The sequence below is a fragment of the Myotis myotis genome, unplaced genomic scaffold (assembly GCF_014108235.1).
Source record: "Myotis myotis isolate mMyoMyo1 unplaced genomic scaffold, mMyoMyo1.p scaffold_m19_p_2, whole genome shotgun sequence".
Lineage (NCBI taxonomy): Eukaryota > Metazoa > Chordata > Mammalia > Chiroptera > Vespertilionidae > Myotis > Myotis myotis.
The window spans coordinates 13533629-13674278 of NW_023416324.1; the positions used below are offsets into that span (position 1 = coordinate 13533629).

At 53.3% G+C, this 140650-nt stretch overlaps 3 protein-coding genes across 10 annotated transcripts; all 3 read right to left on the bottom strand.

Moving 5' to 3' along the window:
- Positions 1 to 12030: 12030 nt before the first annotated feature.
- Positions 12031 to 65246, bottom strand: MYOM3 (myomesin 3). The gene is made up of 37 exons (XM_036351733.1): positions 65077 to 65246; positions 61094 to 61272; positions 60822 to 60902; positions 59674 to 59833; positions 58574 to 58731; positions 54237 to 54332; positions 52377 to 52465; positions 50848 to 50892; positions 50256 to 50396; positions 48736 to 48897; positions 48309 to 48450; positions 47007 to 47206; positions 46346 to 46399; positions 45839 to 45966; positions 42805 to 42988; positions 40274 to 40448; positions 37457 to 37578; positions 36952 to 37139; positions 36576 to 36702; positions 35361 to 35539; positions 32743 to 32857; positions 31601 to 31757; positions 30549 to 30658; positions 28866 to 28910; positions 28114 to 28250; positions 26298 to 26442; positions 26105 to 26164; positions 25653 to 25720; positions 24507 to 24617; positions 21323 to 21410; positions 20768 to 20806; positions 20405 to 20513; positions 17709 to 17872; positions 17460 to 17496; positions 17257 to 17279; positions 15424 to 15479; positions 12031 to 13977 (listed from the first exon to the last, which is right to left on the bottom strand). The coding sequence occupies exons 2-37, from the start codon at positions 61252 to 61254 to the stop codon at positions 13714 to 13716; spliced, it is 4320 nt and encodes a 1439-aa protein (XP_036207626.1). The 5' UTR covers positions 61255 to 61272; positions 65077 to 65246; the 3' UTR covers positions 12031 to 13713.
- Positions 65247 to 71652: 6406 nt separating this feature from the next.
- IL22RA1 (interleukin 22 receptor subunit alpha 1) lies at positions 71653 to 86918 on the bottom strand. 3 transcript variants are annotated; one of them, XM_036352174.1, is made up of 7 exons: positions 86785 to 86918; positions 83779 to 83914; positions 82735 to 82913; positions 80376 to 80551; positions 78837 to 78975; positions 74640 to 74761; positions 71653 to 73559 (listed from the first exon to the last, which is right to left on the bottom strand). In XM_036352174.1, exons 1-7 carry the CDS (start codon positions 86825 to 86827, stop codon positions 72648 to 72650), a joined length of 1707 nt encoding a protein of 568 aa, XP_036208067.1. In that variant the 5' UTR covers positions 86828 to 86918; the 3' UTR covers positions 71653 to 72647. The 3 variants fall into 3 exon arrangements, with proteins under 3 accessions (XP_036208067.1, XP_036208068.1, XP_036208070.1); XM_036352175.1 differs by having other exon boundaries at positions 83779 to 83911; positions 86785 to 86917; XM_036352177.1 differs by lacking the exon at positions 86785 to 86918 and adding an exon at positions 83009 to 83068 and having other exon boundaries at positions 83779 to 83915.
- A 6394-nt stretch (positions 86919 to 93312) lies between these two features.
- Positions 93313 to 112696, bottom strand: IFNLR1 (interferon lambda receptor 1). 6 transcript variants are annotated; one of them, XR_004974173.1, is made up of 8 exons: positions 112584 to 112641; positions 108263 to 108386; positions 104378 to 104565; positions 102469 to 102611; positions 99412 to 99571; positions 98947 to 99080; positions 96680 to 97683; positions 93313 to 95131 (listed from the first exon to the last, which is right to left on the bottom strand). XR_004974173.1 is itself a non-coding variant. In XM_036350863.1 (8 exons), the coding sequence occupies exons 4-8, from the start codon at positions 104502 to 104504 to the stop codon at positions 96952 to 96954; spliced, it is 1296 nt and encodes a 431-aa protein (XP_036206756.1). In that variant the 5' UTR covers positions 104505 to 104565; positions 107442 to 107568; positions 107678 to 107855; positions 108263 to 108386; the 3' UTR covers positions 93313 to 96951. The 6 variants fall into 6 exon arrangements, 5 of the variants coding, with proteins under 5 accessions (XP_036206756.1, XP_036206755.1, XP_036206757.1 ...); XM_036350863.1 differs by lacking the exon at positions 112584 to 112641 and adding exons at positions 107442 to 107568; positions 107678 to 107855 and having other exon boundaries at positions 93313 to 97683; XM_036350862.1 differs by having other exon boundaries at positions 93313 to 97683.
- Positions 112697 to 140650: the final 27954 nt, after the last annotated feature.

Here is a 140650-nt window from a genome sequence, read left to right on the forward strand (position 1 = left end):
CTGTTATTGTTATCATGTTAATTGTTGACTGTTAACTATCCTGCACCCACCTAAGTAAAAGAAGTGTGTCTATCCCTGACTGGTTTGGCTTATAGTGGGTAGAGCATTGGCCTGCGGACTGAAAGGTCCCAGGTTTGATTCTGGTCAAGGGCATGTACCTTGGTTGCGGGCACATCCCCAGCAGGAGGCAGCTGATCGATGTTTCTAACTCTCTCTTCCTCTCTGTAAAAAAATCAATAAAATATATATATGTATATATATACTAGGGGCCAGGTGCATGAAATTCGTGCACTGGGTGTTGGGTGGGGGGGGGGAGGAGTGTCCCTCAGCCCAGCCTGCCCCTTCCCACATACTGGGAACCCTCAGGTGTTGACCCCCATCACCCTCCAATCGCAGGATCGGCCCCTTGCCCAGGCCTGATGCCTCTGACAGAGGCGTCAGGCCTGGGCAGGGGACCCTCATTTCCCCCCATCACTGGTTCTGCCCCCAGCCCAGGCCTGATGCCTCTGGCCCAGGCATCAGGCCTGGGCAGGGGACCCCCAGACCCCTCCGATTGCTGGCTCTGCCCCTTGCCCAGGCCTGATGCCTCGGCCAGAGGCGTAGACCCCCATCACCCTCCGATCGCCTGGTCGGCCCCTTGCCCAGGCCTGACGCCTCCGCCAGAGGTGTCAGGCTTGGACAGGGGACCCCCATATCCCCCCGATCACTGGCTCTGGCCCCCGCCCAGGCCTGAGGCCTCTGGCCCAGGAATCATGCCTGGGCAAGGGACCCCCATCTCCCTCTGATCGCTTGCTCCACCCCCCGCCCAAGCCTGATGCCTCTGACCCAGGCTTCAGGCCTGGGCAAGGGGACCATCATATCCCCCCAATCCCCGGCTCCGCCCCCCACCCAGGCCTGATGCCTCGGCCAGAGGAGTTGACCCTCATCACCCTCCAATCATCAATCACTGGATCGGCCCCTTGACCAGGCCTGAGGCCTCCGGCAGAGGTGTCAGGCCTGGGCAGGGGACCCCCAGCTCCCTGCGGTTGCAGGCTCCGCCCCTGCCCAGGCCTAACGCCTCTGGCCTAGGTGTCCGGCCCGGGCAGCGGGGACCCGCAGCTGCAGCGGCCCCGCGATCATGGGCTTCGCTTTAGGCCCAGGCAAGGGACCCCTAGCTCCTGGGACTGCCAGCTTCGACCGTGCCCAGCTCCCATTGCTGGCTCCACCCCTACTTCCTGTTATCACTGGCCAGGGCGGAAAAGGCACCTGATTCTCCGATCATGGCTGGGGGGCAGGGCAAAGGTGGCCCCAGGGCCGCCTTTGTCCTGCCCCCCAGCTCTTAGCTCCCCCCTGGGTTTCCGATCACTGTCAGTGGCAGGGGGCTTCTTCCTGCTTTCCCTTTCGCCTCCCTGCATTGTGCCTACATATGCAAATTAACCACCATCTTGTTGGCAATTAACTGCCAATCTTAGTTGGCAGTTAATTTGCATATAGCCCTGATTAGCCAATGAAAAGGGTAGCGTCGTACGCCAATTACCATTTTTCTCTTTTATTAGTGTAGATGTGTGTGTGTGTATATATATATATATATATATATATATATATATATATATGAAAGAAGTATGTGTCTATCATTTTACTTTTTATTCAATCCCAGAGGTTCCCCCCATTTGCTTTCTCCCACCTCTCTAATCTATCACCAATGGATTTCTTGTAGCCCACTTCTGTCTTCTCCTTTGATTGTAATGTATAAAAATAGGTAAAAACAGAAACAAAACCAAACAAACAAAAAACAAAACAAAAATGCTATTCTTCGGAGCATTATCCCAATCCATTGAGATTCTGCTTTCCAGCAATTGTTGACAGTTTGGCGCAAATAAACTCACAACAATTCTTTACAGGTTTGAATGTTTTTTTTGCGTTAACAATAGAGACCACTACAGGGTCACATGGGGGCTTTGGTCCAAAGGGGCAACAAAATGCATAGTCCGGGCAGAGAACATGGGAGACTCCCCTCTTGTCACTGTTGTCATTAGCTAGTTATTAATATTAACAATAGGAAGAAGGCAAGGGGAGGCCAGGCATTATAAGCATGGTCATCTTGTTACAGAAGAGCAAAGAAATGCCAAGCCTGCTTCCTAGAGAAAGGGAGGGACCCATTTATTAACACTAGTGACTAGTGGACTCCAGGAATAATTTCCAAATCAGAGTGAGTAATGTACAGAGGCTTCGCTTTTTATAATCTTCTGGGGTCTTTGTCTTGCAGATATGGTTCCTCGCCTTGTGGGCTTACAGGAAGGCCCCCAGGTGTTGGGGGTTCCCAGGTCAGATGATCTCCTGCCCCCCCCCCCCAGGGCAGTGCATGGTTCAGTTTTTATGTCCTGACAGGCCTTGCAAGACCAGTTTCCCCCTCAATCTGGGCAGCTTCGCCAGGAAGCTGCAAGTTTGACACTCCCCAGGGATCCACCGGTCCCTTCCCTGCCAATCACAGGGGAAAGGGACCAAACAAAGGGGAAGGTGGGTGTGCAGTGAGGCCCCGGGGGATGTAGAGAAGGTGCTTTCCTATCGGTCGGGCCTGGGGAACAAAGATCATTGAAGAACAGCTGGACCACCTAAAAGAAGCCTGTGTCTATCATTTTACTTTTACCCAATCCCAGAGGTTTCCCTTCTTTGCTTTCTCCCACCTCCCCAATCTATCACCAGTGTCCCAGCAGCCCGGGCGCAATAACCCAGGTCCTCCCACCCTCCGCCCTGCGGGCTCTTCCCCGGGAGCCATGGTATATGTAGGTCGCTGTGCAGGTGGCCGGTAGTTACCGAGCTGGGGCTGCGGGCCAGGTCCCTGTGTCTCCCTACCTGTGGGGACAAGACAGATCCCTCCCCGATGCTGCCGCTTCCACACCCACCTCGGGGTGCAGCACCTGCTCCCAGCCCAGCCCAGTGCCTCTGGCCTGCAGACGGTGTGCCCATGTGTTGGGTGAGAAATGGAGTGTCAGTTTAGTTGCATTCGTGTTGTTGGGAACGACAAAGGGCCACTGGACTGTGTGTTCTTGGAAGAATGAGCCGGACCTCTCGTCCAACATCCACCCGAACACCCAGCACCGGCTTTGGGAGGCGCCTAGTGAGACCCATCGCGTACCTCCCTCCCCTCCGCCTCCTGGCTCCCTCTGGCTGAGGAGGGAGCACACAGCACGGGGAGACCCGCTGCGGCCGGCTTATCTGCTCCTGTTTGGTGTCTGATGGGGTGGCCCAGGGGGCTTGGCCGATGCCAGCGTGAGCTAGTCAGGCCGAGCCAGGGCGATCCTATGGGCGCCGTCTCAGCACCCGGGCCCCTCTCCGGGCCCCTCCCCGCCCAGGCCGGCGTCCCTCTCCTTTGAGCGGGGTATCGTGGGCGCCTGCCAGGCCGTGAAGACCCTGGAGCCTTCGTGTGGCCCCAACCTCAGCCCCTGTGCTCACCACCAGGGTCTCAGAGGTGACCTCGCACAGGGCACACGCTGCATCCGCTGGCGGAAGCCGGTGGCTGAGGGTTGGAGATACAAAGACATTTTCAATGGAAGCAAAATTGGGCAATGGCGTCCCGGCCATCCTGGATGGAGCTCAGGTGAGGCAGGGCAGGCGCTGTGCCCATGTCATGGCAGCCACAGCAGCCTGGAGGCAGGTGGGCGGCCTGGCCATGGGGGGCCTGCGAGGAGCCCAGGCTGCCAGCTTCATCCCTGGGCAGGAGCAGGGGCTCTGGCCCAGCTGGTTCTGCGAACACCCCAAGGGTGGGCACCACGCAGCGCCCAGAGCCTCCTCAGCTGCACCTAGAGGCTCCCAGAGCCTGGTCAGCTGACTTACTTAATCACACACCGCGAGTCCTCAATCACCAGCCAGTATGTAACCAAGTCCGGCCCGGGGAGCAGGGCGAGCGTGGGGAGGCTTCTCTCTGATCGATGTTTCTCACTCTCTATCCCTCTCCTTTCCTCTCTGTAAAAAAAATCAATAAAAAAAATATATTTTAAAAATACAAACAAACCCACAAACAAAGACCACAGAAAACCCTAGAAAATCATCGAGGCTGTCCAGTGTGCAATTATTTTTTTCCCCCTGGATGGACTGAAGTCAGGGGTCTGGATGTTGCACCCCTTCCGGTCCCAGCCCTGGGAAGGGAGGCTCTGGCTGCTATAGTGACATGGGGAAGCTGTGCGTTCACTAATTCAGTCCGTAACCTCGAGGCTGCCATTATGAAGCAGTCAGTCCTGGGGAGGCCGCCGTTCACAAGGCCGCCAGGACCGGACAGGTCACCTTTACTGAGGCAGCCAGTCAGCCGGAGGCCGTTGTGATTGCGGCAGCCAGTCCCGTGGATGACACCATTATGGAGGCAGCCAGCCTGTCCAGCGAGGTGCAGGGGTAGCGGGAGAAGGTGTTGTTCCCGCTAGACTCAGCGGCCTCTGGAGAGACCTCCTTTTCTGAGGCACCCAGTACCCTGGAGGCTGCACTGATCGATGCAATCAGTAGCCTAGAGGTGGGCATTAGTGAGGCAGCCCTTACCCTGTAGGCTGCAATGATCGATGCAATCAGTAGCCTAGAGGTGGGCATTAGTGAGGCAGCCCTTACCCTGTAGGCTGCAATGATCGATGCAATCAGTAGCCTAGAGGTGGGCATTAGTGAGGCAGTCCTTACCCTGTAGGCTGCTATTATTGATACAGTCAGTACCAGGGAGGCTGTCGTTGTTGATGGCACCTCCAGATGCAGGGTTATCATGGGAATGTGTTAGTACCACGAGAAAAAAAATTCACTGTAAAGTTTTTGTTGAAACACAGTGAATTTTTTAAAACTTTTTTTAAAATTGATTTTAGAGATGAAGGGAGAGGAAAGGAGGGAGGGAGGGAAGGAAGGAGGGAGGGAGATGGAAACATCAACTCTGAGAGAGAATCATGGATCAGCTGCCTCCTGTCCCCCCCCCCCCCCCCCCCCCACACACACACACTGGGGATCGAGCCCACAAGCAGGGCATGTGCCCTGATTGGGACTCGAACCAGGGACCTTTCATTTCTTAGGCCGTCGCTCTACCCACAGTGGTCAGGACTACAGTGTGTTTTTTAGAAATATATATTTGTTCTATTTAAGAAAGGAGAGAGAAACATGAATGATGAGTGATCATCATAGATTGACTGCCTTCCTTCTGCGAGAAGAAAGAGTGACATGTGTTCTCATCTGCTAAGCGGAAGGAATAGGCCCTGGCCAGTGTTGCTCGCTGGTTAGAAGTTCAGATGCCCAGAGAAGGGTCTCTGGTGGTATTCCTGGTCCAGAGCACATACCTGGGATGCATGTTTCATCGCCTGCCCGGGTCTGGGCTCCTGTGGGAGCCCACGATCCATGTGTCTGTTGCATACTCATGTTTGCTTGTTTTCTCTCTCCTCCCCCTCTCTCCCTTCCATGCTCTCTAAAAAAATGAATGGGAAAAAGATATCCTGTGTAAAGAATTAATGAAAACATACACATGAAAAAAGTACAAAGAAGGAAAAGATTTGGAGGGTGTGAGAAAGCAGCATACCCGTAAAGAAAGGCACCATGATGAGCAGAGCATCTAGCTACGCTGTTTTTCCATGCGATGTGTCTATAAGATAAAAATGGAATGTCCGAGTGTCCCTCAGCTGCCAAGTTCCTGACACAACAGGACGAGGCCACTCTAGCATGGTCTGTGCAGGGTCTCCCAAGCCATCATGTCAGGGGCGAGGCTCTTGGGGGCGAGGCTGGGAGGAGCAGGGGAAAGCGAGGTGTGAAGGAGGCGGGAAATGGACAGAGGAGGGTCCTGCATGTGCCCCCCTTTACTGCCTTGCGTCGCTGCTGCCAGAGTCACCCCCACTGAGAAGATGCGAGCATACTCAGCTGGTGTCGGTGACCGAGGGACACACAGACCTAGGGACACACAGACCGAGGGCCAGACACAACATGGAAGCCGCAGTGGCCTGGAGAGGTGACATCCGGGAACCTGTGGCCAGGGTGCTGGTTCCTTGTATCCTCCCCGAGGTACCTTGTCAGTGATTTTTGACTCCCGAAGCCTGTATTGCATTCCCACACATAGCACCTACTTCATGGTGACTCTGTGTAAGACACAAGATCCCTTTGGACGTCCATGCACACGACAGTTGTTTGGAAAGTGATGTCAAACTTGTTCTATGTAGTTATCATCTGAAAAACAACTCATAGCCAAGCAGTTATCTGTTTGATGTTTAATACATCTGTATTATACATACACTATATTTTAGGAAATGACATTTCTCGTACAAAGTTGCCTTCCAAAGTGTAATTAAATGAGCATGTTAAAAAGTTAAAAAAGAAGAAGAAAAAGAAGAACAGCTGGACCTCAGATGAGAGGACCCAGCTTTGATTCTGCATGTTCCTGCCACATCATCAGCTCAGCAAAGATTGTGTTGAACGGACGCAGAGCCGGTGAATCATTGGGATGTGTCATAAAAACGAAACACAACACCACAACCATTACGTGATAATGATTTCTTGTAAGGCATCGACATTCCCATTCATTGTAATTAGTGCGACTGAAAAATAACAGGCTGCATAAATTGCCTGCAAAAGAGGAGCTTCGTGCTCACTTGTTTGTGTCTAATGTCCTTGACTAATTGCTGGATATGGAACTAAAATGACTCCAGATGAAAAGTCAGCTGAGGATTGGTTTCTCATGGAGTCTTTAAAATGTTCTATTATTTTAAAAATTTCAAGCATAAACAAAAGTAGAGAGAATGGTAGTCTGAACCCCCATCCACCCACCACTCAGCTTCAAGAATCATCAATATTTTGCTAACTTATTCATTTATCTCCCTCCTATTCCCCCCCCCCCCCCCCAAACGGGAGTATTTTAAAGCAAATGCAAAGACTCATTTCACTGTGAACACTTCTATAAACGGAATGAAAAGACTTCTGTGTGGCCCTGAGTTTCTCTTTCTTTAGATCTGCTAGCACAGGAAGCGATGATATAAAAGTCAGCCCGGGGGCGCAGGGATTTCTGGGAGGCCCAGAAGAGGAGAGGCACATTCCTTGCAGGCTGTGCAATTTGTTTTGCTCTCAACCCAGGGCACTTCTTGGCTGAAACTCCTCTGGCCTCGGGATTTACACTTTTCTAAAACACTGGAAGGCAAAAACCTGGCTTCCTTCCTCTAGCTAGAGACAGCTGGGGAGTGCTGCTTCTGAAACTATTTTTGGCATGTCACCCAAGTTGTTTGAAATGAGTTGGAAATTTTAAGGTATGGAAAGCATCTGACTAGAGCTCGGCTGAGGCTGGGTGGGTAGAGGTTATTACACAGGCCAGTCATTTTCCATCAGGGTTCCTGCTCCTTATATTTCCCCTATTTCCTGCTCTCCATGCTTTACGCCAGTGACGGCGAACCTATGACACGCGAACTCATTTTTTTGGTTGATTTTTCTTTTCTTTTTCTTTTTTTAAAAAAAAATATATTTTATTGATATTTTACAGAGAGGAAGGGAGAGGGATAGAGAGCCAGAAACATCAATGAGGGAGAAACATCGATCAGCTGCCTCCTGCACACCCCGCACTGGGGATGTGCCTGCAACCCAGGTACATGCCCTTGACAGGAATCGAACCTGGGACCCTTCAGTCCGCAGGCCGACGCTCTATCCACTGAGCCAAACTGGTTAGGGCTGGTTGATTTTTCTTTGTTAAATGGCATTTAAATATATAAAATAAATATCAAAAATATAAGTCTTTGTTTTACTATGGTTGCAAATATCAAAAAATTTCTATATGTGACACGGCACCAAGAGTTAAGTTAGGGCCGAAACCGGTTTGGCTCAGTGGATAGAGCGTCGGCCTGCGGACTGAAAGGTCCCAGGTTCGATTCCGGTCAAGGGCATGTGTATTTAAAAAAAAAAAAAAAAAAAAAAAAAAAAGAGTTAAGTTAGGGTTTCACTGCTTTAGGCTAAGGATTGCAGGTATTTGAAAGGGGCTGGTATCTGAAAGTGGCAGAAGGGTGTCGGGGAGGAGTGGCCGGTGGTGTGATACAGGAGGAAGCCACTGGCTGTCTGTCCTTCCTTCAGCCTGCACACCCTACCTGGCTCCCTGGAGTCCGGCGTGCCCGGAGGTCCATGGAGGGTTCCTGCAGGATGTTGGGACTGTGTGTTTGCTCCACTAGGTAAGGGAGACAAAGTTCCTGACCTTCTGAGTCCCATGCAGGGTGCCAGGGATCAGGCTAGCCCCACTGAGACGTTTCCCAGGGTGAGCCAGTAGAAGAACGATACAGGAGCAGTCGGGAGTTATAGCTAGGCAGGAGCCAGAGGGGTCCAGCAAGCTGGATGCTGGGAGTGGTGGAAGCCATGGGCAGGAGTGGAGGCTATCGGGAACGGGTTGGGAAGAGGAGAATAATGTGAAGGGTGGCAGTTCAAGCTGTAGAGTGTGAATGAGGTGAAGCTGTGGAGTCTGGCTTCTTTGGGTGATAATTGCGTGCCATCGCCACCTACCCTGGGCTCAGGAGATAGAGTAGATGAGATGGAAGAGACCCCACGGGGAGGTGGTTGAGTGACAACTCTGAACCTGTGTTGGTTCACAGCACTTCTGACATCAAATGTGTGGGTTTTCCCACACCAACAACCAGTTCTCCAAATCCCCAGATGTTAATTGGGTGCCCTAGTATGTAATTTAATTCTGACACTAACTACCCAGAGTTAAGTGTCCCAATTCCCCAGGTGTAAGGGCTCAACCCCCACAAGATTGCCCTCACTTCAGACACCAGTCGCAAGTCCCAGCTTGCCCCCTGTACTTCTGACCAACCAGCTATAAATTGAGGGGTTCCCATGACTTCCTCCTCAGACTCGATAATTTGCTAGAACAGCTCACAAAACTCAGGGAAACATTTTAATTCCATTGACTGGTTTATTATAAAGAATACAGATGAATGGTCAAGGGAAGAGGTGCATAGGGCAAGAATATGTGTGTCGTTGCCATACCCTCTCTGGGTGTACCACCCTCCCAACACTTTGATGTGTCCACAAACCCGGAATTCCATCATTAGGGGTTTAAGGAAATTTCATTACTGTGGCATGATTGATCAAACCATTGGCCATTGGTGATTAAGTCGATCTCCTGCCCTTCTCCCCTCCCTGGAAGTTACAGGGTGGGACAGAAAGTTCCAACCCTATGAGCATGCCTTGGGCTTTCTGGAGACAGGCGCCCATCTTAAAGCTATCTAAGAGCTCCAGGAAGAAGTCATCTCATTAGCATGCAAAAGACACTCTTAGCATCTCTGAGACTCCATAGGTCAGGAGTTGTGTGTCAGGAACCAAGGACAAAGACCAAAGACCAAATATTTATTTATCCTATATAGTAAAAGGCTAATATGCAAATCAACCAAACAGTGGAACGACTGGTCGCTATGATGCACACTGACTACCAGGGGGCAGACGCTCAATGCAGGAGCTGCCTTCTGGTGGTCAGAGCACTCCCACAAGGGGAGCGCCACTCAGCCAGAAGCTGGGCTCACAGCTGGCTAGCGCAGTGGTGGTAGCGGGAGCCTCTGCTGCCTCTGCGGCAGCGCTAAGGATGTCCAACTGACGGCTCAGGCCCGCTCCCAGACTGTGAGAGGGCACTGGCCAGGCTGAGGGACTGCCCCCCCTCCAGTGTACGAATCTCGTGCACCAGGCCTCTAGTTTTATTATATCACAATATCCATTAGCAAGGTTCGTCCCACTTTCTCCCATCTGAGTGGACTGAGGTTTCATTGGGATTAAGTGGGACGAACTGAGAGAGACCAATGAAAGGTCTACTTCCATCCCCGTTGCCCCACTCTTGGGACCTGCCCTGTCCACAGCCTTCCTGGGTGGGACGCCAGTGGAGAAACCAGCGGTGCCTGGGCTCCGTGAGGTGGAAGCAGGGAAAAAGTGCAGAGCACACAAGAGTGATGGGGATCCCAGTCTGCAGGAAGCCTGCTCAACGATGCTGCTCTGAGGACTCTATCCAGGGAGAGTGGACAAAGACAGACTGTCCATATACAGCACAACAGGGCTCAGCTCTAGTTCCCCAACTATTTGTTACCAAATCACAGTTCACAGCCCCAGGACGCACTGCCTCTGAGCTTCTTAGCATGCAATCCCGCTCCCCACCAACAGGGGGCGCTCACACCATGTTTCATCAGGGCCAACAGGAGGGATAAATGTTACTCAGAGAACAGCTCATGACAAACTGCTGTGGACCACAATCCCCACCCAGCCCCCCTCCTTCCATGGAGGAAATGTTACCCTTCTGGACAATGGCGACTTCCATTTACACATCTGCTCACTGACTTGCTCCTTCATTACCTTGGCAATTCTCACGTGTTGATTAAGAACTATCATTGCTTCACCTCTGGGCTCCATATACCGGTCTGCTCGGCTCAGGGGAAGCGTGGCAGAGCAGAATGCCTCTGAACCAGGATCCAGGGACCCTTGTTCTTGTCCTTGACCTGGCCCTGCCACTTACCATTTAGGCCCTCAACTGCCATATCTGTAAAAAGGGGGCCCCTGATGCTGTCCCACTGAACTGATGAGCTCTGCAGTATGAGAATGCTTTAAAACCTCTTAAGGCAGTGGTTCTCAACCTTCCTAATGCCGTGACCCTTTAATACAGTTCCTCATGTTGTGGTGACCCCCAATTTCATTGTTACAAACTGAACATAATGAAAGCATAGTGATTCATCACTAAAACAATATGTAATTATATGTGTTTTCCGATGGTCTTAGGCGACCCCTGTGAAAGGGTCGTTTGACCCCCAAAGGGGTCGCCACCCACAGGTTGAGAACCGCTGTCTTAAGTGTTGTGCCTCTGTGATTTATTGTCGACATCAAGACCTCTGCCTACCTCCCTGTGTTCGGTGAAGATCATGTGAAGGAGAGGGAGGGTGCTTTGTGTGAAGATGAAGTACATATGGATGCATATCCGGACTGCTGCTAGGGATAGGGTGCATGGGTACTGTGCTGATTTCTTTGAAATTGGTGACATTTTTCATTGACACGTGTAAGAAGCCAAGTCTCTCCTCTGAGATGCCAAGTACGAGAGTGGGAGGGAGGGTGGGGATGAGCCTTTTTCTTCATCAGATCATCATGAGACCAGAAAAGCAGAGGAGGATTGAGTTTGGGGAAGTAATATCAGTGTCAGCTGAAAGGGCCCTCAAAAATGATCTTTCAGTCTTCCTTTTTATTCTTTTAAATTCTCATCCGATGATATTTTTTCCATTGATTTGGGGAGAGAGAGCAAGAGAAACATTGATATGAGACACGTGGATTGGTTGCCTCCTGCCCCTGCCCCCAATCAGGGTGAGGGATCAAACCTGTGACTGAGGTGCATGCCCTTGACTGGGAATTAAACCTGAGACCCTTCAGTCTGTGGGCTGATGCTCTAACCACTTAACAAACGGGCCAGGGTAGCATTCTTTTTTTTAAAATTTTTTTTTTTTATAGGTGGGAAATCAAGGCCCAGAGAAAGGAAAAGAATTGCCCAAAATGTGTTTGCCTCCAAGACCTGCACAATTCCCCATACTCATTCCTGGCCAGGGCATGTTCAAGTCCTCCTGCCACCCCACTCCCCTGAACACCTGGCATGACTGAACCATGAGCCCAGAACTTGGGCTGGGGGATATGTTACCCACCATTCCTGATGCATGTGCAGGTGGTAGATGTAGGAATGATTCATTTTATCCTTAAGTTCAGAAGTCATTTCAGAAAACAGAGGTGAGTTATCTTCTGGTGTTGGAATTATAGGTGATTTTTATTTTCTTTTTTATAATTTTCACTAGAGGCCCAGTGCATGAAATTCGTGCACTTGGGGGGGGGGCGTCCCTCAGCCTGGCCTGCACCCTCTTGCAGTATGGGAGCCCTCGGGGGATGTCTGACTGACGGCTTAGGCTGTCAGTTGGACATCCTTAGTGCTGCTGTGGAGGCAGGAGAGGCTCCCGCCACCACTGCTGTGCTCGCCAGCCATGAGCCCAGCTCAGGGCTTCTGGCTGAGCAGCGCTCCCTCTGTGGGAGCACACTGACCACCCAGGGGCAGTTCCTGTGTCAAGCGTCTGCCCCCTCGTGGTCAGTGCACGTCATAGCAAGCAGTTGGGTGGCCTTAGCATATCATTAGCATATTACTCCTTGATTGGTTGAACGGACACTTAGCATATTAGGCTTTTATTATATAGGATGGTTTTCTAAATTTTTACAACAAACATCCATAACCTTATAAACCCCACCCAATCCAAATCTTATTTTAAAAAAGAAGGAGTCCTAGCCAGTTTTTCTCAGTGGATAGAGCATCAGCCCATGGGCTGAAGAGTCACGGGTTCGATTGCGGCCCAGAGCACGTACCTCGGTTGCAGAAACCATCTGCAACCCTGGTCAGGGCATGTGCATGAGGCAACCAATCGATGTGATGTGTCTCTCTCACATTGATGTTTCTCTCTGTCTCCCCTCCTCCCTTCACTCTCTCTAAAAATCAATGGAAAAAATAAGGAAATTGGAGAGTGGTGAAATGCCCAGCTCTGACTTGAGGTCCATCAAGCAAGGCCAACTGGTATCTGTCATAGCAGGTAGAGGCCCTGAGCTTGAAGACGTCCTGAAGGTCATCCAGCTCACCAGCCTGGCATCCAGTGCCATCCAGGCAGCATCATCCACCTCTTCGCCTTTGCTCCCACCATTCCCCACTCCTGAAATGTCCTCCTCACATCACCACCATCAAATTGGACTCATTTTTCAGGGTCCAACACAATTCTGCTAGTTCCATGAAGATGTCTGAAAGCACCCCTTCTCCAATTGGGACGGACGTCTGTCTCTCTCCTTTGACCATGAGTGGCACTTTACTTACACTTTTATAATCTTATCATCTGCCTTGTCCTGGTGTCATTTGTACCCGGGTCTGACTCTCCCCAATGGACTGAAGCCTCCTGGGCAGCAGGGCCTGAATAGTATTTATCTTTGTGCTCCCAATGCCATCCTCAGCCTGGCACATGCTAGACTTCAAATGAATGTTTGTTGAACTTACGTGAATAGAAAATATAGTATCCTAGAAGAGGGATATTGTGATATATCACTTTAGGGCAGGGCTAGCCAACCTTGGCATCATTGACATTTGGGGTTGAATAATTCCATGTGGAGTGGAGCTATGGTGCTTAGCAGCACCCTGACCTTTACCAATAGACACTTTTGCCAATAGACACCTCCAGTTGTGACAACCAAAAACTTGGACATTGTCTTTTGTGGAGGACCACTGGTATCTCTATATATAAAAGCCTAATATGCTAAGTGTCCGACTGAATGGTCGACTGCTCGATCAGACGCTATGACACGTACTGACCACCAGGGGTCAGACACTCCGACCCGTAGGTTAGCTTGCTGCTAGGGTCCGGCCGATTGGGACTGGGCGAGACGGGCCAGACATGCCCAGGAGCCAATCTCCCGCGGTCCCTCCCCGGCCTCTAAAATATTTCTTCTAATTAATTTCCTTTCAATGTGCATGAGTTTGTGCACTGGGCCTCTAGCATGGTTTATAAAAGGTTTTCATAAACAATCCCTAGGAGTAGGAATTCCTGCTTGATTGACGAGAAAGGCAAGGCTGATGGAGACTGTAGAGCTGAAATTGGGTCTTGCTCAGAGGTGTCTTTTTCCAAGTCCAGGGCTGATCCTACTTTCCTGGAGGGGACCCCACCCTGGTCTTTGTTGCTCCACCCTGGTGTATCCACCCACCCCACCCCCTCTCCTGGCTGTGTCTGATCACTTCTTCTCCAGCACCTTGAGCTCCTCCCCGTGCTTGAACACACTGATGGTGACCTGGCCTGTCTCAGAGCCATACTTGTTCTTGACAAAGACGCCGTAGCGCCCGCTGTCCTCACTGTTGACCCTCTCGATGGTGATGGTGACCTCTGACCCCCTAACCTCCATGTGGTAGCGGTCAAGGAAGGTGACAGGCTGGTCATTTTTCAGCCAAGAAATTTCAGGGGCAGGGTCTCCTGAGATGACGCAGGTCAGGCACAGGGTCTGGAAAGACAGGAAGGGAACGCTTGATCAGCTCCTTGTAGTAACCCCGGGCATTTGCCGTGACTCCCCCAGAGAGCTCCCAGTGCAAGTTGTTCCTTGTGATAAATTCATTCTGTGCATTTTAGTGTATCACATAAAGGGATAACATTAAAGGGAGAGACATTTTACTTTAACCCCACGTCCTCCATCCTCAACTTTCCTTCATCCTCCACTTTTCCACAAGAATAATTACTAGTTAGGCAGCGGTTCTCAACCTGTGGGTCGCGACCCCTTTGGCGGTTGAACGACCCTTTCACAGGGGTCGCCTAAGACCATCCTGCATATCAGATATTTACATTACGATTCATAACAGTAGCAACATTACAGTTTTGAAGTAGCAACAAAAATAATTTTATGGTTGGGTCACAACATGAGGAACTGTATTTAAAGGGCCAGAAGGTTGAGAACCACTGAGTTAGGGTTTTAGATCATTATTATTCTGCCAATTATCTGCCCCAGAATGGCCTGAACTTTGCTTTATTGCTTTTTGTGCTATATATGTCACTATGACATATGCAAATAAGGCTATCTTGCTTTAATACAAAGATTTATAAATTGCGTTTGAAAATTCTTAAATAAGCTCTGAATCAGAGCCGTATAATGTGATGGTCAAACACTCAGCTCCGCCCCTTCAAGCGGTGTGACCTTAGGTGAGTCCTTTAACCTCTCTGGGCCTCAGTTTTCTCAGCTATAAAGTGTGCCTAGTAATAATATCCCATTCCATGTGGTTGCCTTGATGGTTAAGCAAGCTAAAATATGTAATACATACGCAATAGTGCCTGGCAAAGAGTAAGCACCGTAATAACAGTGCTGTCATTTTCTAAATATTAGACTTGCATAGTTGCAGCCCTGGAAGGGCTTTTAGGGGTCATCTAACTGAACTCCGAAAGGAAACTGAAGTTCACAGAGGAAGTTCATGACACCCAGGGCCGGTAGAGCGAGCTGGCAGAGCTGGGGTGAGCACCCCCGTGGGTCTGACCCCAGGCTCAGACGCTTCCTGTATACTACATGTGGCCATGAGGTGGTGTCACTTGGCCAGGCGCTGGAATCCTCATTGCTACAGGGTGTCATGATTTTTGTTGTTGTTAATCCTCACCCAAGGATATTTTTTTCCATTGATTTTTAGAAGTGGAAAGGAGGGAGGGAGGGAGAGAGTGAGGGAGAGAAACATTGATGGGAGAGAGACACATCCATTGGTGGCCTTGTGCACACGCCCTGACCAGGGCCAGAGATTGAACCTGAAACCAAGGTTTGTGCCTTGACTGGGAATTGAACCTGTGACCCTTCGATATGCGGGCCAACGCTCTAATCACTGAGCCACACCGGCCAGGGCTGTGCCATGATTTTTGATGGACACGTGAGGGAACACAGCATGGGACTTGGCCCTGGGCTGGGGACGGTCTGTACCTTATCCTCCATGATGGTGGCCACATCTGGCAGGCCCCTCACCACTTTGGCACGATCTGCAAGGAAAAAGGGAGACCCCGGTGATGAATGTTTTCCTGCAGATTGCGTCCCAGAAGCAAGTTTCCATAGAGCTGAGCTATGCTCCTGTTTTCTATTTTCATCATTTTAGGGATGGAAATCTTTAAATTTGTATCACGTGTTTCCTTGCCTTTATACACAGAAAGTAGGGGACATAATGTGTTTCTGTTATTGACTTGAAGTCTTCGTCGTGATTGGTGGTACCTGGAGGGGGCAATGGGATGCCCCCCCCTCAAGAACTGGGAAAGACGGTACATAAGATGGCTCTGAGCCTTAAACTGGCAAAAGCACACAGTAGGTGTTGATGAACCGGAGACTCCGGGGGGGGGGGGGGGGAGGGAGGGGAGGGAGGAGGCACAAGGAAGAATGGGACAGAAGCTTTTGGGACACTGGCTCTGGTCAAGGAGGGGACCTGGTGGCCATTGTGGGTGGGCAAGGGGAGTGGTTGCACACCACTCAATAGGAAGTATATATTCCTTAGGCTGCAGGTGAGGCTGTGGGAGCAGGAGGGGGTGGGAGCGTGGGCCCTAGAGCACGGACCAGGATGTGCAAAGAGCCTGAGTGGCGGGTGTCAGTCCGATGGCTAGCAGGGGAGCAGGACCCTGGATCGGGGTGGGGGAGAAGGCCCCAGAGATGGACGCTGTGGAACGGTGGCCAGGCCCTTCACAGCTGGTAAAAGGGTCCACTTCCCTGGACTCTGGATTCCACAAGCCCAGCAACCGTGTGTGGCGAATTCAGCTCCCTCTGTTAGTGTCCCGGACAGGTGTCCTGCCCAGGGACACGCATCCCAGGATGGGAGGGATGTCGTGCTGGGTAAGTGAGTGGATGGCGGTGTGACGGGCTGTGAGCCTCCTGATCATGGCGGCACCTCCTGGCAAGGCGCAGGCTGAGGGGGGTCTCGGGCTGCACTCTCGCCACCTAAGAGGCCACGCCCCTAAAGGACTCCCCACTGCCTGGCCAGGGGACCCCCACTTCCCAGTTACCTTAATGAATGCTGAGGCCCGCACTTCCCGCCAAGTGGGGAGACTCAGGGACAATGTCCCTATGGAGGGAGAATCCCCTCTCCCACCGGTGACCCCAGCTAGCAGTTTTGAGTTCTCGCTTCTGTTTCTCAGAGTCATTCAGTTTCTTCCCTGGTTGTCGCGTTGTCGGGGCTGCTTTGTGAGGCCACCAGAAGTCTTTTCCTCATTGAAATTCCTACTCTGATCTGCCGGGTCAGTGGGACCACACAGGCAGCCTCCTAGAACGGGGTGGTCCAGCCCTGGCTGGGGCAGACCTGACGAAGTTCAGGTACATGGACCAGGGGGTGGGCGCCCCAGGCAGCACAGACACGGCAACACCTCCCTCCGGGTTTGGGGCTGGGCCCTCATGAGATGAGGCTCCAGAACCAGCCAGAACCAGCTTCAGCTCTAAAGTCTGCCCCTCCCTACACCGCATGTGGAGAAGCCAGCCCAGCCTGTTCTTGTCTGTCCCCTATCTGTCGGGTTCCACCTGACCTTGCACTTGACATTGCCCATGGGCCTGCTGGGCACTTGGTCCATGCTGGGTGCCTCCACGCCCACAGTCTCAGGGACCCTCGGAGTCCTTACCCATCTGTCTTCACGCCGTCACCGCCCAGGTGTCCCTGGCAGCTCCGTGACAGCTCAGAGCCACACAGACCCCACTGGGACCTGCACAGCCTCGCAGGGGCCATAAGCTCCCTGGAAGCCGCCCCAACCCCGGAAATGAAAACAGTGGAAATGTCGGTGGACTTACTCTTCTCAATGATGGCCAAGGCTCTGAAACACAGAAATGGGAAAAGGCTCAGGGCTCCACTTGCTAAAGGACAGGGTGCGCGGGTGGGGGTGAGGGGCGAGGAGTGAAAGGAAGAGCTGGCCGGCTCCCAGAAAGGGGTCCTGTGCACAGTTCATGCAGGACCCTCGGGCCTGTGATTTTCACAGGAACACACAGGAACTTACTTCAGTCTCTGGTGCTCAGCCATGGCGTCGTCAAAAGCTTGAGAAGGAAACAGGGAAGGGGAAGGGGGTGTGAGGGCGCCTGCCCCTGTGACCCGCGGGTGCAGGGCTCGGGCGCCACCAGCCCTCCACCCTTTCCCCTCCCAGCCCATTTTCTCTTGGGGCAATGCCAGGCTGGGTGGGGATGGGCACCCCCCCGTCCCCCCAAAGATCATGGGGCTGTCACTGGGGACAGACAGGCGGGCAGCTCACCTTGCCCCGAGAGGTCGGTTGAGAGCTGCCGGACTTCCTTCCCGGCTGCTATCTCCAGGGTGTATCTGCCCTTGTCTGAGTCTTTGGGATCCAGGATGTGGAGCCAGATCTCATCCAGCGTGGTGCCAGCCCTCGCCCGGTCCCCACTCTCCAGGCGCTTCTCTCTGAATGTGGGGCAGAGGAATGGTCAACACGGCGCAGCCCACCTGTGCTGCTCAGGACAGACTTCTGTCTGCAGGTCTACAGGCTCCCCCGGCCCCAAACCCTCTCCCGGGGTTTTGTTTCCAGATTCCTGAGCTGAAGGTGGTGAGCATCCATGAGACATTCCATAACTGTTCATCCATGCATCCATCCATCCATCATCCACCCATCCATCCATCATCTACCTATCCATCCATCATCCATCCATCCATCCATCATCCACCCATCCATCCATCATCCACCCATCCATCCATCATCCATCCATCCATCCATCATCCACCCATCCATCCATCATCCACCCATCCATCCATCATCCATCCATCCATCCATCATCCACCCATCCATCCATCATCCACCCATCCATCCATCATCTACCCATCCATCCATCATCCATCCATCCATCCATCCATCATCCACCCATCTATCCATCATCTAACCATCCATCCATCATCCACCCATCCATCCCTCATCCATCCATCCATCCATCCATCCATCATCCAGCCACCCAGCCACCCATCCACCCATCCATCCATCATCCACCCATCCATCCCTCATCCATCCATCCATCCATCCATCCATCCATCCATCCATCATCCAGCCACCCATCCACCCATCCATCCATCATCCACCCATCCATCATCCATCCATCCATCCATCCATCCATCATCCATCCATCCATCCATCCATCCATCCATCCATCCATCCATCATCCACCCATCCATCATCCATCCATCCATCCATCCATCATCCATCCACCCATTCATCCATCATCCACCCATCCATCATCCACCCACCCATCCATCATCCATCCATCATCCATCCATCCATCATCCATCCATCATCCATCCATCCATCATCCATCCATCCATCCATCCATCCATCCATCCATCATCCATCCATCCATCCATCCATCCATCATCCATCCATCCATCATCCATCCATCCATCCATCCATCCATCCATCATCCATCCACCCATTCATCCATCATCCACCCATCCATCATCCACCCACCCATCCATCATCCATCCATCATCCATCCATCATCCATCCATCATCCATCCATCCATCCATCATCCATCCATCATCCATCCATCCATCATCCATCCATCATCCATCCATTAAACCCTGTGGCCCACCAACTATGTGCCACTGCTGAGTGTGTTGTGCCATGTCCCGCAGGCTGGGAATCGGAGGAAGTAGTGCTCAGGTCAGTGACCACCAGTCACGCCCTCGCCTCTTCATTCTCCTCCTCTTTAATCCTCCCAGGGCTTTTCCACAATCACTCTCCCCTCGCCCTTGGGAAGAAACCATTTAAACTTTTTTGTTGCTGTTTTTTTTGTTAATCCTCACCTGAGGATATTTTTTTCATTGATTTTTAGAGAGAGCAGAAGGGATAGAGGGGGAGAGACAGAGAGAGAGAAACATCTATTGGTTGCCTCCCAAACACAACCTGACCTGAGCTGGGGATTGGCCTGCAACTCAAGTTCATGCCCTTGACTGGGAATTGAACCCACAACAATTAGGTGTGTAGGCCAACAATGCAACTACTGAGACACATTGGATTGGCCAGGGCTAAACTTTTATTAAAAAAATATTTTTATTGATTTCAGAGAGGAAGAGAGAGGGGAAGAGAGAGATAGAAACATCAATAATGAGAGAGAATCATTGATGGGCTTGCCCCCTATTGGGGATCAAGCCCGTAACCTGGGCACATGCCCTTGAATGGAATTGAAACCAGAACCATTCAGTCCACAGGCCAATGCTCTATCCACTGAGCCCAACTGGCTAGGGCTAACCTTTTTTGTTTTTGTTTTTAACTTCAAATTCATCCTGAAAATACCTGGCCCATGTCCCAGTGCTGTGTTGCAGAAGTTGTGTTTCTAATTCCTGTGTCTGGGCTTAGTCACAGGGCTTAGAAATGCTAGAGTAGGACCTTCATTATCCTGGAATTCAACTTGGCCTCAACTCTCACTCATTTGACAAACTTGACCACGTCAGTATAGCCTTCTTCACAGAATGGGTGCAGCAATGTCTGCTCCACAAGGCTGAGGAGTGCAAATGACGAGAAGCACCAGAAAAATTCTGCTCTCATACAATTTGGGGTTACTTAGTTCGCAGTCAAATCTTCGTGGATACCTTATTATCCTACCTTCAAGCCCTGGCCCTCAGTTAGCTGTCAGCCCCACAGGCCCTTCTGCTTGCGCCTGAGTTTGCTAAGGCTGCAGAGACCCACAAGGGAACCATGACCCCCTCCTCCACCTGGCTGTCTGCTTCGCCCTGGTTCCTGCACCCTTCCCTCCCTCAGTTCCAGAGGCTGCCCTAAGCTGGTCCTACCACCAGGCTACTCAGCTGCCCTGGGGGACCTCCCTTCTGCTCCCAATTCCTGACTCCCTCTGTGGACAACAGGACCAGTGGGAGACCCTGTCTGCCGACCCCTTGGGACTGGGCTGGGCCCCCTACAGCCAGGCTAGGGCTCCAGGGTAAAGCCGACCTACTTGTGGAACCAGGTGGTTTTCATGTACTCCACGTTGTAGTACTTGACCTTGCTGAAGATCCGGATCCCCTCCTCCGTCCCCTGGACTTCCAGTGGGGTGGCAGAGAGCACTGGGGAGGCAGAGGAGAGGCGTGAGTCTCCCCCGAGCTCCTTCGGGCAGCACATTTTGGGGCCCGCCAGCTTGTTCCTGTTCTCGGAGTGGGGTGCGGTGGGAGGATGCAGTGTTGTGAGGAGGCAGGAGCTTCTCCTCCCTCCGCCCCCTGTCCTTTGGAGGCTCAGCCCACCCCCAGGAGCCAAGGCTGGTTGGAGCTCCCTGGAGGTGATCTGGCATCAGGGAGGGTGGGGCAGAGAGGGGCTTACTTACCACCAATCCTGCTCAGCTCCGTGAAGACAGCATCCAGGGCTGGGGGGAGACAGAGAGAGTGGTCAGTGGATGTCTGACTCCCCCGTGGATGCACCAGGAGGGGGACATCCTTAGAAAGGCTGGAGGAGCTCACGAGCAGCTCTCGGGACACAGGGAGCCCTGCAGGATGCCTGCCACGGTCAGGCGGGAGGGAGCCTGGGGCACTGAGTAACGGATAAGGCAGGGGCACCACAGGTGGAGGCCAACTGGGCTGATCTGACAATGCTCTTGCCAGCTGCGCCAACAGCTGGACGAGGAGCCAGGGGCCCCTGTGGGGCAGAGGAGTGAACCTGGGCTGGGAGTTTTGAAGCCTGGGCTCACTGTGGTATGCTTCTGTGAACATGGGCATCAGTGTCACACAGGCCCCTGCCACTGACTAGCTGTGCAGCTTTGGGCCTGTCGCTTAACCTCTCTGGGCCTCAGTTGCCCCAAGTGCTATGGGGCTCCAGACCACTGTCTCTTGGTTCAGTGTGCTCTACCCCTGGCCCACCTCCAACATCGCCTGTGAGCTCCTACCTTCCCCTGTGAGGTCCAGTATGGTGTCATCCTGCCCTCGGTCATCAGAAACCGCCGCTCTATAAATTCCCATGTCCTCCTTGGACAGCTGGAAAGAAGTGGGTGAAGGCAGGGTCAGCTGGGCTCCAGGCCGGGCCTCGCTCTCTGTGTGATCTCAGACAAGACCCATCTCCTCCCCGGGCCTCAGTTTACCCATCTGGAATGGGTGCGCTCTAAGGCTCCCTCCAGCTCCAGAGCCCCCTGATTCCAACTCAGGGCTGGTCGGGGCCTGAGGGTGTGGTGGGTGGACAGTCGAGAGCAGCTGCTCCAAGCAGAGCGAGTGGCCCTTCCCCGTGGAGCCTGTCCCAGCACCACTCACCCCCCACCTGGACTGCCTGCTTCCGGGGGCCCTGGAAGGAGGGATCCCTGCAGCTCTCAGAAGGAAGTGTGTTCCTTCCCTCAGGAATAGGGGGTCCTCTCTGGCCCATGCTCGTTAACCCCAAAATGAAGCCTGAAGCAACACATAAGTAAACCATTAACTTGTGTGGCTATATATATATATATATATATATATATATTTGATTTCAGAGAGGAAAGGAGAGGGAGAGAGAGATAGAAACATCAATAATGAGAGGGAATCATGGATTGGCTGCCCGCTGCAAGCCCCACACTAGGGATCGAGCCCGAAACCCAGGCACGTGCCCTGACCGGGAATTGAACCATGACCTCCTGGTTCATAGGTCAATGGTCAACCACTGAGCCACACTGGCCTTACTGGGTGGTACTTTTTAAAAAAATATTTTTATTGATTTCAGAGAAGAAGGGAGAGAGATAAAGAGATAGAAACATCAATGATGAGAGAGAGTCATTGATTGGCTGCCTCCTGCATGCTCCCTACTGGGGTAGGGGGTAGGTAGGGGGGGTGGGGGGGTGGGATCTAGCCTGCATCCCAGGCATGTGCCCTTGGCTGGAATGGAACCTTGGACCCTTTAGTCCGCAGGTTGATGCTGTATCCACTGAGCCAAACCGGCCAGGGCCGAGTGGTACTTTTCAAACACGGTCCACAGGTCAGATGGGACTTCTCATTACCCAGCATCTCCCTCAGGGCCTGGGGAGTGATGTTTGCTTCCCTGTCCCCTCAGCCCCACCATTTCTACATCGTGTGCTGTGAGGCCGCGGCCAAGGCAGAGGCAGCTCCTCACCTGGGGACCAAAGGGCCAAACCCCAAGAGTCCTCTCCTAGTCCTTCCCCCCGCCCCCAAGTGAAGGCTCCACAGCCCCACCCACCCACACACCTGGGGAAGGTGACTGCAGTGACTTCGGACCCTGCTCTCTAGCCTTGGGCCTGTGCACTTAAACCCTCTGAGCCTCGGTTTACTGATCTAAGACGGTGGCAGAATCCTGGCCTGGCTCCGTGGTGGCCGTGCTGTGAGGAGCAGGGAGGTGCCTCTTCGGAAGCCAGAAAGTTTCGCACTAAGGGGGTTGGATGATTATAAGACTCAGGAGCTATTAAGCATCTACTCAGTGCCAAGCCCTGTGTGAGGAGCTTGCACCATGAGGACAAAGGCCAACTTGGCAACGTCCCGGCCGGGATGTGGGTGAAGACCCTGAATCATCATTTCCTTCCTCGCCAGCAGGTCCGTGCTGCTCCAGCCCCCCTGGGCACCCAGTGCGGCCGCAGAAGTCAGCAGCAGGGCAGAAACACACGCGTGGGGCGCAGGTATGGTGTTTTGGCCAGGTTCAAGCCTCGGACTAATGAAAGGACAGGGTCCTCTCATTGCCACGTGCAAGTCCCAGCTGGAGGGCAGGGCCCGCCCAGCACAATCATAGCCAATGGCTGTGGTTGTAAGCTTGAACCTACGGTCCAAACACGTAGCCCAGGGGTGGGCAAAGTTTTTGACTCGAGGGCCACAATGGGTTCTTAAACTGGACCGGAGGGCCGGAACAAAAGCAGGGATGGAGTGTTTGTGTGAACTAATATAAATTCAAAGTAAACATCATTACATGAAAGGGTACGGTCTTTTTTTTTTTTTTAGTTTTATTCATTTCAAACGGGCCGGATCCGTAGTTTGCCCACGGCTGACGTAGCCCCACGTGCCTTGTGCTAGAGTTCGGGTGCATGTAGTTGAGTGAGGTTGGAGCTCACGAGAAGGCTGTAAACAACGTGATCACGCCCCTACTTTGCCTCGTGGCATCTGCTATAAATTAAAGACACGGCTTGTGGGTGCTGGCGCCGTGTCCTCATCAGCGAGCAGCGTCCCACCGAGACCCAGCTTTCATTCTCTTGTCTGTCTTTTCTCAATCCTTTCACTCCCCGACTCAGAGTCACTGAACCAGGCTGAGCTGGCATGGCACATAAGGCGCCCTGGGGCTGAGTATGCCATGGCCGTGCCGGTTCCCCACACACACGAATGTTTGAGAACAAGACTTGCGTTTCTATCTTAACCAGGTCACCTCCTCAGAGACCACGGGGGATGTGGGTGAGTGAACTGAGTCCTGGGCCTGGTGCCCGGCCTTCACACCCTAAAACCCTAGCCTGTCAGGGCAGGAAGGAACCTGAGAGAGCATCCCTTCCCACCATGAAAACTGAGGTCAGAGGGGAACAGTGACTAGCCCAAGGCCACACAGGGGCAGGGCCAGGACTGGAGTCCACACAAAAGGGAAAATCAGTATTACTGATCCTCTCTTTATTTAAAATCTTGGTATTGTTTCCCCCATGCCTCCCCTGGCCCCATTATTTGTATTTTAAAAAATATTGTATGAAATATCATTTATCTTTTGTTGTTAATCCTCACTGGAGGATACTTTTTCTACGGATTTTTAGAGAGAATGGAAGGCAGGGGAAGAGAGAGAGAGAGAGAGAGAGAGAGAGAGAGAGAGAGAGAGAGAGAGAGACACGTTGATGTGGGAGAGACACATCGATTGGTTGCCTCCTGAACGTGCCCTGACCAGGGCTGGGGAGGAGCCTGCAACCGAGGTATGTGTCCTTGACTGGAATTGAACCCAGGACCCTTCAGCCCATGGGCCGATGCCCTATCCACTGAGTCAAACTGGCGAGGGCTGAAATATTATTTATCTTGATTACTGAGTTTTAGTGCCCCCTTACATTTGTACCTGCGGCGACTGGCTCACCGGCCTCACCCTAGCCCTGGCCTGCTCCTGACTTGGCACCCGGAGCTCCTGGCACTGCCCGGAGCTGCACTTACCTCCTCGATGCAGAGAAGCCCTGCTCCGGTCTGCGGGTCGTACTGACCGTCCGGCGTCTCTTTATTCTGGAAGAACCACTGGAAGCGGGTTTCATTCTTGGTGTTGGTCACCTGGGGAAAGTGGAGACTGGCTCCATCAGGCTTCCTCTTTTTAAGTAAAAACTCAGCTCATCAGAACTTTTTTTTTAAATAAATATGACACTTTCCCCTGCACACACACACCCTCACTGTAAGTCCCAGCCACCTTCTTCCTCACACCCATGTCTCTGCTGGCTTCTGGACTCAGGACTTTTGCTAATGCTGTTCCCTCTGCCTCTCGATCCCTTTGCTGCTCTATTTTCCTTGTAAACACCTCTGCATCTTAGCCTTGTCAATTGTCACCTCCCTCAGGAAGCCTTCCTTGAAGCCCCCCAGCATGCACACGAGTCTCGGTCGCAGCTGGAGGCACGCTGTTTTCCAAGGATCCTGATTCAGACCGCGGGCTCCTAAGGAGGCCACTTCCTCCTCCTTGTGTGCCCAGTGCCTTGCAGAGTGTCTGGTGCACAGCAGGTGCTTTGAGTTTGCTGAACGGATATGCTCTGGGAGAGTACCCCCCCCCCCCCCCCAGCTCCCTAAAGAGGCCGCAGGGTGCTGGGAAGGAGCACCACTCGGAGTCAGACAGACTCGCGGCTCCACCTGTTGATTTTGAGTGACTTCCCTGTTTGCTTTCCCATCTGTAAAGTGGGGGTGGTAATGCCTAACTCACAGATGCTCGTGAGGCAGATGAAATAAAATCATGCTCTGCAGCACCGAGCAGAGTGTCTGGCAAGGCGGCCGGTAGATACCAGGGAACCTGCTCAACACACAGACCCCTCACTTGCTCTCAGACCCCAGGCCCCAAAGAACTCCTACCCTGTGCAGCTTGGAGACCTAGTTCCAGGCTGACCCAACTCACCCTAATTCTGCTCCCTGGGCTCTGCGAAGGGTGGCTTTGCTTTCTGGTTAAATGCAGTCTCCCTGGGCTACTTTGCAGGTGTGGGATCAACCAGGCACAGGGTATGGATTTTGTGGGAGCAGAGCAAATGCAGCCACCAGGCTTGGGGACAAGCCACAGATAGAGGCTCAGTGGGCCTCGGGGCAGGGCTGGAGGCAGGGGCAGGGACTTGCCTTGCACGTCAGCAACACTTGGCAGTCCTCCGTGACCTTCCACTGTAAGAACTCCTCAAAGTAGGGACCTGCAAGTGCAAAACAAACACGCCCACCAGTCAGAGCTCCAGGCTCGGCCAGGGCGCCACCTGGTGGCGAGACCAGGGAAGCCAGCTGGGATCTGGGCAGCTAGTGACCACGGGTCCCCTTAGATTCTGCCCCCACCAGAACGGCAGAGGCTAGGGTGAGGCAAGGGAGGTGCCTAGGGTGCAAAATTTAAGGAGGGCAAACTTTCCTCGTGGGGCAAGTGCTGTTTCATTCTGGCACAGGGACAGAGCTGGACTGAATTGCAGTGGCCTCCCTGGGGGCCCAGCAGGGCCGAGGGATCTATTAACCTAATAGTCCAGAGTTCCCCAGTCCTGACCCCTGGCCCCGTGGCCGAGGCCTTTGAACTTCACCCCAGTAACTCTTACCCTGTTTTCTCTTCCAGTCTCTTTTCTTAGCATCTGCCTTCCTCAGAAGTTTGTCAAAATCTGTGAACACATAGGGAGGGGCTGGCATGAGCCGAGAGGAACACCAGTCCACCGGGCATCAGGGTGGACAGAAGACCCCAGAGCTGCGAGCTGAGGCCGGGTGCATGGGTGGGGTGGGCAGGGTGCGGCTGACCGTCGTCCACCAGGGCCAGGGTGATCTGGTTTTTGGCTTTTCCGTCTTGGAGCTGAGCTGTGTACGACCCTTTGTCCTCCTCACACAAGTTCTGGATGATCACTTCCACCAGGCCCTTCTCTCGCTCAAAATTGATTTTGCGGTCCTGGGGAGAACAAACCCAAGAATCACCTTTGCCCTTTTCCAGTCTCAGGGCATTTGCATTATGGGCACATATGTGCAGTTAGACCTGGAGAGAGGTATGTGCAGAGTAGACGCCTTCAGAGATGGGGAGGGAGACCTGGATAACCCTCTACTGCTTAAAGTGTGTGGTTTTCCCCCCCACTCAGCCCCCAACAACACCCCTGAGGTCCGGCAGGCACAGGGATGAGTCTTGGTGCTTGAATTAATTAAAATTAATAATAAGATCCAACCCCTATTGTGCCTTTTTTTTCCCTTTTCTACTTCTTTTACAATTCTCCATAAAAGTATAAAGGATAATATTTAAAAAGCCTGTGCAACTTGCTATCCAGAATTAACACTTGTTTGTATTTTGTCATATTCTAACAGTTTTAAAAGTTTTCTTTTCCACATTGATTTTATTTTTTAATGCATTTTTATTGATTTCAGAGAGGAAGAGAGAGAGAGAAACATCAATGATGAGAGAGAAACATTGATTGGCTGCCTCCTGCATGCCCCACACTGGGGATTGAGACCGCAACCCAGGCATGTGCCCTAACTGGGAATCGAACCGTGACCTCATTCATAGGCCGACGCTCAACTGATGAGCCACGTAGGCTGGGCTCTTTTCCGCATTTAGAACCTTATTCCCTCTGGTCTTATTTGTATGTGTGGTTTAAGGGAGCCATCCAGTTTTATTTTATATTTCTAGCAGGGCCAGTGATAGTCTAGACTTTGTGACACTTCCTCTGCCATGTGCCAAGTTCATACTTCATCGTTAAGCAGAACATTCAAACCTATTTCCTCATTTGCTCCTCCTGATGCTGGGACAACCAGCCCCATTGTACAGATGCAGAAACAGAGGCACATAGAGGGGAAGGGTCTTGTCCAAGGGCACACACCGATGGGGATGATAAATGAGTCCTGTGACATCTAACCCTGAGCTCTTTCTCGTCTCTCTACAACGCATAGTTTCTGGTGGTGATAAAATTCACAAATAATATGATCTCATAATTAAATCTGCCATGAGATTGAAATTGTCTTTGTAAGTAAAAACAGTTGAATATGGGCAACTCGTGTGTCAACTATAAAAGGCAATGGAATACTACAAGTGTAATAGGAAGAAGAAATAAAAGCAATTTCAGGAAATAAAAGTAATATCAGGTACACTCTCATGCTGCACTGATTTATAACGAATTGGTTTGAATTTAAGAAAAGCAAAAAGATAAAAAATTATTCTGTCCAAGAACAGGAAAATGAATGAAAGAGCATATGTGAAGTGTCTACTTGAATAAAAACTATTCAGTGTATGTTAAAACTGTGCAAAAGTTCTCTGTATATCTCAGAGTTAGGGTCTAGGCTTGGATCATTATCCGTATGAGTGTGGGTTTTTCATCTGAAGAATGTCTGGCGGGACATTCAAATGTTGTAGGGGGTGTGGGGAATGCTTTGTGGGATTCGCATTGGCGGGCATCTACCATCCCTGCCATCTGCCCTCCAGGTACTGAAAACCAGGTGTCCCCATCCCCACCCCATCACTGTGACCGTTTCCGATATGTCCGCTAGGGGGCGCTGCCGACCTGTGGGAACCGCTGCCAGGGGAAGCCAGGAGCTGAGCAGGGGACCTCACTGAGGAAGGAACCTGAGTTCCAGTTACCGGTGAGCTGAAGATCTCCTTCTCGTTGAAGATTAGATGCAGCTCAGCGGCCGGAGATAACTTTTCCACTTCCAGCCAAAGCCGCACCTCTCCTCGCTCGAGGATGTCAATGTTCCAGCCCGAGATCAGCTTGATCACTGCGAGGCAGACAGAAGGCAGGACGGAGTGGGGTGGGCCTGGGCCCCTTCTCCCCTCCCTACTCGGCACCAGCCCCACCCTGAGCATATTGCGTACAGCGCTTGCATGTCTGAAGGAGACACACTGGGGTGGGGCTCGCTCTAGTGAGCTCATTTTAAGGAAGTGTTTCCTCTTCCCACACCTCGGAGGCTGTGCCTCTCACCCTGGCGGACCCCAAGGACTTTCAGAAACATCAATGTCCAGGCTCTGATTGTTTGGGGCGTGGCCTGGGCATTGGGATTTTGCAAAGCTCCTGGGGTGATTCCAATGTGCACCCAAGTGTATGACCCTGCCCGCTACTAGCCAGCGGAGGGAAGCAGAGGTTCCCATGATGCAAAACCCACCTCAGAAGAAACATCCCCCCTGCCCTCCTTGCATTCCCTTTCTACCTGGCTTCCACTGCTGACACCCCAGGTCTCTGCCCTCCAGCCCCATGATGCCCCCATCCTCGGCCTCCCCACAAGCCCTCCCCTGCCACGCCGCCCGTCCCCCCCCCCCCCCCCCCAGCTAGTTTTTTGCTTTTGCTGATTCAACTCTGCTCCAGACACCCCAGGAGGTGCCTGAGGATTGCTTACCTGGGTTTCTGATCTCATGGCTCAACTTCTTCAGCTTGTCCAGCTCTGGGACAGGGAAGAGCAAGGAAGAAATCAAAGAGAATGAGATACTGGGACCAGTGGGTCCAGGGCAGCCATCCTAGGGCTCCTGCTGGGTGAACGTCCCAGAGAAACACCCCTCAACCTGGGGTCACTTGCAACACAGGCGTTGAAGATGAGCACTGTGGGCCTTAGCCCTGGGGCAACAGAGGGGGATGCAGAGGGGGATGCGGGTCACCTTGAGATCAAGTACCACCTCCCTTGAGAAGTGCCTACTATGTGCCGGGTGCTTTTATCTCACTGGTCCTCACACACTGCTGTGGGGTGAGCATTACTGTCCACCTCTGACCGCTCCAGGCCCACTGGGTTCTGAGCCCTGTTCTTAACCCCCTGTGATATGCTGCCCTGGTCTCTGAGGGCTGTCTGGCCCCAACACAGCACTTCAGTCTAGAAGTCTCCAGGGCAGCTCTGCCGAGTGCTGCCTCATTTGCTAACTGCCTCTTTGTTAGGCTTTCTCTCCTGCAAAGCAGAGCTCTGAGTCTACATGAGTGTCCGGCACACAGTAGGTACCTAATAAACATGTGTTGCATGATGACTTGGCAGCGGCAGAGCCCAGTCTCCTTTCCCCTTGTGAGCTCCAGAGACGTCAGCATGAGTCTGGACTCACAGCAAGAATACTGTCAGAACAAAACATAACGAAAAGCCCATCCCTTTTGCTGACGGCTTTAGTTTGCACAGAGCCATCTAAATGTTTCTGCATGACATTGTTTCAGCTGAGGCCCCGAGAGGTGACATGACTTGCTCAACTCAAACAGCCAGAAAACTGTGGGATTGTAATTGGGTCTGTCTGGCTTCTGCTTCTTAACAAAATCAAAGGACCTCCTGTGCCATCAGCAGGGCTGTCCCCCAGTTGCTATGGAGACAGAAGAGAGTGAGTCTTATCAGTCATTAGCACTGATTTCAGTTCTGTTTTTATTTATTTATTTATATTTTTATTGATTTCAGAGAGGAAGGAAGAGGTAGAGCGATAGAAACACGAAACATCAATGATGAGAGAGAGTCATTGATTGGCTGCCTCCTGTACATCCCCTACTGGGGATTGAGCCTGCAACTCGGGCATGTGCCCTTGATCAGAATCGAACCCGGGGCCCTTCAGTCTGCAGGCTGAGGCTCTCTCCACTGAGCCAAACCGGCCAGGGCTCAGTTCTGTTTAAATCATCCAACATGGATGACCTTTCTATTCTCCGGTTTGTCATAGTCCCCACTGCTCCCTACTGCTATTCTCATTTCTCTGACGAAATGTTTTGTGTGTGTGTGTGTGTGTGTGTGTGTGTGCTTTTTAAGGCTATAGAAGGAAGGGAAATAATTCTAGTACCTTTGCTTATATCCAAATTAGAAAAAGGAAAGAGAGACAAGAAGAATACGAACTCCACCAGGCAGGGATTTTTGCCCGTTGAGTTCACGGAAGTAATCCTAGGACAGTACCTGGCGTATGGAAGGTGCTCACTAGATATTTACTAGTTGACTGGCTGGCTGACTGGGTGGGTGAGGACCCACTTCTCTGGAAATCGCTGCTTTACAAACTTTTGTTGCTTTTTGCCGGCCTCTGGGGGACTCGATCTGGGCCTGTCTCTCTGGGCAGGTGGTAGGGGAGCAGGGACTTACCTGCCTCAGTCAGCGTGTGGCTCGCTGAGAGGTCTTCATCGGCATCGGTGACCACCACCGAGTAGGTGCCCAAGTCCTCGAGACCAGGGTCTCTCAGGATGACCTTGGACCTGGCAGAGAGAGGAGAGCAGGTGCTCCGCGCAGGGCCTTGTGCACTAGAGGCCTGGGGGCTGGAGAGCCTCGGTCAGCTTTGGAGCCTTGCAGCCCAACTGCAGACCCCGGCCAGGCTGGGGAGCAGGGTGGCTGCCTCCTCACACTTGGTCCCCTGCCCAGGGCAGCTCAGGCCTGGCACCTTCAGTGGCCCCCGTTAGAGGGCTGGCCGGCACAGGGTCTCACTGGTTGTACGGCCCAACTCCCCCTATAGGGCTCAAGTCATCAGCATTACCTCCTGCTGGATAGGGCCGAGGCCACGAGCTGCTGGGGTGGAGGCATTTGACAGGGACCTTTGGTCATCTGTTCCCAACCCCTCTTTTTATTTATTTATTTGTTTACTTATTTATTTATTTATATTTCAGAGAGGAAGGGGGGGGGAGAGATAGAGAGAGAGAGAAACATCAATGCCTCCTGCTTGCCCCCTACTGGGGATCGAGCCCACAACTCAGGCATGTGCCCTTGACTGGAATTGAACCTAGAACCCTTTAGTCCGCAGGCTGATGCTCTATCCACTGAGCCAAACTGGCTAGGGCCCAACCCCTCTTTTTTACAAGTGAGATGACACTGAGCCCAGAGATGCTCCAAGAACAAGTCATTGGCTCCCAGGCTAGAAAGGGAGTCCTGTGCAGTTGCTTACAGAAAAACACTCCAAATGAACGCTGTCATTTCAGCCTTAAATGCCCTGTTCCTCCATTTCTCCCTAAGGTGGCAGTCAGCATCCGTAGTGAGAGACAAGCATCCCTTCTCAGGCCCATTCACTCATTCATTCATTCATTCATTCATTCATTCATTCATTATCTGTGGGTCCTGCTGGGGGGTCTCAGCCACGAGCTTCTGCCGACTCATCTGACAACACGTGGGACCCGTGGACTAGCTGTGCCACCCCTCCCCTCACTCACTTGTTAGCTTCCTCCTCGATCTTGACCCTCTGGGGGTCCGGCGGGCCCTTGTAGTCCTTGGACCACTGGAACTCTGAGGCGTCGGGGGCCCCGGGGGCTTCGAAAGCCAAGTAGATGAAGCCCTCCTCATCCACACCAACCTTGATCTCCGGGGCATCTGAGGGTGGGGTCCAACAGAGGGCGCTGATGTTTACAAACAATAACCAGGTCACGCCCCTCCCCTGCTAAACCCTCCAATGGCTGCCTATTGCACTTGCATAAAACAACAACCCCAGACTCCTGCTGTGGCCTCCGAGGCCTTGCAAACGTCACCTCCTCAGAGAGGCCCGCCCTGAGCACCCCGTTAAAGTGACCCTCACCCCGCCATATCACCCCGTTGCATTTCCCTTATAGCATTTATCGCTGTCTCCTTCATGGAACTGGCTCCTGTTTACCGTCCATCTGTGCTGTTGACTTCCCCCCCCCCCAGCCCTCCCCCTCACACACACACACACACTAGAGCGGGGACCTTGCTTTCTCATCCCTGCTGTACCCCCAGTGTGATGTGGGCGTCACCAAATATTTGCTGAATGAGTGAATAATTAAAAGATGGAACGAGATATGCCTTATAGAGAGGAGAGCTGAGTGACTCCATGATGTCCTAGCTGTGCGACCTGATCATTTCACCTCTCGGAGCTACAATAACTTCCGTTCTAAACTGGTTCCTGGGGCGGCTGGTTGGGAGGGCCAGGGCAGGGTAAGAACCTGGCACAGCGTGGGAGGGGACCTCAGGAGCTGTGACTGCAGGATAGGCAAACCCTCGCGTGGCACCTGAAATAATACTTGGGACTGGAGTTGGGCGTTATTTCCAATCTCCACGAAGCGTTGTGTGAGTTTATGAACGTGGCATGTGAAAGCACGGGAGATCCCTTCAATCAGAAGATGTGCTCATAATGTGGGATTCCACAGAAATAGACGGAATGGGGGATGGAGAGAGAAACAGCAGGAAGAAGGAACGCTGGAAGAAGTGTGGAGTGCTGGGGGGCTGGGGTGGGGGTGGAGGGATGGACAGAAGTCATGTCCTGCAATTCCACATGGTCCTCTGACCCCCTCTGAGCCCCTTCTCGACGGACGGCCCAGCCCATCCCTCCGCCTGCCCCCACCTGGCCTGTCCTCCAGGAGCACGGGGTCGGTGGGCATGGACGGCTGCCCCGGACCAGCTGAATTCACAGCCTGCACCTGGAACGCGTACCGCTTCCCCGGCTGCAAGTCAGAAATCTGGGGGTGGGAGTGGGGGAGGGAGGCGAGAGTGAGCACCGAGGACAGCAAAGACCACCCTTCCCGAAACCACGGCCACGGGGTGCTGGGAACCGCGCATGTGTGGAACCCCGGGAAGGCACAGGCTGCCCTGGGGGTGGGGACGGGCTAGGAGCACATCGCTCTCCTGACTTCCAGTTTTTAGTAGGTTCCCCAGTGGGATGGTCTCCATGCCTGTGGCACCTGAAGCCCCATTGGCTCGCAGCTTAACTCATCATCCATCTTCCTGTGAGGACCCCTCTCCCTTCCTGCACCCCGTCTCTCCTCCATGTATTGCCCCAGGGAGCAGCCTTCAACACCTTTTTCTTAAGACCCACACACGCGATCACCAAGCCCCCATTTCATTTCCCCAGCGTGTGTTCCTCCTCGCCTGGATTAGTCCAACAGCGCCCCCAGGGGCATCTCCGCCCAGACCCACTTCCCGGCCTATCTTTCCTCTGCCCGTCTCTCCAGGATGCCAGTCCGATTATGCTTAGATCTGTCAGTGGCCTTCAGGGTCAGGTTCAGATTTTGAGGTTTAGTACCGAGACTCCCCCTAATGTGACCTTGGCCCCTGTCCTCTTCCTCCTCTTGGTGCCCCCTTCATTCCATGACCCCTCAGGGTCCCCGCGTTTGTCACGTCCTTTCATGCCTCCCTGACCGTGCCTCCGCCGAGCCCTCTGCCTGGAGTCCCACCCCCCCACACCCCCTTTCCCAGCTCATCCTTGACCTCCCAGATCCCAGAATCCCTCAGACACCCCTCCGTTGTACAATACACGGTATTGTAATTGCCTGTCACCCAAGGATGGCTCCATGTAGGACCTGCTTCCAGACACTAAGTAGGTGTCAAGAAGTATTTAGTGAATGAAGAAATGGTGCCAAGTCACTGAGGCCTGCCCACTCTGTCCTGGGCCAACTTATGGGGGGGTGGGGTACGCAGAGAGACCATCCATTTCGAGTGGCTCTCGGGCCAGCTGTCTAGCACTGGTTGACTCTACACAGGGAGCTGGCCCCCTGGAGGCGGCGACTGCAGTCTCAGAGCCTTCCCCAGGCCGGGCTTGTCCCCCCTGACTCTGTCTTAGATGGCCTTAATGTTATTTTTTCAAATGAAAGTATTTTTTTTTTCTGGTTACAAAAGAAACACATTTGTTAGGGAAAATATTAAAGCAATTGAGAATATAAAAGGAAGGATTAAAACTCTCCCAGCGGTCCCATCCCCAGAGACAACCAGAATCAACAGTTTTGTAATGATCCATTTAGCCTTTAAATGCACACCATTCGTGTAGAAACATGACATGCGCCGTATTGGTTTTTTTTAGTGTCTTATTCTTTCCACTCTGTGTTGGCTCCTTCAGCCTGTCTTTCCGCCTGGTGCTAACGAACCGAATGCTTATGTGTGGACTAGAAATCCCTACCCTCCTTCCTGCTGGTGAAAGATACCTTCAGGAAAGTGAGTTGGAGAAAATACTCCTCTTTCCCGAGACCCAGAAAAAAAACCTAATCCACATCCCAGAACTGTGCCTTAAACAAGGGAGGCCTGTGAGACCTGCAGCTTCAGAGCTGGAGGCTGTGACCCAGGGGCCTGGAGTCTGTGCTTCTCATTGATTGTCTAAGTCGCCCACTTGTGTCTGTGAAGAATGCTTCCATGGACACCTGAGTTTTCTGGCTTGTAAAGGTGTCTTTGTTATGCTGGGGGATTGTTAGTGCTTTCCTTTCTCCTACAACCACCACAGTTGAATACAGCCAGTGATTCTGCCAGAGTTCTTGTTTATCCAAAGAGTTTTTGTTCCTCATTCAAATGAAAAAACATACATCTGCATATCTGTTTGTTAATATGTAATATGTGTACTATGATATACAGATGGTACTTAATGTATGTATGTCCTACTCTGAATTCTGCTTTTCTTCCTTAGCCACATATGATGGCTATATTTTCATGTCAACACGCACATGTATGTCTACCTCATTCTTTGTCCTATCGCCACTCCTTGAACCACCTAGTCTTCATGCTCCCTGCACAGGATTCCACTTAAAGATGAACTCTGACTTATTTATGCAAACCCCTTGATGGACAGCTAAGTTGTTTCCAACCTTTGCCTTTATAAACTATGCAACAGTGAGCATCGTCATCCTCAGATCTTTGCACACTTGCTTAATTATTTCTTGACACTTCAGCCCTTGAAGCAGAATTCCTGGTTCCAGGGATGAACATGTCCACATGCTGACACGCCTCACCGATTATAAGTGCATTTTTAGGGAGGAGTCTGCTCAGAGTGGAGCAGCTTGTCTACCAGCCAGCCAGCTAACCTACTACCAATTCCTGTGTGACCCTGTGTCAGTCACTCCCCCTCTCTGGTCCTCTGCTGCCATTAAGTGAGGACAGTACTCCCTGAGGGTCCTTCCAGCTCTGACGCTCTGTAGTCCTGCCTTGTCCAGTGGCAGGGAAGGCTCAGGTGGGCCAGCGGATGAAGGGGCAGGGACTCACCCTCAGGTGGGTGCCAGAGATGGGGTCTGGGGTGAGTGGCTTCCACTGCTCAGAGCCTTCCTCCTGGAAGCTGATGAGGTAGCCTGTGACTGGCCCGGCCCCCGTGTATAGCGGGGGCTCCCACTGCAGCATCAGGGAGGTGGCCCGCACCTCGAATGCTCGCACGTCATACGGGGGACCTGTGGGAGACGGGGTAGAGAAGGAGTTGGGCGGCCAGGCAACCAGCCAGACAGCCCAATGGCCAGCCAGATAGCCAGGTACTGAGCAAGCTTGTCAATCTGTCAGTCACAACCAAGCCTGGAAGCCCCTGTTCTGGGCATGGTGGGGACCTGGCTGGCCGTGGCTTCATGACAAAGCTTGTCCTGGGCCTGAAGTAGGGCTAGAGCCTCCCATCCCCGTGCCAGTCAGCATGAATCCTTCTAATGTCTTTGCCGTTTCCGTGTTTAGTGGAAGGGCCACGGGTGTGGCCTCCCGAGTCAGATCACCAGGGCTCATGGCCCAGCTCTACCCTTACAGCTGTGGAGACTCTAGGCAAGTTACTTAGCCTCGATGTTCCTGTTTTCTCATCTGTAAAATGGGGATAATAATAGTTCTTACAATGTAGTGCTGTTGTGAGCATTAATGACATAATTTATGGAACGTGTAAGTACATAGTAAATACCCAGTAACTATTAGTTGTTTATCATTATTGTTGACTAAAGCATCACACATAGTAATTACCTGCCATTCAGGTAAAGGTTTTGTGTAGAAAACAGAACTGAGCTGCACAGAATGATGGAGGGTCGTGATCCTTCCTTCCTGGGGGGAGGTGAGGGGCTCATTTGTGAGGAAACTAACAGGGCTGGGGAGTGGTGTGCAGGTGACCAGGCCTCCTTGTTGGTCCAGGACTTTCAGCGGTAAAACCAAACTGGGCAAACTGGGACGAGTCAGTCACCCTAGCAGAGTGCCTTTGAGACTAGTCTGTGGCGGGAACCAGAGGCTGAGGATGTGCTGAGCTAGAGGACAGTTTGTGCTGGGGTACAGGGCCAGCTGACGGTCAAGGTCAGGGGTCCTGCAAGGCAGGGTGAAGACTGTCTGTGTGAGCGATTACAGGGTGTGTTGGTGGAAGGGCCAGGGGTCTGGTGTCTGGAACCCACAGCGGGAACATGGATGCCCAGAGAGCTCGGCAGCAGTCCTCGCATTGGTTGGATTTGGGGAGGAGGGGTGCCCTCTCACCTGGCTGGGGCATCGTCCACTCTTTGCACTCAAACAAGCTGCTGGGCGCCGACAGCTCGCCGACACCTGCCAAGTTTGCGGCCCGGGCACGGAACTCATAGAAGTGGCCTTCGCAAAGGTTGCTGACCTTGAAGAGCAGAAACACAGACTGAAAGCCGAAGCTGGGGCCTGGGCGGTGGGGGGGAGGAGCAGAGGAGCAGCAGGAACGTGGGGAGAGGTTCAGAGCAGGGAGTCCTTGGGGCTTTAACAAGATTGGCCACGTGGGTCTGCACGTGGAGGCCAGGGAACCCGAGGCCCCTCTCAGCCTCAGGACCTCCACCAGTGACTCACCCGCACAAGCCGGGACGCCAGGCGGGCGGCCACACTCCAGCCTTACCTTGCAGACCTGGGTGGGGACCGGCTGCTGGTTGACCGGGTGCCAGTCCAGCTCCTCCGAGTCGTGCTGGTCCAGGAAGTAGCCCAGGATCTTGCAACCTCCACGACGCTTGGGGGGCTTCCACCCAATGACCATATCATTTTTCCCACAGTTCAGGAGGATGAAATCATAGGGGGCAGACGGCGTAGCTACGGGGAGGCAGGAGGGGAGGCCAGGGGCAGTCACCAAGCCTCTCCAGTGGGCGCCCACCCTGCTCTGGGGGTACCAACTTAGCCAGAGGTGCCCGCTAGTAACCTTGACTTTGCCCCTGGGAGGGCACCTGGTCAGGCATCACTGCATGGCCTCAGACCACAGGTGCTTCCTTCCCAAAGGAAAGGGTGGTCAGGGAGGGGACACTCCCGCTCCCCTCGGGGGTTGGTCCCCACTGGCCTCTGGGATGGACCCTCCAAGATGTGGTGTGTCAGCCCTGCTCCCTGCCCGGCCCCGAGCTGCCCCGAGGACTTACCCAGAGCCTGCTTGACCCTGATGGGTTCGGTGGCCGCTGAGCTCTCTCCTACTCCAGCCTCGCTCACTGATCTGACGCAAAACTCATATTCCTTCCCCGTCTTTAGCCCAGGAACTGTGAACCTGGGAAAGAAATGTGCGCCGCTCAGGGATGGCCTCCAGCTCGCAGACATCCCCAAACTTTTCAGAACAACCTTGTGGGATGAGTGGTAGCCCGTGTGGCAGGATTCCAGGGTCTTACCTAGAGGTACTGCCCTTACCCCCAAAGTGATGCGCACACCTGCAGGGTGAAGTCCTTAATTAACGGTTGGAGGAAGGTGGTCAAAGGGATGCACTTCCAGCCCAACCGGTTGCTCAGTGGTTGAGCATCGACCTACGAACCTGGAAGTCATGGTTTGATTCCCGGTCAGGGCACATGCCCAGGTTGCAGGCTTGATCCTCAGTGTGGGGCAGGCGGGAGGCGACCGATCAATGATTCTCTCTCATCACTGATGTTTCTTTCTCTCTCTCCCTCTCCCTTCCTCTCTGAAAACAATAAAATTATCTTTAAATAAAAGGTACAAACTCCCAGTTATAAGATCAGTAAGTACCAGGGAAGTAATGTCCAACCTGATAACTATCGTTACCTCTCCTGGTTGCTATATGGGAAAGTTATTATGAGAGCTCTCATCACAAGGATAATTTTTTTTCCTTGTATCTGTATGAGATAACGGATGCTAACTAAACCTATCATGGTCATCATTTCACAGTGTCTGTAACTTACACCATCATGTTGTACACATTATACAGTGATGCATGTCAATTATTACTCAATAAAACACTCTTAGAGCCCACGGCTAAAATGTGAATGTGCTGGGGAGGGTACTGTTGGAGGCCCAGGTAGCTAACCGCTGAACCGTGCTCCCTGGTACATCTCTGGGACTTTGTCCTTGAAACACAAGTGGCTTTTATTATCTGCACGCATGCTGAGATTCTAAAACACGGAGTCCCTTTAAAGACCCCCAGAGAGAACTGTCGTCCAGAAACATACAGGTTCACTTGGGGTTGGAGAAAAATGTCCTTCTTATGCTGTCCTTTCTTAATAAAACCCAAATAGTGGATTTCTTTATCCCTTTCCATTTATCAACATTTCCCTCTAGCAAATCTTGTTCTACAGGGAGTTTGACCTCGAGGAGCCCCAAGGACTTAAATCAAGGTTGATGGTCGATACAGCATCAAGTTCCCTGCGCAGGGACACCCACCTCTAACGGGCAATATGCCTTTATGAGAGAATGAAACGCTGCAGGGATGATGGGCAGGCAGCTTGAGCAGGTGAGGCTGGGGTGACTCTGGACCAGCCCCTGCTGACAATGAATGACAACAGTGACAATAATGCATGCTTGTCTAGCACCCAGTTTCTGCCGGGTCTGTGTAAACTCAAGGCACTTGTCCGAATGCCCTCTGTTACTTATCCCTGTTGAAGATGAGGATGAAGTTGAAAGCTGGAGGGGACCTTATGGATCACACTGTCCAGTTCCTTCACTTTATAGGTTGGAAAAGCCCCCCCCCAGAAGGAAAGAGGTGTGCCAAGGGCACACAGCCGATTGGGAACACAGCTGAGTCCCAGCACAGCACCATTAGGTCCATTCATTCATTCAGATAATTTTGAGCACCTCCTATGAGCCAGGTTCTGTGGGGCCCAGCAACATGGCACTGAACTGACCATCACACCCCATGGAGCTGCCTTCATGCTGTCACCCAGGCAGCTCTCCTGGGCAGCACATCCAGCCTCTTTCCAGCCATGAAACATGTAACCTATGACATGCTCATGTGTGATGAGCTCCTGGACTTACCAGAGGAGCATGCCACCCTCCCCTCCCATGTGTGACACATCCCCCAGGCATGTCACACCCTTTACATGACTCCCCTTCAGCCCCTGTCCCTCCTCAGGAAAATACACTCAATGCAAGTGGGGGGAGAGGTGCTATTCTAGGAATAACTTGGACCCAGAGCTAATTTGTCAAACATCCAGTTTTCCTCCAATTTGGAACTTCAGCAGTAACCAATCATGAGTGGCCCCCGCAGCGGACTGGGAGGTGCCGGAGACCAGAGGGTCAAGCTCCTGTCGCTTTTTCAGGGTAAGATGATCTCGGGGTCTGGGGCCCAGGTGAGAGGAGCACAGCCAGGGGTGCTCAGGGCCTGCCCAGGTCACCACCTGAGCCCGTACCCCACAGAGCCTCTAAACTGAGCAAAGGCATGAGCCCAGAAGCCTCAAGGCTCACGGAGCCTGCAGGACCAGCCTCCGAGAGAGGCGGGGCCTCGGAGGGGAGTGGGAGCTGGAAAGGCAAGAGGACTGAGTCTGAGCTGAGGCTGAGAGAGGACCAGTCCCTGACCAGGCAAGTGAGGGATGGGGTCTGAACCCAGGCCTCCCTGGTCCTGGAGCCACTGGCTGCCCTGCACCCTCTGCTCTCTGTACCTCTAAGCTCCTGGAAGGATGAGACCTAATGAGTCACCTCTGTCTGCAAAGAGGAAGCCTTCCTCGTGTGTTTGCTGAAGAAGAGGCCATCTGGGTCAAGGCCTAGTTCCTCCATTTGCCAGATAAGGGAATTCTGGCAAGTCACTGGACCAGCCGGTGCCTCAGTCTCTTCACCTGTCCAGTGATAATAAAGATAATAGTCCTAGGATTATAGGACTGCAGTTAGGACTAAATGACCTAATATCTGAAAAGAGCTCAGAACAGTGCCCAGCACCCAGTACCGTGTTGTGAAATGGGCTTCATTGTCCTTATGGCGCCTCCTTGGAGGGCGCCCTGGTGCAGGAAGGGGTGTGGCAAACTCACTTGTCGCCCTGGATGGGTTTGTTGTTAACTGTTTGCCACTCGGACGATCCTGCCTCCCGGGAGTAGATGTAATACCCCAGGAGCTCTGGGCTTTCTTTCACGGGATCCCAGGTCAGGGAGACAGAGGTCTGCGTGTCACGGAGAGCTTGAACTTGAGCTGGAGGAGGCAGGGTCGCTAAAGACAGAAACATGGACTGAGTAAGGATGCTGAGTTACATGGTACTAACACGACGGGGAGTGGTGGACTGTGGGTTCCAATGTGCCCCAGGGCTCTGGGCAGCTCTTTCCTTGTCCCAGAGGCGTGCCCCAGACTCATGTATTCCCAAAGTCCTCTTTCTTCTTACCTCCAAACATCTCCACTTCCTCACTAGGGCTCCAGCCAACAATCCTTACAATCTTCCTCACTTAGAAGTCACCAGGTCTGCAGTTTTCCTCAGTGTTTATCTTCAATTGCTAGAAAACTTGACTTTCTTTCCTTGAAATTTCTCTATTGACTTTCATGGCTCCCTGAGACTATGCTCCTTGAAGTACGGACTGCCCTGATTTGTTAAATGGACAGATGGATGGATGGATGGATAGATGGATAGATGAACAGATGAACAAATGGAAGGGTGGATGGATGGAAAAATGGATGGATGGATGGATAGGGGATGGATGAATAGACAAATGGATGGATGAATGCATAGGTGAACGGATGAGTGAATATGGCTGGTGCAGGAGCTTCCTTCTCTTTCTACTTCTCAAACTCCTTATATATCTTTTGGGGATCCCCATCTTTTTTCTCCCCAAATGTGGGACTCCTCCAACTTCTGTTCCTTGACTTGCTCTATTTTTCTTCTCTCCTCTCATCTATTCCTATGCCTTCAACCCTCACCTCTCTGCAGGTGACTCCCCAGGCTTTAACTCCAGCCCTGCCCTCTCCCCTGAGTTCTAGAGCTCATCTTCCATTCTCCCCGGACACTTTCCCTTGTGTTCTGGTGGTGCCACAAAGTCAACAGGAAAAGGCTGAACTCAGCATCCATCCAACATAAATCCAGTTTTCAGCATGTGCCTATGCTGAGCCAGGCTCTGCACTTGGCACAGGGGATGTACTGAGAGATGGGCTTGAGGTCCTGGGCACAGGAAGGTCCTGTCAACAACTTCAGCCTCTCGGGCTGAAGACAGTGTGGCAGCGGATAAAGACTGGATGGAGGGGAGAGGCTGGAAGGAGGCCACTCAGGGGCCTCATGTGCACAAGAGACCTGATTCTATCCTTGAGCCGAGGGTTCCATGGCATCGAGTAGTCCTCAGACATTAAAATCAGGACCTCAAGGAGGATTTCATGACCCGAGGAAATGTTTGCAACATAATGTTTACTTTAAAAAGCAGAATGCAAAACTCTACTATGGTTTGATCAGACTTTGAAAAAGATGCATTGATTTGTGTGTGGTCAGAGGGCCAGAAACCCAGGCATCCAGATACTGGGCAGTGGAATCATGGTGGGGGAGTACTCTTTTCTTTCTGTTTATCAGTTTCTCAATTTATTCCTCTTTCCCTTCCTTCCTTTCTCACTCTTTTGCTTTTGGGGGGTACTTTCCCATTTTAACATAATTTTACGTCTGGAATACAAGTCAATAGCTTTTCTTTTTCCTTCTCTCCTCCCCCACCTTTTCCTTTCCCTTCCTTTTTTTGAACTGTGCTGGAACCTTGCCCTCTGGCTAGTGGTCCAGAGACAGCCCACACTGTCTCTCTGGCCACTCACTGGCCAGGGCCCAAATCAGGCCTAAACCTTCGCTGGACCAGAATGAAAGAAAAACTCTACTGGCCCACCAACCCATTCACATTTATTGTAAATATTAGAGGCCTGATGCATGAAATTCATGCAAGAGTAGGCTTTCCTTCCCCTGGCTGCTGGCACCGGCTTCCCTCCGGCACCCAGGATCCGGGACCTGGGCTTCCCTTGCAGTCCCAGCTTCATCCAGAAGGTTGTCTGGAAGGACGCCTGGAAGGATGTCTGGCCTAATTAGCATATTATGCTTTTATTATTATAGATGTACACTCATTTGGCAGGTGAGGACACCAGGTCTGTAGCTCTGAGATGACGTGCCCAGGCGCATGCCGTGCTGAAGATGAGAGCTCCCTAGCAGGTGAGCCAGGGCTCGAGTGGGACAGCTGAGCCCCCACCAGGAGGCCTGCTCAGGAGGCAGGAGTGGGTGCTGGTTGGAGACCTTTAGAACTAAGGGCCCACTTGGTCACACTCAGCACCTGTGCTGGACCCAGCTGGATGCTGCAAACTGTGAACTGTGGTTTGGAAAGAAAAGCCTGTATGTCCATGAGCCCTCTGCCCAGAGAAATGTGATTGCTGATGTCCTGACATTTCCCAGGCTGAGGTCATGCTGCTTTTCAGCTCCGTGGAGGCAGAGGCGGTCAGAGACAGGGAAATGGGCCTGGCCCTGGCCCTGTGGCCTGGGGTCACAGCCCTGAATGCTGACAGCCCAATGCCCGGGCCCAGCCTGCCCCGCCCCCACCCATCCTCTGCACCACACAGGTACCTGGCTTTCCCTGCAAGGCGATGGGCTCGCTGGGCTCCGAGGGGTCGCTTATGCCATACTGGTTCATCGCTCGCACCCTGAAGACATACGACTTCCCTTTCTCCAGGTCCAACAGTGCGAATCTCGGGGATTTCACAGGAGTTTCTGTGCTGATGGCCTCCCAGGTGCCACTACCTATGACCGACTGACAAAGGAGAGAAACTCGCGTTGGTTAAGCAGTTGCCGGAGCTGCTCTGTGCTGCCCACTTCCCACACATGCTCTCACTAACGTTCGTCCCGGCCAAGGCTGCCCCTGAACGCTGAGCTCTGGATCCACCTGCCTCCTCGCCATCTCTACCTGGATGCCCACTGAGCATCTCACCTGCAACATGTCCAGAACTCGACCCTGGGGCGTGCCCCAAACCGAAGCTGCCCACATGAGTTAGGTTTTGCTCAGGCCCAAACCTTTGGAGCGGTCCAGGACTCCTGCCCTCTTTCCCGCACCCCCCAAATATGCTCCATCCCCAAATGCAGTCGGCTCTACCTTCAAAATGTATCCAGACTCCAACTATGACTTACCACCCGCAGGTCCCCTGCCACAACCTTGATCCAAGCCACCATTGTCTCTCAGATCTGAGTTATTTTAATGGCCTCCTAGCTGGTCTGCCTGTTTATACCTTTAATTCCCTTCAGCCTTTTTCTCTCCAAATGATGGTCTGAGGGCTTCTTTTACAACATGTGTCAGGTGGTGTGCTGATCTGCTCAGAACCCTCCCCAGCCCCACATCTCTCTTAGAGCGAAAGCTTCTCTAGGGTCTGGCCCTGGCCACCTGTCTGGCCGCATGTCATGCTCCCTTCGTCCACCCACCATGGCTCTGTGCCCCCTGCTGCTCCTTGATTGTGCCAGGCCCAACCCCTGCCTCGGGGCCTTTGCACTTGCTGGTCTCTACACGCCCCCTCCTCTCCCCCCCCCCCCCCCCCGCTGCCCCCCAATGTTCTTCCCTCAGAAATCTCTTGGCTGGCTCCTCATCTCCTTTAGGCCTTTATTCAGCACTCACCGTCCTGGGGAGGACTCCCCAGCCCTTCCACCTATGTCAGCAGCCCCCCCCCCCCCCTGCCTTATGTCTTCCTCCTCAGGGCTACCACTAGCTAATGTGCTAAATATGTTACTCATCTGTCTTGTTTATCATGCGTCTCCACTCCCTACTTGAATGCCAGCTTCAGAGGCAGGGTTTTGTCTGTACCTGGGGCCAATGACAGTACCGGCACATGGGAAGTGCTCCATCTATGTTTGTGGGATAAATACTAAATGAATAAATGGATGGTAGGTGTTAATTTCCCCGCTGATGGGAAACACAGGTTCAGGGAGTTTTGGTAACTGGGGAGAAAGTCATGCATCTAATAGCTTGTGTATTTAGTATTTAAGCTCAGGCGTGAGCGCCCCCAAACCTGCTCACTCTCCACAGTGCCAGGGACCCCAAAGGCAGCCATAAATTCTGCGTCTCTGGGCAGATAGAGGGTGAAGAGCTGAGGGGGATGCAGGCTGGTGAGGCACCCAGAGGCCACTCTGCTGAGTCTGGGTATGAGACTTAAAGCTGAGAAGCACCAGGGGACCCCTGACCCTGCCTTCCTTGTGCTCCCCCACCACCTCCACCCCAAGGCCCACCCAGTTGCTGGTGTCCTAGAGCCCAGTGAGGCAAGAAATCGCCAGAAAACCAGTGAACGTTTCTGAACACTGGTGCGCCGTATTCTGTTTTAAGGCTTACAGGCTTTAATTAACTTGATCCTCATATTGACCCTATAAAGTGTGTACAATGATTATCTCTATTATATAGGAGAGAAACTGAGGCACAGGGAGACTAAATAACCTGCCCAAGGTCACACAACTAGGTAAGTAGCAGAGATAGGATTTGAACCCAGGCAGTCTGACTCCATGGTCTAACCACCAGTGGTTCTCAACCTTCCTAATGCCGTGACCCTTTAATACAGTTCCTCATGTTGTGGGGACCCCCAATTTCATTGTTACAAATTGAACATAATTAAAGCATAGTGATTAGTCACAAAAACAATATGTAATTATATATGTGTTTTCCGATGGTCTTAGGCGACCCCTGTAAAGGGTCGTTCGACCCCCAAAGGGGTCGCAACCCACAGGTTAAGAACCGCTGCATTGGACAGACTCCACAGCCTCGCAAAACAAATCCTCAGTTCTTGGAATAGCTTTCCTATGTCGGAGAAATAGATCACCCGTGAGTGTGTGAAGAGAGGCCCATTTGGGCAACCAGAGGCAGAGACGCCTCGCTGGAACCTTTTACTCATTGATCCACTAATCCTGTACTGTCCGCCTACTATGCGCCAGGGTCTCTAGACTCTAGAACATCTCCTCGGGAAGTGTTCACAGGCCCATGGCTGCTGGCCTGGGCTGAGTGCTGCGTCTTATTTCACCCTCACGGGGGAGGATGTCAGTCTATGCCTTAGGAAATGAGGTTCAGAGAAGTTAGGAAACGGGCTCACGCAGCACAAATCAGATTGGAATGATCTGTCGCCACACTGTCCTTCTCCACTGTGACATCCACTCCACAAAGCTGCCCCCTCCCAGACACCTGCTCCCACCCTGCCCCGGTGAGAACGGCCTCCTCTACACCCCCGCCCCGTGCCCTGTGAGTGCCGCCGCCATGACCCCGGCTGGCGCGGGCTGCCTGGCTTCCCTCCCGTCATGGCTCTGGCCAAGAGGAGTTGTGTGGCCTGATGCATGGCCCGATGCCAGCCAGACTGGGGGCGGGGATCTTACTGTTGTATTGTCTGTGTCTCTTAATTTTGAGTGTTTCTATGAATAGCCTCAGGCACCGCCATCAGAAACTGCCTCTAGGGCTGGAGGAAACCCCAAAGGGCCCTTTGCCTGCCTGCTCCTGTGAAGGGCCAGCTCAGGGACCGCTATTCCCTGCTCTGAAGGCCTCCCCAGGGGACACGGCCTTCCAGGGGCTCTCGGCACTTCCCTGACTCCCCACAACCTGCTCCCACAGCAAGTCTATTTCTCAGGTCTTGGGGTCTCCTACCTTCTCCAGGGAGTATGTCAGCGGAGCTCTGCCCCGGGGTCTCGGCTCCTCCCAGCCCAGGACCGCGTAGGCCTCACGGATCTCGCTGGCATGGACATTGGTTGGAGGCGAGGGAATGGTCACAAAGCCTAGAATCAGAGTCATCCAGGGCAGAGATGAGTGGGCCCTTAGAGACCCCTAAACTCAGCCCCTCATTTCGTAGAGGAGGAAACTGGGGCCCAGAAAGGGGCAGGAACTTGCTCCTGGTCACCCAGCAAGGCCGGCAGAGCTGGGGCCAGAAGGTGGGCTTCCCGATGTCCTGCCTAGGACTCTCCACCCCGTCCATGAGGGGCACAGCCAGACGGGCCACCCTCACCTGAGAACTCTGGCTCTTCCAACTAAAACCCTCCCTCACACCCCCCACCCTCCAGGGACAGCTTCCGTCTCTCTGCCGGTTCATGGACCAGTTTCCAGAACCATAAAGGGGGCTGGAGTCTTGAGGCAAAGGATCAGGAGGTTCCCACGTACCTTCCAAATCATCTGTGCTGATCACGATCTTGTTCCCCAGGTCAAAGGGGATCTCTAGGATGGAGAATGGAGCAAGTTGGGGGAGAAGTAGGGGTGCAGGGTATGTGGGGGCTGGGTCAGGAGGGTCTGGGCAGGACCTGCCCTGCTCAGGGGTGCCGATTCCTCCCCCTGTTCCTGGCCATGGCCTTTCATTGTGTGACCTCAGGGAGGTCCTCTCTGGGCCCCAGTATTCCCAGGGGTCCAAAGTGGAGCACTGCTGCTCTAGAGCTTAAGGGATGCTCTGTCCTCTCAGGAAAACGAGGACCGAGAGGAGGCGTGATGTGCCTGGGGTCAGAGACCTTCTGTGTCCCCTCCCTTCCCCCGGGGCCCCGAGGCAGGGCTGTTTCCTCCTTCAGATCGAGAGCATCTGTAGCGGTGCTGTGGTCCTCCCCCAGCTTAGCATCTCCTGTGGACGGGTTTGTGCTTCCTCCATCAGACCACCTGTGCCCTCCCCTCAGGCCGGGGGTTCCTAAGGACACACTGTGTTTCTTCCAACCGACTAGAGGCTCTTGAGGCCCTGTCTCCTCCATTGGATTAGAGTCCCTGAGGGCTGGGCTGGGCTCGCCCTTGGAATAGGGTTTGGAATGGGCTATGCATTTTCCTGGGTGAGTCAGTCACCCACCTGTCTTCCTCTGAGCTTCGTCGGGGTCGCCCATGACAACCGGTTCTGAGGCCTTGGAGGGGAGGCTGCTGCCCGCCTTGCTGACGGCTCTCACCCGGAACCGATAGCTCTGGCCTTTGAGGAGACCTTGGATTGGGCACCGACAGGTCCCGCCGGGGGCCTCATGGCAGGGCACCCATTGCCCAGACTCGCCCTGGCACCTGTCGGGGAGACGCCAGCTTCAGCCCCTGCCTGTGACTCACGCCTTCCCTGTGTGAGCCTCTACCAGGGCCATCTCCCTGTCCGAGGCTGCCTGCGAATTTAAGTCCTGCTCCCCATTCAAACGCCTGGCTCCAACCTCGGGCCCCCAGGAGGTGGGGGTCATCCTTCACCTCCCGTGATGGAACTTTCCATGCCGTTCATGGAGCTGCCCCAGGTGCCTGAGCCGTGCTGTGCCCTCCACACCCATCAGCTCATTGAATCCCAACAGTCCGAGAGTCAGGTGTGATGACTGTCGCTCTACAGCCAGGGATGCACAGCTCAGAGAGGGAGAGGACTTGCCCAAGGCCCACAGCGCGTGAGTGGCGGAGTTAGGCTTTCACCCGAGGGCTGTCCGTGCCCGAAGTCGCGTGTGGTCCAGATTGACCCTCAGAGCTGGGCACCGTGCCCTCAGGCCATTTCACAGCAACATTATGGGTGGGATGGGGCAGTGGTCACCTGACTCCACGCTAATGAGCAATGTGACTTCGGGCAATGTCATCGCCCCATGTATCTGTTTCCTTATCTGTAGACCGGGGCACCCAGGAGCCCCCTGCCCCTTAGATGGGGAGGTTGGAAGGACGCAGTGATCAGGTGCGAAGCCCCAGGTACACGGTTCTCGAGCCCGTCAGTGACAGGACTGCGTGTTGTGTCAGGCTTGGGCCTCAGAGCTGGTGGCGCTAAGGAGGCAGGTGTCCCGGGGCCTCCCCTGCCTGGTGTGCCCCTCCCTCTGGGGTCACAGCCACTCTGTCTGTCACTCAGGAAGGGAAACAGTCAACAAGGGCACATGTGTCGGGTTTCAGGCACTTAATGTACCCCCCCTCCCCCACTTTCCTCACCCCCACCCCCTTACTGTAAACAATCCAGAGGCCAGCGGCTGACTCCAGGGTGGAGTTTCACTGAACACCCTTTTATTGCCCCTAAAGTGAGCAGCACAGTCGACCTTCTGCCCTATTCGGAGACTAGGCATGGGGCTCCCTCTCCTGTGGCCCCATTCTTGTCCTCACCACCAGGCAGAGGGCGACCCTCCCCGCCAGGGACTCTCCACTCAGGCGGCTGACTCACTGCTCAATGGAGTAGCCGGTGATGGGGCTGCCCCGAGTGTCACTGGGCGGGGTCCAGGTCAGGATGAGGCAGTCTCTGTTCACATCCAGGCATAGGACGTTCAGGGGGGAGCCCGGGGCCCCCATGTTCTCTGCTGCAGCATCTGAAACACGGGTGGGGTGAGAGGGCGGATGGGGAGAGAGGGGAGGGGGAGGCTCTTCCAGTCCATGTCCACTGGGCAGCGGCTCCCTCCCATGCCCGCCCAACATCCTCTTCCATTCCCCGTCCAGGGGCTCAGAGCTGATCTTGAAGACCAGGACCCGAATAATAGCGTCCTCCTCTCAAACCACAGCATCTGGGTGGGGGGACTACTGGGGGCCACTCTACACCTCCATGTGGACAATTGGTCTCTGGGCTTCAGCGGTCCCTCTGCCCCGCCCCCACTCACCTCTCACAAACACGTAGGTGCTCTGCTCCCGGGGCCCCAGGGGCGAAGGCACCTGGATTGTGTAGAGCCCCTCGTCCTCCTTGTAGGCGCAGGACACCTGCAGGGACGCCTGGCGGTCTGCATAGAGGGTCTGCCGGCGTCCTGAGGACCTCATCCGCCTCCCTGATGAGGAGAGGGGTCCCGTGTGAGCTCATGGGGGATCGCGGCCTCACCTGGGAACCTGCAGATGCCCTGTGGGGGGCGGGGGGGGGGGGGTCCAGGCAGAGGTGGGGCTGGCGTGGTGATAGCCTGAGGCTCAACTGGGGAGTCAGGGAGGGGGAGGTGGCCTCCAGGGCTTTGCTAAGGTGGCCACTGAGCTCTCCAGAAGGCTTGGGGGTGGGGCAGGGCCCAGGGAAGGGGTTTGGGACCTCCACCAGGGGAATGAGGATTTAGGGAAACGGCTGGGTGGGTGGCTCAGTGAGCAGTTGGAGGCTCTGTGGGAAAGGGAAAACAAGAGATGGGGCCTGTGTGAGGGTCAGGGGCTCTGTGAGGGGACCGGGGACCCACTGGAGGGGCTGGGGCTCTAGGAAGGGGTGGGAGCTCAGTGAGGGGGGATAGTGACTGAATGAAGGGAGTGAGGGCTTGTTGAGGGGGGTTCAGAAAAGAGGTGGGGCTCATTGAGAGAGCTGGGGTGGCAGTGAGGAGGGTAGAGGGCTCACTGGAGGGTAGGGGTCATCGAGGAGAATGGGGACTCAGTGGGTGGGACCTTAGGGAGAGGAATGGGGACTGAGGAAGGGGCTCTGGGACTCAGGGCGTGGGCCCTGCCCCAAGGCCACGCTGTTGGGCCGTCCTGCTCTTTATCCCACTCCCAGGCCCCTCCCTCCTGTCGGCACCTCTATTCTGGGGGACCCACGGGCTGGGAAAACATCTACACTGGTTATTGCAGCTGTTCCTCGGGGCTCCCTGTGGCCCCTCCCCTCCTCCGCCCCCCCTGTCCTGGCAGGTGCTGCCTGCCCGGCTCAGAGCTGCCCTGCTGGGGTGGGGTGGGGGCGGCTGTATTCCTTGTCCTTTGGCTGTGGGCCTAGTCACAAGTGGGGAGGAGGTCCAGCCGTCCTCCTCCCAGGCCAGACACCTCTCTGCCATATCTGACCAGCCTTCTGCAGCCTTGCCTGTGCCACCCGGGTCTTCCAGCTCCTGGGTGGTGTTTATTCACCAGCACCCACCCCCGGACTCTGCAAAGCCCTGCACGACTGTCACAAGCTGCCCTGAGCCCCCTCGTGCCCTCCTGCCCCCTGGCCTTGGCCTCTTTTCCCGGGGCTGTGGGTGCCATCTCTCACTCTTAGGGCTGAGCCAGGGCCTGACCATGGCGGGCTCTCCGCGGGCAGTGGCTTCCTCCCTCCTCCCCGGCCGAGGGCCCCTGAACGCCTGGGCCTCCCCCTGCCACACGGATGCTCGGGGCCCAGGGTTGGCCATGGAACCAGGGCTGCAGTCCCCCTTCCACGTCTGCCTCCGAAGGCTGGGGCCCGGGACGGGGGTCCTACCGTCTCGGAACCACTGAATGTTCTGCTCCGAGTCTAATACGTCTTCTGAAAATGAGCAGGTCAGGGAGAAGGGTTCCTTCTCGCGGGCGAAGACCGGTTTCAGCACCGAGGTGAAGTCCACGTTGGGGCCGAACGTCAGTCCTGGGTGGGGCCAGACATTGAGGACAGAAGTCTCCTGAGGCCGCCAGCCCGGCCTGGGGCTTGGGTGGGAGCAAGGACCCTTCTGGGGTGTCCCCACTCTCTAGTCACAGTTCTTGAGGTGCTTTTAACGAGGAGGGGGGCCTGGTCCTGGGGTGGGGGAGAGATGATCTAGGTGGGACCAGATGAGCCGAAAGAGCAACTGCCCAAAGGTCACGTCCATTTGTCTTTTTGCCTTTGCCCTTTGCTCCATTTTGGCCACTGGGCAACTCAGCAGCTGCCTTGGGACCCCCAGAAACCAGCCTGCAAATGTTAACAGCTCAGAGGCAAACCCATGGGGACGTTCCTTAGTGGGCAATGGACGGCTGTATTCTAAAGGGGGGCTGTGGGCGGCCTGACGAGAAGTCCCAAACCCCCTCCCCCCCAAGGCTCGAACCTCCCCCAGCCTCCTTACTTTTAAAGATCTCCGAGTCGAAACCAGCATCCTTCCCCAGGTAAGCTGAAAAGCAGAGCACGCGGAGTCTGAGGCGGTTCAGACCCACGTTCCTGCTAGATTGTGGCAACATGGCCCTTGGTGTGGGTTTGAGTCCTGCTCAACAGAGGGGCTCCCCCTTGGGCTCTGGGACAGCTCCTTCACCCCTCTGTGCCTCAGTTTCTACCTCGGTAAAATGGGGACTGCGATTCTGACCTGGTGGTGGTGGGGTTCTGAACAAGTGAATTCACGTGAACAAAGCCCTCAGCCAGAGGCACTCAATAAAGGGTTTCCTGCCCAGCTGGCTGGCTGAGTGGTTGAGCGTCCACTTATGAACCAGGAACTCACGGTTCAATTCCTGGTCAGGGCACATGCCCGGGTTTCGGGCTCCATCCCCAGTAGGAGGCAACGTCAATGATTCTCTCTCTCTCCCTCTCTGAAATCAATAAAACTTTTTAAATAAGTAAATAAATAAATGGCTTCCTTCCCTTGCCCGACTCTCGGCCAGGATCACATAGTCTTCATAGAGGTAGAGCCTGGTCAGACCAGGGTTTCGGGGTGGGGTGGGGGGTGAGGGGATGGGCAGTGCTAAGGAGCCATCAGGGGGCTTAAGGGTGAAATCCAAATAGCTATTGGCATAGACACCGGAGACTAGTAAGGACGCTTCTGGTCACATAGTAAGTACCATGTGCCGCATATTAACTTAATTCCACACTAGGCCTGCGGGTTGGTGCCCTTATAACCCTCTCAGACAGATGAGCAAACTGAGGTATAATCGCCCAACCAGCCGGAAGCTGTCATGTGGCATTGGTCCCTGGGAAGCGGTCCAGGACCTGCTGCCCGAGGTCACACAGAGTCAGTGGAAGACTCAGGATGAGAACATAGAGCGCCTGCCTCCTAGCCCAAGGCCTCCCTCGAGGACCCCCACAGATGCTACGGAGGTGAGAGCAGGGGCGGGGTGGGGTGGCAGGCAGTGGTTGGTCTTAGTGAGAACCTGGTTGGAGTCTGGGGGCCAAGAAGAAGCCTGGTGGATCCGAAGTTGCTGGCCTTGACGGAGAGGGAAGCAGGATCTGGAGGAAGTGAGGGGAGGATGGGCGGGCCGAGGGGGCGGGGCCTGAAGTCTGACCTTGGGCTTGATTCTGGGCACAGCCAAATGGGGCAGTGGAGTCAGGGGGGAGTTGGTAGGGTTTGGCCTTTGCCCCTGAGGACCTCTCAGCAGGGCAGGTGGGGCCAGGTCACCCTCAGAGGCCCTGAGCTGGACCTGGACCCAAGCCCAGCCCGACAGGACAAGCGCTCTTCGGAGACGGCTGTCTAGGTTGTGCAGGGACTCTCACTTGCTCCAAAGAACCCAGGGAAGCAAGCATCTCCTTGGCTGCCCTGGTCACCTGATCCCAGGCCGAACACCCCTGCGCCGGGGCCCTTCCCGGAGCCTGACCGCAGACTCAGGTCCTCATCTGCTCATCCTGGGTGTGCTGTGGGCCGGCCTGGCCGGTGGGCGCGGGAGGACTTACTGCGGACAAGGACTTTGGCGAAGGAGGAGGCCTGGCCGTGGGCGTTCTTCACCTTCACCGTGTAGGTGCCTGTGTCCTCCATGGTGCACCTGAGGGGGAGAGAGGGAGAAGTGCCCCCCAAGACTGCTGGGCTCCCTGGGAAGCTCAAGTCCCCAGCTGCGGGTGCGAAAGGTGGGGCTTAACGGGGAGTCCTGGGGCTGGGAGACTTCAGGCTCTGGCTCGGCTCCACCTCTGAAACGCCGTGTGCCTGTGGGCTGGCCACTGCCCGCTCCATGCCGTGTCCACCTCTGGGAACTGGGGAGCTGACAGCACCTAACCCCTCTCAGGTGACAGCGCTCTGAAGCGATGATGGTTACTGCTGACGCAGCAGGAACAGAGAGGTTGGGTGCCGAGCCCAGAGTCACACAGCAACTGGAATTCAACCAGCTTTAGGGCGGAAAGCCCTCTCCCAGGCATGGCCTCCCCCATCAACACCTGCAGATCAGAGGCCTGGAGCAGGCTCCGGGCACAGGCTTGCCGAGACACGCTGCCAGCCCGTGGCAGAACTGGGCCTGATGCCCAGGTGTTCTCAATCTCAGGCCCAGGTCTCCCCACCACCCAGGCCAACCCTGTCATGTTCGAAGCTCCATCCCAGAGGCACCTAGTGACAGAGTAGTTGGCAGGATGTGGCCCATCTGGCACCCATCAGCCAGCAGAGAGGCCCCTCGGTGTCCCCTCTCCCCCCCTGGCAGCTCAGGGCAGGAATCCCTCTTGTTTTGAGGGCCAGTCCCACCTGCCTCTACAAGCACCTCCCACCCCCACCCCCAGGCCTGCCTGCCTTCCCTGGCTTCGCAGCCCAGGGACACCTCCCTCTGTAGCATTGCATGGCCAGGTGTTGATCCGTGTGCCCCTCCATTGCTTCGGAGGGTAGGATCAGCGTCCGGCTCACACCCGTGTCTCTGAAGCCCCAGCTGGTTGAAGTAGAGGGTTTGGTGTATGGGGAGGAACCCAGATGGAGGGACTCGCTAAAACCCCGGGCCTGCCCTGTGAAAGCTGTGCAGGACCCTGACCTCTCGCAGCCTCTGTCTCCTCACCTGCCACAGGCTTCCCTGCAAGAACAGTGGTGGGTGCTGCCCCTGACTGTGCAGCACCGAGCACAGGGCTTGGCGCTGGGAGGAATCAACACGTGGCAGCCCATGAGTAAACACTTGGGGACTGCTTACGTGCCTTCCCCCCCCCACGTGGCCTCTTCCTGCAAAACCTTCCTTTAGACTCACCATCTCCCGAAAGGCCTAACTCTCCCTTCCAACTGCTTCCCCAGGCACTTGTGTGTGTGAGTGCATGCACGTGTGTGTGTGAGTGCATGCACGTGTGTGTGTGAGTGCATGCACGTGTGTGTGTGTGAGTGCATGCACGTGTGTGTGTGTGAGTGTGTGAGTGCATGCACGTGTGTGTGTGAGTGTGTGTGAGTGCATGCATGTGTGTGTGTGTGTGTGTGTGTGTGAGTGCATGCATGTGTGTGTGTGTGTGTGTGTGTGTGTGTGTAAGGATTTGTGGTTTCTCTCCCCCAGCAAGGAGCTCTCCCAACTTGCCTCGCTCAGCATTCAGTCCTTGCTACTAGCCTCTGGCCCACGTTTCTCGTGTATTCCAAGGCATTTGAACCCCACGGGGGTGCGTGTTACATACTGATTCCTGGGCCCCACTCCACACCTACTTCATCTGAATCTCTGGGGGTGAGAGGAGGGTCCTTCCATGAATTGGTGTTTTAACAAGCACCCCAAACACTTCTGAAGATGCTGCGCACTCAGGAAACAGCTCCCAGGAAGGGTTGGGAATCCTGCTTCAGGGGTATGGGGCCTGGGGCTCATGGCTCTGTCTCACCTCCTAATCTCCAGGGTCAGCAGCCCGTAGTTGTTGGTGATTCGGTACTTTCCAGGCGGGAAGAGGCGGGGATCGATTTGCATGTCATTTTTGTACCTGTGGAGACACAGTACATCGAGCTGCGGCGGGCCGTGTGGTTCCGAGCGAGCGGGAAGGATTTGGAGTCTCTCGGACCTGGGTTCCAACCTCAACGTTGTGCTGCTTACTCACTTGTGTGATCCTGGGCAGCACTTTCATTGATCTGAACCTCGGTTGTTCTCATCTGAGAAATGGGTGTAAGCGAGGCAACCAACCTTGAAGGGTTGTTACACTGATTAAACGGGATAAGATGTGGAAAGCTTTTCTCCAGCGCCCTGAACATTACAGGTGCTCTCGAGTGCATTCCTCTACTGGGGGCAGAGAACAGAGAAGAGGGGGCCTGTAACTAGGGATAGCTGCTCCTCCCCATATTGGGGTACCTCCAGGGAATAGGCCCTAGATTTTCTCTCCTCTGAGGCGGGTGGCCAAGGAAGGAACCCCCATCCCTCCCTCCCTCCCTGCCGACCCCTCAGAGCAGCGGCTCTTTATCTTGACTCTTGAAACACTAGAGGCAACTTTAAAAATCTCCATGCCCAGATTTGAAACATAAGAATTTGGGAATTTGCATCAGAAACTACTAATTATTCTCCTACAGACATTCTCCTCTTATTCTAAAGGGACAGAAATGATCCCTGAGCCTCTAACTATATAGCATCTTTCCTAGCCTCTTTTTCTGGTAGGTGTAGCCATGCGACTGAGTCTTGTCAACAGAAAGGAAAACAGGTGTCATGTGGCTGCTCCCGCCCCTTTCTGTGTCAACTCCCTTCCACCCCGAGGCAGACTGTGGCCGGGATGACTGCCGTCTGGCAGAGGGAAGACCAGGCCTGATCCCTGAGTAACCCGGGAGCCGAGTTGCCACGGCAGCCCCACCCTGTCTACATCAGACACTTTTATGGAAGAAAAATAAACTATCTATTTAAACCATTAAAAAACTTGCCCTGACCGGTTTGGCTCAGCAGATAGAGCGTCGGCCTGCGGACTGAAGGGTCCCAGGTTCGATTCCGGTCAAGGGCATGTACCTTGGTTGCGGGTACATCCCCAGTTGGGGGTGTGTAGGAGGCAGCTGATCGATGTTTCTCTCTCATTGATGTTTCTAACTCTCTGTCCCTCTCCCTTCCTCTCTGTAAAAAAATCAATAAAATATATTAAAAACAAAACAAAAAACTCTCCATGCCCAGGCTGCATCCCAGAATTAAAATAGAATTTCTGGAGGTGGGACCTGGGCATCGGTGTGCTTGAAACACTCAGGTGATTCCTAAGGGTGGCCCAGCAGGTCCCCTCTGCCCCTGGATGCTGCTGCTTGTCTCCTGTGCACACTGGGTCCTGCTTTCCCTTCTGAGGTGATGGTCTTGCCTCTGTCCATAGGCCATTGCGGGAGGTCTGGAGCCTGAGTCAGGGCTGGTAGATGAAAGTCTGTGAAGGTTATGAGGCCTTGACACATATTGCTGTGTGACCTCGGGCAAGTCAGTCCCCCTCTCTGGGCCTCTCTGCGACCATGAGGCTGTTGCATGGACAGTCTGCCCCAGTGGTGATTGCAGTTAACAGCAGGCCTCAGCCGAGAGAGGGCACCCTGGCCTCAGTGCGTTGCCTTCCTTGGACCTGGCTCTCCCACTCCTTGCCCTGTTTGTCTCCATGGCAACCAAACAGTGCCCTGCCCACGCTCTACCACATAAACCTCAGGCTACACCCTCTTCTGAAAGGAACCCAACTAGGTCTTCTGTGGGGAGGTGGTGCCTCATCTGCGTGCCCAGTCTCTCCACCTCTCCCAGGCTTGGGGGCCAAGGTCAGCCCCACCCTCTCCCCTGCCCCCCCATCGGAACATTCCAGACACCTCGGCCTGGCCAGCTCTGGGAATGACCTGGACCGCCAGGGACCGCGGTGCTCATCTCGCCCTCTCTCTGGGCTTCTCCTGCCTGTACAGTGGGCCCTCGTTGGCATGGGCTGTGCTGATGATCACAAGTGGCAGCCAATCATAAAACAGCATTAAATGAGACAGTGAGGGCAGGCGCCCAGCCCAGAGCCTGGCTTAGAGATGGCCACATAAAAGAGTTATCGAAGTTTATATTTTTCTTTACATATTTGGTGTTAGATTTTAATTTTTAAGGCTGCTCGGCCTAGGAGATTGATTCTGGAATCAGGTAGAATCATGTCCAGGGCCCGCTTCTGCAGCATTAACATGGCCGGACGGGGGCCTTGCCTACCCTGCCCTGTTGTTGGCCCTGCATTCAGGAAGTGCTCAATAATTGCTGAATGAAGGACTCTCCTGACAAGCCTGGTGGGCCAGGATCTTCCTCCCGGCCTGGGGGCTGGGTCTCTCCTGAGGCCTGGACAGAGCTCTGGAGGCCAGTCCCAGGATGACGTGTGGCCCTGTGGGAGGTGATTGATGATGGAAAACCAGCCCCCGAAGCCAGGAGCCACAGATGCCACCTGAGTCCCTGCAGCGGGAGGTGGGCCTGGCCTGGCTCCCACCCCTTACAAACAAGGAATGCTGTTGTGGCAACGTCGCCCTGCTGTGGCAACAGTGCTGGCAGGGGTAGAAACGAGCCCCTTGTCAAGAGGCTCCCATAGAATGTCTTCGAGGTGGGCCTCAGTGCCAGGGCGGGCAGGGCAGGGCTGGTGGCCGGGCCAGGACAGCTGAGGCCTGACCCCCACTTGGCCCAGCCCAGCTGTCGGACGCAGTCCTCCTCTGGGGCCAGAAACTTGCAGGCAGGCACTGCTTTGGACCCCACAGCATTCCAGTGCCCTGCATGGTGCCTGGCACACTTGTTTGAATGAATGCCACCTGGCAATGGCCTGCCCCAGTGTCAACACCCTCAAGATGCCTTTCTTGAGTGCTCCTGGCCTAAGCGCTATTTCTCTGACTTCTAAAGCACTGTGTGTGCTTTAAAGAAAAAAAAAAAGAAGTATAATTATGACGTTCCTACTCTCTCGGCCATGGAAAGAGCTATGGGCTGGAAGGCAAAAGATCTGAATTTGAATCCTAGGACACACGGCCTCTCTGAGCCTTGATATCTTCATCTACGAAATGGGGACAATAGTCCCTCCCTCATGGGTGGCCTCGAGGCTCAAATGAGAGAAAAGTGCTGAGTCAACGCAAAGCGGGTTCAAGTATTAGATGTTGCTTTTTCTTTTGTGACCTCGTTTTTTGTGTGCTTATCTTCTCTCTCCTACTAGACCATGGTCTGTTCACCCTCTAGATCTGGCTTATGTGGCACCTCCTCCGAGAAGCCTTCCTGGATCCTCCAGGTGGAGGTAGCCACTTCCTCCTCTTCACCTTCACGCTTTTAGCTCAAACGTCACTCATGAATTCATTTCTCTGTGTGTCGACGTTTCTCTTCTGGGCTGAGAGTTCCCCCAGGTGAGGCTGTGTCTGAGTCATTTCTATACCACGGTGCCCGCGTCAGGGCCTGGGACAGAGTATGCTTGTAAATATTGGCTGAAAACCCTTACTCATCTTCCAGTGTGAGTGATAATGGGCCTTAGACTCAGGGGAACTCAGGAAGCAGTGGGCTCAGGACTGTGTGAAGGACACGCCTCCTTCAGTCGTAGAACCGAGACCCCGAACAGGGCCATGCCCACTCCCATCTCCACCAGCTTGTTCAGGAGACACCTGCCACCCCCCAGGAATGACATCTCCTGCTTTTCGAGCACCTTCCAAGTTCTGAGAGCTTCCACATTGTTGTGGCATTAGATCCTCAGCACATGCAAGCTGGACAGGAGGTCTTCAACCCATTTTACAGAATAGGAAACTGAGGCAGGACTGGAGAGATTAAGAGATGTAGCAAAGATCACACAGTGAGTTAGTAGAGGGAGAGAGAGCTAGGCCTCGAGTGTAGGGTTTCCACTCCAGGCCTGAGCTCCTCCTTGTAGGGCCCCTGCCCTCCCTGCCTCCTCCCCTGCTTCCCTGCCCCCTTCCCTGCCTCCTGCCATCATCCTCTAATCCTGGAGATCCCCAGCTGGGAGCAGCTGCCTTCTCATGCCACCAGAATCGTATTTTTACAAGTGCTGGCTCCCTGGTGGCTCAGTCTTCTAGCCCCAGGCTGGCTGGGAGGCAGCTAAGAATACCCCCTTCTGAGCCTCCCCAACAACTGCTGCTCTGTTTGGGGCGGGGGTGTTGGGCAGGGCTGCAGCTTTTCTAAGGCAGCAGGAACTGCTGCGGGAGGGACTGGGCTCCTGGAGGATGTTGGGAGTAAGGAACTCACACTCACGTAACCATAGAGATGAGGCGAGGGCCCTTCTCTCCGGCCCCAGTGTCTTACCAGGTGACCTGGGGTGCTGGCGAGGCCTGGATGGTGCAGGTCAGCAGGACCGTGGTGCGCTCCCAGACGGCGTGGGAGCGAAGTGGGATCCAGAACCAGGGCCCACGGCCGGAACACAGCTCCCTCAGCTCTTTGGCCTCCCGAACCTTCTCCTCTGTCTGGAGGCAGGAGCAGGTCTGTGACCGCTCTGAGCCTGGGCACCAACTCCCCCCCATCTTCACGGCCACCTCTCCCGACACCCGGCTCTGGAGTCAGATCCACGGGAGCTGGAGTGTTCAGCAGCATCGGAGAGGCAGTGCGGCCCATGACCCGTGGACCCAGCGGGCCGGGGTCACGGCCAACCTCTGCCACTTCCTAGCTGTGAGACCATAGGCAAGTCCGCAGGTTCCTCTTCTGCAAAATGGCTGATAATAACATTCCCCCGCCCTCCTGTGGGGCTGGAGTGAGGATCCAATGAGTTAATATGTGAAAACCATGGGCATTGCTCTCCTGCCCAGGGAGGGGGTACAGAGTGTGACTTCAACCCCTGACATTTCTCAGGAATAGATTTCCCGAGGGCCTGCTGAGTTCTGGGCCCTGGGAAAGTGACATTAGAAGCTCAGTCTCATTTAATTCACATCTCAGGACGGGGCTGGTACAACCACAGACATGTATTTTGCAGACGAGAAAGCCTCAGGAGGAATCAGTGCCTTGTCTAAGGTCACACAGCTGGGGATGGGGCACCGGGATTCAAACCCAGGTCCATGTCCAGGGCCGGGGTTCTTTCCTGATGTCCAGCTGCTTCTTGAGAAGGGGGTAGAGAGCCCAGCCGGTGTGGCTCAGTGGTTGAGCACCAACCCATGAACCAGGAGGTCACGGTTTGATTCCCGGTCAGGGCACATGCCTGGGTTGCGGGCTCGATCCCCAGTAGGGGGCGTGCAGGAGGCAGCTGATCAATGATTCTCTCTCACCATTGATGTTTCTCTCTCTCCCTCTCCCTTCCTCTCTGAAATCAATAAAATATATTTTTAAAAAAGAGAGAGAAGGGGGTAGAGTGAGGTGGGTGGCATGTGATGGGTCCCAGGCCTCAGGTCCCTGGGGTCCCCAGCCCATCCCCTCACCCGCCGTCTCAGCGCCTTCCGGTCGCGGCTCTGGCGCAGCAGCCGCTGGGTCCGGAGGAAGGCGATGTCGGTCCTCTCCAGGTCATTGCCGAAGCCCACGCGCCGCTGTCCTCGCTCCTCCAGCTCCACGGTGGAGGTTTGGCGCCTCAGCTGGGCCTCCTTGTGGCGACAGAGGACTCAGTGGCTGAGGACCCAGCGTTGGGGAAGGGCAGTGCCACCCCCACGCCCAGCATTGCCACCTGTATTTTACGCCCCTTGAGGACAAGAGCAACTTTTAATCCTCTCTTGCCTCCAAAATACCGTGCATGGGCCCTGCTTACAGAAGGTGCATAATAGCTGCTCTCAATATGGTTTGCAAGGCCCTTTCACAAACCATTGTCCCTCCTGTTTTCACTGCAACTAAGTGGACAGGCATTAGTCTTGCCATTTTATTTTATTTATTTCTTTTTAATATATTTTATTGATTTCAGAGAGGAAGGGAGAGGGAGAGGGAGAGGAAGAAACATCAATGATGAGAGAGAATTATCGATCGGCTGCCTCCGGCAGGCCCCCTCCTGGGGACTGAGCCTCAACCCGGCAGCCGCTGCTCTGTTTGGGGGTGGCCATGTGCCTGGGCTGGGAATCGAACCACAACCTCCTGGCTCATAGGTTGACGCTCAAGCACTGAGCCACACCGGCCGGGCTAGTCTCGCCATTCGACAGGACAGACAGACACCTGCGGCTCAGTGACTTGCTTCGGGCCAGCCAGGACCAGGACCCAGGCCTCCCAGCCCAGGGCGCGGCCCCCTGATGTTCTCACACTCAGAGGCCTTTCCAGCCTTGGGACTCGTGTCTGAAACTTGGGGCTCCTTTACATGCTCCTCGGCTCCCCAGCCCCTCCCGCTCCATGTGCAGCCGGCTGGGGAAGGGTGGATCCCCACCCTCTCTCTCGGGGATGGTCCCTCACGCCTGCCTGTGGACTCAGGGTGGCGAGGTGGGCTTTGTGGTCAGACATCCTGGGCTTTGACCTTGGTCTAGCTAGCCCCTTTAGTCTAGATGTGTCACTGTGGGCAGCTTTAAGCGCAGAGTGGGAGCCCAGGAGGGAGGCGGGGCCTGGATGGGATGGCCCCTTTGAGCCCAGGGCTCTCTGGAAAGGTCGCTTCACTTACCAAGACATCTCGGAGGAGGCTGTGAGGGCCAAGGCGGCTGCGAGGGCGTGGTCTGCGGCGCTGAACTGGTACTCTTCCTCACTGCCCCGGGAGAGAGAGGCAATGGCGGGGGTCTGGCTGGGGCTCCTCGAGTTTAGGGCTGCAGCTACCCACCTCCACCCCAGCGACCAGGAGGCATGGCTGTGCCTTCCTCCTCGGACTGGAGCCTCTCCCTCAGACTAGGGACCCCAGGGGTAGGGCAGTGGCCGGGGCGGGGTCCCTGATGCTCCCACCTGCTGCGGAAGGTCCGCCTCTGCACCGAGGAGTCCATGTGCAGGCTGTGCTGCCGCTGCTCCTTCTGCTCCTCCTCCTGGCGGCGTTCCACCCTGTGGACCTCCACGGCCTGGGGGGGCTGGGGCTCCCCCACATTTCCAGGGCTGTGGGGCAGAGTCATGGCTGCGAAAACGACAACCTGCCAAGCCAAGGCCGCAGGGTCACTCCACCAGGCGTGGGCCCATCCCTTCCCCACGTGGTCCCAGCATCTCGGGGAGGTTGGTGGGTGGCGGGGTGGGGGGTTCTCTCTCCAGTGGGCAGGCAGGGGAACGGAGGCCTGAGAGGGAGAGGGACTCGCCAAGGTGACGGAGGCGGACTTTGTGCCCCGAGCCTGGCTTATTCGCCACCCCCCCCCCCCCCCCCGCCTTCCCCAGCTCAGTGAGTAGAGCCCAGCTTTGGGGATCAGGCTTCCAGCCGAAACTCTGTCCTTGCCTTGCTGTGTGACCTGGGGCAAGGCCTTGCCTTCCCTGGGCCCCAGCTTCCCAGGTGATCGATGGCTGTAATGTCCAAGGGGTGTTCTAGACCCAGGATGGGCAGCTGTCCTTGCTCTGCTCTCCCTGCATTCGCCACGCACAGTCCTACCCCGCAGCCTTCACTGGTTTCCTCACTTGGAGCATCTTCTCCTCCTGCTGTTTTTTCAGTCACACTTCAAAGCCCAACCCGAGCATGTGAGCATGCGTAAGTGAGCGTCAGTGAGCACGAAGGCTGAGTGTGGCGACTCTGGGGCCAGCCCGCCCCCCCTCCGCGCCCCGCTCCCCACTGTGATCACAGCTTCTCATTCCAGTTTACAAGTGTGTGACCTTGGGCAAGACTCTATGACAGTGGTTCTCAACCTTCTGGCCCTTTAAATACAGTTCCTCATGTTGTGACCCAACCATAAAATTATTTTCGTTGCTACTTCATAACTGTAACGTTGCTACTGTTATGAATCGTCATGTAAATATCTGATATGCAGGATGGTCTTAGGCGACCCCTGTGAAAGGGTCGTTCGACCAACAAAGGGGTCGCGACCCACAGGTTGAGAACCGCGGCTCTATGACTTGGTTCCTCATCTATAAAATGGGTCTATCGACCCCTCAGGTGGTTGTAGAGGTTTGATGAGTGGCCGGCGCATAGTAGGTACTTACAAGTGATAGACATTCACGTTATTTTTTCCAAGTGCTGCTGAAAAACTGCAGGCCACTTGAACAGTGGTCGCTAACCGGTGGTCCGAGGACACTGGTGGTCCATGAGGTCCGAAAGGTTGGCGACCGCTGACTTAGACTTCCCCTCCTCTAATTCCTTTTGTACTTTGTATCTGGACTTGACAAGTTAGCTCTGATTAAAAAAATGCCTCCTCTCACCATTTAATTACTTCATATCTGTGCACCTTGACCTTCAACAAGGTTGTAAATGAATTGAAAGTCACCACAGCACGTGCTCACTGTGGGCCAGACCGCATGTTAGGAGTTTTCAGATGCATCGATCCTGGTCCCTGCAATTATCCAAATCACACGGCAGCAACTGTCATCAGCCACTTTACCTGTAAGGAGGGGAGGTGCTTGCCCAAGGCCACTCAGCAGGCGGTGGTGGGGCCACGACTGGCACTGGGTCTGCGCCACTCAGCTCTCCCGACCTCCACACCACATATCTATGCAGGGCCAGGCCTGGGCCGAGGCTGGGGACACAGTGGGCCACATGGCCTTTCTTCTTGTAAGGGGGTCGCAATGGAATGGGGTCCCCCTTGTATTCCCGAGGCTCAGGTCTGGGCCCCAGGTGGTGCCCAGTGGGGTTAGATCAAATTGGTCTGAAAGAGGCTCAGGGATCAGGGAGCGAACCCAAGAGAGGTGAGGAGGCTCGCGCTCGCTGCTGTGGGTTCTTGTGCTAAGTCCCCTCCCAGAGGTGAGTCTGTGCCCCCCTGAGGCCCCTCTGAGGCCGAGGCTCTGGGATGCTTGGAGAGTTCCCTGAACGGCTTTGACACGCTCTCCAGGTGGGGGCTCTGGGGGGCAGGCCTCTGACCTGCGAGGGTCCTTGCCCGGCTTGGACCTGATGCAGACCTTGGACAGGAAGAAGCAAGCAGACGAGACTAACACTTCAGCCTGGTGCTGCCTGCTCCCACGAGGCCCAGCTTTGGGGGTCCCGCCCCCCAAGGGCGTGTGTGTGTGTGTGTGTGTGTATGTGTGTGTGTATGTGTGCATGTGTGTGCATATGTGTGTGTGTGTTCTGACCTGGTGTGAACAGGGCACCTGAGTAACCACGTCTCTAAGTTCATGGCAGGAGGGCCCGCTGGCCTCCCCGGGACCCTGGGCCTGAGGCCTGTGTGGGGTGTCAGGGGCTCAGGCGCCAAAGGCCACCCCTGGTGGCCACTCACTGAGGCCTCCCAGTTCCTGAAGGTTTGTTCCTTTTGTGTGTCCACAAAGAGCCCCCAAGAGGGACTGGACCATGGAGGGGTGTTGCTGGGGCCACGGCTGCCCCAAAGCTTCCTCGGCCTCATGCCCTGACCTCGGCTGAACACAACAGGGCAGCACCCGTGGGTTCCCATCCGGTCGCCCCGAGGAAGAGGGTCTGCCTCACCCAGAGAACGGCTGTCTCCTGCTCTTTGCTCCTCACAGCCGAGAGGAGAGCTGTAGGTACCACCTGGGGGTGGGGGTGGGGGGGTGGCTTTCCCGGGACACCGTGGCCCTGGCCCCAGCCGCTGCGGTTTCACGTTCCCTGGCGTCAGTGGCTGGCTCCCTTCCCCATGCTCCGTCCCAATTAGCACAGTGGGTGGGCCTGGCCCCCATCCCTGACCTCCTGGGCCTCCCCGAAACCAGACGCCCGCTTTAGCGGATGAGCCATCGGTTCTTTTTAAAGCGCTGACTGAGCTCAGGATTAAGCATCAGGAGCACAGCCTCCCCTGCCCTCTTCCCAGATGCTGTGTGTGCCTGGTGGGGAGGGGTCTGTGGGGTGAGGGCTGGTGAGAAACACCCCCCTCCCCCCGCCACCCTCTGGTCGGAGGGGGGCGGGCAAAGCTGGGGCTAGAGGTCCTGCCATGTGGCCACTTGCCTCCCAAGCCTTAGCCTGCTTTTGCACGGCCCTCTGAGGGGCAAGGCGCCTCTCCCCGTCCTCAGGAGGGGAGGAGAGGTGCTGGGGGGAGGAGTGGAGGGGGGAGGGGGTGCAGCTTTGTGTGGGCCCTGCCTGCGGAGCAGAGACAGCCTGTCAGTCTTCCTGCCCTGGCTCCACCAGCGTCTCAGAGGCAGGGATTCTGACCTTGCTGCTGAGCAATGGAGACCATTTCTGCCCTGTCTGGGCCTCAGTTTCCTGCCAGGGAACCATGCTGGGTGAGCGCCCTCTGGCCTGTGGCTTGGGCCCAGCGGGCTGGCTCTCTCTCCCTGCCACGCAGGACCGGCACGGCCTAGGTTTGCTGGGCCTGCAGCCCCCCTGCCCCTGCCATGCAGGCGCCTCACCCCCAGGTACCCCCAGGGGCCTTTTGTTTCTCAGCTTTCGCATCACAGGGGCTCAGCTCAGAAGACCCCAACCGCACAGGAGGGGGTGGAGGGAGATGTCTAGGCTCCCCTCTCTCACACACACCCACACCCCCCACACACATTACACACACACTACACATTACACACATCACACACATCACACACAAACACACATACCCTCTCCCATCCCCACACACATACACACACCACATACACACATACTACACACACACACACACACACACCACACATGCCCCTCCCACACACCCCATACATCGCACACACACCACCTCACCACCCCACCATCCACACATTCCTCCACATACACACCTTCCACATACCCCACACACACACACCCCTCCCACACACACCCCACACACACCACACCCCCCAGTCCCCACCCCCCACACCCCACACCCCATACCCCACTTCCCAGTGAGAAGTGAGGGCCTGGCTTCCTGGAGGGTCCCTCCCACCCTGTCCCTGGAGGTGCTCACAGCGGCAGCCTGTCCACTTGGGCGTCTGTGGGGAGAAGAGTCCAGAGGACGGAGGATGCCTGGTGTCTCCTTGCCCTGGGCTCAGCGGGGACGGGAGGAGAGTGCGATGCTGGAGCCGGCACGGCCTTAAATATAGCAGCTGAGACAGCGATGACAATGGACAGGGACTGTGAGGGACGGGCTGCTCCCTCCGGCCAGCAGTTCTCAGGCAGCGGCAACAGGTGGAGCTGTCCCCACCCACCCGGCCTCCCCAGTGGCTCCTCCTGCTCGGCCGGGTCCGGCTGGGTCCCTCCGGCCCAACTCCAGCCCCCATGAGAGTGGAAGGAGGGAACAGCTCAGGCTGGTTGCATGGAGAGCGGACCAGGGGAGTTTCCCAGCTGCCGGGAGTTCTGATCTGACTTCTCCCCCCGCTGACCAGGGCCTTGGGGAAGACACCAGCCCCTCTGATCTAATTCCCTCCTAAAAAACAAGGACAGTGAGATGGGCACCCTCACTTTACGAAGACAGTGGGAGGCATGTGCTCAGAGTCATCACTGGCTAAAATGGAAGTATGTGGCTTTTTTTTTTTTTTTTTAATATATTGATTTCAGAGAGGGAGAGAGAAAGAGAGACAGAAACATCAATGATGAGAGAGAATCATTGATCGGCTGCCTCCTGCACGCCCTGTACTGGGGATCAAGCCCACACCCCAGGCATGTGCCCTGACCAGGAATTGAACCATGACCTCTTGGTTCATAGGTTGACGCTCAACCACTGAGCTACACCAGCCATGGTATGTGGCTTCTTGTCTCTCTACCACCCCCAGCAGCTACTCACCCAGCGCCTGTGTGGTCACGGTCATGTGTGCGTGGGGTCGTGGCACAGGCAGAAGGGAGTGGGGACGCCATCTCTTCTTCACTGTCCAAATTCCTCAGGACCCTTCCTCCCAACCTTCCTACACCCTCCCCCCCTCAATCCTTTTCCCTCACAGTGGTCATACCTGCCCTTTGCCAGGCCTGGTGGCCACTGAGAAGGCAGATGTGAGTAAGATGAGACCATGATGTGGAGGCATCTAGACGGAGACGGGCAGCTACAACAGGGGAGATCGGGGAGGTACCCCTGAGCCAGGTCTAGGGGATGACCAGGTCTGGGGAAGGCTGTCCCTGGCCCCGTCCTGGGCCTCAGGGGCCCAGCAACACTGTGCCTGTCACTCTTTCTGGTGCCTTGGGGCCTCTCATTGGGGGGTGGGGGGAGCGAGAGAAAGAGAGAGAGAGAACACAAGTGATTTCTCAGCCAAAATCTCAGTTTCCTGCCCATTTCTTTCTTTTCTTTTCTTTCTTTTTTTTTTTTATTACTTTTTATACTATTTTATTTGTATGCTGCTGCCAGTGTATCTATATTAATAAAAGGGTAATATGCTAATTAGACCAGACATCTTCCAGACATCCTTCCAGACAAAGCCATGGTGGTGGGGGCCAAGGCAGAGGCGGTAAGGGGTGATCAGGCCAGCAGGGGAGAGCAGTTAGGGGGCAATCAGGCTGGCAGGGGAGGGCAGTTAGAGGGTGATCAGGCTGGCAGGGGAGGGCAGTTAGGGGGTGATCAGGCTGGCAGGCAGAGGCTGTTAGGGACGATCAGGCCAGCAGGCAGAGGTGGTTAGGAGCGATCAGGCAGGCAGGCAGGTGAGCAGTTAGGAGCCAGTGGTCCCGGATTGGAGAGGGTGCAGGCCAGGCTAAGGGACCCCCTCCCCCATGCACAAATTTCATGCACCCAGGCCTCTAGTATAAAATAATCATTGTTGTGAAATAGAAATTCATGAAAATTCAGAGAGATAGATGTTAAGGGCTGACAAAAGCAGAAGTTTGTACAGTATGGCACATGTTATAGGATAAGCTTTTTGTACAGGCTTCAGCTTTAGCTCTCTTTGAATATTCACTGATTCAAGAAAAGTGGTTTAGCCCTAACCGATTTGGCTCAGCAGATGGAGCGTCTGCCTGTGGACCGAAGGGCCCCGGGTTTGATTCCGGTCAAGGGCACATGCCGGTTGTGGGCTCGATCCCCAGTAGGGGGTGTGCAGGAGGCAGCCAATCCATGATTCTCTCTCATCATGGATGTTCCTATCTCTCTCTCCCTCTCCCTTCCTGTCTGAAATCAATAAACATATATTATAAAAATAAATAAATAAATAAAAGAAAAGAAACGTGGTTTAGACACCTTCACAGTTCATTTCATTACAGAAAGGAACAAGCTTTCTGGGTCTGAAGGGATTGGTACTCGAAGATACTCCCATCAGCAGGGGGTCACGTTGAGCATTCTGCAGACAGAATTGTTTCAGATTGTCAGCTGCCTGGGAAACCTCACGGTTGAACCACTTCCTTCATAGCGGTGACGCTGGAGGAACCAGACACGGTGCACACGAGTCCCGGGCAGATTGGTCAGTAGCGGGTCGCCAGTCGTGAGTCCGCGGGGCCAGACAGCGGGGCAGCGACGCGAGGCCGAAAGCCCCTTTCTAGGCATTCTCCCTTCCCCCTGGTGCAGTGTTAAGAGCATCTTTTGGGGGGAACACTTGGCAGCTCTCTCCCATCTTATATTGAGCCAACCTAAGGGCTTCCCGAGACCCACATCTATACATTCACTGGGAGGGTGGATGTGAAGGTGTACACACAGCAAAGAGGAGCTCGGGCTTCCCATCCAGCAGGAGACAAGCATTTGGACTGGTCCTGCAACCCTTCCCCGGAGGCAGCCTGGTGGGTGGGCCACCACTTGCTAGCTGTGTGGCCGCGGGAAGTCGCTAACCATATCTGTGCAGTGGGGTCAGTGACTCCTGCCTTGCAATCTGATTGCAAAGATTCATTTAGGAAACCTGAAGCCTGCAGCACAGGGCCTGCACTCAGTAGACAGGTGTCTGCTAATGAGAGCCCCACCGACACCTGCATGACCCCAGGGCCGCTGAGAGCCTTCTCCTACCCACCCGTCTGCTGACCAAACCTCTCCTCACAGGCCGGCCCTGATGTGCCTTATTGTGAACACAGCCAACCCTTAGGTCAGGAGGCTATGCAAAGGTTAGACTTGAAGTCATGCAAATCTTGGTTTTTAAATCCCAATTCTGGTACCTGTACTCACAGACCTGGGCCTTGTGTTTGTGTGTTTTGTTTTTACAAATATGTTTTTATTGATTTCAGAGAGGGAGAGGGAGAGAGATAGAAACATCAATGATGAAAGAGAATCACTGATCGGTTGCCTCCTACACGCCCCCTACTGGGGATCAAGCCTGAAACACGGGCATGTGCCCTGACCGGGAATCGAACTGTGACCTCCCGGTTCATAGGTAGACACTCAACCACAAGCCACACTGGCCGGGCAAGGGCTTTGTTTTTTTAATGGGTAAATTGGAGATAAGATCTAAGACAACAGGGAACTTGTCTGCCTGTCTTATTCGCTATATCCTTAACCCCAAGAACAGTGGCTGGCATACAGCTGGGCCCTCAGTGTCTGCTTGTTTAACAATGAATGGATGAATGAATGAACAAATACTTATCTTGCAGAATGAGTATGAGGTTACAATGTGTAAAATGTCTGCTATAGTACGTGACTCAAGGGTAATACTCTTCAAAGTATTTCCTTCTTTCTCCCCCTTCCTCTCTTCTTTTCCCTTCTATTGCCTTCCCTGGGCCTATGGACATGTAGGACAGTCCTTTGACCCCCACTTCACCTACCAACCACCCTGAACCTCCTCACCATTTTCCCAGACAGCTGATGGCTCTCCTATGGCCACATGGAGAGCTGTCTGGCCCAGTGCTTCTCCCCCCCCCCCGACCTTCCTTATCCCGCACTCCCCCTATCATTCCTGCACTTCAGGTTATTCCCGGTCACTGTTCTCCTCACACTTACAGGTCAAAATGGATCTTCCTCGTGCCCCTCCATCTGCAGAGTGGGAAGGGAACATGGGAGCCAAGCAGGGGGCTGGGCCTCAGAGCTGTGTGTTCTGCCAGATCGGCGCCAGCAGGCGAGGCCAGGTTGTCTGTATCTGTCCGTCCGTTCCTGCCTCAGCGTGTTTTTGTCTATCCCACTTTCTGGAAGGCAGGGCAGGGACAGCAACAGGGACAAGCCTTGGTGTTGACATCTGGCCACAGCTTCCTGGTCCAGGCTGACACTCAGACTGGGAAGGGCCAGAGGGACCTGGTCTCCCGGGGACCTGGGAGGAGCTCCAGGCCATCAGCCCCTCTTCTGTGGCTGAAAACTCAGGCAAACAACCCCTCTGTGTTCCTGGGGTCCAGGGCTTGGGAGGCGGCGGGTCTGCAGGCAGCACAGACTGAAATACCACCCAAGTAGCCCTACCCCCATCCAGGGGGTATAATGGGGGTGACTCTAGGGAGGTGATTCGAGGCCTTGGACAGGGAGACTGTTGGTATAAGGGCACTATTCCCTCAACATGTCTGAGGTGAATCGCTAAAAACGCTTGTTAAAAACCCAGATTCCCCAGGAGCCATGGATTTAGCAGGAAGGTGTGTGTGTGGGGGGGGGGTGGGGGGGGCGGGGGCGGGGAGAGACTGAGGAAGTTGTATTTTTATTAAGCTCCCAGGGGATTCTCAGGATGAGGCAAGTTTAGGAAACAACCTGGGCCAGTCACCTCCCCGAGCAACATTTCCTCCTTTGCAAATATCAATAATACAAAAGGAGTCATCACCCACTGAAACCGCGGGGCCACGTGCCTGAGTTCCTCCTCATCTCCGACTGCTTCTGTTCCTTTCCTCCTGGGCGGGGCTCTGCCGGGCCTGGAGGCAGGGGGCAGCTCCTGCTAATGGGTTCAGGGCCTGGGTCACTCAGGAACACCCAGGTCCCAGCCCTGCGCCCGGGCCCGGGACACTGCCCTCTATTGGTTGTGGCTGTAACTGCAGGCCTGGGCTGCCTGCCTAGGAGACCCGAGACCTGCGGGGTGCAGCCTGTCCTGGGAGGAGTCCAGCCTGACCAGGGTCACAGTACTCGGTCAGCCGTTCACCTCCCTCCGCAGGCACTCAGACTCCACCCTCAAGAGTCACGGAGTCCTTGGTACATGTGTCACTCGGAGGAGCTTAGAGAGCCTGTGGCCCTGTGAAGTGGAAGAGAGGTTTATGGCTTTTAATAAAAAAAACTCCTGTGTTGCCTGGTCCCAACCGCCTGGTGAGAGCAGTCCAGCTGTGAAGCTGTTGTTCATTACTTAACAAGTTCATCCCAAGGGACAGGAAGCAGCCTTGCTTGCAGAGTGGGGAGAGGGGGAGCATTCATTAACACCAACTTAGTGGCTGCTAAGAGGAGAATGGGCCTGGGGTGCTTGGGAGGGCGGCCCACCCTCTCTTATGGAGCTATTGGGCCTAAACCGGCAACCCTGAAATGTTAAATATTAATTGCAAACAGATAAGAACAACACCACCTGGTGCTTGTCGCAGGGAGGGGAGGGAGGGCATATCTGGGTTCAGGGGAAGGAGGACACTGTACTCTCTCCTGTGTGGAGAGCGGCTACAGTGTTTGGACAGGTTCAAGCCTCGGACTAATGAGAGGGCACAGTCCTCTCATGGCAAAGCCACGTGCAAGTCCCAGCTTGGAGGGCAGAGCCCGCCCAGCACCATTATAGCCAAAGGCTATGGTTGTAAGCTTGACCCTATGGTCTGAACCTGTGGTCCCACGTGGCTGAGTCATGTGGGCTTGATAGAGTTCAGGTGCATGTAATTGAGTAGATTCGAAACCCACGAGAATGTTGTAAACATCTTGACCACGCCCTTACTTTGCCTTGTGGAATCTGGCTATAAAATAAAGACACTGCTTATAGTCCATGACACTGTCGCTAGCTCTCCATCAGAGAGGACAGCGTCCCACCCAGACCCGGCTTTTATTCTCTTGTCTGTCTTTTCTCAATCCTTCACCACCACCACCCTCCCCCCTCAGGCTCACCCTTGGCCGTGCTGGCACGGAACACTCCAGAAGGCCACATCGAGGCAGCAGGACATTGTCCTGTTTCTCAGAGATGTTCAGATCCGGCTTTGGGACAGGAAGGTGACGGGGACCCCATTGGGGCCCTCCCCTCCTTATGTCTCATCCTCCGAGAATCCAAACTGATGTGCAAAGTCCTTTCTCTTGATGAGAACAAAAAGCACTAGGCTCGAGCTCCGACCGTGTCATGGGCTCAATGGGGCCCCTGGGTGAGTCCCTTCTCCGCTAGGAGCCTCAGTTTTCTCATCTGAGATGCAAATGGCACAAAGGGTGTACCGACACCCTGAAAGCACAGAGCAAGGCCCTTTCCCTACGTGAGCAGACATGGGGGTGAGGGGGCAGACCTGGGGGCTCCACGCAAAGGGGCCACCTGAGCATGCCGACACCCCCGAAACAGCTCCCACTTACAACCTCGGGAAGAAGGCTCCACTTGTCCCTGGCCCCTGCTTCCGGGAGGCCCTGTGACTCCATCCCTGGCTTCCTCCACCAGACAGACTAGCCTAGCTCCCTGGCCTGGCCTGGAGCAATCCTGGGGAAAGCAGGATAATCTGAGAAAATGCCTGGTCTGAAGCCAGCCGGAACTGGGGCAGTGGGTCTTGTGCTGCCTGTTTAAAAAAAAAAAATCACAACAGGAAGTAGCTACCATTTATTGGGCATTGCCCTGAGCCAGACACTCTCACACACTTTACAGACGTTGTTTAATTTCACCCTCACCACTACCCCGCGAAGTAGGGGTTCTCACACCCATTTACCAAGGAGGAAACTGCGGTTCTGAGCGCTGATTCATTTGCTTGAAGTCATATGGGTGGTAAGTGGTGAGGCTGGAATTTGCACCCAGATGGGCTGAACCCAAAGCTGAGTTTCCAAAGTCGTGAAGTCAGTGCTGGTGTTGGTTGTGTCTCCTTCAGGGGCCACGTGGGCCCATTTCCTTCCAAACCCTGCTCTCAGGATGGGGACTGAAACTCCCTCCACGGAAAGGCCCTCCCTCCCTGGTGGACCTGCATTTCCCTGGGGGCGCAGCCTCCAGCTGAGGAGCAGCAGCCCTGGTTGGGAATGAGCCCCAGGCCGCACCCCTCCCTGGAGTCTGGCCATGGCGCTGCTTCTCACCTCGGCAGAAGCGCAGGTTGCTCTGGTTCTGCCCAGCCTGCTACGAGGCATCCTTTTCCCAGCTCCTCCTCTCACCTGGGGAGTCACAGAGGAGGCAGACCTCCCTCTCCGTGGAACTAGATTATGAAACTGGCCAGGAGCGGGACGAGGAGACTAGGTTCCTAGAGAACCTTGTGCCCAGCGTATTAGGAGCTGGGCCCCAGCCTTGGAAGTCCCCCTGCATTAGTTACCTCCCCGCACTGACAGTCCCGCCTTCCCTGCAGAGCTCTGCGCACGCACTCATTGGCACACACTCATTGGCACAGGATGCGTGCCCATCACTCCCCATCTGATGTCCTCATCGTGTCTTCCTGCTCCCGCCCTGGCAAGGCCCGGCGCCACCCACCCTTCCTCTGGTTCCCTCAGGGCCCCCACCGAGGCGGGTGGGCTGTGTGCACGGCATGATGGGTTGGGAGTGACAGCAGCGGATGTGAGGTTGGGCTGGGGGTGAGGGGGAAGCCCCAGGCCGTCCTGCCGTCCACTCAGGACTCCCACTGCACGGTCAGGGCCAGGCCTCTGAAGAGGGAGTCCAGCTCTGCGGGCTGCTCCAGGGCTGAGGCCCCAGGGGCCTCAGGCTCGGACCCGGGACCATCATCCTTGGTACACACGAGGGACTCCAGCAGCCCCCCGGGACATGAACCCTGGTCCATGGGACAACATGGGAGGGAAGGAGTATGCAGAGGGAGGGACCCCGGGTGGCCCTCGATCTGGACAGAGGAGAGGAGGGGCAGCTGGCCCTTCAGGTACCCTGGTGTCCCTGGCTCCCCCTTGTGCAGCACAGTCGTGTCGGGTGCTCTGTCCGGGTCAACGCACAGGTGCTGGGGGAAGGGTTTGGCCTCTTGGGGCTCCTCCGTGGCCCCGGAAGCCAACCCCTGCAGGGAGAGGTCAGCGGCTGGTGGCTCTTTCTGGAGCTGATCCTCAGTCCTGAGGGGTCTGGGACCAGAGGGTGTTCCCGGAGGGGAGTCTTTGCCAGACCCTCCCATGCACAGCCCATAGGACGGGGGCCAGCTGTCCGGAGCGGCCTGGGGGGCGTAGGAAGAGACGGCCTGCGGAGCGTAGGATGGGGCTTTAGCCTCGGGGGTGACTTGAGGTGTGTAGGCTGGGGGCCCGGCCTCAGGGGCAGCCTGGGGAGCGTAGGATGGCGGGGAGCCTGCCTGGGGAGGCGCCGCCCGGGAGGGCTGCAGGATGGAGAGGTCCGCCTGCCCGAGGTAGGTGATCTCAGACCGGCTGTGCAGCGGGGGGGCTCCCGGGGGCTCCTTGGGCGCAGAGACCATGACTTGGGAGTACTGGACAGGCTGGGCCAGGCTGCTGGGGCCGCTGAGGTCCAGGACGGGGATCAGCACGTGCTCCTGGATGAACCGCAGGGGCTGGAAGGTCAGTACACGCTGGACGTCCTGCTCAGGGACAAGAACAGCCCCGTGAGGACCTGTTCCCAGCTCCCCGAGGGCGCCTGGGGGTGAGGTCCTCCGTGGGGAGGCAGAGGCCATCGGGGGCTTTTCAAGTGCATATCCCACAGGTCCCTTCGCCTCTCCGAGGTTCCGCTAAATGCCGCCCCCCCAGCCCCCCACAAGGGCAGGGCTGCCGGCCTGGAGCTGAGGCCTCTCCTGGGGGGGGGGGGGGTCTCTCAGAGGGAGGTTCCCACTATGGTTTCTCCGGGAGGTAGATAGTCCAGGAAGTAGATGACTTAGATTTGGGGTGGCCTGGGGGTACGCTCTGGAGGTGGTGGCCCACACTGCTTCTTGCTCAGGGGCTTCTAAGGGCCAATGTGGGGGGCAAGGTGGGAAGGGATGGGGGGCAGGGGAGACCAGGAGAGTTTCATAGGAAATGGCTCATCTGGGCTGTGACAGTGAGTGCATTGTCCTCGAGCCCCTCAGATGGGCGAGAGCCCCCCTGAGCGCTGGACCTGGGCTGCGGCCTGTGGGAGGGCCTTTAGCGGACACAGTGCTGGTGGCCAGACGGGGGCTGCAATGGGACGTGTGTGGTTTACTTGAAAATTGAGAGATTTCGCATTATCATCTGCAATTCTGACTTCTCTTGAAAAAATATGCTAAGATCTGGCCCGTGCTCCCATGGGGTGGAACTGGCTGCCATTGAGACAGGGCTGAGCTCGGGGACCCCCAGCGCCCACCGCTCTGCGGCCCTGCAGGGGCCAGCTCTCGGGTCCCACTCTGCCTGCCTGGACGTGGATGCTCCAGGCTGCGTGGTTCTCTCTTCCAAGCCCGCTCTTCCCGACTCCCACCCTTCAGGCGCCCCTGCCAAGCCTGGCCTCTCACAGTGCCAGGGGCCTGGCATGGCTAGGACGCCCCAGCCCACCTGGCCAAGCTCTTCATGTCGGAGGGAGAACCGAGGCCTGGCTTTCTGCTTTGTGCTCTGACCCCTGCACTTCAGGGAGAGCCAGGGCTCCCCGGGCCTACGCCCTCGGCTGCTGGGGGTCCTCCCACACCTCCCCCTCCTGCGCCAGGTGGGGTGCTCACCAGGGAGTGGGGAGGCTTAGGCGGCTTGGTGATGTATCTGTAGCTCAGGTAACAGAGCCCTGCGACCAGGAAGCCCATGGAGAACAGGAAGGCCCCGGAGAAGGAGTAGGTCCATGTCCGGTCTGCATGAGCAAAGAGACCAGAACAGGGAGGGTGAGGTCCTGGAGGGTGAGTCCATCTGAGGGTTTCCCCACCCTCCTCAGACCTGGCCTGGGAGCCGCTGCTACTGGAAGGGTGGCAAGAGCACAAAGAAAGAGTCTCCTCCTCCTTTCCCTCCCCCCGCCCCACCCCACCTAAACATTCAGAATTTGTCAATCCTGTTTCACGCTGTTTGTAAATATGGTCTATGCTCCCACCTTGACAGATGTGCTTTTCATAACAAGCTGGGAGGCCTGGTTTGAATTCTGTTCACAGGCTCCTTGGGGAACTGTGCCAAGGCCCCTGCCCACTGGCTGCAGCTCACAATGCCAGGGCCTTGCACATGGCCCCAGCCCACGTGGCCAAGCTCATCCAGGCCCCCAATCAATAGCCAGCTACGGGCACCCTCTGGGCCGAGGGTCTGCACGCCAACGGAATGTCTCCCCTTAGGACAGCGGTTCTCAACCTGTGGGTCGCGACCCCTTTGGGGGTCGAACGACCCTTTCACAGGGGTCGCCTAAGACCATCGGAAAACACATATATAATTACATATTGTTTTTGTGATTAATCACTATGCTTTGATTATGTTCAATTTGTAACAATGAAAATACATCCTGCATATCAGATATTTACATGATGATTCATAACAGTAGCAAAATGACAGTTATGAAGTAGCCACGAAAATAATTTTATGTTGGGGGTCACCACAACATGAGGAACTGTATGAAAGGGTTGCGGCATTAGGAAGTTGAGAACCACTGCCTTAGGAGGAAGGACTCGAGAGATCTGCCAGGAGTGGACACAGGCGGGGCATTTCCATTGGGGACTTCGGGGTCCAGGGTACTCAGCGTGTGGCCTAGAAGCGCGGTCACAGGCGCCAGGGGGACTGTCTCCTTGAACCTAAGGACCCCTCATCTTGTGGGAGGGCCATGCAGAGCCAGGGCTGGGGCTGGTGGGGAGGGCCTCTCTCCCTGCTCTGAGGACAGCCTGCCACCCTGGCAGGGGTGTGTGTGTGGGGGGGGTGACAAGAGGAGGGGCTGTCCTCCCCCACTCCCTTCCAAGCAAAGGCCTGGGTATCGGGACCACCTTGCTCAGGGGGCAGGGGAGGCACTGCCCTTTCTAAAAGGGAAGGAAACAGATGCCTGAGGGCTTTGGTGTGCTCCCTCTCCCGGTGGTCCCGGCTCTGGGATGGGCACAGCCAGGCATGTCACACTTCCTGTCGCCAACCCAGGGGGGACTGGTGAGGGGCTGGGGAGGAAGAAGTCATTGGAGCTTTTTGTTTAAAACTGGGGATTGGTATCATCCAGGGGTCATGACTCTCCAAAGCACCCTCCTGTCTCCCGCCCAGTGGCTTCAGCTGGAGTTGCTGTGCACCAGCTGCCAATGACCTTGGCAATCACCGTGAACGCTGTGGACCGGAGCCTCGACATCTCGCCCACCCCTCGCTCCTCCCCCGGCCCTGAGCGCCGGCCATACCCTGCCCCTGCCACACGACACTCCCAGCATGCTCCAGGGAGAAGATACGACCCGACTGTCTGTACGTGACAGACCTCATGGAAAACCACTGTCCTGGTGCCAGGACAGGACAGGGACACGGAACTTTCCATGCGCCATTTCACCCACGAGGAGACAGGAAGAAATAGTAGAAGCAGCGCTCGCGAGTGGGGGGTTAGATGTCTGGCTCGGCCCCTGATCCTCCTCTCTGTTGCACATCCTCCTCTCTGTTGCACAACCCTCTCTGCTCTACCACGTATGAATGACAGCAGCCAGTGATTACTGAATTCTTAAGATGTGCCTTGCCCTGTGTGGGTGCTCTACTTATGTCACCCCATCAGACACAGAGAGCCAGGGACACGCCCTGCTTCTGTCGAATGAAGCTGTCTCAGAGAGGGTAAGCGACCTGACTAAGGTCACCCAGCAATTCAGTGGGAAAGTCAGAATGGACGTGCGTAACTCCAAAGCTCATCCTCATAGACCCAACATCAGGATGCCTCAGTTTACTCATCTGTAAAAGTTAGACATGGAGTGAGGTGACCCCTAGAGTCCTTTCCAGCATCAAGATACTAGTATGTTGCTCTGTGACCGTCCCAGATATCCTGAGAGGGAGATCCAGTGGAGATTCTAGGCTCTGGGGATAAGACAGGCTCCAGGAGACAGGGTCAAGGGCAGGACTTATCACTCTGAAACGGCAGGAAGGGGAATAAGAGGGCAGTGGGGGCGAGTAGCTGTAAACAAAATAGCAAAGGGGTGGTTAGAGCTCAGGCTTCAGGATCAGATGAACCTAATGAGGCTTGCTGACCAGCTGTGTGGTCACCTTCAAGTTGCTTAACCTCTCTGAGCCAGAGTCCCTCCTCTGTGAAATGGGGATGAGGCTACCCATCTTGCAGGATTGTTATATAAGCCAAATGGGATCATGTACGTAAAGCATTTAACACAGTGCTTGGCAGTAGAGTAGGCATTTAATAAATGGTAGGATTTGTTATTAACATACTTTATTTTCAAGAATACAGTGCCTTCTGTATGCCAGCAGGAAATAGCCAACAAGAAGTGTGATTTATACAAAAGCGGCAGCACATCATGAGCTAGAATCAGCGGTTCTCAACCTGTGGGTCGTGATCCCTTTGGGGCTCGAACGACCCTTTCACAGGGATCGCCTAAGACCATCGGAAAACACATATATAATTACATATTGTTTTCGTGATTAATCACTATGCTTTAATTATGTTCAGTTTGTAACAATGAAATTGGGGGTCACCACAACATGAGGAGCTGTATGAAAGGGTCTCGGCCTTAGGAAGGTTGAGAACCACTGAGCTAGATTAAGAAAGAACAAGCCAATGGAAGGATGCGGGAGGAGTGGTCCGCTGGTTGTCAAAAAGCAGGGTGGGGGCGGGGCGGGCCAGGAATGGATGAGATTTGTCTAGTTTGGGCCGGGGGAGAGGGTCGCCGGCCATCTATACGCTCCCAGCTTAGCGCCTGTAACACTGGTTTCCTTCCTCTAGTTTTCCTCTTGCCAAATTCTATTCTGGTCTCCTGAGTGGGCCTGTCCCGTGCACGTGGCCAGTGCTGTCTGTCCCACCGGGCAGGCGTCCCCCACACGAATGCACTGCGGGGGAGAAAGCCGTCCCCTGTGGGCTCTTGGGGCAAATGGTGAGTTGAGTTTCCGAACACAACGGAGGACTAGCACCGATCCCGGCCGCAGTTATACCCGAAGGCCCACGCACACAGCCGCCTCTCCTCTGCGCATTAGGACAGAACTCACCGGCTGACCTCATTCATCCAAACCAGATGACTAAGGTGGAGCCCGGCTCTCCAAATCCAACCCACTGCTATCCCTTTCACCCTCCAAACTCGCTGCTCTGAGCATTACATTCCCATCTGTCTGTGAAAATAAACACCAATAAAAAACGTCACCCCGCTCATGAAGAGAGTCGAGTTCCAAGGTGCCAGAGGAAGAGAGCGCGGGACCAGCTCACCAGCCAGTGACTCAAAGCTATTTCTGCAGCAGCACAACGGGGAGGGCGTGGCCTCCAGCATGAGGCCCGGTTCTATCCCCCACCACCTGTGTGATCTCGGGCAAGTGACCGAGCCACTCTGACCCTGCCTCCTCATCTGTCAAAGGAGGGTGATAACAGGGTTGCGCTCAGTCGTGCCTGGTCCCTGGTTAGCACCGCAGAGGTGCTAGCTCTCATTGCTCTTGTTATTAATTGACCCTGGGAGATATTGAGGGATCTTTTTATCTCCTCTGCTCCCCCCCTGCAGATAATCTCCCAGTGTCCGTCACCTGGGTTAATATTAAGGTGCAGTTGCTTTGCCGGGGTGCACCCTAAGCAGGCCAGAGAGAGGAAATCCGGACCCAGGCTGGAGGGTGGAGATTAAACATGTGCTATGATTACCCATCAGCTACTGTGTTTGTGGATAAGCAAAGATTGACTTTAATAATCACCCTTCGCAGTTTCTGAGAGCACTGCCCAGCCTCGCCTTGGCTACAGGGAGGAAAGCGCACAGTCAAGACTGGAACTCAGGCGTCCCACCTCCCTCCGCTTCGGCCACACTTACCTGGCAGTGTCCTCACGCGGCACGTGTAGGGGGCACTCTCTTTGGAGTAGGTTGGAACAAAAATTGTGATGGTCCCAAGGAACTCCGTGTCGGGGGTCAGGCCAATGAACTCGTATTCTCTCTGCTTGCCTCCAAGGTGCTGAAATTGGCAGAGAACCCAGAGTGACTCCTCTTATACCCCGACCTCCACGCGGAGCCCAGGTCGCCTACACCTCTCACACCTCTGCCTGGGTGACTGCACTCGGTGCAAGGGCACCACCAGCTCCCAAACCAGAAATGGGCGGTCAGTCTGCAGGGCTCCGTCCCCATCCCCCTGCCTCCTGCTTTATCCCCAAATCTAGTCAGTCACTAAGCCTCACGTACTCTCACTTAGAAGAGTGTCTGGTACATAGTAAGCACTCAGTACATACTAGCTGCTGTTACCACCACTACCATCACCACCACCACCACCATCATCACCATCACTGCTACCACTACCACCATCATCACCACTATAACTACCACCACCACCACCACCATAACTGCTACCACTACTACCATGACCACCACCATCAGCATCAGCACCATCACTGCTACCACTACCACCATCATCACCACTATAACATCCACCACCACCACCACCACCATCACTGCTACCACCACTACCATGACCACCACCACCATCATCACCATCACTGCTACCACTACCACCATCATCACCACCACCACCATCATCACCATCACTGCTACCACTGCCACCATCATCACCACTATAACATCCACCACCACCACCACCATCATCACCATCACTGCTACCACTACCACCATCATCACCACTATAACATCCACCACCACCACCACCACCATCACTGCTACCACCACTACCATGACCACCACCACCATCATCACCATCACTGCTACCACTACCACCATCATCACTACTGTAACAACCACCACCAGCAGCACCACCATCACCACTATCATGACCACCACCATCACCACCACTACCTTGAGTGCAGAAATAGTCAATGGAATTATGAGTTAGTGGCACAAACTGGGGGGAATACCACATATTTTCTGAATACAAAAGGAAATCACTTGTATATTGTTTGACAATTCATGCCCTTGCCTTCATCTCTCATTATTACAGATCTTAAGACACTGCCTGAATCCAGTTCCCACAAATAGTGGAGAACCAGCCAGGAGAAATTTCCTGAAGTGGACACCTGAGGATGTTGTTCCCCAGAATGTTAGAAGACATTAGGCAAAAAATTAAGAAAACCAATATTGTACAAAATAAAAGGTCAAATACATTTGGGAGAAGTTTCGTCAAACACAAATTGGAACTGGGGTCTTGGGTGTGCAGGACTTGTCAGAGGCTTTAGCGGGCTCTTGTGTATGTGACTCCACTCGGGAGAGGCTGGGGACATGTGTTGGGAAATGCTAATTTATGTAACACATCTCCTTCCTACTTAAAGCAATGCAGATCTAACTGAGAGGGAAGTGGGTGTCCCAGGCAGGGAAGGACCAGGGTGGCATATGTAGTTGCCATTTATTTACCATTTGGTAGGTTTGGTTGATGTGGAGGTCTAAGCGGTAGAACAGGTCATGGAAGATGTCCTCCAGGGTCAGCCAGTGGCCGTCCTCGGCCTGGAGGGGCGTGGAGGTGGGATGGACTATCATCTGGATGGATCTCACCGTGGGGATACAGGTCACATCAGGTGGCTTGATGGTAGCTGGGAAAAGGGAGAGAGGAAAGAAAAGAGAGATCGGAACCAGCCAGTAGTGCGTGAGGCTGCCCTGGACCACGCCAGCCCCTGCTCTGCGTGACCTCCTGCCTTATAGGTTGACGCCCAAACAGGCGAGAAAAGAGAAGTTCTGCAAGCAACCGGTGTTTGGGTTTAAGGATGGCAAAGGGGTGACCAAGAGTGAGTAGGAAGATCTCAGGGAGAGAGACACTGGCCCCTAGGTGGTTGATCATGCCTTTGGCTCAGCCCCCCTACATCCTGGACCCTTCACCCCACCTTGAGTCTGCCTGGAGCGCCCTTCCCCCTAGCCTCCTGGCAGATAACTTTAGGGACTGATGATGGTTCAATGACATGTTTGGGGTGCCCATTATTATTGATTCAGCCTCAGTGGCCAGGCCTAAGAGTTTAGTCTTTCTTCAGACAGACTTTCTAAACAGCCAAATGACCTTGACTGGTTTACAGACCCCTTTGGCAATTGAATGAATGCGATGGTTCACCTCTCCTCTAAAATGTACATATGCAAAAATCTTGCCCTCAATTTCAGGGATTCATGAGCCCCACTTCCCCTAAAGCTAATTTATGAAAGCCCTCAAGGGTCCATTGATCTCCAAGATGAAAAACATCTGAGCTAAAACAAAGTTCACTTCAGTGTTTATAAAACTGAAAAACTGAGCTAAATGTTTTCAAAAGTGAATTAGGGAAGTAAGTTAGGGTACCTGTATAGAATAGATCCTTTTTAAAAAGTGTATTTTTTATTGATTTCAGAGAGGAAGGAAGAGAAAGACAGAGATAGAAACATCAATGATGACAGAGAACCATTGATTGGCTGCCTCCTGCACGCTTCCCACTGGGGATCAAGCCCACAACCCGGGCATGTTTCCTAACTGGGAATCAAACTGTGACCTCCTGGTTCATAGGTTGACCCTCAACCCCTGAGCAACACCAGGCCTAGAACGGACCATTTTTAGCAGTGAAATATCATGCTCTGAAAAAATATTTAATGGGCATGAGCAAATAAATGCCCAGGATACCACTATATGAAAAACAAACAGCCAGATTACAAAGGAGTAGGTAGATACAGTTGTGTTTAAATGTTCAGATTCTTTGGGGTTACTGTTATGTTTCTTTGTGTATTTCTATAATTGAACAAGACAAGAAAAGAATAAAATAGCTTGTTTAATTTTTTATTTTCTTAAAAAAAACCCACATGTGGTTGTGGAGTTAGTGAACATTATCACCGGCTTAACTAGTGTGGGGGATTTGGCAATGCATATTCCTTCCTTCCTTCCTTCCTTCCTTCCTTCCTTCCTTCCTTCCTTCCTTCTTTCCTTCCTTCCTTTCTTCCTTTCTTCTTTCATCAGTTACAAATGGAGCATCTCCAATGTGCCAGGCACCATGCTAAAGTCTGGGAATACGGTGAATTCCACACCCACACACGCCCTCACGGCGCTCACGTGTCAGCGGTGGAGGCCAGCGATACACAGGTAAGCAAAAAGGGATTGAAGACTGGGATATGAGCTATGGAGACAATGAACAGCTAATTTTGATAAAGAATACCAGGTGGCCCTGACTGGTTTGGCTCAGCCGATAGAGTGTAGGCCTGCGGACTCAAGGGTCCCAGGTTCGATTCCGGTCAAGGGCATGTACCTTGGTTGCGGGCACATCCCCAGTGGGGAGTGTGCAGGGGGCAGCTGATCGATGTTTCTCTCTCTATCCCTCTCCCTTCCTCTCTGTAAAAAATCAATAAAATATATATTTTTTTAAAAAAATACCAGGTGGTGACCTTGTAAAATCAGGTTGGGGGCAGGGAGTGGGGATGCTCACATAGGAGGTGATGTGGGAGCTGAGATCAGACTCAGGATTGGAACAGAGTCAAAGGAGGAGTGTGTGTGCGTGTGTGCGAGTGTGTGGCGGGGGGGGGGGGGCAGGGAGGGGGAAGGGAACAGTTCAGAAGCCTGGCGTGTAGTCGAGCAAAGGTGAAGGTGGCCTGAACCAGGGGGTGTGGCATGGAGATGAGGATGAACAACCACCGGAAGACGTCCTCCAGGGTCAGCTGGTGGCCTTCCCTAAAAGCCACATCCCTAGCAGCCCCGCTCCCCACCCATGAAGGCAGAGCCCTTCTGCCCCCGCCCCCCTTTCCTCCCCCCGTAATAAGAGGGGCTCCTACTCACTGTGTTGCCGAGGGCTGAACCGGTCGGTCATCTTGGTGGCTGACCGGCCTCCCGCGCTGGTGGCGGTCACCCTGGCGTAGTAGAGCTTCTCGAGGCTGCCCGTCTCCGTGGTCAGGTTGCAGAATTTCCGGGTGATCCGCTGGCAGCTCTTCTTTGCCAGCCACCCTACCTCTCCGTACCTGCAGGCCAGGGAGGGGCCGAGCACACGGTGCATGAATAGGCCTGGTGTCAGGCCTGTGGTTTATTAAGAATGATAACGATATCTAATATTTACTCAGCATGTTCTGTGTTCCAGGACTTTTATGTGGATGACTTGTGAGTCCTCACATTGATCCTGTGAGATTAAGACATTATTCTCACTCCTTTTCAAATAAGGAAGCTGAGGCTTAGGAGTAAATTATGCCCAGGTGTTTGAAGCATGCCTCGGGGGGGGCCAGGATTTGAACCCAGCCAGTCTGAGTCCACATTCTGGACTCATTGTCACCATAACCCTTCGAGGTAGGCGCTATTACCCCACTTTACAGATGAGGGAACTGAGGCCCAGAGAGGGGGAGTGACTTGCCACAGGATGAAGTGGCAGGACCGGGAATGAAAGCTGGGTTTGCAGACCCCTGAGCCCATGCCAGCCTGCCTTCCCTGCGGGGGATCGAGGGCATAGATGCAAAGGGGTGGGCACAAGTTTGTGTTGGCTTAGTCTCGCCAACAACAATAAAACTATTATTTGTGGGGCGCCAGTGCCCGTGACTACCCACCTAACAAACGTATGATGAAGGCACTATCGCTATTCTTACTTTATGGATGGGGAAACTGAGGCTTGGTGTGGTTACCCGATTGACCACGGTTATGTAGGTGAGGGCTGGCATTCAAGCCAGACCCATACTTTTAACCATTATTTCATCCTCCCTCTGCAAAAGAATAAAAAAGCAGAGCTACACTGGGGGGTTTAACACCAGTCAGGGTGGGGGGCACGTGGAAGGGGGCGTTTTCTTGGAGGGCTGGTTTCAGAGCAGAGACAGAAGAGGTCGTGTTGGGAGGGAAGCCTACGTCTTATACTCGACGCTGTAGACCGTGTCTGGGGCGCTCTCCAGCCCGCTGTCCCAGGTCAGGATGTTTTCGAAGTTGCTGGACTGGAATGTCACGTGCTGAAGCAGATCCGAGGTGTCCTCGGCAATGCGAGCTGCTGGAAGGGGGAGCAGGGTGAGCAGAGGCCCGTGCACCCCGCCCCCAGCGCACAGTGTCCAAGGAGGGGGAGTGAGAAACAGCACCCGCCCCCTCACCAGAGACTGTGCTCCCTGACCATCGCTGCTCTCCTTCACGTCTTAGTGTCCCTTTTTATTGAGCTACAATTCACATTCCATAGAAGTCACCATTTAAAGCGCACAAGTCAGTGGTTTTTTCAAGTATATTACAAAACTGTGCAACCCTTACCACTATTAATGCCAACCATTACCGCTATCACATCACCCTGTGTCCATTGGCAGTCTACCCTCCATTCTTCCCCTTTCCCATGCTTAGGCTACCACTAACCCGCCTTCTGTCTCTATGGATTTGCTGTTTGGACTTTTTATATAAATAGTTGTACAGCATGTGGCCTTTGTGTCTGGCTTCTTTCACTTAGCACAATGTCTTCCAGGTTCATCCATGCTGTAGCATGAATGAGTGCTGAGTAATATGCCATTGTATGGCTGGACCATATTTTGTTTATCCATTCATCAGCTGATGGACGTTTGTGTTGTTTCCATTTTTTGGTTTTTGTGACTAACACTGCTGTGAACATTTGTATACACATTTTCAAATGGACATATGTGTTTAGTTCTCTTGGGTTTTCAGCTAGAAGTGGAATAGCTGGGTCGTATGGTAACTCTATGTTTAAGTTTTTGAAGAACTGCCAACCTGTTTTCCAAAGTGGCTGCACACCATCTTACATTCCCACCAGCAATGTCTGAGTGGTACAATTATTCCACATCCTTTCCGACACTTGTTGTTATCTCTCATTCACTTCTTTTTTTAAAACATTTTTTTATTGATTTCAGAGAGGAAGGGAGAGGGAGGGGCAGAAACATAAACAAGGAGAAAGAATCATTGATCGTCTGCCTCCTGCATACCTCTTACTGGGATTAAGCCCACAACCCAGGCATGTGCCCAGACTGGGAATTGAACTCAGGACCCTTTGGTCCACAGGCCGATGCTCTATCCACTGAGCCAAAGTAGCTAGGGTGCTCTCATTTGCTTCATAACACCACCTGAAGTTGGTATCCTCACTCATATTTTAGAGATAGTCAACTAAGGTGTCTAAGAAGTAACTTGCCCAAAGTCAGTAATTTCAATCAAAGATAAAGAACATGTTTGTAAATTCCTGCCTCTCTGCTAGCCAAACCAATCCCTGTCCACCTACTATGTGCCTTCTTAGGAAGGCAAAGGCTCTGCTTGAGGTCAGAACAGAATGTGGCTTCCAGTGGGGTGCTAAGGTCAAGGGCAGGAGAGAGAGTGGCTGGGATTTGAGAGAAGGCCAAGGTCTGTTGGGGGCGCGGGGTGGGGGGGTTTAGCCCCCCGTAGTGAAGGGGTAGGGTCTGCAGTGGGAAGATGGCTCCTTGGGGTCAGTATCCTGTGGGCTGTGTGGGTTGAGGGAAGGCAGGTGGCTGAGGCTGGGACATGCTCAGGAGGCAATGGCCCCGGTTGGGTGGAGTTCCCACCGCTCAGGAGGGAACTGACGTTGGCTCCCTGAAATGGGGTGGCTGGACCTTGGCTGGGCCCCCTCTTTTAGGAGGTGTCAAGGGCTAACGATTCTCCCCTCTCCTCCCACCCCACTCATTTCTTTTCCTCCTCACATGCATCATCCGTTCCTCAGCCTGGGTCATGTCTACACTTCCCGGATGAAAGTCTACATTGTGAAATCCCGGGAAAACGTGTGTTGCAGAGACTGACAAACTGTAGACTTTATAAAAGAAAGTTTGCCCATTTTTATGAATACATAATTTTATGTCAACCAGATGGGAAGCAGAGGACAAACAAACAAACAAACAAAGGCAATTCCACACGCTCTGGAATCAGCCCGAGAAAGCTGGGGTGAGCGAACCCGGGTCCCTGCATGACCTTACCAACCGCCCAGGGACTGCGACCGCTGGGTTCCCTGTCTTAAAGGGCCAGGGGCCTCCATGGCTCCCAACCAGAACGGTTGGAGGTCTAAAGGAACACGTCTTGGTGTCTCTTGAGTATGCGTATCTTCCTAGCTTATCAAAGCCCCAGGGTGTTGGGCCTGGTGTGACGGCAGGGAGAGAAGAGACTGCAGGGGCCTGGGCAGCAGCTGGAAACATGGTGGGTCCAGTCGGCACTGGCCGGGAAGCTCTGGCCCTTCATGGGCTCATCCTGCTCTTGACCTGCAAGGCCTTGCCCAGGCCACCCCCCTCTCCAGCAAGGACTATACTTTTACTTCCTGAGAAAGGTCCCTGAATCTTATTAAGCTTCTTAGAGAGCAGACACAACCTAGGATCTCATGCATCTGCCAGAAACTTCTCCTTAATGATGCATCAAAGCATCCACCAGCCCCGCCCGGCGGCTCAGTTGGCCGGAGAGTCGTCCGATGCACCGAAAAGGGTTGCAGATTCAATTCCCAGTCAGGGCACAGACTTAGGTTGTGGGTTTGATCCCCGGTTGAGGCACATATGGGAGGCAACCGGTCAATGCTTCTCTCTCTCTCCCTCTCCTTCTTCTCTCTCTCAAATCAATGAAAACATATCCTTGGGTGAGGATTAAAAAAATCCACCTAATTGTATTTGAAAACTATGCCCCCTCATCCCCTTTGGAAAGGGCCAGGTGCGTTAGGGCCTCTTCAGGCTGCACAGTTGGCCACTGTGGGAGAAAATGCCCTTTCAGGTCTCGCAAGAAGGACTGCAAGAGGCCCCCCGGGGTGTGGAGGGAGCAGGGTTTGCCCACCCCGCCGCAGTGTGCAGCTCAGTCCCAGCAGAGAAGAAACTGAAACCGGCTGTCCTGGGCCAGGCAGGTGCAGGGAGATGCCCCTGCGCACTGGCTCCCGGGTAGGTGGGCACTCACCGGCCAGGGATCCCGCAGCCAGGATGGTCAGTAGCGTCCTCATCGGGCCACTGGGCACACAACCCTCTTGGCCTCCCCTCCAGGCCAAGCGCCGGGCAGGCGAGGGAGGCTGGGAAGCTTTGCCGCCTTGGCAGCTGGCTCCACCCGGGCTCAGGGCTCAGGGCGGGGCCAGCGGGGAGGGTGGGACCTGAGCCGTGGGGCCGGGTACAAAGGTGCCTGGTGTGGGTGCTTCTGCATTCCAGGTCCTGGGTGGGAGTAGAGGGAGTTCCTTTCCTAGATGCAGAAAGTAGCCATAGTGACGGGCCAGCCTGTTTATCTGGTCTGGTGGCTGATTCATCCCAAGGCTCTTCAGCGGTTATCAGGGAGCTGAGAGCAGGAGAGGCAACAAGGATCCACACCATCCGGCCTTATCAGAGAGCAATTTGGCACCGGGTAACAAAAGCCTGGAGCGCATGCATGCTGCCCCAGTAGTTCCATCCCCAGGGGTTTTCCCTGAGGAAAAGAACTGGACCAGGGAGCAGAAAACATATTCCAGAATGTTCCTTGTGGCAAAGGAAAAGCTGAGACTCCTTGGCTTTGCTCTGGCAGGAGGAGGCAGAGGCTGTCCGCTGCCCCCTGTGCCCCATGGAAAGAAGGCTCCATGCTGGAGAGCCTTCCTCCTAGGCCCTAGGACCTAGGGGGCTGCTGGCACTTGAGCCTTTAAGGTCTGGGACCTGCTGGAGGTTGGGGAGGAAAGTACGAATCTCAAACTTCCGGGACTGCCTACTGTGCTAGCGATGGGGGCAAAATTCATGAGAGGGCCTCTAGTTCGGGACAATGAAGATTCAAACTGCTCACCCAAACCATCATTCTCCCAGGAGCTGTATCCATGGGGATTAACGTGAAGTTTGTTGGGATGGGTGTTTAGGAAATAATTCTCTAAATAATTTAGGAAGTATCTTCTCCTTCTCACTGGACCTCAGAGAAACAGGTTACAAAGGGAGAGGGGCAGTCGCCAGAGCCACCCTGGCTGCCTTGCAGAGAGGACAGATCTGTGGGGCATGAAACCTTCCTCGGGGACCCTCAGGAGCAGAAGAAGGAGGAACTTGATGGTAGAACCAGCCTTCCGGTCATCTGAGGGACTTTGGTTATGTAGGAATGAATGGGAAGGGGGACACCTGAATTGTTGAAGAACTTGGGGATACACAGACTTCATTTCTTTTTAAAAAATATATTTTTATTGATTTCAGAGAGGAGGGGAGAAGGAGAGATAGAGACACCAGTGATGAGAGAGAATCATTGGTGGGCTGCCTCCTGCACGCCCCTCCCCCCGCCCCCACTGGGGATCAAGCCCGAAACCTGGGCATATGCCATTGACCAGAAACAAACTTGGGACCCTTCAGTCTGCAGGCTGACGCTCTATCTACTAAGCCAAAGCAGCTAGGGCCAACTTCATTTCTAATAGTAAAAACACAAAACCAGTCTCCATGTCCAACGACAGGGGTTTGGCTAAATGAATAATGGTCTGTCCACCCAATGCGAGATGAATGCAGCCTTCAAGGTAATGCGGGAGAAAAGTGTCCTGTGTCCTGGTAAACATTCACCACGTTTCGACAAATGACAGGAAGTGCGGCATAGATTACATATAGTACACGCCTGGTTAAAACACATACTTACACACACAGAGAGAAAAGTCTTGAAAAATCTAATATGAACATATCAATGGAGTTCTCTCTGGGTGGTAGTAGAATTGCAGGTGATTTTTATTTCCTTTCCTGGGCTCATCTGCATTTTCTGAAGTTTTTCTAGGAAATATTTTGTATTAAGGAGGAGCAAGATCAATGAACAAAACAAACAGCCATTGAAGAAGAGCCTTTGTGAAGTGTACGATTGTCTGGTCACTGAGCTGTCCACAGAAACTAATACAAAATAACATTGAAGCCCTGGCCGGTTTGGCTCAGTGGATAGAGTGTTGGCCTGCAGACTGAGGGGTCCCCGGTTCAATTCTGGTCAAGGGCACATGCCTGGGTTGCTGGCTTGGTCCCCAGTAGGGGGCGTGGAAGAGGCAGCTAATCAATGATTCTCTTTCATCATTGATGTTTCCATCTCTCTCTCCTCTCCCTTCCTCTCTGAAATCAATGGAGATTATATATATATTTATATATATAATTGAATGTGAACTGTAATTTAAAGAAAAACAAGTGCCTTTGCATGGGCTGCACCCCGCTCCTGGAATACCATTTCCTCTCCCTTAGCCAAACTCCCTCTCCTTCCAAGTCCCTGGGGATGGGTTCTCTTGCTGCAAGGTGCTGTGACAACTCCAGCCATCACACTGTCACTTTAAAAATCCTTCTAGAACTCTAATCCACCGCACCTTCAGCATTTTCCAATGTTATTCCTCAGTTGTGCTCCTGTTTAAGATTGGAAAGGAGAGACTCCAGTCAGGGCAAGGTGGGACAAGAGGACCATCTTCAAATACCAGAGGGGCTGTTGCAGGGAGAAGGGTCTCGTCCCCCTCTGGGTAACCACCTCTAAACAGGAAAACCAGGGGGACTGGGAGGGGACAAACGAAGAGGCACGTTTCCTTGGGTTTAAGGAAATAGCTCTTGCTCTGATGGTGTGGCTGACTTGAAGATGGGCTGCTCTTGGTTGCTGGGGGTATTCAGGGAGAGGCCGTGACACTGGGAGATGGTCCCTGGACCACTTTATTCTCTGAAGAGCACCCCTTGTGTTTCTCTGTGTCCTCCACGTGGCTGCGCATAGAGAACTTACAGCATCGCCATGTGGAATTGGCCTTGATAGCGGCAGATGCACCTGCTGATTCTCTCTGGCTGGACTGCCGGGGAAATGCACCTGTTTTCTCCAACACGCATTGCACGGTCTTGCCTCCGAGCCTTTGTACAAGCTGTACCCGGGGCACAGAATAGCCTCTCCGCCTCCTGTTTTGCCGCCTCGTTCTTGTTCCTTCTTCAGACCTCTTCTCAGATTCACTTCCTGCAGGAAGCCGGGCCTATGTGAGCCACTCCCCTGGGTGGGTTAGGAGCCCCACTCTGTGCTCCCATAGCCTCCATCCCTCCCTCATCCTAGTGTGTGTTGTTGCACCATATTATCTCCCCCCCACCCCCCTCATTGATTATGGGGACAAAGTATATAACTTGCTTTCCTTGACATCTCAGCACCCACCACGAGCTGGCACAGAGCAGGGACCTGGTCGTGTCTGTTGACTGGATGAGTGAGCTGGGGTGAGCTGGCCAGCTTCCATCTTGGCTGTGGAACACCCCTAAGCTGTAGAAAAAGCACATCCTAAAACGACAGATGCTCAGGAATGTGACCTGCTACCGTCCCTTCTTTCAACACGCAGGGACTCCAGAACCTGTTCTGCAGAAGCAAGAACATCACTAGCCCGTGGGTGTGCTTTGGGGCGGGGGACAGCTCTGCTGTCTCTGTGGTCAGGGCCCAGCAGTGAGAGAGCTGAAGGCGGTCCCTGGTCGTTCACGGGTGGGAAGAGCAAGGAACGAAGCTTTGGCAGCCCACCCCATAGCCTCTTTTTGGAGACAAGCCTGAGAACCGGACTCACTTTGGAGTCTCCGAGCCTGGGCTGGGTCATCAGGGACACGACCTGGTTGCTCCAGGTTGGGGTCCTAGGTCTTGTCCTTACCCTGCACCTGACTCCAGGTGACCTTGAATAGGTCTTGTCGCCTCTCTGGGCCTTTGTTTCTCTGTCTGAAAAGGCGGCTTGGCCTAGAAGTCCTCTAAGGGCCCTTGGAACTTGAACGGCCTCTGCTTCTATGTCACTTGGGATTGAAAAACCTCCCCTGACATCGCGGAGTTCCCTTCGCAGCTGTTGTCGACCACACAAACGCAAACTCACTCAGCAGTTACTGACTCTGCGTATAATTTCAGCTCTCTCTCAGGGAAAGAATTCTTGAAGCTTATTACATGCTTATAAGACCATGCTTCCTAAAAGCATTAAGAAGGTCCTCGTCTCACGCCAGGATTGGGGGAGCCGTTTCACAGGGCCCCTGCGAGCCAGGAAGTGGGCAGACAGACCCAGCTTTGAATCCTAGCTCTGCCACTCACTTGCCCACAGTGTGTAGGTCGCTTAACCTTTCACTCTCAGCTTTCTCATCCACAAAAGGGAAGTGGTCGTCTGCTCAGGGCTGCTGGGAGGGTTAAACTAGCTGATGTGTCGGAGGACACTTCCTGAGTCTCCTGTTACAACACGAGGACAAGGACGAGGACCGACAGAGGTCCCTTGAAAGCTTCGCAAAACCCCAGACTCCTGGGTGTGGGGATGGGGACAGCGGGAGGGGCCAGTGAGGACAGTGATAAATGTTCCCTTAGAAGTTCCAGTCGACATCAGTGTCTGCGGCCGAATTCCAGGACAGAGGAGTGCGGCAAGGCCTCCAGTTCAGGCTGGAGGTTGGCTAAGGGTTATTCAGAGGAGGGGCATCCCACGAAGCCTCAGAGATGGGCGTGGAGTGGGATTCTGAGCCCCGTTGGAACCTGGCTTCCAAGATGATCCACTTAGTGGCCTGAGGCTTGGGGAGGGGGGAATGCAGAGGAAAAAAACCCACGAGACTACCCTGGAGGCGTTGACCTCAGAGGGGGCCTCCCACCACCAGCTGGCGGTTTTGCCCACCACAACAGTGTACCCCGAGACATTCCTCCCTGGGATCACCCCTTCTCCTCCAAACCCACTAGAGAGGTGTGAAGGGGGGGCGGGGAGACTTGACAATTAATAGGGAGCTGTCACCTCTGTATCCTGTGTCATCACATAACAAGAGGTGGGGCTCCCTGGGCTGGAATGGCTCCTGGTGCCAACCAGTATCTCTTGAGTAACTGACTCATGGAACTGACTCACCCACTTAAATATAGATGTAACTTCTGGCCTGTCTCCCCCCTCCCCCACCTTCTATCATATTGTGCACACAGCAATGAGCTCAGGGAAGAGGGAAGCAAGCAGCCATTGGCCAAGTGCTAAATCAAACGGGAAACAGAGTTACATCAGGGGATTAGGTGCTGTCCGCTCCTGCCCCCTCCCTCACCATTTTCCTCCCTGAGCAGCACTGATCCCCTCACCTCCCACCAGAAGCCCGGTTGAGGAAGAGCAGTCATCCACATGCAACAGGAATTTGAGATCTGGGATGGGATCATCTCATGCAAGATCTCTGGCCCTCTTATCATTCCAGTCAGTCATATAGCAATGTAAGTTAGCCATGGCCAGCTCCTTAGGGACTCCAATTCTTAGTCCCTCCCTCCCTCCCTCCCTCCTTCCCTCCCTCCCTCCCTCCCTTCCTCCTTCCTTCCTTCCTTCCTTCCTTCCTTCCTTCCTTCCTTCCTTCCTTCCTTCCTTCCTTCCCAAGCTTCCACCTGGGCCAGGTGCTGTGCCAGGAGCAAAACAGTCCCTCCCTAAAGGAGTCCTCAGGATGTGGCATCCATTTCCCAAACCAGCTGCCCTGTGCAATCGGCAGCCCTTGCCGCCCTCACTGACCAGCAGCTGGCCACCAACAGGCCCAGAGAAGCTCAAAGGTGACCTGGCATCAGAGGGCAGGGGGAGGCAGGTGGGGGTCACCTGAAGAGGAGTTCTGCCCTGTTTTCTGGAAAGGACCTACTGCGCGCGCATCCATTCAAGGGGGCAATGCCCCAACAAGACCACAAGCTGCAAAATGCACGTAATGTGAATTGGCAAGGGTGTTTGGTTGTCAGTCATAGAAGGTCCTGGGAGATGGCTTAACACTAGCAGGCAGGGAAGATGATGAGGACGGACGGGGCTGCCACTGGGCCGCAGGAATGGATCAGAACCAGGGCTTATCATCTCATCTCGGCAGCTGGCGTGGTGGCCTCATTCTTGTCTCTTCTGCACACTGGATTTTCCCGTTTCTCGGAATGGAAAGTGGGGCAGCAGTAGGCTGGAGCCTGATCCAGGGCCAGCCCAGCTTGGGTCTAGCGCCTGTAAAAGGTGACAACCTGTAAGACCATGCCGGGCAGTTATAGGTGGCCTGATAGAAGGGCTGGAGGCCGGGAGAACCTCATCAGCCAGCCGCTGAGGCTGTTCTGTATCCTTCCATGGACCAGAGTTGCAAAAGGGTGAGCTGCGAGGGTGTGGGTACAGCTCTGGCCTCACTGTAGCAGGTGATGTGGGTGTCCCACCCCCTCCCCCATGGCATTCACCTTTCTCGTGCACCCACCTTGATGGATTCCAACTGCAAGTACCTGCAACTCTGCGGGAGGGAGTCTGTAGATAAATTCCCCAGCTCCTGCCCCTGGCAGACAGACCTGCAGGGCGCACACTGAACTCCCAACGCCCCTTAGGGGGACTGGGTCCCAGTGGCCCGGGGCAGGGACCTATTGGACTATGCACCAGGACTGGCTGCCCTTCCTCTGTCTGGCTTCCCATCACCCCTAAGGATGCTTTCTGGGATGACAGCAGAGCTTTGTACCCCGAAATCTTGGTCTCTTATTGGACCCAACCCACGACCCTTGTAGTCCAAACAGCTAGATGAGGAGCCTTTGAGAAATAAGAGCACACGTTTTTCTATTCAATTCTGCCTTTTTCTCCAAAAAATAGAGCTCTTTATTTAAAACAGGATACTAAAAAGCATTAAGACCTTATTTAAATATGATATAAACATAGAAAATTAGAAATAAATACAAAAATCTAAGAATAATATATAAGCTCAGTACAGGTGACCCTTGAACAACACAAGTTTGAACAGCACAGGTCCATTTACACAGATTTTTTTTTTTCCAGTAAATACAATTTTGAGTCCGCAAAACACAGAATTTGTTCTTGTATTATTATTTATTGCATTGCCACAGTAAACCTACTTTTGCCCACCCCTGTATACAATCGGTCCTCCGTATCCCTGGGTTTTGCATCCACAAATTCAACCAAATGTGGACGGAAAACAATATTTTTGATCCATGGTTGGGAATTCATGGATGCAGAGGGCCGACTATATGCACTGTTATATTATAAGGGGTTAGAACATGTGTGGATTTTGGTATCCATGTGCGTGTGTGTGTGTGTGTGTGTGTGTGTGTGTGGGCGAGGGGAGGGGGTGTCCTGGAACCAATCCCCCACGGATTCTGAGGTATGACTGAAGTTTTGGGGGGGGATTCACTCCTTCAAGAGCCAAGGCTGGCATGTCAACCCATGAACCAGGAGGTCACAGTTGATTCCTGGTCAGGGCACATGCCAGGTTGCGGGCTCGATCCCAGTAGGGGGCGTGCAGGAGGCAGCCAATCAATGGTTCTCTCTCATCATTGATGTTATTCTCTCCCTGCCTCTTCCTTCCTCTCTGAAATCAATAAAAATATATTTTTTAAAAAATGAATGACATGGTCAATATATACTTTTAAAAGTCAACCGTGCTCTGAAGGGTGGTCATGCTGCTTTCACCCGAGGCGTCAGGTTCTTTGCCTGCTGCCCTTGAGCGAGCCCTGGGCTGTGTATGGGAAAGGGCTTTGCAAACAGTGAAGTGCTGAGCACACCTGACAGGTTACTATATTGTTTATCATGCTCTTTCCTAATGTTTCCCACAGTTTTTAATGATTTAATGTCTAAAAGGAGCTGACATTTAGAATTACTAAAAAACTCAACTTATCTCTGAAATTAAACTTTGAGGGAAAAAAAAGCTTATAAACCAAGTTTTAATAATGGAGATAAAGTAATTCCTACACCAGAGTGATCATAGCTCTTAGTTTTTTTTTTAAAAAAAAAACCACACAAAACACTTCATGAAGTTTTCCTTCATGAAGCGGCTCCAGTGGGTTGGAAGAACATCAGAATTGATCGGAGATTAAAAACGGTGGCGGAGTAAGTGGGCCAAACTGGAAATATAAGTAAACTACAGAAAAACCAAGGACAGAAAGTGGAGACCGCATAGAGAGTGACAGGAGGGGCGGAGAAGCGAGAGGGCTGGCCGGGCGCCCACAGACAGCAGCTGAAGTTCCGGGGGGATGTCTCACCTGTGGGGGGCTCCCACTGAGAGCGCTGGGGTCTAAGCCCCAAGCTGGGCTCCCCAGCCCAGAGCACCTGAACTGAGAAAGGTGCCCATATAACACCTGGCTGTGAAAGGCGACTGGAAATGCAGGCACCCTCTTAAGACTCTGAGAATAAAAATCAGACTGCAGACAGAGGAGGATGTCCAGAGGCTTTGAGTCTTTGCCTGATCTTCTTTGGGCCAGGGGCTAGGAAAAGCAGACCTTGGTGCGCATCTCGGTCCTTTCCAAAGGCACCCAGCCCCAGCAGAGGGAGCCACAGGCTGTGGATTGCTGATAGCTTCAAACGGGACTCAGGGCCAGTCACAAACAGCGTCTGACGTTGTCCTGCACTAGACATTGGGAGTCATAGCAGATCCACCTAATACACAGATGCAAACCCAAACAGGCAGCCAAAATGGGGAGACAAAAAATCAACCCCCAAATGAAAGAACAAGAGCATTCTCCAGAAGAGCGAAACGCAACGGAGATAGGAAATACATCAGATGTAGAGTTTAGAATAATGATGGCAAAGATGCTCAACAGCACGAGAAAAGATATGGTAACGACGGAAAAAGACCAGTCAGAAATAAAGAATGACAGAGCGCTAATATAGAACACGCTGAAAGGAACACACAGCAGATTAGGGGAAGCCGGGGATCGGATCAGTGAATCAGAAAGAACGTTAGCCTTAGTCTGGGCATTTGCCTGGGAACTGGCCCTGAGTCCAGCCTCACCCAGCAACAGGGCTTCAGTTTATTCTCCCCGCTCCATGCTCAGCATGGTGGACAAGCTTCCACCCCACAGAAATGCACACATGTGTACACGCGTGTGTGTATGTGGGCGAGTCCCAGCAGCGAAGGCCTCCTGCCAGCTTCGTGCCCCTTGGAAATCCTGGCTGTGACCTCAGCACTTTGCCGACATGGCCAAGATAACAGGGGTTGGACCAGCTGGCCAGACACCAAAGATCTCACCCCTGGGGACAAACACAGTAAGTCAACATTTCAGCTTCTTCTAACAAAATCTTGTTCTCTCTGGGTGAATACTCATCCATGCTCATCCATATACTGCTGGGTGTCAGTTAACAAAGTGAACACCCATCACTACCCCCAGTAACAACCTGTTTCCAGACGGTTCTCCGTAACTAGAAGGAAAATGGGACTTGTTATAACCACAATGGTCACCAAAGTGCTGTCCGCAACAGGGATCACAGCCCACGAGGCCAACTCCCTGCCAGGTTGCTGCCCCACCCCAACAAATCAGACCCCCTGGAAGATGGGCCACTTGGCTTTTTACTGGGCAGAGGGAGGTCCCCCTTGGCTGGCTTCTGGCTTCTGAGAACTCCATTCCCTGACCTGGCGGTAGAGACAGTGAAGGTGGAAGACATGAGGTAGATGAGAGGTTGGACAAGCTAAGAGGTGAAGACTCCCAGGTGCTCTGAGTCCAAGGGTCGCAGGTGGGAGGTGCCCAGAGGTCTCAGAGCCTGGGCAGATGGAGAGTCCCCCAGCCACCGAGAAGAGAGAGCGCCACCGTGTTGCACACCTCGCTCTCACCCCAGGTGGGAGTCGTCGATGAGGAATCCAGGAGAAGGAGAGTGGCTTACTCAAGGTCACACAACCAGGAAGTGGCAGAACCGGGATTTGGACCCTGGTCTGCCTGACGGTAAGCCTAGAGCATTCTCCACGGCTGGAGCCTGGGATGTGAATGACGGCCACCCTTTCCCTTCCCCTCCAACACCCTCTGCCAACTGGACTTTTCCTCTTGGGGGCCCGCCCCAGGGGGGACTCATTAGTCAGGAGGCCAAGCCTCGGGGAGGAAGGCGCCAGAGGAAGGCAGGAGGCTCTGACACAGCTGAGCCTCCGAATGTCCTCTCCCGAGCCCAGATGGCCCTGGTGGTGTCAGCCCTTGATGCCCCCTGACCTGGTCTCACCTGTTTCGTGTTGTCCAGGGACAGCGGGGTGACCTGACCTGAGCCCATCCTTTTCTCCAGTCCTCTTGTGGCTCAGCCCAGGGCAGGTGGGCCACAGGATGGGGTGGCTTCTTACTACTCAGGCCGACTGACAGCCTCTAGCTGGGGTTCTGGAAGCGCTGCAAGAACAATGGCTGCCCCAGGACCATGCTCCCAGGCCTCAAGTCTCTGTGGCGTCTTGGGCCCCTGGGAAGCTCAGCAGCACCGGATTCGGCAGGAAGCTGGGGGACAGCTCACCTGGCCATGTAATGCCCCAGCGTCCTACTCCTGGCTCCAGTCCTCTGGAGGCTGTCGGCCCCCCAGCTCCCAGCACCACTGTCCTCAATTTCTGATTCCTCTCCATCCTCTTCCTCCTCCTCCTCCTCCTCCTCCTCCTCCTCGGCATTGCTGTCCAAGGCGACGGTCAGTGTCCGAAGAGAAACTGGAGGCTCCCCGGGGACCAGATCCGGCCTCGGTGAGGGGGAGCCCCAGCTGGCCCAGGAGGTGCTGTTTCTCTGGAGCTCTTCCAGGGAACCCAAGTCCTTGGAGAATTCGGGGCCTGGAAGAGGCTCCGGACACCTGCTCCTACCCAGCCCTCGGCCCGGCCCCTTCTTGGCCAAATAGCCAGAGGACCCAGCCTCCTCCAGGAGGGAGGAGCCGCCAGTGCTGGCCCAGCTTCCGTCTGAAGAATCGCAAGCAGGACAGCCTTCGACCTGGACCCCCGCCTCCGAGTGCCCTGGGGTCTGGTGCTCCTGCTCCAGGAAACCACGGGGCACAATGTAGGGCTGGACGGTGACACTGTCTGCGTCGTCGTCCTCCTCATCGTCGTCCTCTGATCCGGCCTGAATGCTGGCTGGGGCCCTGACTCTAGGGGTCAGTCTGACCCTTCTGGTCAGTTCCTTTTGGGGACAGAGGGTCAAGTCCTCCAGGGACTCTGGGCCACTGGGCTGAAAGGTTGCCACGGGGTATCTGTGTCCAGAAAAGTCCTGATTTGCGGGAGGGGAGACAAGAGCAGAAGGTCAGGCTTTCCCGAAGCATGACTGCTCTAACCGGGATGGACCCTGAGACAAGGATGCCCATGGACATCGTTTCTCTGGGAAGAGATCCCAGGAAAGGCCAACAGGGAGTGGGCATATGAGACATGGGTGGGATAACGATGGGTGTTACCAGGCAGGTGACATCTAAGGCAGCTACAGCATAACCCTGCTGGGACTCAGGCAGCCAGTACAGTGCCATGAGGTGAGGGTGGGAGGGGTGGAGGCAGTGCCACCTCCCTGGCACTTGCAGCCTGCCACGTGCATGGGCTGGGTAGACACCAGAGGCGAGAGACAGCCCCCAGGATGCAGGTGCTAGCTGCTGAAAGGAACTTTAGAAATACTCCCTCCCTGCTCTGGCTGGCATTGCTCAGTGGTTAGAGCATTGGCTTGCACACCGGAGAGTCACAGGTGTGATTCCTGGTGAGGGCACCTACCTGGGTTGCAGGTTTGATCCCCACCCCTAGTCAGGGCACATGTGGGAGGCAACCAATTGATGTGTCTCTCTCACATCGATGTTCCTGTCTCTCTCTCTCTCTCTCTCCCCCCCTACTCCCTCCCTTCCACTCTCTCTAAAAATCAATGGGAAAATATCCTTACTCCTCAGGTGAGGATTAAAAAAATAGTCTCTCCCACATGGTAGGGACACTCAGAATTCATCCCACCAGCCCAGTGCCCACTGAGCCTCACCTATGGCCCAGCTTCCTGCATGAGTCCGACCCACCTGACCTCTCCAGGCTTCCCCTGCCTGCGTGGCCTCCACATGCGAAGGGAGTGAGCCAGCAGACAGTGAGGGAACTCCAGGGTCGGCCTGGGCCAGACTCACCTGGGGTAGACTGTGAACTAGGTGTTGGGACCCTTCTAAGTCTTCCCCTTTTGGCACCTTTTCCTACCCGTGCCCCCCCCCCCCCCGCCCCTTTTGGGCATCTCTCCTGAGTCCCAAGGCTGGGGGTTCTGCTCTCGGCACCTGACAAATCCTGAGCAGAGATGCAATTACTTAACTCACAGGGACTGTAGACACTTCTCCCTCCCAGGTATTTGAATTTGGCGCCAAAGGAATGAATTACTAATAGTGGAAATTTAGATACAAAGGAAGGATGTTCTGCAGTCTGGGCCACCTTGCTCATCTGTCTGAACTACCGCTAAGTCTAGCCCCACTCCCTTGCTCTTCAACAACCCTCCCCCCTCAGGTGCACATGCCCAGATTTGCCGTACCAGAGCCTGTGGCATCTTTGCCCGCTGAAACCAGGGGTTCCCTCTGAAGCTCCTCCAGATCACACAGCCCGTGGCAATAACCAACAGCAGCGGCAGCAGAAGTGGTAGTAGCACCAGGAATGCCCAGTGGACTCCTAGGAAAAATAATCAGGATGAAGAAGCAACAACGGCTCCGGTTTACCGACTGCATCCGTCCTGGGGGCTTCACATACACACACAATCCTATTTATTTATTTTTTCATACCTCATCCTAGTCTCAGTCCTCATAAGAATAAATTCATGCTCCTGACTGTGGAAACCAAGATTCAGAGAGGTTAGGGAAGCTGCCCAAAGACACACAGTGAGTGTGGTAGGGCCGGGGTTTTAATCGAGGTGAGCCTGTCTGACACATGCACCCTAACCACCACATTATGAAGATCCGGACGCTCAGGGAAAGTCCTCGAGGCTGTACCACGTTGCACCCACCGAGGGTCCCCAGGGAGAAGCAGGTGGGCTTGGAGAACTCGCTGTATTTAGGGTCCCCGCAGGTGTAGATGGTTCTGGCGCTGAGGCAGTGGTATCCACTGGCATCCGCCTGGAGGGGGATCTGGACTGGCTGGCCATGGGGAGTGGCTGGAAATCGGGTCTGTTTGGAGAAAGAAGCAGAGGTGAGCAGACCTGTTGTGGGAACTGGCTCTGCACAGCCAGGATGGGGTGGGGTTGGCAGCTGGGATCTTGCAACTTCTTTTCCTGCAATCAAGTTCAAGTGTTCAAGAAGCACTTCCCAGAACTATCTGGCTTATTTTCTGCTGAGTTAGAGATGGTCTCGAGGTAGAGATGGTCTGGGTTCAAAAGCACCCCTGCCATTCAGGATCACTCCCTGCCCCCGACCCCCAGCCCCCTGCCCAGGGACTGCTGGCCTTCACTTTGAGGGGCATATCCCTCAGACTTCCTGTCCCAAGGGCATCCCAACTTATTTAGGGGGCATCATTCTGCCATCACAGACACAGAAAACTCTTGAGTGCCCATCCAATGCAGTAGCCACTGGCCACATGTGGCTCCTGAGCACCTGAAGTGTGGCCAGTCCAAACTGGGATGGACTCTGAGCATAAAATACACATCAGCTTTCCAAGACTAAAGGAAGAAGAATGTCAAATATCTCAATAACTTTTATATTAATTACATGTTGAAACGATAACATTCTATTGAATGAAGTATATAATGAAAATTAAATTCACCTGTTTCTTTTTATTTAATTTAACAAGGAACATTCAAAATTACACATTAGGCTTGCATTACATTTCTTTTAAAAAATATATATTTTTTGATTTTTGAGATAGGGGAGAGGGAGAGAAACATCAATGCGAGAGTGGAACATCTATGGGCTGCCTCCTGCTCACCCTCTACCAGGGATAGAGCCCATAATCCAGACATGTGGCCTGACAGGAATTGAACTGGCGACCTTTTGGTGCACGGGATGATGCCCAACCACCTGAGCCACACCGGCCAGGGCTGCATTACATTTCTATTGGAGAGTACCGGTCTAGGGCAGTGGTCGGCAAACTCAGTCAACAGAGCCAAATATCAACAGTACAACGATTGAAATTTCTGTTGAGAGCCAAATTTTTAAACTGAAACTATATAGGTAGGTACATTGTTATTAACTTAATGAGGGTACTCCTAAGCTGGCCTCTGCTAAAAACGTCCTCTGCCGGGGTCCGGCCCCAGCAGGTCCAGGGGTCCCCAAAGGTGTGGATGGAGTCAGCGAAGAAGGAAGGACATGGAGACAGCGTTCAGTTGATCAGCAGCCCAGTCAGTTTCTCTAGCCAGGATCTCCAGCCAAGTTCTGGTCTGGATCTCCAGCGAAGTTCTGCTTAGGATCTGCAGCCAGGTTCTGTGTCCATGTTGTCTTGCTAGGTTCTCCAGCCAGGTTCAGTTACCAGGTTCTAGTCAGGTTCTCTTGCCAATTTCTGTAGTCAGGTTCAGTGCAGGATCTTTTGCCATGTTCTCTCCAGCGAAGTTCTTCTGTCTGTGTAGGTTCCTTCTTCTGAGTTCTGTCTTCTTCGTTCTGAGTTCTGTGTCCTGCTGTCTTGTTACATCTGTATTTATACCAGTTGATTCAATCCTATCAATCTCTATTACAAAGGTTAGGGCGTTTCTTATCTCCATTCCAGGGAGTAAAGATTATGTAGCTTAAGCATGATTGTTCGTAGTTAAAGTGATTAATTACCCACCTGGCACTAGTTAAGAGGTTTTATTCCCTCCCTAACTTCAGGGGAAAATCCCTACCTGGGGAAACAACCTTTCTCAGAGACCTTGGTTAAAACACATAGTGCCAAGAAGGTGAGCAAACATATTAAGAACAGTATGCCATATATGCCAGGTCCCTTGAAACAGCAAGCATGGACCGGCTCCCGGCAGTCCTCAATCTGATTGAGGTACGTTCGCTGAGGTCGACCCCTCCCAACTCTCCCATCCACACTCGTCTTGTATACTTGTTTCGTCTGTCTCCTTTCCGAAAACCGACTTCTGCACGGGGGCCACGAAGTTTCAATCACACTGTACGTGGGCGCCCGCACGTGGTATTTTGTGGAAGAGCCACACTCAAGGGGCCAAAGAGCCGCATGTGGCTCGCGAGCCGCGGTTTGCCGGCCACTGGTCCAGGGTATTTGTAAGGTTCTCGAAGGCATGGACCACCTCAAGTGGTGTACATCCTGGGAACCAGAGGATGCAGGAGGCCAGGAGTGTGACTGCTGGTTCAGTGAAAGAAAAACTGAGTAAGGATGGGGTCAGTCAGCTATACAGCCTGGGGGCAGGCCTGGCTGCCAGCTTTTTAAAAAGCGACACTGGAAACCACCTAAGCCTGTGCATTTACATATTGTCTCTGGTTCCTTTTGTGTTACAGATGCAGAGCCAAGTAGCGGTGACAGACTAGAGCAGCGGTCGCCAACTGGTGGTCCGCGAGGTCCGAAAGGTTGACGACCGCTGGGCTCCAGGGTCTGCAAAGCCACAAATGTTTACATCTGGCCCGTTACAAAAAAAGTTTGCCAACCCTGCCATAAATAAATACCGACAGACACACGCGCACCCACAGAAAACAAGTCTGAAACTGGATCGGTACCAAAGACTTATTTGTGGCCATCTCTGATACTTTCGGTTTTCCCTGTAGAGCTCATGTGTATTTTCTGACTTTTCTATAATGAACCCAGTGACTGGGCAAGCAGGCCTCCTGTAGCTCACCATAGTTCAATCAGATTTTATTGTAAAAAAACCAAAAACAAACCCCAATAGGTTTCATAATTAAAAAAATATATTAGTTAGAAAATGCCTGTGCTGTTAGCACCTATAAGGCACAGGGACAGGATGCCCTGTACTTGGCCTCTTAGGTGGAGAAGGGCAGGGATATGCCAAGAGTGAAGGGTATGTGGGAAGGCTTCCTGGAGGAGGCGTGCAGGTAGGAGGCTGGGAAGGTGAGGAGCACCGAGGTTTGGTAGGGCTGTGGAGGAAGGGGGCACAAGTAGGGGGCAGGAAAGGGGCACCTACCTTGTTCCCAGTCCCCTCCTTCCAGAAATCCACCTCATACTTCAGATCTGACAGAGGCATGCAGGGGGGCAGCTGGTAGGTAGCATTGACCTTCAGGACCTCCTCTGTCTGAGTGACTGCCAGGACAGGTGGGGCTGGCTCCACTGCAGAAACAGAACAGGACTTGTCAGGACCCTCTGGGGCTACGGTGCGCCCATTGCCCCGCCTCCAGGTGAGCCTGCTCCTCGCCCAGCCCAGAGAGCTGTCCTGGAAAGGGGAACCGGGAATCAGGAGCCTCCCGGCCATTTTATTTAAGCCTTGGAGGGGATATCACTAGTCCCATTTTAAAGAAGGGAAAACTGAGGCTTAGAGAGGTGAAATGACCAGGCCACGCTCACAGTTAACCTGCCTTTATTCATGTTGTCCCTTGTACCCTCACATACCACTGGCCTGCCAGAATCCTGCCCTTACGTATTAGTTTTCTATGGCTGCTCTAACACAGCACCACACACTTAGTGGCTTAAAACAACCCACATCTAGTATCTCACAGTGCTGCAGGTCAGAGTCTAGGGCAGTGATGGCGAACCTGTGACACGCGTGGCAGAGGTGACATGCGAACTCATTTTTTTGGTTGATTTTTCTTTGTTAAATGGCATTTAAATATATAAAGTAAATATCAAAAATATAAGTCTTTGTTTTACTATGGTTGCAAATATCAAAAAATTTCTATATGTGACACGGCACCAGAGTTAAGTTAGGGTTTTTCAAAATGCTGACACGCCGAGCTCAAAAGGTTCGCCATCACTGGTCTAGGGTATAGTGACTATGTACTATGCTCTGGGCAAGGAGCTGAGGGGAATAGGGAGGTGAGGCCTCCATGGGTCCTGCCCTGCAGGAACTGAAAGGAATTAGGGGGAAATGAAATATGAAAACTACCAAAACTGAACAGAGAAAGTGACCAGGGCCACAGTGGAGGGCAGAACAAGGCAGGAAGGGCCATTTGGGCTTAGGGTGTGCTGAAGGAAAATCAGGAGTGCTTCAGGGAGGAGGAGGCAAAAAAGTAACTAAAAAAAAAAAAAAAAAGGCCATCTCCTCTCTGAATCGTTCCCTCCATTTCTATCTATCCAACCATTCAGTGGTTCATCCGTCGTTCTGCTAGCACAGTGGTTCTCAGCCTTGCTGCACATTAGAATCACCTGGGAATCTTTTTAAAATCCTGATTTCTGGGCCTCATCCTCTGGAAATTCTGTTTCTTTGTTATGGGGTGAGGCCACAACATCAGTAACAAAGAAACAGAATTTCCAGAGGATGAGGCCCAGAAATCAGGATTTTAAAAAGATTCCCAGGTGATTCTAATGTGCAGCCAAGGTTGAGAGCCACTGTTCTAGCAGAACAGCCCCTGTTCCTGCCTCCACATCTTTCCTTCCCAGCCAACATTCCTTCCTTCCCATCCATCCTTTCTAGCCAATCAGCCTACTTTTCCACTCACCCATCCATCCTTCTTTCCTTCCCATATCTTTCCTTCTTGATTTTCCTTCCTTCATTTGTTTGTTCACTTCTCCTCCCCCTCCCCTTCCTTCCAGCCCTCCCTACGCAGCCAGCCTTGATTCTGTGCTAACCACTGATCCACCCATCTGCCTTTCCTTCTTGTCCTCCCTCTCTCCATCCCCACTTGCTTCCTTCTAGTATAATAAATGCCTGTATGGTTCATGATCAAGGCTGTGCTCCATAGAAGACCATAAATATCATAGTAGGAGGTACCGGCTGAACTGTGGCGTTGTGGTACTCCCCTAACTCCCTGCCATGAAATCAGGCTGCTTGGACCCGGGCCCGACAGGGGAAGTGGGAGACAGACGGTTGCACAGCAGTGCCACTGAGCCAAGTTCTTGGACAGAGAACCTTCCACTCAGTCCCTTACCCACAGACCTACCTTCAAAAAGGTACTCCAGGTACTTGGACTCCACCCAGGGGGACTTGGCGTTGGGAGAGACCGCCCGCACACGGCCCTTGAACTTGTTGAACAGGTCCTGCTTCTCCAGGCACATCAGAGAACACATCAGCTCCTTGGTTCTTGTGCACTTTCCCACTTTTCGCCACCGTTCAGGGGCTGCTAGAAAGCTGAGGGAGGAAACAGACAGAGGAGCATTGGGCCATGGACTCAACTGCCTGGGACCCGGGGACTTACAGAACAAGTGATGACTCATCTTTCACCCGTGCATCCACCCATCTGTCCTCCGTCCGTCCATCTCTCCAGCTCAGGCTCTGGAGAGACACACGTGGGTGGGAACTGTGGCTCCGGCCCTCACCAGCTTTGGGACCCTGTGCAGGTAACAGCCCTGAGCCCAGGCTCCTTCCGTCGTGTGTCATGGTGGCTGCTATTGCTATTGCTATTCCACACACAGGTTTATTCGTGCAGGCACCTATGGACCGACCATCTGCTGTGTGGATGTCAGAGGGGGACACCCAGGCCCACGACTCCAACCCCCTGAGAACGCTGAGGTCCGCAGAAGGGACCTGAGCTCTGGGCATTCTTCCTGGGGAACGAGCAAGGCATGACAGACAAGGCCCTGAACAAAATAATTATGGAAGTTGGTCTAATGAACATGTATAGAACAAACTGAACAAACTGCTTAAGCCACACTGTTGAAGCCCTAACCCCCAACCTGTAGAGTAGTCCCCCCTTATCTGAGGGGGGATATGTTCCAAGACCCCCAGTAGATGCCTGAAACTGCTGATAGTATCAAACACTATATATGTCTTTTTTCCTATACATACATATCTTTGATAAAGTTTAACTTACAAATTAGGAACAGTAAGAGAGTAACAATAACTAGTAATAAAGTAAGACAACTCTAACAATACATGATAATAAAAGGTATGTGAACGTGGTCTCTCCAGCTCTGATAACCAAACTGATCATTGCGACGGTCACTAAGTGATTGACAGGTGGATAGCGTAGACAGCATAGATATGCTGGATCAGGGGGTGATTCATGTCCCGGAATGGAGTGGGATGTTGCCAGATTTCATCACGCTCCTCAGAATGGCGTGCCATTGAACACTTAGGAATTGCTTATTTTTGGAATTTTCCATTAAATATTTTTGAACCTTGGTTGACTTCGGGTAACTGAAACCACCAGAAAGCAAAACCATGAATAAGGTGAGGCTACTGTATTTGGAAACAGGCCCTTTACAGATGGTATTAATGTTAACTTGGTTCATAAGGTTGGGGTCCTAAATCAGGAAGACTGATATTCTTAAACGAAGAGGGAGGGACCTCAGGGAAAAGGCCAGGTGGGGAGGTGGCCATCTGCAAGCTGAGGAGAGAGGCCTCAGGAGAAAGCAAATACACCAGCATCTTGATCTTGGACTGCCAGCCTCCGGAACTGTGAGACACGAATTCCCGTTGTGTAAGCCTCACCACCAACCCGTTTATGATACTTTGTTATGGCAGCCCCAGCAAACTAAGTTAAACGCACTCAGATTTCGGTACCATAGTGGGGTGCTAATGTAACAAATATTGAAAAATGTGGAAGTGGTTTTGCTACTGGGTCATGGGTAGAGGCTGGAAGAGTTTTGGGGTGCACGTTGGAAAAAGTCGAGACTGCCTTGAATAGACTGTTGGTAGGAATGTGGGTGTTCCAGGTGATTCTGGGGAGATCTCAGGTGGGAAGGAGGAACGTCTTATTGGAAACTGAAGGGAAGGTGATCCTTGGTATAAAGAGGCAAAGAATTGCAAAACCACAGAACTGTCATCCACCTATGAAAATTACTAAAAATTCCATAATGTCAGTATTCAGTCTGGGTTCAGATTTCCCCACTGTCCCTTACATGTCTTTTTATAAATAACTAGTTTGGATCAAAAGCCTGTAGAAATCCCCATGTAGAAAAAAAAAAAAAAGAGAGAGAGAGAGAGAGGCAAAGAGCATGGTTGAATCTCGTTCTAGTGTTTTTCGGAAAGTAGAGGTTAACAGTGATGAACTTGGGTATTTAGCTGAGGAGATTTCAATGTAAAGTGTGAGAGATGTAATCTGGTTTCTCCTTTCTGCTTAGAGTAAAACGAGGAGCGAGAAGAGCAATAAATAGAAGAAACTGTTAAAAATTGAAGATTTGAAAAATTCTCAGCGCATGCAGGTTGCAGGGAGCGAGAAAGCACATTCTGGAGAGCATGCCAAGAGTGGGGCTGAAAACCTTTTGATAAAGAGGGCTTGGTTGTGACTGATTTCAGGCTTTAGGTTAGGAATGGTGCAAACGAGCCTGGAACATCTTGTCATAACAATAAAAGATGTCAAAGTCAACTGGGTCAAGTTCAAAGGACTCAGGAGCCAACTTGAAGAGCCGTTCGCTGGCCAAAGATAGGACAATTCAAGCTTCACTGAGGAGAATAAGTTGCAACAGATTGAAACCATCGGACACCTTCAAATACTTGAGTTCATCATAATAATAAAAAGATAAATGAATCAATCACCATTTGGGAGGTGACAGAGAACCAAATCTTGAAAACTGGCAAATAAAAGGGGGGGGGGGGAATCAAGCGTGGATCCTGTCTTGCCGATTTGAAAAGTACCTCTGAAGATCAAATACTATAAAGAAAGCATCTCTTTATAAAATAATTCCCACTACAAAATAAGAAATAGTACCATTAGAATAGTACCATTTTGCAATTCTCGCAGGTGTTTAAACAGTGTAACAAGAAGGACACTATTGTATTGTAAAGGTCCTTGGAGCTCTTTAATCCATTTATCCCGCACCACGATTTCCAGCCGTGCGACCCTGAGCAAAAGGCACGCGTGGTGCCTCAGTCTCCTCACTGCCTCCTTCCTCAAAGGACCACGCGATTAAATACGGTTAATGCATTGCCTCAGGGCGGGCCTAACAGCACACACACACACACACACACACACACACACACACGGTCCTCCAAGCCAGGCCCCCGTCACTCCCATCTGGGTGCTATGGGTAGAGGGATGGTGACGGAATAGGAAGAGCACAAACTCTGGGGTCAGACAGGATTGGGATTTTCTTCTGGCTCCATCACCAGCTTCCTCTGGCAAATCACGGCAGCTCTCCGAGCTGTTTCTTCATCTCTACAATGGGGAAGCCCAGCGCCTGCCTGGTGATACTGGGAGAAAGAAGCTAAATACTCATGCGAGGCTCAGCCCAGCAGGTGGAAGGGGTCCTGAGTCCAGAGCAGCTTGCTCCCCTTCCTGGGTCCTCCTCCGCCTCCTCACCGATTCTAGATCCATCCTCCTGAGCGTGTGCTTTTATCAGCTTACTCTCCCACTAGAGACCCTGCCATGATTCCCGTCTGTGTGCAGCGATGGTGAAGCCGTTGGCATTTTCAGGTACCTCTGGGTGGGTAGTGGCTGCCTGGCCTGCCAGGCTGGGAAGGACGCTGGCGAGGAGGCTCTGTGCAGGTTCCGTGGGGAAAAGGGTGTTCATCTACTGATGCCCAGCACGGGCTCTGCAGGAGACCCACTTGCCCTCCCTCACCTGCCCGAACAGCCCCAAGCCCTGAATCCAGGCCCCCACCAATTCCATCGCTGGCCCTCATTGCTCCACCCAAGCCCGACTTTTCTCAAAGACCCACCCTCACCCCTGGCAGGCCTATCACCTGTGCACTGCTCTCCACTCAGCACCATTCCCACCTCCAGACCTTTATCAAGTGCCCTCTCCAAGCACCTGCCATGCCATCTCCCCAGGGACCCAGAGAGCTGGCAAATGCTGCCCACGCGGAAAGCAGCTTTCCCAAGAGGCCCCTCCCACCCCTGCCACCTCCTCAGCCTCCCAGCCACAGCCTGGAGGCTCCCCTTTACCTCTGATAGGCCACACGATAGGTCACGTTCTGGGGGTTGCCGGGCCCTGGGAGCCAAGTGAGGTACACACCGAAGTTCCGGGAGAGCAGCGTCACGTTCTGGGGCGGGGCCAGAGGGGCCCTCCCTGTGGGGGAGGAAGAGGCCATGAAGCCTGGAGCTCCTGGCTCATCTTGACTTGGGCCTTTCGGAGCCGAAGAGTGGTATGGCAGGCAATTTGAGGAACCAGGAGCCTCTGGGTGGCTGAAGCGCGGGGGACGTGGTGGAGGCTGGGGACCAGGATCCCTGTGACAGTCACACCAGAATGGCTGTATTGCAGCCTCGTGCCCTCCCCAGGCCTAGCAGCCCACCTGCCCCTCAGAGGAAGCTCCTGCCCACTCTGACACCTGATGGTTCCAGCAGACCACAGAGCAGGACCATCTGGGTCTCCTGGACGACAGGAGGGAACAGCTCCAGGGTCTCAATGAGCAGGGGCTCTGTCTGTTTCTCAGCCACGTCCCCAGAGCCTGCCTGCAATGGTCCCTGCACATAGTAGATGCACAATAAATATCTGAATAAATCCTATATAATAAAAGGCAAATATGCAAATTATACCCTTGGGAGTTCGACTAACCAGAAGTTTGACTGCTTGCTTTGACGTGTGCTGACCACCAGGGGGCAGCGCAGATTGAATGAAGGCCCCGGCCAGCAGATGGCAGCCAGGGGAAGGAAGGCCCAGGCCAGCCCTATCAATGCACAAATTTCGTGCCCCGGGGCCTCTAGTACTGTGATAACTTGGATTATTCTGAAGACCTTCTACCTGGTCTCCCTGCTTCCAACCTTGTCTCCACACAACAGCAGAAGTTCAGATGAAAGTCAGATCATGTCACTCTCTGACCCACTCATCTGCCCCTTGCTTCCTCTTCTCCAGCCACACTGGCCTTTTTGCTGTTCCTGAGGAATGCCAGGCACGCTTTGGGAACAGCCATGAACAGCAAGCATTACTGTCTCAGTGACACTTCCCCTCCTTCCCACTGCTAACCCTCTTCTGACATATGCACCTGATTACACAACTGCCCAGTTCCGTGCCCTTCCCTTGCCTGCAGAATAAAGTCCACAGTCCTTATCATAGTACATGGGGCCCTGCCCAGCTTGGCCTGGTCTGGCCATCTAGCCGACCTCTTCCCCACAGGCTCTTAGGCTGCTCCAATCCTCCTCCTTGACCTTCTCGAACCACTGAATTCTTGGGGATGCCTCTGAACCCAGGTGTCTTTGACTGCCAGGTATTCAGCATCTAATCTTTTATTTATCTATTTTTGTTAATTCTCACCTGAGGATATTTTTTTCTATTGATTTTTAGAGAGAGTGGAAGGGAAGGAGGGAGAGACAGACAGACAGAGAGAGAGAGAGAGAGACAGACAGACAGACAGACACAGAGAGAGACACTGATGGGTTGCCACCTACATGTGCCCCAACCAGGGCTGGGGGTGGAACCTACAACACAGGTATGGGCCCTCGACCAGGAATCAAACCTGCAATCCTTTGGGGTGTGGGCCAACGCTGTAACCACTGAGAACACTCGCCAGGGCCATCATCTAATCTTTTAAAGACTCAATTCAAATGTCACTTCCTCCAGGGAGCCTTCCTGGACATTTCTAAGAAGTGGTGATGCTAGCAGCTAATGTGTGTTGTGTCCTAACTATGTGCCAGGCACTATGTTAACTACATTGCCTGCATTTCCTCTTTCAAACCTCCCCACTCCCCTAGGCATTTGGTACTAATCGTGATCATCCCGTTACGGATGAGGAAACTGAGGCCCCCTCAGCTAATGAACTGTAGAGTCAGAATTCAAATCGAGGCCTAGCCAACCCCAAAGTCTGAGCTCTTGACCACACAGCCTCCTCATGGGACCCGTTCAGCTTTATTCTTCCAACATCAGTGGGCCATTATTGATCAACAATATCTATTGATGACTGTGTTCCAGCGGTTTCAAAGAAGAATACAACTCCATCCCTGCCCTTCAGGCACTCTGGTCCCATGGAGAATTCAGTGCCCTGAAGTGCCACCTGGGCCAGGACAGAAATCCATACAGATTACAGAACAGGTTACAGAACGGCATTAGGGACAGTCAGGGCAGTTCTACTGATGTCTCAGCTGGGCTCCCTACCCCTGGTCTTTTAGGCCCCAATATGGGTGCCAGTGTCCTCAAGTCGGAAATGGATCACTGGGATGCTGGTGCTGCCACTGCTCCCAGCTCCTGGATTTTCTAGCCGACGACTGGCAGGAGGCCAGCGTCTGAGCTTGGCCACAGTGGAGAAATAGCAGCTAGAGCAACTACCCTTTTTTGAGCTTTCAACAGCTGCCAGACACGGGTTTGGCATTTTATACACAAACCTCAATCAATCCTGAGGACAAACCACCAGATGGGGTAGGTGTCATTTCCCTTTCATGGAGGGGCACTAGGCTGGGAGACAGATGGTGAATCATTTGCTTGAGGCTACACAGCTAGTTCGTTGGGGAGCCAGGATTTGAACCTGGATCTAGCTCAGTGGTTCTCAACCTTCCTAATGCCGCGACCCTTTAATACAGTTCTTCATGTTGTGGTAACCCCCCAATTTCATTGTTACAAATTGAACATAATTAAAGCATAGTGATTAATCACAAAAACAATATGTAATTATATGTGTGTTTTCCGATGGTCTTAGGCGACCCCTGTGAAAGGGTCATTCAACCCCCAAAGGGGGTGCGACCCACAGGTTGAGAACCGCTGATCTAGCTGAACTTCACCCTGACTCATCACACCAGTTTGTGTTGCATAAATTAAAAACCCCTCAGGAGCCCAGCCGGTGTGGCTCAGTGGTTGAGCATCAACCTATGAACCAGGAGGTCACGGTTTGATTCCTAGTTAGGGTACATGCCTGGGTTTCAGGCGTGATCCACAGTAGGGGGCATGCAGGAGGCAGCCAATCAATGATTCTCTCTCATCATTGATGTTTTTATCTCTCTCCCTTCTTCTCTGAAATCAATAAAAATATATTTTAGCCCTAGTCGGTTTGGCTCAGTGGATAGAGTGTTGGCCTGCGGACTGAAGGGTCCCAGGTTTGGTTTCGGTGAAGGGCACATGCCCAGGTTGCAAGCTCGATCCCCAGTAGGGGGTGTGCAGGAGGCAGCCAATCAATGATTCTCTCTTATCATTGATGTTTCTCTCCCTCTCCCTTCCTCTGAAATCAATGAAGAAATATAATTAGAAAAAATACATATATTTTTTTAATAAAATGAATAAAACTCTCGGGGAAAGTTCAGTTAGGTCTAGGCAAGAAAGGTACTGAGTTTGACAGTGAAACTGGGAGACAGTGGACCCCTCCTCCCCTCCCTCCCACTGTCCCTCATCAGCTGCAAAGACACTCACTGCTGGAGACACCAGGGGCTGGGGCATACCTGCGCTGACCTCAGTAGGTAGACAGCCCTGGGTCAACCACCCAACCCACAGACAGAGCCGACCATGATTGCTGCAGCCTGTCTTCCCTGTTCTGCGTCTCACTCTGCCCTCCTTCCTTCTTGGGCAATTCCCTTAATTGCTCTGAGCCTCAGTTTTCTACAACGGAAAAGGGAGAAAATAATATCTACGTAATGAGATGGCGGGGCTGTACAGCTTAAATAGGATAATGTGGTGCCCAGCACAAAGAACCTGCTCGGTGAAAGTTGTCTCTAAATATAATTATTAGATTATGTCCAAGGGCCCGTCCAGGTCTTAAATTGTGAGTCTAATTCTAGGAAGACATTCTGGGGACAATTTCAGGACCACCTCCCTGGACTGGTTGGGACTTGGTGGTTTGGTGCTATCCCCAGGTATTTTGTACCCGGCCACCTTGTTTACCCTCCATGGGGCTCAGCAAGAAGGCGCCCTGACAGATCCCCTCGGGGCACCGGCTCACCGGGGCTCCTGTCCCTCAGTCGGGGGCGGAGCACCCGACACCCCGCTGGAGAGGACTGCGGGGCGGGCAGGCGCCGGTCCGACTTCCCCACTAGGAGGCTCCGGCGCGGAATTGGCGCAGAGGGCAGGACTCGGGGAGAAATTAACATGCACTTTAGGGGCAAATGCAGCGGCTTATGGCTGTCGCCTTCCCTGCTCCCCTGCAGCCGCCCTGGCGTTCGGAAACGGGTGGCTTTCTCCTGGGAAGGAACGGCAAAGGCTCTGATGAGCGGGCAAGGCGACCAGCGCTCCGCGGGCTCGGGCGGCCGCCGGAAGGCTCGGCCCACGCCCCTCCCTGCTCGGAGCTCGGGTCCGAGGGTGGACGCGCTCGCCCAGGGCGCCCCGCGGCCCCGCACCCTCCCGCGCCCCTACCTTCAGCGGACGGCAGCAGGTACAGGAGCAGGAGGGCCCAGGGCCCGGCCCGGGTCATGTCGGCCCTTCTCCGGCCGCCCCGGAGGGGCCAGGTCCCGCCTCCTGGTTCACCGGCGGGCAGGTGACGCGCCTGCCAGCCAATGGGAGGCCGAGCCCAGGGACCGCCCCTTGAGGGCCGGGACGCGGCGGGGGCTTCCCCCGGGGGCGCCCCGTCGGAGACCGAGACTCGCGCTGCCGGCTCGGGGCTCCCGGTTCCCCGGCGCCTGCACTTGGCTTGTTTGGCCCGAGCCCGGGGTGCGGGTGCGGTGCGGCTCGGGGGACCGTAAATCGGTGTATGCGGGGAGGAAAAATGTTTATTATTAATCATCAACGTTAGGAATTCCAAGACGGGATTTTTAACGGGACCAAGGAGAGGTCAGGGCCAGTGTAACAACTAGCCTCGCCTCGGACCCCCTTGCAGGATCTGAGCGTGTTTTATGTGCCGATGCTGAGCCAAGCGCGTCAACACATTATCTGCTTTAATCTCCCGACTTTCCTGAGAACCCAGGGTTGGTCCCGTTGCTCTGTGTTCCTCATGTCGGGGTGGCAACCTGGAACCAGTCCCTCCGCAGACGGTACAGCCATTAGAAAGGTAGCTGCCCAGACAAGCGCTGAGCAGACCCAGGGATGTGTACAATGCATTCCCTCAGGAACAAGAACTGTTAAGGGCAGAAACATAATATTGGGAACTAGCTATTAGTTATAAGAAATAAATATTAATCATGCTCTGGTAACCATGATTGTTTTGTTCTCATTAAAGAAAGCACATTCTAACCGGGCTGGGAGTTCCGAGAACTGTCTATCGTTATGGAGAGGTTTACAATCTCTTGGCTGAAACAGTTGAGTCCTGGAGGCATCTGCTCTTTACAGGCCCCAGCCCCTATTGCCTGTAATCTGGTCCCCCCGCGCCCAGAGGCACCCACCCTCTGTGACCCCTCCCCCCAGCCTACATGACTTGTAACCTGTAATGATCATACTGTGCCTACTTCCCCATGCCTATAATTCCTACTTTCCCACGTATTCTTTGTCCTACTGCAACAGGAATTTCAGGGGTAAAATAGGACAGGTTTAGGAAATTTTATAAATTTTGGAAATTTGGGGGACCATGGAGGAAGCACGGGGCTGCAGAGCAGCAAAAGGTATATTTCCATAGACTAGGAGAAGCTGAAAAGCTGCAGCAGGTACATTTCCAGAGAATGAGGGAGCTGGGAACAGCAAAAGGTCTCTATTTACAAAATAAAGAGAAGGAAGCCCTTCATCCCGATGGAGAAGAAGAAAGCCCAGAGGGAATAAGAAAACAATAAGGAAGGGGGCGGGGACCTCACAAGTCCCATATGAGGTTGGACCTTTGAGCCCAGGAGTTACTATAGTAACCAGTGTAAGGGAATAGTGACCAGTCAGAGGGGATATCAAGGCACCAGGATTTGCAGCCTTTATGAGCCATAGGGAAAAGGCACTCAGTGGGACCCTTTCCCCCTTCCCACGTGGGAGTCAGTACTTGTTCTTCAATAAATCTCCACCTTTGCTATACCACTTTCTGTCCGTGGATTCATTCTTCGATTCCGGCGGACAAAAAATCCAGGTTCCAGTCTAAAAATTCCGTTTCACTATGAGAAGGCTAAAAGGCTAATTCCAATGTAATCCTGATGTTTGGGGGGCTAGTGTTATGCCCAGATTTCAAGATCCCCCAAGACAGACCACTAGGGAGCCGAGTCCGATGCAAAAGCATAGAGTCATTTATTCAAGCCCGGGACTTGGTCCCCCCCCCTGCCTCCATTACTAGATGCAAGAAAGAGCCCCGAATCCCAAGGGAACAAAGAATTTATGGGGCTTGGGGTGGGGGTGGGGGGCGGGGGCAGACTCTGACCACTGATTTGGCCGATTCCAGTTGGTTGAGTGAGGGCCGGGGGCTAGTGACGCAAGGGCAGGGTGCAGCTAGGGTCTGGTTACACAAAGACAGGGGGGTGGCTAGCATACTCTTGGCCTTGGGCTAGTTTCCCCGGCTTTCCCATTGGCTGAGATAAGGGCAGGCTGAGTAACTGATACATTCTGCGGCTTTTTCTTGGAAGAGGGGTTAGGGACACAGCTATCAGGCCTGTTCTGTCCTTTCACTAGCAGTCTGAATCTGTGCAGTAACCTCATGTACATTCCTGATAACCTATAATGAAGCCACTGCCCCTTTCCTCCACAATCTAGTCTCGCAAGACCTGTTACCTAAATGCTCACATTTTACAGAGGCCATAAACCATGAACTGCCAGAGGGGCCTATCAATGCTGGCGCCAGGACAGGCCCTTGGATATGATCTCAAGACCCCCATGCCAACCCACGGGGCTTTGAAAGGTCCGGAAATCCCCATCCACATTTGGGGGACAAAGAAACCAAAAGGGGATAAAAGAAGAGCTTCCACCATATTGGTTTGCTCAGACTCTGGAGGCGACTCCTCTGAGACCGCCAGCGTAATAAAGCTGTGTAACTCCATTTCTCTAAGTGTTGCTTGGGTTTCTTCGGTCTTCTACAGCAACTACCCAACAGCCGCAGCTGGGTTATGGGGAGAGGCAGAGCAGATGTTTGCGGATGGCCTGCTGCTCTCCCATACTGCCGGCATTATTAAAATAAACACTCATACATGATTCAACCCTGTCTCTGCTTAATTGGCTGAAGTAGTGACAGGCAGTCCGGACCCCTTGGTTGTCTGGTTAGAGTACTACCAAATTATGGACCCATTAAAAAAAAAAAAAGTGTGTCTGTAGGCATGAGTAACAGCTTTGAGAGGGTATACACCAATATGTTAGTGGTTGTTATCTCTGAGTGATGAGGACTTTAAAATTTCTTCTTTCTGCGTATGTTTATTTGAGAAGGCTAACCCCTATTTTTTTAAAACTACTATTTGAAATTCTCTGCTGTTCAGATAGTCCCTTATTCTGCAAAGCCAACTCTGCTATTTTTTTAAACAGTCCCTCATTCTGAAAAAATAACTTTGCTTTCTAGCCTGCTTGAATAATAAGGAAGATAAACTTAGCTGTCTGACCTTGTAGGCCAGAGACTAGATACACCCATACTCTCATGCCATGCCAGATGTATTTTTTAATTGGATAGAACTGTGTTGTTTTCAAGGCCACCAGCGAGATAACCACTAAGCTCACATAGGGCTGGCTCTTTAATAAAAAGGAAAGTTCTGCTTGTAGTTCTGCTTAGAATTTGAATTCATTTTTCTCTAAGCCCACCGGTGTATATTAAAAAGTGTAATTCCAAACTCTCTAAGTGTTGCTTGGTTTTCTTCTCTGGTCTTCTGCGACACATTTTATAAATTTTCAATTCTTTGTGTGTTGCTTTTCCAACAAGAAAATTCACTTTTATTCTAAAACTAATCATAGCTCCCCTCTATTAAATATATTCTTTCCTGTCCTTCCACAACTCTTAAAAGAGGCATTGCCTCTTCTTCCCTTTTTTTTTTTAACCCTCACCTGAGGATATTTTCCCATGGATTTTTAGAGAGAGTGGAAGAGAGAGGGAAAGACAGAGAGAAATATCGATGTCTGCAGTCGGACACTCTATCCACTGAGCCAAACTGGCCAGGGGCCTTTACAGATGAGGAAACTGCCGTTCTGAGAACCCAGGGAGCTTATGTAGGCGCCTGACTCTGAGTTGCACACTGCCTCTGCGACGGGCCGGGTGACCACAGTTCAGCTGTGACCAAGCCTCTGAACTAGGACGAGACAGGCGGGCAGCAGAGAGAAATATCTGTCGCAGATGCTGGCTCTCGCTTGGGTCCCAGCAGTTCCTGGGAGATAGAATGCACTTTCACAGAACTTACTGGGTCCCAAAGTTGCCCCGAGTTTGGCCCTGGGTGCAAACATTCAGAAATGTCAGGATAGTCTTGGGGTTTGCATCATGCCTTCAGCCCAATCAGTACCTCCTCACAGGGGCTCACAGGGGCCATGGTTAGACCTCAAAGGCCAGGAAAGGGGCCTCATGTGGCAGGCACACTCTTAAGTTTCTTCTGAAATTATGGCTTTGTAATAGAATAAAATAATCAATCTTTCTGACTCCATCTGGCTTGAGCCTGCCCAGTTCCCATAACATGTCCTTTAGTAACTTCCCAGTCCTGCACGTAGGAGGTACGCTAATCACTAAAGGATTCTTATCTGTAGATTGTTTATTTAAAGGAATATAGGCACCTCATGACTGGCGGCCACAGTTAGTTGACCAATGCAAAAAAGTTTCACAATCTTCTTGGACCTTTCCTAAGGTCCAGATGTCTGTGGTGACCTTCTGAGCTCAAAGTCCTCCCCTGTCCCCCCTTTCCCTGACATAAATGAGCCTAAATTCTGTACTTTCTCAAGAAGGTTCTTTGGGGTTCTTTTGGGTTCTTTGCCATCTTCTTGGCTTGCTGGCTTTTCGATAACGTTGCTTTCCTTGCCTGTACCCCATGTCATTCGACTGATGGCCGCTGTGGCAGCGAGCAGTTCCAGCTCTCACTTGATTACAACTTCATTTAACCCACTGCAGCTCTTCCAGACCCAGAACCCCCTGGGCGGGGAGCATTTCCGTGGTGGGACTCCCCCTGCTCTGCTGGTGTGATGTTGGTCTGCATGTGGCACCTGCTCATTTCGCTCATTCTCCCTCCTCCCCCCCCCCCCATCATTTCACGTTAGGAAACCGTGTGTCTGGATGCCTGGGTGCAGCCATACGAGGTGGGGCAAAAGTCAGTTTCCAGTTGTGAGTATGCAAAACACGGAGTTTATATTTGTATTGTTATTGATTATTTTCCATATGAACAACTGGAAACCGACTTTTGCCCCAGCCTGTATAAAAGGACATTTTGTGACCACAAACTTGGGTAAGTTGCATCTCTCAAAACCTTAAAAAAAAAAAAAGTCACCTTGGGTGCAGGTCCAAGAAAATTTCAGCCAGTACCGCGGACATAGGCCTACACATGTCCTCAATCTGCTGCGTCAGTTTCTTTCCAGCATCTCAAATACTGGTAATAAGTCCATTCTGGAATAGGATGGACCCATCTCTATGGAGCTCTCTCTATCTAAAACAGCTTTCAGCAGCATTAATATTCATTGGGACTTCGTGATGCACCAGGGACTACACTTTACTTATGGTATTTAACCCTCCCAACAATCCCTCGGGTTGGTACGAATAGCCCCTGTTAACAAGTGAGACTCTGAGTGGTCACGTTGCTTGCCTAAGGTCACACGCTGGTTAGCGACAGCACTGGGTTTCAGACCTCCATCTGGCTGTCCTCAAAACCTGTGGGTTTAAAACTTCTGCCACTCAGCCTCCAGATGGTGAAGGTCAGACAAATATAAAATTCCCCAGCCTCTTTCACTTCCTGACTTGCAAAGATCACAGCATGAAACTCTCATGAGTGGCCAGGTGTGGCGGTCACCAGAGTGGCAGCCTCCTCTGGATGAGATTATTAAGTGGAAACAGTGATGCTGGTAAATGTTTCTCAGGGAGCCTTCCTTAACTCCAGCTTTGATTTGTTTCCATACCCCATATAAGTCTCCTTGATAGTATTTAATCACTATTTCCTATAAATCATTTCTGTGCCTTTGATATCGTCTGTTTCCTGGATATATCCTCAGGGCCTGGCACATAGTAGGTACTCTTTTAAGAGTAATAGCCCTAGCCAGTTAGGCTCAGTGGATAGAGCATCGGTCTGCGGACTGAAGGGTCCCAGGTTCTATTGTGGTCAAGGGCACATGCCTGAGTTGTGGGCTCAATCCCTAGTAGGGGGTGTGCAGCAGGCAGCCGATCAATGATTCTCTCTCATCATTGATGTTTCTCTCTCCCTCTCCCTTCCTCTCTGAAATCAATAAAAATATATTAAAAAATAAATAAAACCTCCTTAAAAAAAAAAAAAAAAGAGTAACAGAACTGGGGCTCAGTTGAACACAAGTCCAGACGCCTAAAACAACTCAGCCACTCACTAGGTGTGCACAAATGTGTACCAAGCTAAACCTGGCGTGTGACTCCTGGTTAAAAGACCTCAGGATCTTCTGAAAGTATGACTTCACAGTCACGTCTCTCTCTGCAGGTGGGAATTGACAGTCACGCCTCTTCCATCGACCCTGAAAGTAAGACGTATAAAACCACGTAACTATATGAGGATCCACAGCCTCTTTCCCTCCTGCCTGGGCGGGCAAGGAGCAGCAAGGCTGGCTGGCTGGACCTTGGGAAGGCAGGAGAGGAGGGGAAAGCCAAGAGCTAACTGGGGCTGGTGCGTTTGAAGAAAGGAGCGAGCCTAGGGGCCAGCTGCTGTGAATAGCGCTGTATGAGGAGAGAGGTGGAGAAAAGGGATTTAAAAACCTTTTTGCTTGTTATTAGGGCTGGAATCCCTTTCGGCATCCCCCTGTCCCCCCAAGAGTCTAAAGTAAAGATTTTCAGTGGTTTGAAACGAGTGTTGTTTTGACTGTTAGTTTCCTTGCTGTTGTTTTAGTGCAACGCGAGAGAGCGGCAGGGCCGAATACAAGAGCTAGAAGGCCCGTTTTGATATGGCAACGGTGTTTAAGACTTCATTGGTAACAAGGATGGAAATCCAAACTGGCTTGAGCAAAAAAGGCATGGGGCAGTCTCACCAGATTGGAAAACTCAAGGGTGGGTGTGGCTATGAACCGGCTCCAGCAGAAAAAGATTCTGATTGGCTTGCCTTGGGTCACATGCCATTCCTTGAACCAATCAGTGTGGTCAGGGAGATTGGGGATACTCTAATTGGCCAGCCTGGGTAGTATGCCCTCCCCTGGGGTGGGAGGGGTGAATGGAGCATCCTGATTGACAGCCCCTCCAAACACAGGAGCGGAAAAAGGGTGGCTCCACAGAGGGTGGGTGCTGTGGCGACAAAGAGCACACATCCACGACAGAGGGTTGCACCTGAGGACCCTCAGAGACCACCCACACCGACTTCCTACTCTGCAGGCCTCCCCTCGCCAACATCCTGGGAAGATGGGCCTCCAGGTGCTGCTCGGATCTCCCAGGGATGAGCTCTCACTATGCTTGGGGGCTGCCGGTTGTGTTTCTGAACAGTTCCAGTTAGAAATATCCCCCTTAAATGAACCTGCCTTCCAGTAACTTCCCTCAAGCATTTAGCTCTTCCCGTTGGGCCTCAGAATAAAACAAGGCCCTCCTCGCCATGTGAACCTTTCAAATATCAAGGTTTCTGGAGCCCTCTTTTCAGATGGTGTAGGGGTGACAACCAGTTTCGCGGGATAAGCGCACCCGTCTGGAAGTTAAGAGCCCTGAGTGCCAGCCTTCACCCAGCTTTTCATGCACCACAGGGACCACCCTGGGGGTAGGTGTGCCCTGTGCCCAGTTAACAGATGAGGATGCACTGACCCCCATGTTTCTATGTTGAAATCCTCACTCCCAAAGTGGTGGTATTTTGAGGTGGGGCTTTTGGGGGGTAATGAGGTCATGAGGGTGGCACTCTCAGGAATGGGATTAGTGCCCTTAAACATGAGAGCGGTCGCTTTTCTTTCCGGTATGTGGGGGAACAAGGAGAAGACGTCTGCAGTTTGCAAACCAGGAGGAGGGCTTTCAGCAGGAAAAGAATCGCCGACACCCTGATCTTAGACATCCCATCCTCCAGAACTGTACGACATAAATGTTATCTGAGTCATGCAGTCTGTGGTATTCCATCATAGCAGCCTGGACTTGTTGTATCGCAAATCAGCGAGCTGGACAAGATGCCTTAATCAGCCAATTAGTTGGGAGGCATCTTTATTGCTCTCAGGTTCAGAGCAGATAACCTCTGTCAAATTCTGAACAAACACAGGAGGGAGTATTTCCTTTTTATATCCTTCTAGTTCTTTGTGTAAGTTATTTTTGTAGACAGCGTGTAACCTTGAGTACATATCATCTATACAGGCACCTGGCCTCAAAGTCAGCATATCAGTTAGATGGCTAGCTTGCAAGGTCAGACAATTAAGTTTAGCTTTTCTATTCAAGCAAAAAACAAAGTTATTTTACAGTCTAAAAATAACAGAGTTGACCTACAGAATAAGAGACTAAGAATAACAGAGTAGTTCAAACAGCATTTTCAAACAGCAGTTTTCCAAAGGAGGGACCACTCTGCTTCAGACGAAGATAGATATAGATACTGACGTAAAGGGACATGTCCACGGTCACACAGGTGGAAGTGTGAAAGCTGGAACTTGCATTCAGGACCACATCGTTACAAAGCTTTCCTTCTTTACCACGCTGTGGCCTTTGAGCCAGGTGTCGCCCTCCTCTGGGCCTCAGTTTCCTCATCGATCACTTGGGAACTTTAGTTTGCATTAGTCACCTGGAGGGCTCTAAAGCACACACTGCCGGGGCCCATCCCCAGGGTCCCTACTTCGGTGTTTCTGGGGTGAGGTCTGAGGATTTACATTTTAACAAGTTCCCAGGTGCTGGCAGCCTGGTTGCCCCACTTTGAGAACCATGCAGTAGTGGTTCTAGCTCTAACATTATCTTTCCATTTGGCTTGGTCTCAGGCCTCTCTGTGCGTGTCCCTGGCCAGTGTGGCTGTTGGTTGGAGTGTCATCCCATAAAAGTTGGTGGTTTCGATTCCTGGTCAGGGTACATACCCAGGTTTTGGGTTTCATCCCTAGTTGGGGCGTGTGGGGGAGGCAACCAATCAATATTTCTCTCTCTCTCTCTCTCTCTCTCCCTCTCTCTCCTCTCTCTCTCTTTCTCCCTCCCTCCCTCTAAAGTCAATTTTTTTAAAAATTAAAAGATCTACATACTAAAAAATAACAAATGTTGTGTGTGTGTGTGTGTGTGTAGTTTTGCTCCACAGTAAAGTTAATTCAAAGGAAATTCAAGATGTAGGGAAACAAGCGGGACAGTGAGGAGGAGTAGATATCCAGTCAGATTTGAAGGGAGCCAAAAGGAACAGGCTGAGTCTTAAAGGTTTCCTAATTACCAACAATCCACTATTGAGCACCTCCTATGCGCTAACTGCTGTCACTATTTTATCTAATTGTTACAGCCATTTAAGGTAAGTATCAACACTAATGCTTTGCCAATGGGAAGCAGGTTCAGAGAGGTTAAGAAATGGAGCTACTATAATGGAGCTGCTCTAGAAAACTGGCAGTTCCTAAAAAAAAAAAAAATTAAACATTAAAAATTAAAAAAAATTACCATATGACCCAGCAATTCCACTCCTAGGTATAGATCCAAGAGAACGGAAAACATGTCCACTCGAGAACTGTACCTGGATGTTCCTTACAGCATTATTCATAACAGTTAAAGGGTGGAAGCAGCTCGATTGTCATCAGCTGTTGAACGGATAAACAAAAGGCGGCACATCCACAGAGTGGAATACTATCCTATCTAATAAAAGAGAAACATGGTAATTGGCGTACGACCGCTACCCTTCCCACTGGCTAATCAGGGCAATATGCAAATTAACTGTCCGCCAAGATGGCGGCTGGCAGCCAGGCAACTTGAAACTAACACGAGGCTTGCTTGCTTCAGTGACGGAGGACTCCAACGTTCCCCACCTGCCGCTGCAGGCCTCTGAGCTGCAAGCAACTATGTAACAAACATAGAAGCTAAACAAAACCCCAGAAACCTGCCGGCTTCAGCCAGCAGGATCGCAACATTGTAAGCAAAGGCCAGAAACCTACTTTCAGCAGCAGAGGCCTAAGAGCTGGAGCCAAGCCTCAGAGCTAAAGCTGGCCCAGAATAAAAAGAAAAAAAAAGAAAAAAAGGAGCGGTTGGCAGCTTCAGTCAACCCCAGCCTGAAAACAGCCCTCAGCCCCTCAGCCAGACTGGCCAGGCACCCCAGTGGGGACCCCCACCCTGAAGGGTGTGTGACCAGCTGCAAACAGCCATCATCCCCTCACCCAGGCTGGCCAGGCACCCCAGTGGGGACCCCCACCCTGATCCAGGACACCCTTCAGGGCAAACCAGCCGGCACCCACCCATGCACCAGGCCTCTACCCTATATAGTAAAAGGGTAATATGCCTCCCAGCACTGGGATCAGTGAAGCCTCGAGGCCTCCCGGCACTGGGATCAGTGTGACGGGGGCAGCGCCAAACCCCCTGATCGCCCTGCGGCTCTGTGTGTGACAGGGTGTGGCGCCCCAACCCCCTGCCCCCCAACGGGCCCTGCTCTGTATGTGATGGGGTAGAGCCATAACCTTCCCATCGGCCCTGCCCTGAGTGTGAGAGTGGCGGCGCCCCAACCCCCTGATGGGCCCTGCTCTGTGCGTGACAGGGGGCTGTGCCCCAACCCCCTGATTGGCCCTGCTCTGTGCGTGACAGGGTACAGAGCCCCAAACCCCCTGATTGGCCCTGCTCTGTGCATGACAGGGGCCCCGCAACCTCCCCATCGGCCCTGCCTTGAGTGTGACAGGGGATGGTGCCCCAACCCCCCAATCAGCCCTACCCTGAGCGTGACTGAGGGTGGAATCACAACCTCCCGATCTGCCCTGCTCTGTGCATGACAGGGGGCGGCGCCCCAACTCCCCAATCGGCCCTGCTCTGAGCCCGACCAGGGGCTGCACCTAGGGATTGGGCCTGCCCTCTGCCACCTGGGAGCAGGCCTAAGCCAGCAGGTCGTTATCTCCCGAGGGGTCCCAGACTTCGAGAGGGCACAGGCTGGGCTGAGGGACCCTCCCCCCCCCCCCCCAGTGCACAAATTTTTGCGCACCGGGCCTCTAGTTCAGCAATAAAAGGATTGAAGTACTGCACATGCTCCTACATAGATGGACTTTGAAAACATCACGTCAAGTGAAAGAAGCCCGTCACAAAAGGCCACCCATTGCATTATTCCATTTGTAGGAAACGTGCAGCATATGCACATCTATAGACATGAAGTGCATTGTGGTGGCCAGGGGCTGCGGGAAGGGAGGAGAACGGAGGCCTGCCTGCTCCTGGGGGCGGGATTTCTTTGTCCAGGGGATGAAAACGTTCTGGAATTGGAGAGCGATGATGGTTGCATGGCTTTGTGAATATATTAAACATTGTTCACTTCGAAAGACGGTAAGTAGATTATATCTCCAGGAAGGAGCGCTGGGAGGAAATCCCTAAGGGCACAAAGTGGGAGGGGAGAGTGGAGCTGGGTTTTGAACCCAGGAGCAGAGCAACCTGGAAAGAGCCCACGGTGCTGACCTCCTTCCCTGCTGGCTTCAGCCTCCCCCGCGGCTCCTTTGGGCCCAGAGGGTGTGGGGAGGTTCCAAGTGTGGCGCTGCCCTTAGGCGAGGGGTCTGGTCCGGGAGCACGGAGCACCTGAGTGCAGAGAGCAGGAGAAGGGGCGGGCCCCCTCGCCCTCCGGGTAGGAACAGCCAGGCTCTTCCCAAACCTGCCTTTATCTGCTCCCTTCCAGCCTGGGAAGGCCCCCGGGCACTGACAGCGGTTCCCAGGCTGCTGGTGAGCAGGGACCCACGCCTCTGCCAAGACCCAGAGCCTGGGCCCCCTGCCAGGAGGCCCGCCTGCTATTTCTGGGAAAGTGCGAACCTGAGACGGGAGCCTCTGCTCCCCGCCCCGAGTTTTCCAGCTCAGCGGGGTTCCTCTCTGCCTGTCCCTGACCTGGTGGGCTCGGGTGGGTGCTACATCCTCCTGGTGGTGGTGGTGGTGGTGTGTGTGGGGGGGGCTCCTTCCCTGCCTCCCGCCTGCCTGCCTTCCTTCCTTCCTTCCTTCCTTCCTTCCTTCCTTCCTTCCTTCCTTCCTTCCTTCCTTCCCTCCTTCCAAATATTTTTATTGGTTTCAGAGAGGAAGGGAGAGATAGAAACATCAGTGATGAGAGAGAATCATTGATTGGCTGCCTCTTGCATGCCCCGCACTGGGGATCGAGCCTGAAACCCAGGCATGTGCCCTTGATGAGATTCGAACCTGGGACCCTTCAGTCTGCAGGCGGACACTCTATTTCTGAGTCTATCCACTGAGTCAAACCGGCTAGGGCCACCCCCTCTTTCTTTTTATTCATTTTCTTTGTAATAATTAGTACAGACTCACCATCCCCCCATTCTCCCTCCCCCGCTCCCCCCCCCCCCCCCACACACACAAGGGTAACTGTTATCCCTGCTATCCCTTTGGGGGCGCCCCCTGCCGGCACTCTGAAATGCCTGGGTAAGGCGTGGTGTCCAGACTCTCCCGACTCGGATGCGCACGGGTTCCCTCCAGTGGACGAATCTTCAACTCACACGTTCCGCACTGAACAGCGTTCCAAGGGGAGGCTCTGACCGCTCACAGCAGGTGGAGGGGAGGGCACCAGATGGAAATATTTGTTTCCTTTATGAATAAACCTGTAGAAAAGTGAAATGTGCTCAGTATAGAAAGTGTAGAAAATTATAAAAAAATAAAAGTAAAACATAATTCTACTCCCCAAAGACTCGCTGCCATTTGTGTCTACGTTTGATAGATGTGTAGACAGTATTTTTAAAAATATATTTTATTTTATTGTTAATCTTCATCCAAGAACATTTTCCCATTGATTTTTAGAGAGAGTGGAAGGGCAAGGGAAAGACAGATAGAAACATCTATGTGAGAGAGACACATCAATTGGCTGCCTCCTGCATGTGCCCGGTCCCAGGGCTGGGGATCGAGCTGCAACCGAGGTACGTGCCCTTGATCAGAATCGAACCCGGGACCCTTCAGTCAGAGGGCTGACACTCTATCCACTGAGCCAAACCGGCTAGGGCATAGAGTATTTTTATATGTATTTTTGTACTAAATTTTCACTTAGCATTATATTATGAACATGTCATTTAAAACCTTTTTTGAAATCTTGATTTTTTTTTAAAAAATAATTCTTTATTGTTGAAAGTGAAGCATGGTAATAATCCCTCCTTAGGAAAAACTGCTGTTTGAACTACTCTGTTATTCTTAGACAGTCTCTTATTCTGTAGGTCAACTCTTTTATTTTTAGACTGTAAAATAACTATTTTTTGCTTGAATAGAAAAGATAAATTTAATTGTCTGACCTTGCAAGCTATCCATCTAAAGGGGCTGATACACTATATTAACTCACATATTCTGCCAAGTGTTTGTTCATCCCAGGTTACAGGTGTTTGATTAGATATAATAGGTACTCAAAGTTATAAGTTGTCTGTATAGATTTACAGGTGTGTGATTAGATATGATATGTATTCAAGGTTACAAGCTGTCTTACACAAAGAACTAGAAGGATATAAAAAGGAAATTCTCCCTCCTGTGTTTGTTCAGAATCTGACAGAGGTAATCTGCTCTGAACCTGCACGAAATAAAGATGACTCCTAACTAATTGGCTCATTAGGCATCCTGGGGGGTCCTGGGGGAGGCAGGAAAGAGGTGATATTTGGCCAAGAAAGGGCTATGGAGTCTGAGGGGTCATCCATGTTAGACAAGATGGACCTTTTAATAAAGGCAAGGGTTTCAGTGAAGCTGTGGTTTTGAGGTAAGCTGTGGTTTTGTTGTAAGCTGATTTGCGATACAACAAAATTATCATATACTAGAGGCCTGGTGCACGACATTCATGCACTGCAGGGGAGTCCCTCAGCCCAGCCTGTGCCTTCTCACAGTCCGGGAGCCCTCGGGGGATGTTTGACTGATGGCTTAGGCCTGCTTGCCAGCTGTGATCCCGGCTCAGGGCTTCTGGCTGAACGGCGCTCCCCCTATGGGAGCACACTGCCCACCAGGGGGGCAGCTTTTGCATTGAGCGTCTGCCCCCTGGTGGTCAGTGTGCATCATAGAGCCCGGTCGTTCTGCCGTTTGGTCAATTTGCATATTAGCCTTTTATTATATAGGATGCCCCCTTTTTTTTCTTCCATTGACCCCCTCCAGCCCGCCCCCGCCCCCTCACCCTAGGCCCTCGCCACCCTGTTGTCTGTGCCCATGGGCCATGCGTATATGCATACAAGATCCTTGGTTGATTAACTCCCACCCACCCACCCTCCCCCACGATGATTTTTACAGCTTTCAGAAAGGCTGTACCAATTTGGTTTCCCTCAAGAAGGTGTGGATGGGTAAGCTTCGAAAGGAGCAGCATGGCCCTCACCCACCTGGACACACTCTGGGATCTAAGGGAAGGCAGGCCCGGCTGGGAGGGAGCTCCTCTGGGAGGGTGGTCAGAGTCCCCAGGCACCACCTTCAGCCTAAACGCCCACGCCCGCCCTCAAAAGTTCTTAGATCGTCAGCTGCATTTCACAAGAGTGAACACCAGAGGGCACCACACACCAAAGGAAAGTGATCTTGGCTGAGCCCTAGCATTGGAGGAAGACACCTCCCCGCCGCCACTCCCAGGCAGAGAGAAGAGATCTCTCTGGGCTTCTTTCACGTCTTCCTTCCCTGACCTCCTGAAGCCTCTCGGCTCCTCTTCAGAGCAGGAAAGAGACGGAGGTGGGTCCTACCAACCCCACTGTGCAGATGGAACACAAGGAAGGCACATGCCCAGGCTCCCGTCACCAGGACCCGGGTCTCCCCAGCCACAGGCCAGGGTGAGTCACCTGCCCACAGACCTCATTCATCGGCACAATCGGGCATTTCAGTTGGCGTTTGCTGAGCACCTGTGAGCTTCCAGGCACTGTGCCCGGCGCTGGAATAGAGGGAGATGGAGGATGGCCCCATAGTGAGCTTCAAGACCCCCACCCTCGAGTAAGAGATCAACCGAAGGACTTGTATGCATGCATATAAGCATAACCAATAGACATAGACACTGGGGGGTAGGGGAGGCCAGGGGATTGTCAAGGGAAGAAAAAAAAAAGGACACATATGTAATACCCTTTGTAATACTTTAAGCAATAAAACAATAAAAAAAAAAAAAGACCCCCACCCTCCCCCGGGGCGAGACAGCACTCACATGGGTGATGATGGTGCAGAGCTAATGTGGAAGGATGGGTAACCAGTGCTGGTCAGGAGGCTAATTTCTGGGGGCCTGTGCTACCCCTCGAAACCACAGCTTCACTGAAACCCTTGCCTTTATTAAAGGTCCATCTTGTCCAACATGGATGACTCCTCAGACTCCATCACCCTTTCTTGGCCAAATATCACCTCTTCCCTGCCTCCCCCAGGACCACCTCCCCCCCATATATACACAGACATACTCACAGTCACTGCTGCTCAGAAGAGGGCGACCTCGTGGGAAGGCCTGGAAGAGGGCCAAGCAGCAGGAAACAGTCTCTGAGCCACTTCCTTTCTTTCCCACCCCTCCTGGGCCACTGCCCACCACCCCATCCATGGACCCCTCCCTCATCCCCCCTCTTGGCTTGGCATCCAAGGCCTAGAGAATATCTGTCCCCAGCCATTATCACGCTCCAGGTGCAACCCCGGTTTTGTGCACAGGAGATGCCGGGACTTATCGCCTACAAACTACAGCATGCCCTTTCCGCACCCCCCTCCCACCCCCCCATGAAATCAGCAATCTTTGGCATGTGTTTGTTACGCAGCATGCCACCAGGAGGGCATGAGCTGTCACTGCGAGCAAACAAGAAAAAGAAAAGCAGGCGGCTTCTGGGGCTCTGGCGCCCCGCGCCACAGTGACATACCTGGCGGCACGGGGTCCGACCGCGCACTGGCTCAGGAATGCCACATGCGTCAGTGGAGGTGGGTAGCGGCTATTATTTGGGTTGATCAAAATAATCTCTTTTTTTTTTCTTCACAGCAAAAGCAATCCACATTAGCAGGAGGAAAATTAGGAGCTAGAAATATTTAGATCTAACCAATAGCAAAGGTGTGCCTGCCGCCCGACCCCCTGGGAACGGCGGGGAGGCCGTGGGAGGGTGCACAGGCCTCACACCTTTTTTCTTCCTTGTACAGAATGAGCTCAGGCTGTACATGTGGCTCAGAACCTGCCTTATTTACTTATTTATTTATTTATGAATTTATTTTTAATCCTCATCCAAGGATATGCTCCCCCCCCCCGCCCCGCATTGATTCTAGAGACAGAGGAAGGGAGAAGGAGAAAGCGAGAAACATGGATGTAAGAGAAAAGCATTCATTGGTTGCCTCAGGCATGTGCCCTGACCAGGAACCTAACCCACAACCCTTCAGTGCATGGGATGACGTTCTAACCACTGAACAACCCTGGCCAGGGGGCCTTTTTTATTGGACAATATGTTGGGAGCGAAAATATCTAATGCTTATGGAGACTTATTCCGTGCCAGGCACTGTACTGAGCACTTTGCATGCAGGAGCTCATGTAGCCAACCGTCTGAGGTTGATTATTTACTGTCCCCATTTTACAGATGAGAAAACCAAGGGCCGAGTGCTCGCTTGATCCTAAGAGGCGGCAAGAGACAGGCAGCGCTCTGGCCCGGAATGCAGGAGGCTGGGCTCCAGCTCTTCTCCCCCATCCAGGGACTCAGTCTTCCCTGTCTGTGAAATGGGAGAGTGGGGGGCTGGGCCAGAAGGACCTTTTCCATAGAAGGGGCTGCAGACCCCTCCCCCACTCACAGGGGCTGCCTCCTCCGAGGCCTCACTTCACCCCCATTCTCAGGCTGACTGTTATAACCAACGCACAGCCAGGCTGTTCTAAGCACTTCACTTAACCCTCCCCAAACCCTGACAAGGTAGGGTTATTTCTATTCCTCTTTACAAGTCAGGAAACTGAAGCACCGAGAGCTAAAGTAACTTACCCGATGTCACTTTAGCAGTAAGGGGCAGAGTCAAGACTCAAGCCCAGACCTGCCCCGTCCCACGGCCTGTGCTATGACCAGCAGCTTTCCAATGCTTCCCTACCCGCAGCAAGAACTGCACCCCATGCAGCAAGCACACATCCTATATAATCAAACCCTAATATGCAAATGGACAGAACAGCGGAACGACCAGTCATTATGGCGCTCACTGACCACCAGGGGGCAGATGCTCAATGCAGGAGCTGCCCCCTGGTGGTCAGTGTGCTCCCAAGGGGCCTCACTGCTCAGCCAGAAGCCAGGCTCATGGCTGACGAGTGCATGGCGGTAAGGAGCGAGGGGTCGAGGGGTTGAGGGGTCCGGGACTGTGAGAGGGCACAGGCCAGGCTGAGGGACACCCCCCCACCCCCAGTGCACGAAATTTCGTGCACTAGGCCTCTAGGATATCAATAATTAACTGGAATAAGGACTGTCATGAGCTAAAAACATACCTGCACTCCATGGGAAGCTCTGTCATGTAGCTTCTCCTCGTCCACTGTGTAAAGATGCCTGCTTTTAAGCCCTGAATGGATTGGGACCTGCAGTTTGAAAATCATTTCTCATGCTGTTCCCTCTCTGCCCAGGGAAACCCTTCTAAACGGACTCCAAGTCTTTCTCGTTTGAGCGTAGGAAGTAGCCAGCACAGAGGGGAGGGAACTGAGGACCAGCGAGGGACAGGCCAGGTCCCGCTGGGTCCCCCAGAGGGCACTGGGGTCAAGGTCTAGACAGGCTGAGGGCAGACCCGGCCCGGCTGGCCTTCCTTGGAGGGGCTTCCAGCCTCCCAGCGCCTCCATCGAGCACCTGCTCTTTGCAGGGTGTCGGGTACCTTACAGCACAAGGTTTAGGCCGGTTCATCCCTGCAGCAACCCAGGCAGTGGGGAGGGGCGCCCCCTGTGACAGTGGAGGCAGCCAGACTCGGAGACCTGAGACGTGGCCAAGGTCACATGGCCTGTAACACACAGGTCTGCTTTGGGTCCCTGTTGTGTTCGCAGAACCAAGCTCGGGGCCTGAAACGTAACAGGTGCTCAGTGAACATGTCTGTCTGGCTGACCCAAAGCCCTCCCCCTCTGCCCTGGCTCTGGGATTCCTCATGAGCCCCCGTGCAGGGCAGCACGGTCTGGGTTGGGAAAGGCTCCAGGGCAGTTCCGGGCTTGCTGGGGCTCTGCCCCAGGCCAGGGTCCCTGGGGGGTGAGTACTCCCTGCTGAGTTTCGGTTCCAGGTCCGTGCACGCTCACCAGGCCCTGCCCTGTCAGCTGAGAGCGAGGGAGGGAGGGATCCAGACCGTTCCCCTGGGCTGGGTGGAGGAGCCTGGCCGGCGCCTGTGCTCAGCGGGCCTCTCCCACCCCTGCCGCTCCCTGCTCCCCGCTCCCCGCTCCCCGCTCCCTGCTCCTGCACCCCGCTCCCCTCTCTGGGTTCTGGGGCCTCCAGTGGGGCAGGAGAACTCAGGTCCTGCCTCCAGCCTGAATCCGGTTCCCACGCTTGGGTCTCCCTTCCTCAGCTCCAGGCACCTGATTCCCGTACCTTTCCCTGGGCAAGTGTTTGGGCTGAGAGGGCCGAGCTTCAGGTGTGACCCCGGCTGAGGTCACGCTTGCCCTGGTGGGGAGGAAAGACAGAGCCTTGCAGTCCGTTTCTTTCAGGCTGTGCATTGTCGCTGCCCCAGAGGAAAGGCCGAGGGGACCCTGGAATCCTAAACGAGTGCCCCTTCCTCCAACAGAAAGGGATTCGACACCCCCAGCAGGAAGAAAAAGAGCTGACTCAGGAGATGGTTCTGGAACTGGGAGGGGAGGAGGGGAAGAAAGAGGATTGCAAGCCAGGGCAGAGAGCCAACAGCTGGCTTTGACAGGGTGATGCATGGCTTGGAAGGTGCCAAATGTTCCAGGGGTGTGGCATTTTCACCTCCACCCTCTTCCCTGCCCATCTGGGCCCCAGCCCTCCTAAAGAGGTGGCTCAACACGCCCTTCCTCCAGGAAGCCTTCCTGGGTTGACCCACCCTCCACTGTTGGGCATCACTTTTCATTCTCTGTGAGGAAAGGAGGTGAGACTAAGACCAAGCCTGGTGCAAACTCAGTTGTGAGCTCACACATGAGAGAAATGAGCTTCCACATCACAGGAGGCTTGGCCCTTCTTCCAACTCATAGTGAAATGTTGGGTCCCCCTTTGGAAATGGCCCTCAGAACCAGCCTTCAGGTGACACACACACACACACACGCACGCACACACTACCATTACTTGATCACCCATCTTCTTTGGGGCCAGGAACAGTAGATGTTTTCAAAGTCAATTCTGAATGACGCCCTTCAATGTGCACCATGTGACTCTCCCACCAGATCAAGAGAGTCCTGTGGTCAAATAGATTTAGGACCGTGGGATTTAGGAGTTAATACTAATACAGCCCTGACCGGTTTGGCTCAGTGGATAGAGCATCGGCCTGCAGACCGAAGGGTCCCGGGTTCAATTCCAGTCAGGGGCATGTGCCTTGGTTGCGGGCATATCCCCGGTGGGGGGTATGCAGGAGGCGGCTGATCGATGTTCCTCTCTCATCGATGTTTCTAACTCTCTGTCCATCTTCCTTCCTCGCTGTAAAAAATCAATAAAATATATTTTAGAAAAATACTAATACAATTTCTGTATTGCAGGCCTTCTCAGATCCTTTACTAGTTAGTACACATTATGAATCTCCAAGCATCTGCATTTTCCCAAACTTACGTGACCTCACAATTTATTTATTTTTTCATAGTGGAGCATCTCATGAACCTAGCTTGTTACTGAGCACCTTTGGGCAATGCTGGGATGCAGAATATACTAGAAAAGGACAGGCCCATCTTAGCAATGACTTGTAGCAACACGACATATGGGCAGGTGCTGCCTCTGAAGGGACAGTTCATTGCAGCGACTTAGAACAATACAACATGCATTCAGCTGATCAGAATTTAACCATAGACTGTTCCTTCAGAGGCAGGGACCTGGATGGACAGGTGCTCGGCCAGTGAACAAGGGGCAGCCCCGCTGTGCCACCGAGCTCCCTGGACAAGTCACTTTCCCTCTCTGGCCTCAGCGTTCCCACCGGTCAGATGAGGGAGCCGGAGAATGTGATTGTGGGGGTCCCACAGCTTTCAGCCCCATCCCAATTCCTTCCTCTTAATCAGGCCCCTCAACCAATGCCCTCTCTCTTAGTTAGCCCAGATCCTGCTCCCCTCCCTTCTCCGCCAAGCCCTGCCCACTTTCCTTCTCCCGTGCAAATACTACCTGAGCTGCAAGATCTGACTTCTCCTCCTCCATGAAGTCTAAAGCCCCTTTAGGCGGCGCCAGCCCTTAGGCACCTCCCTCTCTCCGGCGGTCCCCACATGCATAGCCAGGACCTCTGAGCTTCTTTCAGGTTTCTGGAAGCATAACAACAGCTAATGCTATATAGCACTGTCTATGTGATGGGCATCGGGGTAAACATGTACGCATGTTAATTTATCTGATCCCCACAACTCTGCTCTTTCCCCAACTAACAGATGGGGAAAGAGAGGCCAGAATGGTTAAGTAACCTGCCTACAGACACACAGCCGGTATGTGTTGGAGCTGGGATTTGAACCCAGGCTGTGTGGCTGTAAGCTGTGCTGTCCAATAGGGTAGCCTCCTGCCACATGTGCACTCCAGTGAACCGACATGTGCTGTGAGTATTTAATGCGCACCAGGTTTTGAAGACGTGGAATGACAAAAAGAATGTAAAACATCACAATGCAAAATATTTTTTGCGTTGTTTACATGGTGAAATGATATTTTAGATGTATTGAGTTAAATAAATAAAATATATTATTAAAATTATTTCACTTTTTTCTTTTACTTGTTGATGTGGCTACTATCTGAGTTGTGTATATGACTCATATTATATTATATTTCGATTGGACAATGCTGTTCCAAAACCTGTGCTCACACTACTGAACTGCCTTTTTTGGGTGAGGGAAGTGGTGTGGGTGATGGGGTGACAAGAGTGATGGTAGTGGTGGAAGTGGTGAAGGGGTGAGGATAGTGGTGGTGGTGATGATGATGGTGAAGGTGATGATGGTGGTGAAGGTGATGATGGTGGTGGTGCTAGTGGTGATGGTGGTGGTGGTGGTGGAAGTGATGAAGATGGTGGTGGCGGTGGTGGTGGTGGTGGTGGTGGTGGAAGTGAGGATGGTGGTGAAGATGGTGGTGGAGGAAGTGGTGAAGATGGTGGTGAAAGTGGTGGTGTTGAGGGTGGTGGTGGTGGGTGAAGATGGTGGTGAAGGTGGTGGTGGAAGTAGTGAAGATGGTGGTGATGGTGGTGGTGATGAGTGTGGTGGTGGTACTGGTGCTGGTGAAGATGGTGGTGGTGATGTTGATGGTGGTGGGGGAGGTAATGACAGTGGGATGGTGGTGATAGTGGGATGGTGATAGATAAAGTCTTCTCATTTACAGCATCTAATATTTTAAAAGAAACATCTGTTTTTCTTAAAAAATAGATATTCATTGTAAAACATAATTTAAATAATACAGAGAAAGCAAAAACTTTGCCTTTATTCTGTTACTTCAGAGATTGCTACTGGCTTACTGAGTGCAATCTCTCTCTGATTGCAGCTTCCCACCAACACTCCACACCCCCGAACTCTCCCGGGGCTTCCAGTCCTTCCTGTACTGTCTGCAGGGAACCCCACCTTTATCATTTTTCTCTTTTGCATCTATTGCTAAGCCTTCCACGCGGCCTCTACCGTTCTGAGCAATAAGAGAGTCACAGACACTAGCAGAGGTGGAAGGCCTTGCGGTGAGGCCTCATTTTACACCTGGGGGCCGAGTGCCCACAACTTGCTCACGGAGACCCTGCAAAGCACAGTCATTTACCTGGCGAACAGGTGCACGTGAGCACCGCGTGCGCGGCCACTGCGCTCGGTGCTGAGGGCACAGCAGGGAACTCGGTCCTGGATCTCACATGGCCGACATTCTACAATGAATAAACCCAATACTTTCAGAATAGATGTTTTATAAAATAAATTTTTTAAAAGAAAGGAAAAAAGGGGCAGGGATGGATTGAGCATGGGGCCAGAGAGGGACTCTCTGAAGGGACATCTGAACTGAGACATGAATGATAGGAGGAAGGGAGCCTTGGGAAGTTTGTGGGGGAGAACATTCCAGGGAGAGGAGACAATTAATGCAGAAGGCACGAGGCAACAGGCCCCGGTGTCTGGTGCACAGGAGCAAGGGTGGCGGTGGAGGCTGATGGGGAAGGAGAGGTGGGCAGAGATCAGACCAGACAGGATCTTGAGGTCATGGTGAGAAGTGTGGCTTTTATTCCTAGCGTGATAGGCAGTCAGTGAGAAGTTCTGCGCAGGGAGGCATACAATCTGATTTACATTCTTAAAATACCACCCTGGCACCAGGTGCAGAAGCACTATGGAAGGGCAAGGGTGGACAGAGTATCAGGTTAGAAGTGACTGGGGACTTGGACCAGGCTGATGAGGGTGGTGAGAAGTGGTCAGATGTGAAATAAATAAATAAATAAATAAATAAATAAATACACACACACACACACACACACACACACACACACACACACACACACACTGAGTGGCCAGATTATTATGACCGACCAGGTTATTATGACCATCCCATTAGTACTGCGTTGGGCCGCCTTTTGCCTTCAATACTGCAGCGATTCTTCTTGGCATTGACTCCACAAGATGTTGAAAGGTGATGCGAAGAATCTGATACCATGCCTGATGAATACCACTGTTCAGCTCTGAGATATTTGATGGTTGTGGAACCAGCTGCCTGATGGCTCCTTTAACTTCGTCCCACAAATGCTCAATTGGATTGAGATCTGGTGATTGTGGGGGCCACCTAAGCAAGGTAAAGTCTCCCTTATGTTCTTGAAACCACTCCTGCACAATACGAGCACCACCGTGGCATGGCGCATTGTCTTGTTGGAAGAAGCCACCTCCATTGGGATACGCCATCAACATGATAGGATGAACCTGATCAGCAACGATACTTAGGTATGTGTGCTATTCAGATGTTTATAATGATCTGGCCCTCTAGCAACCTCAGCGCGAAATTATAGCTAATTTGCCTACAAACGTCAGGTGGTCATAATAATCTGGCCACTCAGTGTATATATTTTTTATATACATATATATAGTTGATTTCAGAGAAGGAAGGAAAGGGAGAGAGAGATAGAAACATCAATGATGAAAGAGAAGCATTGTTGATCGGTTGCCTCCTGCAGGCCCCCTACTAGGGGATCGAGCTGCAACCCAGGCATGCGCCCTGACCGGGAATCGAACCATAACCTCCTAGTTCATAGGTTGCACTCAACCACTGAGCCACACCGGCCGAGCGGATGTGGGATCTATTTTGACAGCGGACCCACAGGTGCTGATGGGCAGGAGGTGGGGCCTGAGGGAAGAAGGGGAATCCAAGATGACTCCTACGTTTTAGACCTGAGATCTTTCCCTGGGCTGAGAGCTTGGGAAATGAGCAGGGAGAGGGGTGATGGTCAGAGGCTGACTTGGGAACATGTTAACTCTGAGATTTAACAAGACCTCCCGGTGGCCTGGCAGAGGGGTCAGGGGATCTGTGAGTCCAGCCTGGGTGGGGGACTGGGAGGCTCACAGTTGGAAATGGTCACATGGAAACGGGACTAGGGAGGTCACCTGCCTCCTGCCTCCCAGCCCAGCCCTCTTCCCACCGCCTCTCTCTCTGTCGGGCTCTTTCTCGCCCTCTGAGCTCTCTGGCAGAGCCTTCCAGGTAAGAGGGGCCTCTGGGGGGTGATGCAGAGCCCTGTCCTCCACTTGCCCTGCCTGCCCTGGCCCTCGTTCCCTTGGCAAACAGCCCCAGGCCTTCCAGGCTGCTGTATTTCAGAAAAGCGTTCCAGTTTGGCAAAGCAAATACAGCCACGCAGAAAGGCAACACCTTGCAAAACAGCACCAGGCCCCCCAAAGGAGATCTTTCTTGGTCTTTTCTTTAACTTTCTCAACTGGCCTCCAGCCAGGAATGTGTCCGGTGTTTTTCCCCTTGGTCCCTCCCCACCGCCCACCCCGTCCCGGTGTCTGGGATTCCCAGAGTGTTAATCTCCCACTGCAAGAGTGGGAAACCTCCGAAATGGCCTGGAGGTGCACAGCTGTCCCGAGCCCTCCTCTTCCCGCCCACGGAGCCCTGGGCTTCCCGGGTAACGGTGGGAAAGAGTGCGAGCTCTGGAGCAGGACTGCCTGCCTTTGCGTCCCAGCTTGGCAGCTGTGTGACCTTAGGCAGGTCACTTCCCTCTCTGTGCCTCAGTCTCCTAATCTGTAAAATGGGGGCGATAATACTACTACCTGACAGGTTTGTCATGAAGAGTGCGTTAATACAGACGAAGCTTAGACGGGCGCCTGGTGAGCAGTAAGTGCTCCATAAGTGATAGCAATGATTATGATGTCCCTGGGCTTGGTCAAGATAAAGAACACAGGTCCCAGAGGGGCACTGCCTGAGCTCCGGTACCGGCCCCAGGACCTGCCACTGCACCCCTGGGGGCCTCGGCCTCTCGTCTGCAGCAGAAGCCCCCTCCCAGGCTGCGGGGCTGGCAGACGTGAGCCGGTAAAGCACCTACAGGGGCGGCGAGTCCCTCCTGAGTGCTGTATGGAAGCGGGTGGGGAGCAGTGAGGGTCCCAACCCTGGTTTCTGAAGCCGGCAGGCCTCTGACCGCTCAGCCCCGGCTGAGAACGGCTCCCTGGCACACTTCTCTCCCAGACGCATCCTGATGATGCCTGAAGTCCCACCATTATTGCTTCACTTCTCTGGCTTAAGACGTTGCCATTGTTAAAATCCAGGTCGCCCAGGGAGGAGCCACCAGTTCCGTCTTCTATCACGCATCCCTCTGTGAAGGCGTTTATCTGCTGTTTCCCCGGGAGGAACGAGGGGAGGGAAAGCATGCTCTCCCATCACGCCCCTGCCCTGGGCTGGCCTGCCCCGCACCTTGTCCCGCAGGCACCATCCCCCCTGGCCTTTTCCCATTCCTCAGGCAGAACTGTGACCACCCCATCCCAGCAGCCCGCACACCGATGGAAGCCCCACCTGGCCCCTAGGGAACTCCGTGCTCATCTGGCTGGTGCCTCCCCACTAGTCACATTGCCCTCCTGAGAGGGGGGCGATGGGGGGCGGGGCGGGGAGCTCGCCTGACTCCCCCCCCCGACAACATTCCCCCCCCCCCAGTTTCTGTCCGTCCCTTTATCCCACTTTATGATCTTCACAGCCTTTATCACGATCAGAAACTATGCTCTTTATTTATTCACAATGCTGCCTATTAATAGTCTTCCCCAACCAGAATGGCTAGCTTCTTGGGAGAGGGACCCAGTCCTGCCCACAGCCCCTTCTCAGGGCCCAAAGCAGCAGGCGCCCAGCAAGTGCTCGGGGAGCACGTGAATCCAGCTGGAAAGTGTTGTCTGTCTTTAACACGCAGCTTGCCCTCACCCTCTCCCCAAGCAGAAGCCATGTTCACTTCCTCTGAGCGCCTCCAGAGAGTCTGTATCTCTTCCTTGGCTGAGTCACTTGGCCGGTGACTTCCTTCTTTAAGGACCATGGCCCATTTTCCAGGAGCTGCTGGTGGGGCAGAGACCAGGGCTCACTGATTTCTGTATCCCCCACGGAGAAGGGTACAAAGGAGGTTCTAAAAAAACCCAGATGGGGACAGCGGAGGCCCCAGGAGGGATAAGAAGGGCCCTGTGACTTGCTGGTTGTCTCCGGGGCCGGGGGTGGGGAGAGGGGCACATTCATCTCTCCCCAGCAGCAGGTTAGAGATGGCTGCCAATCTTTGGCATTCCCCCAAAAGGGAGGCCGGGTCAGGTCCCCTGGCCTTGAACCCTGGCAGGCCTGTGACTGCTCTGACCGACAGAATAGAGCAGAAGCGATGCCCTTCCAGGTCCCAGCTCGGGCCCGGAGAGACGGCAGTTTCTACTCGCGGGCACGTTCACCCCTGAGCTGCGTGTGGACAGTCTCACTACCGTGGCTGTGACTTCACAAGCAGAGGCCCCAAGACCACATGGAGAGGGGGCGCAGCCCAGCTCCCCGGCCTCACAGTAGCCCTCACCGAGCCGCCAGGACTGCGGGTGCAGCTGATGGGCCCTTCACATGAGCCCCGTTGCCATGGGAGTCAAGCAACCTCAGGAACGCCACCTGGAGCCGATGATTGGCCTGCCAACCCTGCCCGAATTCCTAACCCATGAACCCATGAACCCATGAGATGGAATTAAATGCTTGTTTAAACCACTAACTTTGTAATAGGTCAGTGGTCAGCAAACTCATTAGTCAACAGAGCCAAATATCAACAGTACAACGATTGAAATTTCTTTTGAGAGCCAAATTTTTTAAAATTAAACTCTATAGGTAGGTACATTGTTATTAACTTAATGAGGGTAAGCGGGCCTTTGCTAAAAACGTCCTCAACCTGATTGAGGTACGTTCGCTGAGGTCGACCCCTTCCAACTCTCCCATCCACACTCGTCTTGTACACTTGTTTCGTCTGTCTCCTTTCGCTCATCCTCTCTATATGTCCAAACCATGTCAGCATACCTTTCTCAATCCTCGACACTACATCTTCTTTCACTCTGCAACGTTCCCTAAAATTAACTTAATAAACTTTACTTAAAGTTTTAAGTCAACTTCGCACTGTACATGCGTGCCCACACGTGGTATTTTGTGGAAGGGCCACACTCAAGGGGCCAAAGAGCCGCATGTGGCTCGCGAGCCGCGGTTTGCCGACCACTGTAATAGGTTATTGGGATACATGTCAGTTCTATGTGTTGGAAGTGGCTGCCTAGGACTCGGCCTTGAGCCGGAGTCCAGCGCTGTGACTGGGCTTGGAGTGGGAGGGTTCTGTGATCTGATAGTGATGTCTGCCACGGGCACAGGAGGGAAGGTTGGGAGTTACCTGTGCTGTACTTCTCATGTTCCTGGTGAGTTATATGCTGAATACAGGAAGACTAGATTTCATTTAGTCCATACAGGTAGGGCTTGCCATCCCCATTTTATAGATGAGAAGACTGAGGAACAGAGAGTTATATATACAACTTGCCCAAGGTTACTCTCCAAGAGGCGGCAGAGTAGGTTCTGTGGCTCCGAAGTGCACTTTTCCCCACTCACCCAGGTGAGAGCCCAGCCATTTCCCCAGAGGCAGATGCTTTCAGCACAGGCTTCCAAAGTGCCCTCCGTTCTGACGGGTGGGTCACCCCTCAGCCTGCCTTCTGTTTGCCAGCCCTCGGTCCTCACAGCCAGGCCTGGCTTTCCTCCGGGGCTGGGGACAGCTGGCACGAGGCCAGCGTCACCAGGGCCCCAGGACTGCTGGGTTTCCCCTTCTGTCATGGGAGGCTGGCGCTTAGGTATCTCTCAAGGGTGGAACCACAGACGTTTGTAAAGAGCTTAGTGAAATTGCCCTTTTCATGGCTCCCACAAGCAGGAAAAGCCAAGCGCTGGGTGCAAGGTCCTTAGAGAGCAGCGACACAGCTTTCTTGGGGGAGCGGGAAGCCCTGGGTGGGGGGAGGGAGGAGCGGGGCAGGGAGTGGGCAGCGGGTGGAAGGGGGGCGGTTAGAGCTCAGGCCCTGCTCCACCCCTTCCTGGAGGTGTGATCTTGAACTAGTGACTTCTTCATTCTGACTCAGTGTTTTCATCTGTCAAGTGGGGATTATTAGACTTACCTTGCACAGTAATGTTGAAGTTAAAAGGATTTAATGTAACTGAATTTAGAACAATGCTTGGCACGTATTGATGCTTATTAAATAGTCCTTGATGAATGAATGAATGAATGAATGAATGAATGAATGAATGAATAGCTGGATAAAGACTTTACCATGCCAGGTGTGTACTCAGTTCTGGATCCCATGCTGGCTGCCTGACTCTTTGTAGCCACTGTGCCTGGCACAGAGCAGGCACCTAATACATATTTGACAAAATCATTCTTCTAAGTCCAACCTATGGAGGTCGTTTCCAGTCACAGTAAAAAAATCACACGACACATTCCACAGCAGACAGGATTTATTCAGGTGATGACATTACCTATGCTCGTCAGACCCCGTATCAGGCAGCCTCATCTGTGAACCAGGAAGTAAGTAAGAAAGACCTCTGAATACACGAAACCAACAGAATAAAGTTCATGCACTGGTACCTATGGCTTTTCTCCCAGAAGCACCCTCTGGTCCTCATTTTTAACCAGTCACTCTTGGTTTGCAAACGAATCCAACCAGGATGATCTGATGGGTTTGAAGCCCACCTCAGACTAGAAGAAGCCAGCTGGGGGTGGAGAGGAAGGAGGGCGCCAGGCCGTCTCCATCCCTGTTCTAGGATTGGACTCCATCCCTGTCTTAGGGTCAGAGGGAGCTGTTCTCCCGGAAAAGGGGTCACCGGCCCGAGTTGCTCTGCTAGGCAGGTCCGGGATCGGGAAGGTAAGCCTCCCACAGGCGATGGGGCCTCTGCTT

Bases quoted from the DNA above. Each gene is read 5' to 3' on its own strand.
- MYOM3 (XM_036351733.1), bottom strand. From the start codon at position 61,254: ATGACTCTGCCCCACAGCCCTGGAAATGTGGGGGAGCCCCAGCCCCCC. The intron at 60,903-61,093 runs GTGGGAGCATCA...CTCCCGGGGCAG, and splicing joins AGGCGGACCTTCCGCAGCAG to TGAGGAAGAGTACCAGTTCA. The intron at 58,732-59,673 runs GTGAGGGGATGG...TCCTGCCTCCAG, and splicing joins GGAAGGCGCTGAGACGGCGG to ACAGAGGAGAAGGTTCGGGA.
- IL22RA1 (XM_036352174.1), bottom strand. From the start codon at position 86,827: ATGAGGACGCTACTGACCATCCTGGCTGCGGGATCCCTGGCCG. The intron at 82,914-83,778 runs GTAGGCTTCCCT...CCTGGCCTGCAG, and splicing joins TACAGCGTCGAGTATAAGAC to GTACGGAGAGGTAGGGTGGC. The intron at 78,976-80,375 runs GTAAATAAATGG...TGCCAATTTCAG, and splicing joins TCAACCAAACCTACCAAATG to CACCTTGGAGGCAAGCAGAG.
- IFNLR1 (XM_036350862.1), bottom strand. From the start codon at position 112,641: ATGACCCGGGCCGGGCCCTGGGCCCTCCTGCTCCTGTACCTGCTGCCG. The intron at 104,566-108,262 runs GTAAAGGGGAGC...TTCCTCCCTCAG, and splicing joins TATCGTGTGGCCTATCAGAG to CTTTCTAGCAGCCCCTGAAC. The intron at 97,684-98,946 runs GTACGGCAAATC...CCCGCAAATCAG, and splicing joins CAAAGATGCCACAGGCTCTG to GACTTTTCTGGACACAGATA.